The 144,179-nt window shown below is 33.4% G+C and overlaps 1 protein-coding gene and 1 long non-coding RNA gene across 2 annotated transcripts; one reads left to right on the forward strand and one right to left on the reverse strand.

Moving 5' to 3' along the window:
• Positions 1-5,936: 5,936 nt before the first annotated feature.
• LOC124369757 (fatty acid synthase-like) lies at positions 5,937-119,135 on the forward strand. The gene is made up of 36 exons (XM_046827838.1): positions 5,937-6,061; positions 10,964-11,107; positions 18,345-18,485; positions 19,442-19,615; positions 20,747-20,947; positions 33,840-34,075; positions 35,012-35,239; positions 36,305-36,511; positions 38,324-38,452; positions 38,792-39,022; positions 43,679-43,868; positions 44,468-44,697; positions 45,440-45,744; positions 48,115-48,265; positions 48,794-48,907; positions 53,276-53,384; positions 61,275-61,547; positions 61,773-61,937; positions 62,685-62,851; positions 64,385-64,555; positions 65,646-65,885; positions 67,708-67,886; positions 71,024-71,206; positions 73,426-73,507; positions 79,736-79,912; positions 92,408-92,587; positions 93,557-93,743; positions 94,801-94,981; positions 102,721-102,848; positions 104,726-104,973; positions 107,458-107,731; positions 111,672-111,958; positions 112,479-112,712; positions 115,762-116,025; positions 118,628-118,765; positions 118,800-119,135. The coding sequence occupies exons 2-35, from the start codon at positions 10,972-10,974 to the stop codon at positions 118,748-118,750; spliced, it is 6,525 nt and encodes a 2,174-aa protein (XP_046683794.1). The 5' UTR covers positions 5,937-6,061; positions 10,964-10,971; the 3' UTR covers positions 118,751-118,765; positions 118,800-119,135.
• Positions 23,213-29,214, reverse strand: LOC124369758. Its single transcript, XR_006923079.1, has 2 exons — positions 29,125-29,214; positions 23,213-23,282 (listed from the first exon to the last, which is right to left on the reverse strand). It is a non-coding gene; the product is annotated as an uncharacterized LOC124369758 (long non-coding RNA).
• Positions 119,136-144,179: the final 25,044 nt, after the last annotated feature.

The following is a 144,179-nucleotide window of genomic DNA, read 5'->3' on the forward strand; positions in this document are numbered from 1 at the left end:
TAGCAGACATACGGTACATCAAAAGACAAGCTTGAATTTTTTGTGGAAAGAAACGAGTCCATCTGCATGCTGTAGGGAGTTGATAATACAGTTACTGTTGCTCCCTCACTTCCCACGCTATGAGCGAAAGGGACAGGGAGTAATAGCAATGCATAATCTCATTCAAAGGCTGATACTGAGTAGTTCAGCTCGATAAAAACATAGTTCTAATAGCTTACGTTTTTACGCTAATTGTGAATTGTTGACTTGTGCAGATAGTAGGTTTAAGTAATGGTAGTAGTACATTGCTATTGTAATCAACCTATTTTAAATTCTTTTATTTCTTAAAAGTTATTACATTTCTCTAGTTATTACTGTTACGTTTTCGGTATTGTTTGTATCTCAATTGGACATGCGCGCTGTTCCTATCTAAGAGATATAGAAATAAATTAGGTGTTTACCAAAGCTTTTCTCTACTTAACCTACTTAGAAGATTTATGAATTACTAACACTGTTGTTCCCTTGACAACGAATTTCCTATATATATCGAAAGGTCGTAATAATTCGCTTACATAGATTTTATAACATTTTTATCAACTTTTCGTCGAAAATTTTAGGTACATAAATATAGTAAGGACGTAGCGTGTTATTGTAAATTAATATTTAATTCAAAGTTCGTTTGTTCAAACTATTACTGCAGCGCGGGTAATATAAATATTATTTAATTTCATAGGAATATATAGTTTTATGTGTGTATATGAATAAGATCTTGTATTTATGTTCAAATAAAATGCACGGTGCACGGTTGATCTGATCTGTGATAAAGGAATTTCTGTGTGAGTTCGTGTGTGTTTTGTTTTTGTTTATAATGTATGGACTCTCTCTCTCTCTCTCTCTCTCTCTCTCTCTCTCTTCTCTCTCTCTCTCTCTCTCTCTTTCGCTATCGCCAGGTCTACCTTTCAAATATTAGATTTGAGTTATCTCATATTTTTCTGTAACAAAAGTTGTAACTTGTAATTACTGTAGCGAATAAAAAGATTCATACCTTAATTCAGATGAAATTACTAAGGACTGTAAATTTGTAGTTCAAAATTCTGATCACAGAACATATTTTACTCGACATGGAAAACTTAAACAGAATGAGTAAAAGTATGCTTTGTATTAAGATATACAATTGTATTGTAAATAATCGCAATGACCTTGAACCCTCTGCATCACAAGGCACTATTTTAGGAACTCCTTAGATTTGCCAAGCTATGTAGTTATGGAAGATAAGCTATGCCTAGGCATGGAGACTAAATAATGTGATGTTAAATGTTCGACAGCTAAATTGTCAACGTTTAATAAATAAGATAGAACAGTATATGTTAGTAAGAGATTTGATGTTATTTGTGTGTCAGAGCACTGCCTTGTTGCTGATGTGAGGACCTTTATGTTTCCAAGAATTTTATAGTCGCTAATATTAAGCGTAGAACTAATATAAGAAATGGGGGTCATATTGGCATATATATTGTTTTAAAGCCCTATTATGATTTTAACCAGTACCATGTGTACCACTAGGCCGAGGAACACAAGAAGGGCCACACGAGGTGTTACATATGCATATGGAATTAAAATACCATTGTCTATCACGCGGCGATAGACTGGTTCATCCACTCATTAAGTTTCCATTCAATTCTTTATTCCGGTATTATGAAAAGATGTCTTTCCGTATAAATGACAATAATCTTAAAAATCTAATGGTCGCAAAATATTCGATGAATTCGAGTATCATTGTCTACCGTTTGGCGATAAATTCATATCGAGCTCTGACCACTCTCGTCATTTCATATCATAATGTGGTTTCGGTATATTTAACAAGAATTATTTAACAGTGAAAACTCAAATGTCTTGTTGCTAAAGTGTAAGATCGCTCAACTGGAAATGTGGATTCGACCCTACTGAGTACAAGCATATTCACCCTCAAATCAATTTTTGTAATTTATTTGAGATTCAATCCACAAATCCAAGATCGAAAGGCGTCTTTCTATATAAAAGAAAAATTCGTTAAAAGCGAACTGTTGCGACCTTGCCGAGGCATTCAAGAAGACAGCATCGCTCTGGATAGTATGGTGGTTGAAAAGTGTTGGATATTATTGTTTGTACATTATTTGCGGCGTGTGTCTAAACTCATAAATAAAAAACAGCTAAATTTAAATGTCATTCCCTTTGTTATAGCTCTACTGGTTTTTTTGTGGTTAACTTTCAAACTTAGGTATCTATACTTTTGGATCATAGAGAAGTTCTTCAAATTCATTAAAACACGTAATTCATTGCCAAGAGTAATATGGTTGTATGTTAGGTTTGTGATGGATCATCCATCCAATCAAAAGTTTAAAACAGAATTTGTTAGTTCTATACACCAAATTAAATCAGTTTTTAAGTTATAACGATGTAAGGGATAGATAATAAAATACAAAATAGTCATATATACAGGGTGGCTCATATGTCAGTTGTCACTTGCAATTTTTTTAGACGATGTTTTGACTAGCGCAATGCAGCCTGTTGTGAACTTGACTACAGTTGTTAACCCGGCAGCAGTTACGCTAAGTTACTTTACAATAGCGGTTTGAGGTTATATTGTTGTATGTTATTTAGTCAACGATGAATAAGAAGTTAAGTACAGAACAGCGTGTATTTGTGTTAAAATCATGGTGAAAATATGATCGTAATTACATTGATGTGTGTTATTCGTTTATGGAACGTTTTCCAAACGATAGACCTCCATCTCGACAAGGCATTCGGAAATTAAATGCAAGCAGTGGAGGAGCTTTCTCATTCAGTGTCTCTAACTACAGAAGAGAATCTTAATGTTGTTGCGCAATGTTTTGTAAAATCGCCTACTAAATCTTTAAGGAAAGCGTCCAAGGACTATGGATTACCAAGAACAAGTCTACAAAGGATGCAGAAAACTTTAAAATTGAAAGCATATAGGCCTACTTTACATCAAGGCCTAAATGAAGATGATCCCGACAGGCGTTTGGAATTCAGCGAATGGTACACAATCTGAACTGAAGCTGATCCAATGTTTCCAAAATGCATTCTTTGGAGCGATAAAGCGACTTTTAAAGTGAATGGCAGAGTGAATCGACATAACTCTGTTTATTGAGATTCTACTAATCCACATGTGGTGATGGAGACAGAACTGAACGCTCCTGGCGTGAGTGTATGGGTAGGGATATTCAGCGGTGGGCTAATCGGGCCGTATTTTTTAATGGGACTGTCAATGCTGAAAATTACCGAGAAATGCTTTATGAAGTGCTTATTGAACTAGAAAACAATCCACTATCTGAAAATGCCCAGCCGGTTAAGGAAAGGTTGATATGGCAACAAGATGGCGCTCCCCCTCATTATGGAGTTATTGTGAGAGACTTTCTCAATGAAAACTTCAATGAATGGATTGGCAGACGGGGCACTATTGAATGGCCCCAGATATTACGCCCATGGATTTTTCAGCCTGGGGTATTCTCAAAAATGAGGTTTATTCCGTCAAGATTCGTGACGTTGATCATTTGAAGGAACGTATAGAATCAGAATATGAAAACCTACAGTCCCTGAACATTTACGAACGGATTTGTAATTCAGTGTTAAAAAGATGCAATGTTTGTATAGAACAACGTGGAAGCCACTTTGAGCACCTATTGTAGGTTAGATACTCTTTAAAATAATAATTAAAAATAAATAATAATAATTACATTAATAATACTGTACTTTGTACAATAATACAGTATTTGTACTTTTCCGGTAACTTTGTATTTTCATTTCTGACAATTGACTTATGGGCTACCCTGTGTGTGTGTGTATATATATATATATATATATATATATATATATATATATATATATATATATATATATATATATATATATATATATATATATATATATACACAAAACCCTATTACTCCCATCAGTACGTTTTCGCAAACAAACTCCTAAGGAAGTTTATGCACTAACATTTGTTTACAGATGAGTTATGTTTCTGATTTATCAAAAGTATCAAAAGTTGTTCCTAATTTCAAGAAAGGAGATAAGAATTACCACAGAACTTTCGCCCAGTTTCAATAGTATATATTTTTCTAAAATATTTGAGTCAATAATATAGAATCACCTAAATGTGTATTTTGAAGGAAATAAAATAATTTAAGTTTCTCAATTTGACTTCAGAAAAGGTATACAAACACTAACGGCAGTTCGCCAGATTGTTGTCAAAGAATTGGAGGCCTTCGAAAATAAGGAGAATATTATGCTAACTTTGTACGATTTAAATCAAGACCTATGATTGTATTAAATGTGATGCCTTATTTTGTAAATCCATCCCTATGGGTAGAGTTCCATTATGATGACAGGGACTATCCATTGAAACTTTTGAAAACTTATCTTAATAATCGGTACCAGTTTGTTGCTGTTAAAGGTAAACATTCTTAGGTTTGGTCCGTTTCTACAGGCATGTTGTAAGGATCAATTCTGGACCCATTTCCGATCCTCTAATAGCCTAAACCTTTAAATTTCCATCTTATAACAGATTCTAAAAGCTTTCATGATTGAAAAGCTTCCAGCTTATTGGAGTTCCGGTATCCTAGAATATCTTGATCTCTGACAATAGATCCTTCCTCCTCTACTCTGTTAGTAAACCAACTGGTCATTAATTCCACCACTCTTTTTGTATATTCTGATAGTTCTTCTTGGACTGAAATGTAGCCTTTTCATAGAAGTCCTTTCGTTATATAAGTTACCACAATAAAAACTCCATTGAAACATGGCATCAACAGAAGACTACACTTATTTCTGTTGTATATTAAATCAAAGTTCTTTAACATTAAATGTGTTTTCTTGTGCCTTCCAAAATTGTCATGATATTATTTAAGGTACATAAGTGATGGAACGGACTTGGACACATCCACACATGAGGACATGCTCTCATTGTTCAGGAATGTACAGAGTATAATACTGAGTAATCAGTTCTTGTATGACAATACCTTCAATCATACTTGGCGTATGGACTATAAAATTAATACATAATACAACACATTCGTAATTAATAATACTTATTAATATAAAAATACTATAATTATTTTCCTGACCATTTAACGAGGAAAAAAACGACAGAAAGTTTAAAGCCAAACCATTAATAACATTTCGCCGTTTAACTGTTGAAATGTTATTCAATAGTTAAATTAATTGTTTTGTTAATTTCTATAGTTGTGGAACATTGTATTTAATAGTTAAAACTCATAGATTTTAATTCTGTGATTGTTTGATGACGTTACCCAATTTACAATTTCTTAATAAAACCAAGAAAACTTCAAAAGAAATATTGTAGAAACTATGCAACATATTTTTTTAACTTAATGGAATAACATATGAATAAGTTTTGAAAGATGGCTGTATACCTTTCATTGATTGGTTCAGAGTTAAGATTACAATTAATAATATATCTCTTACAATAATTTATACTTCAAAGTAAAAATACATAATTTTCTTTACTTAAATGTTTACTACAGCAATATTTTTCTCTTATGTTTGAAGGAAAAGGAAAACAAAGGTTACAGACCCATTGCTCCAGTGATCCCTATGAATGCAATTCAGTAAATTAAAAGTGAAAGTGAGTCAGTCCATTAAAGCACCCAAAGGTAACATATATTTTTATCTTATACATGATATATATACACACACATTCTTTTAAAAAGGCATAAGATATTCCAAGGAGTGTTTTGTTAAAGCCAGAATATTTAATCAAAAATACACATGCTATCATTATATCAAACCACGAAGATCTGCCTTTATTTTTGCAAGGAAATGTTCGAAACTGCAATGTGATCTCCATCCACGTCAATCAAGTAATTAATTCACATTGTTCCGATGCTCCTGTTTAATATTCATCAACACTGAATAGTTTACCTAGTCTGCCTCACGTACGGTTCAGTCTTTGGGCTTGGTTATTGCAGTGAAGTGTTAATTCTTAGTAGTGGCTTCTTCTGCAAATCCTGTAAACGCTATACAAACCATTTTCCAAGTCTCATACCTGGACTTTGATTTAAAGGTAAGTATTTAAAATTATCATGCACTCCTTACTTAATGACAACTAAGAAATTTCACGTTATAAAAAATTTCGCAAACACAAACACATTAGATAGCAGTATTCTCAGCACACATTTGATGTATTACAAGGAATAGCTGAGGTGGGGCGTACTGAGTTCCGTTGTTTTTAAAAGCTTGTACATTTGAATGAGAATTCATTTGTGTATTCTAACTATTAAAGATTTATTGTCTCTAAAAAGGATCATTAAATAATAGCCCGGTGCCAAGAGAAACTAAAAGACTAGAGTTTAACATGGGTTTCGGACCATATTAACAATGCTGACCTCACTTACTACCCTATCCACCATTTTAGACGTTCTCTACTCTATATATTTAACCGCCAAGTGGCACGCGGACTGTACATGATGGCAAGATGGCAAGATGGCTAGACCGTTGTAAAATTTTAATACATAAAACTACTTCGCCTAAGGATAGGTGGATTACAACACTAATCTAAAGATTTCAGCCAATATTTTGCTAACGAAGTAATAAAGGAGTGGTGGTACATGGATGTTGTAAACAAATTAAAAATGTTAAACACGACGTTTGTTGAATCAGCATATGTTTCCATCTTCAGTTAGAGCATTCTGAACTGAAGCAGGAATAACCACTATTTAAAGCAAAAAAAATCCTTACTACTGAAGGTATTGAAATGAAGCCGGGCAATAGAAAAGTTGTCTATTAAGCTAGATAGAGGAAAAGAGTATATATTGATTCTTGAAAAGCCGGGTTTCAATTTTAGAGAAAATTGACCACAATTTTAACCATCTAACAAATTTTAAACAAACGTATGGTAAGAACTTGATTTGGATGATAATACTTTGTTAGTGTTTTAAACGTTATGCTATGATACCATGCACAAAATGCCAAAAATTAACAACTGAAAGTGACTTAAATTTGTTACTAAATGTCAGTAAATCATATAGGTACATGCAATATTGTACGTATTCAAGAATTAAAAAATGCGGACAATTTATCATATACTTTGTATATTATGCTGAGACAGATGACCTAATTTTAATTATGAATTACATTTATTCAATTACTTATTAAACTAAAATTAAATCCCTAATTTTCAGGTCAAAAGTATTTTGAAATTTATTCACTGTTTGGAATGGAAATAATGATAGTGTGTTAGGTTGGAAAAATAGCGACTCGCATATTTGAAATAAGCCGGAAGACTTACATTAAAGGGTTAGTGATTAGTCTCGCACATCAAACAAAAGTGACAAAAATAGCTAACTACGACATTGGGAATTGAAACTAGAGGTGATAAATAGGAACTTCTCCGGTTAACGCTGACTTTAAAATGAAATATATTATACCACTATATTATGTAACTGTGTTAGATGATCTGTGTCTTCTTAAGGGGAGTTGAACGTCAAAATTAAAAAAAAAAAATTATTAAAAAAAATATATTTTTTAAATATTTGGTTATTTCTGAACAATTTACAGCAGACCCCAAAAAAATAGTCTTTCCACTTAGCTTCTATGATTTTTCAAAGATAAGATTGCTTAACAAATTTTGTGTATTTCACGAGCTGCCTTCGTGCCTTTCATATAGTAATGTTTTAGTTGGCTGCAAAAGCTTGTTCAATGTATGTGAAAATTTATGTTGTTTTATTCCTCATCAAATCAACCCATATAATAAACTGATACAAAAATTAGAATGCGTTGGGCATGTGGAAAAATGTATGGGCTCTAGGCTGAGAAAGCTAAAACAGCAACTTGGTAGTACCCCACTTGAAGATGGAAATCCATTGAAAGGACCAGGTCGATTGACAGATAAAGTCATTGATGAACTGCAGGCCTTTTATGGCAAAAGTATTAGAGACAACTGCAATGACTTGACAGCAATGCTTTATGGACAACATACTTTCATAGGTTGTCGACTGCTGAGAAACCGTTACATCAACTTTGACCTCCACCACCCAACACCTGGTGTAATTACAGGACAGCACAGCAAGACAAAAAAGAAAATACCTACAGTCATAAACATTCCCTCCCAGAAGCTCTATTGACAGCTATAAAACCAAGATATAGGGATTTGTCAAAACTAGACCTTATAAAAAAAGTGCCTCCATGGCCAAACACAGAACGTTTAACAATGTTGTGTGGAACCGAATTCCAAAAAATGTGTTCGTAGGAAGAGAGACTCTTGATCTAGGTGTCCATGATGCTGTACTAACTTTTAAAGAGGGAAACATAGGAAGAATAAAGGTTTTAAAAGAGCTAGGAGTAAAGGACTGCGGCAGATACACCATAAGCGCTTTGAAAAATCTTGATGAAATCAGGATGAGGAAGGCAGATGTGAAAGCAGAATCAATGACTAAGGAGGCAAGAATTAAGAAAAGAAGACGACTATTAGGGGAAGAAGAGGAAATGGGTGACAGCTACTGCCCTGGAGGCTTTTAAAGGTGACATAATACTAAATATAAGTTGATTTTTTTGTTTTTTCGTCATTTCTGAAAAATGTGGTTTTTTAATGTATATGTACCTTTTTCTCAGAAACCATAAATGCTACACAACTGAAATTTTTGCTGCGTATAAAATAGTCTCATAGAAGTATATACCTCTAGTTTTATCTAATTTCATTCATAAATAGTTATTTAAACAAATATTTTATCTGTAAATAAAAAAATAAAAAGTTCAAAAAAATAAAAAAATTTTTTCTTTGGTTGTACTAATTATTTTACAAAGTTTTTAGAGCTATGTGTACAGTACATCATCCTACACCTTGTGAAAAAATTTCAACCTCCCACCTGCTATGAGTTCTGAGAAAAAGGTACATAAAGTTACCTTATTTTAACATGCGGTCTTATGGACCGTTCAACTCCCCTTAACTCACAAAGAATTTAAACGAGAATTGAAGTTCTTATAACATGGGGTTACTTAACTCCAGGGAGTTTAAGAGAATACCAATGTTTTTACACATTTCTTGTAAAGTAAAGTAAAGAATGTCTTATTTTACCAGGCGAAGTTAGGGCTAAGAAGCCCTCTCTAACTCTTAACCTGGGGACCAACGGCAGGTGACTTCTGAACCACCAGCAATGGCCGGGCAGGCGGGCCGCTTGCAAGGACAGGATCGCTCAGCGGTCACCTATCCAAGCAGCGGCCACGCTCGACGTTGCTTGATCTGGTTATCTTGCGATAACCGCCGTACCCGCTACACTACGCCATTGGCAACTTACTTAACTCCAGGGAGTTTAAGAGAATACCAATGTTTTTACACATTTCTTGTCTTTACCACCGAATGAAAATTAAATTAACTGAAACTACCCATCACAACCGTAGCATCTAAATTAGACTCAACTTTTTCTGGTTGGAAATTACAACGATTGTCCTCACAAATATTACGAAATAAGAACTCCAACGTTAAGGAATATCAGGAATTCGTTACAATAATGAATTTACTAAATATAATGCAATTCGTGTTCAAAAGCAATGTAAGATGTCCACATTCAGCTAATGATAGTTCTGTCTTATAGAGCTTTCTCCAAGTGATTTTGTGGGTCTGTTGATAACTGAGGATTAAACTATTCATTGTGCGGAACAGTTTAATAAATCCGAAATATCAATAAATTAAAAATATATTAAAGACATAAAAACAACATTATTACATTCATATATTAAAATGTTTGAAAAGTAAATATAATATATTTTCGGTATAAGATTTGTTCTTCGGATTTTTAAAAACAGGTAATTCAAGATATTAGTAATAAGGCGCTTTGTGACTACAGTTTATCATTAAGCCCTTAATTATTTCATTTATAGATAAATCCTATTTCATTAAAATTAGTAAGATCAAAGACGGCCCTCTTATGAGGACTCGCTCTCTTTCCGAAATGATTAAAAATACAATAACAATGAATCTGAGTTCAAATAATGAGATCAAATACTTAAACAAACCAACAAATTTAGCAATCAAGAATAGTGAAATACATGGAATTCAGAAAATACAGACAAAAGCCCTATAGTTTAGATACACAAACATAAAACCACTCTAAATTCATATCTTGGTTTGTAGATGTTTGTGGTTATGCTTAAAATAATCATGATTAATTAACGCTTTCAATACAAAATTGTAATTTCACAATAATTTGTAAGCAATTAATGTTTAAAAATTACAAAATACATATTTATCAGTTTCAAAGTGAATCCGAAACCGGTTGTGAAATCAATAATTAAATTGAAAATGTAATTTGGATGTTACATTTCCCTAACATGCCACAACCGGAAAACATAAGCTTAACAAATAGGTAAAAAAAATACCAAAACTTTGGAGCTTTATTTGATGGCTTTGAATAACAACTGAAAACGCATATCTACTGATATTGTGTACATTTCATTAAAGTTACGAAGGATTCATTGTCTTGAGAACTCTAAAAAAAACTTATAATTTAATTTTTGTTTTATATCCCATTCTACAAACCGGGCCAAACTTTAAATATTTATTTTAAGAGTATTTGAAGAGTTTTTGATAATATGTTAGTCCTGAAACCTTTGCAATTAATATAGCTACAATTGCAAAGTCATTTATCCTTCACATCATTTTGGTACTAGAGGTTAATATCAAAATGTTATCAGATCCACCCAAAAGGAAAACTATGCACAATAGCTTAAAACAATAATGATTATGTCTCTTAAAACTATGTGTATGAAATAAGTGTTGCGTTAGTAACTTAAAGTTCAATTAATCAACAAAACTCAAGTATTTATTGAATTCATATCTCATCTAGAAACATTTTCTAGAATTGATATTTTTATATAAGGTTTGTAAAGTATAGAACTCATCAAACTACGTTTGAAAACAACAGTTACGGGTTTAAATACATGGTCACTTATTAAGTTATTGTGGTTTTAGTTGCAGATATGAGCAGATTAGAAAATAGCGTCGTCATTGCTGGCATCGGTGGGAAGTTCCCTGAGTCAGACAATGTGCTTCAACTTCAAGAAAAACTTTTCGCAAAAGAAGACTTTATCACCAATAACCTCAGATGGACACCGGGTAAGTTGACTCAATTACACACAACACAAACTCACCCTGGCATGTAAAGTGTCATTGCTATATCAATTTATATTTGTAAAGGGTTTCATGTAACTATTACCATTGTTGGTATGTAATAAACCGTTGACGACAAAAAAGAAAAACATTAATGACGTGCGCTTGGCAGGCAAGCAGTTTTGGTGTTGGCATGATATTACAGTTACTTCAACAGTGAAGATAATCCAGGAACCAGGCAATACGGTATCGCGGTCCTTGTTCTTTAAAATTTTATTCTGCCTACTCACTAGGTTAATAATGAGCGTATCAAAGTATTTCTCAGTTCATGTATAAAACCATTTTAAGTATTTGAAAAATGCGTTACAGTAAGCAAAATGTATAAGCAATGTTAAAACTCAATCATGAACAGTCATGAAAACTGTCATAAAACAATTACAAAGTAACTTATAAGTAACTCCGCATACGACAAAATATTTAGCCACTTGATAATTTTTAACTAATATACTTGAGAAAACGAGTTTTCACTGTTTTATTGAATTTGTATTTGGAAATATTGCTATTTATACAAAAAATAAATACAGTTGTCTCAGTTTTTATCACAGTTGAAGAAGCATTGTTCAAAAATGTGTATTTGTTATGTATATAACTATTGGTCTTCACTGTACTTATATCTTATGTTACTATGACGGTTTTAAAGATAAGTTTCTTCTCCTGAAATATAAGCTTTCCGTTTTGAAACATCTGGAATTTGAGGTTAGTGGAATTTTAAGTGAAGAGTAAGGTTATAATAAAGTAATATTATATATATATATATATATATATATATATATATATATATATATATATATTAATGTATTAATGTAATGAAAATAACTAAAACCCTTTAAAGGGTTTTAGTTATTTTCATTACATTAATATAAATAGATAACCCTATAAGTGGAGTTAATAACATAAACAAATATATATATATATATATATATATATATATATATATATATATATATATAAATATATTCACATACACAATTTGATATTTGTGATGTTTTGGTAAATAACCACGTACGCATAGAGAGACAAAAATGACACAGATTGAAACATTTTCGAGACATTGTTATATAGTATTTTATTTGATTGTTTAGACCCAAGAAAAATAATTCCCTAAACATATCGACAGTTGTTTAACATTATATAATTATTCACCCATGACTGTTACGACATCATGTAATAAACATGTCTAATCCAATATAATATTCGGTTTTCAAAACAGTCGACTTTATTAATGATTTTGTTTTTTCCGCGTATGTATTGAATTAAATTGTGGGTTTCACCCCATAAAATTCAGATGATGTACTTTAATTTATTTAGTTGAAAAATTAGTGATTGTAATAAGCGATTTGAAAAGTTTTATTGAAGAAATTATTATTATTAAGAAATTTAATTTGTTATTTCTTAAACTATAATGAATTTCTTTAATAAATTTATAATTCAACAAAACGTTTGTAACTTTAATCCGAAATATAATGTAATGTAAGAATATAATGTAAGAATTCCCAAGTTTCGTTTAAATACTCAAGATCTTGTCACATATTTAATTAATTTCCGTTCATAATTTCAGAAAAAATAATGTAATATTTTAAACTCAATATCTATGTAACTGAAAATGACAGACAGTGAGTTTTTATCTAAGTAAATATGAAAAATTTCGTCAGTAAAATTACGAATTTTAAAACAGTGTAATAATATTATGTAATATTTTAGGATTATATTTTGAATTTTCATTGAGTATATTCTTAAACAAATTTGTATGTTTCTTATAAATTAAACTTCAATTACAACAAAGTCCATATCATGTAAAAAATAATTCCTCTTTTCTTCAAACTTATAGCGATTAAATAAAAAAATTAAAGTAAATCAATTAATTGTTATAAAATACACTCGATACGTGTAGCTATTTTAATTAAAATGGATTGCATATAAATACGGAAAATAATAAAACAAATAATAAAGATTAACAGCGCATGGTTTCTGGATTTGGTTTTAGTTATAATGTGTAAATTTTGTTGGGGTGAAATAAATAATAAAAATATAATGTTTAGTTACGGTTACATTAGTGACTAAAAGCCTTGCATGGAGTTCAAATACCAACTCATCTAACGTCCAATTCACATAGGCGCATTGTTCTACCACTGCGCAATTTAATAAATAGTGAACATTCCTATTCATCACTATGTATGGCAATTGTTAATAACTAACATTCATCTTTATGCACCGAATTGTTGAAATTTTATTTTCTGAAAACATACACTGCATTTTATAAGAAATAATTTAATTTTTATTTTGAGCGTAGATTTAGTCATACAGTACGAACATAAAATAGAGATTAGTAAAACAATTGTTAATTGCCATACCATAATAACTTATGGTTGATTATTTTAAATTACAAATAGAGTGGCTTGTCGGTTATGGAAAATCTATTGTTTTAACTTCCATTTATTTCTATACACATTGCAATTTAGTAACACTATTTGTCCCAGATTGTTAGTTTTCACATAGGTGTAACCACTTGCCTATTTCGTAGGCCAAGTTAAAATATTTCTGATGAATTCCTACTTAGACTAACCTTTAATCTACACCCAATTTTGTTTATAGTTTCTTATATAAATAGTTTATGAAAAATAAAATAAACATTTATCTAATATTATTTTTTAACATAAATTCATATTTTTTGAATTAGATTTCTAAGAACGAATGCCTAATCTAGTAAAGTAGTTGTTCTCACATTTTTCAATACAGTGACACAATGTTCAAACGTTTTGGTTAAAAACGTAGATACGTTTATTTATCATATGATTTTTATCATATGTCTTTCCCTATATTAACATCTCTTTTAACCCCTCTGTATAAAAATTTAAAGTCCCCACTTTAGCCAACAGGAGTAGTTATTTTTGTTGTAAAATGATGAGGGAAAACAGTGTAATTCAGTACATAAACATATGTATAGTAAGATCCAAAGTGACTATGAGATCTGGAATAATTGCTTTAAATTACAAAGGAGGATGCGATATCTGCCAATAAATATGTTTGGTTTCTAAACCATCATTTTGTTTAAATCGTTCTTATCCATTGTCCTGTTGAGATCAGGAGAGTTCAGTATACTAGAGCTTTCTTCGTGGCAGCTGATCAGTACCTTGTAGCAACTGGAATTATTTCCTCTCTCATCCTCCAATGACTTCCACAGTCTACTCTTGACGTCCCGCACACGTTATCTGCACTAACGCCTAACAAACGTCATTGCCGGTGGCTACAAAGAACAAATTTCAGGTACTATCGAATTGAAATAAATTACAACCTGCTTCCATATCGACTTTAAAAATGTAACACTAATAGAAAACCGAGCATAAACTCCAAGAAACCACATACATTTCTAACTTTCGTCCCTCACTTTAAATATATTAGTATCAGAGGTGACAGCCCCAACGGCTTGTGCATTCCCGGCGCACGTCTGCTTGATGTTATGAGCCAGGATCAAACATCACCGGAGCCCGACCCCTGCTGCGAGGGACTGATCGTCGGCACCAAAACCTGGCAGTCGATGAGCAGCGGTACATCTGCCGCCATCTAGAGGCATACATCACTGCGTGTCAGGCCAAATCGGGGAACACCAAGCTCGTCCTCGCCACTCTGCCGCACCGTCACTACCTTGTACATTGACAACCCCATTCATGATCAGACCGTGCTCGTGAATGCCTTTATTGAAGCACTTCCGGATGATGATCTTTGATGGAATCGGCCAGTGGTTTTACACGAGACACGGTCATCACTTTTCTATGTGAAGCAAGTGACTACTGGCGGTGGTGATTAAGGAAAGCCTTGCAGCCCTGAGTCCCTCCCCTCCTGTGACCGCGAGACCCACGCCCACGCCGCTGCCGCTACCTGTGAGAGTCCCCTCACCCACTACACTACCTGCAGTGCCTGCTGCTGCTCTGGAGTCGGCTGCCACACAGCAGCATATTATCATATATGCGGAGGCCGTCAGTGGATCGCCAGTCCCAACTAATGTACATTTATCTTCATATTTAGGAATCCTGCCCGCAATCGACGGAGGAAATTGACGGTTGGTCCAAAGCTACGACTGCTTCATCAAAATAATCAATCGGTCACCAACAAAACGGATGAAATCCAACTGATGTGTGAGGATCAAGAAACAGATATACTTGTTGTGACCGAAAACAGTTTTAACAACGAAAACCTTCACCTTTTTCAAGGTGATATTCAAAATGGCAAATATGCCAACGTTTTTTTAGACACCGCTGCAAAGGAGGAGGCGTAGCCATATTTTTCAAAAATCAATTTTTATTTTTCACATTTTTAATTCACCAATTAATTCCAACAATTAATTGGTACATTTCTGCATAATGTAAATCTACAGTGCATTAATGTACTACATTACTTAAGTTCATTACCTTACTGTACTGTATTGGTACCTGAAACCAATAATATAATATGTTCATCTCAATCTAGGTTCTATCATAACTTCTCTACAATTTTCGCCGTTTCTTAATTTATTCGAAAAGTAGTGACTACTATTGAGTGAAATGAGCACGATTTTACTCTCTTTGCCGATTTAATTAAGGCTTTTGAGGTTGTAGCCCAGGGTGGCTTTAAGGTTGAATATTTTAATCTAGACTGAGATATATTATTTGAAAATTAGTTTTATTTAGAATGTTTTTAAATTTTTTGTTCCACGTGGATTTCTTTGTCGTCTGGGTACTCGGACCGCGAGAGTTTCAGAGAATATTTTCCGACACATAGCATCTTATCACTCCCCTCTTTATTATTTTTTATTTGCTTTAAATTTAATTTAGAATAGCAACAATTTGTTTAAACTTCCAGTACATACCTCCAGCAGTATGAACTAAAATTAGTTAAAGATATAGAAATTGAAGTAATCGTACATATTTATAAAAATTTAATTCTTTACTTTGGTCATATTTAACTCCTCAAAACTAGGACGTTATTTGGTCGGAAAGGCATTTTACTGTTTGCATGAAGTTCTGGGGTTTATTTTCATATGACATTTACTTTATAATAATAATTTTATATTATTATTTATGTATTTATATTTATATGTGTATATCATATCACTTAAAAATACGAACTTGAAGTCAGATATTATTTCAATGACCACGATATTTCTTTATTGTTTTTATAAACATTAGATGAAAATATGTTATAAAATAATAAATGGGTTATTCTATAACTTACATATAACAGAAATTCACCTCCAAAGGGTTAAAAGTTAATAATTTTATTTTTTTATAAATTTTGTACTTTTTTAATACTACCACTATCGGTAATCATTAATAACACAAGTCACTAATACACAACTAGTGCCAACAACGACAGCGATGAGAACTATGGCAAGACTATCACAAATGATCTGTTTAAATAGGTGACCGGTAGGTAATCATTACTCGTTCTCTCTTGTCCGAAGCGCTGAAGGTGGGAAGCGACAGTGTCTATATTATTTGAAGGGTCGCAGACGGACTCATCATTCCGAAACATTAAAAGGCATGAGTCTTATGTCAGCTGTTAGTTCAAATATCAAAACAAACAAATTAAAACTGAACTATGATACATTGTTCGACTATGAGTAGGCCTTATACTCGTACTTTCAGTTTAACGCAAGTTAAAATATAGTTTGAATATTTGTATCAATGGGGGGGGGGGTGTACAACTCCCAAAACTCCTGTACACCTATGACTGTGATGCCATCAAGTGAGAACACCACCATAACACACTTTTTTTTGCATTAATCATGAAAAATGTATATGAGCTAGGCCTTTTTATTTAGAGATTTGTATTCACGCACATGAGTACGTATCTGTCCTTAAATATATTCAGGCGATAGGAATATCAGCTTTATCAAAGTCGCTATATCACCACTTTAGTGTATTACAACTTTTAACTAACCATATTACAAATAAATAATATAATGCCTTTCTAACACTTAGTAGTAACGTTAACGCTTCTGGTGGCCACTACGCCTAACGATGTAGGTTCCTAACGACCAGTTAGCAAATATGACATAAAACTGTTAGTACAACAATATCACTTTTTGAGACCAGTTAATCACTACAGTAGCAAAATGCATTGACATCCATAATTATTAGTAATCGAGTGTGTTTGTCATATGTGTTGTGCTACTTTCTGAAAATACTTTGACAACCTAAATAAGGACACTCGATATTTCATCAGTAAACCCTTGCTGTTTATGCAGTTCATTATGAATTGCAAGTATTGGGGGGTTTTTATAGTATACTTTCAAATGTGTCATCGTTTACATAGCACGCGATATATTTGTAGTTGCCATTTTCATTTTACTGTAATGTCCCCTGTACCCTGTTATTCTACTAGTAAAGGTATAAAATACCTTGCATTTGCTGGCTACACCATATCGAAATATCTTAATTTACAACACTTATTGAGTTAACAGGTTAGGTTGACAATCGATATGAAGTAAATGTACAAACAAAATAAATAATAAATATTATTGTTATTTTTTGTTTTTGTATGGTAATGTCCAAACTATTTCACAGCGGCGTAACGAGGACTTGGTTTTTGGGGGGAGGGATTGAATGTGGTTGAAGAGCACAACACAACGGGGGTATGGAATAAACCTGAATAAACCTAAATTTAAATCAATTAGATAGGTATAATTTAAAGTAAACCATTTCACTGCTGTGTTGCAAACAAGTTTGAGTGATTTTATGCGTATATTTCTATTAATGTTTAGGGCTTTGTATTCTCTTCATCCCCCTCTTACTTAAACCAGTGCATCTCAACCCTTAGTATTAAAAAATAAAGGAACGTTAAATAGAAACCATACATTTATTTAAATTTGCAGCGGTTTGTAAGCAGGACATGAAACTTTCTGCTGAACATCGTGTAAATTTACATTATAGTATCAAAGACAAAATCATAACAGTGACAATACGATTATCATTCAAATTTCATATTATAAAACAACAATATAATATAATAATTGCATTAAGATAATGATAGTCAGAAAAATGCCAACCAAGAGTCTGAGTCTTGAATGTTCAACCCAGTGAGCGTGTACTCAAACATAAACAAACACAGTAATGCATTATACAGGTAGTACGGGTATTATATTAATATTTAACCGAATATCTGTGATACAGGATTATATTTAAAATTAATCTTACTACTTTTGCAGATACGGTTGGTGTTGGTAAAATACATGACATCGATACTTTTGACACATCTCCATTCAAAATGCACAGCAAGCTGGTGCGAGCTACAGATCCCACCACGACTCAGACACTGGAACGTGCTTTCGAAGCAATAATTGATGCAGGTACGTACAATAAATGTTTCATGTTTCATTGTTTCGTCCCGTTTCTTAAACTATTTCTAGTAAAATTAAACATATATTTTTATTATTAATATTGGTAAAAGGTTAAGTAATATATTTTACGGTGTAAAACTAACAATATATTTTTGTATTGTAGATTTGGTGGTAATGTATGCAATTGCTTCCAAATCAGGTATAACGAATGCACTGAAATCTTTTTCAATCTTAGTATTGTGTGCACTACCCGTCCTTGGCACGGAAGAGTCCGCACTATATTTTAATACATTTTGTGTGACATAACAAAGTTTGATCAAAACGTACGATTTGTTTTTACTATAGTAGACATTTGCCAAAACATACAATGCATAATTTAACACACGATATATTAATTTAATATTTAATAAATATAAAGTGTTAAACATCTTTCCTAATTCGTTAATGAGATAAATCTCGTAGAAACGTACAGGATCAATGACATGTAGCGATCATAACAATGTAGACGTGCTGTGATACATAGATCGTATAAGCTGTCGTCAGATATTAATATCACGTGCTTAATATTCTACATACGTTCTGTATACTTTGCATGTTGTAATTTTATTACTTATTAAACTTTTTAACAGATCTATTTTGAAAAAAACTATATCAGAACTGTTCTGGTTCCGTCGAAAAGGATTAAGTTGCAGAGCCGTGATAGATTATAAAGCTCGGAATGGTGGTTAGTTTTACTACCCAAATATTATGAAATTGGAACATACGAAACCAGTGTATCATGTTTGTAATATCTGCGTGGCTTGCTTACTTTGAAACCTACATTCTAGCACGAAATCAGTATGCAATGATAGAATGGGATGTAAATCTTCTTAATAACAGAACGTAAAGCTCCTACACAATTAATAATATAAAATATTCTATTAAGAAAATATCTAAAACTAAACCCAGCTGTAATTTGACTGTAGGAATGAACCCTTTTGCAATGAGTGGCCGCAACATCGCTGTCATATCTGCGTCGATGGTGTCCGACTCCGAGAACACACGAGCTGGCACATCCTACGAAGCTTCTGGCTTCACAATTATGGGACACAACCGTTCAATGGTCTCCAATCGTATATCATACACATTTAACTTCACAGGTATTCGACAACACTTTGAAAAATCCTATGATCATGTAACTGGTTTGCTAAAAGATCTGTAATACCATTAGAACATGCTTAAAATAAACTCTTGGTGACATTGTTAATCTTGAGCGGGTATTGTTCATGTGAAAATTAATACGATGATGTATGATTTAAAAAAAATTATCATTAATTATTTAATTTATCTTTAATTATAGGTTTTGTTGGTATATATATGTTTTAGATATATTGAAGATTTTATATTACTTGCTCATTTATGTAGCGAACATTTTGAAACTCTACACAATTAATAAATTAGGTTTAAAAAATATTATGTGAAAATTAAAGCTCCCTAACAATTGTAGAAACAAATTAGTGACATTTCTTGAGTTACCTGATTTCATTACCGCATTGCAGTTTTAAAGAAGAACAGCTGTTTAGTAACGCTCATTGTTGAAAACAGCTGTTTGTGGGAATAATATTGCTTGTGCTATAAAAACATAACATAACCTCCTCCATTAGAGGAACCTAGAGGATCAAATGAGGAAACAGAAGTACTAGTACGCATCAGTGCTCCCCTCTCCAGGTAAACCGAAATCACTAAGGAAGGTTGAACTTGGATTGACTAATATATATAATTAAACTAGAAAATTATATGTACAAGCCTGACTTTATTGACCCCCATTTTATAGGAACTTTTAACGTCAACTCAAATTAGCTCAAAACCAAGTCATTTCATAAAGTTAAAAAAATCAAGAAATTCATTGTTACTGGGAGTCTAAACTGGAAAGGAATTATCTAATGCGATAATAAACCTTTACTGTATATACTAGCATTACAAGTGTAGATATCAGCAGTATTGTTTCTTGAGTTAAACATTATTAGACATGGAACAAATTATAAGTTTAGCCCCTATGGAATTTTAAGGCCTAAATATTTTACAACTTTACTGTTATGTTTATTTTAAATTTGTTTTTCTGTAGCTCTAAGAAACGTATTATTATTGTTTTAAGTAGCCTAAGAATGTTATTCTTAAAATACATTCTATCAATTGAGCAAGAAAAACATTCAAAAAGATGAATATTCAACAAGGGTTAATAAACTAAACCTTTTTTAGTTTTATAACCTAATTTTTCTTGTGCTTTATAGGACCCAGTTATAGTGTGCACACTTCCTGGGCGGGCGGAGCACGTGCACTGGAGCTGGGAGCAGAGTTGATCGCGCGTGGCTTCGTCGAGGCTGCTGTCGTGTCCACAGCAAGTTTAATATTTTTCAAGGCAACAGGACTGGAATATGAATACATGAACATGTCAACTCCAGGTGGACGTTGTCGTTCTTTCGATGCTGATGGTGAGTCTTTCTGTGGACGTGACTAAATGACTATAGATGACATAAAACAGTTTATTTACTGTGTTGCGTGTTGGCCAATGTGAGAGTTTGCACTGCTATTCTACCACTACTCTGAGATATTGGGGTTGAACAGATTGTATAGTATGTTATACTCCTCTGACTTCATTTCCTTTTAAAGGCTCTTAGCCGTAGGTCATAAAACGCGGCTTACTTTCGGTGACGTATTCTCCAAATATTTGTTCTATCTACTTTAATAAAGCAAGACGTAGTCACTCAGTGTCGGGTGCTTTGAGAAGTGTTACAAACTTAAACTTTTGTACACCGATACATATTGGAGTGCACGTGGTAGGAAAACTCTGATATTCTCAACTTTTTCTTTTGAAGTAATTTGAGGAAACTAAACAAATACACAAGGAGTTCATGTAAACAACAATATGCACGCTTAGTGTGCAAACGCATATTGAATACGCTAGGATTAAAGTTCGAATGTCTGGTAGCAACGGTTTGCCACAGAAAAGGATGAATCAGCGAGCTATGTATATGTTTGGACCCAAAAGCGCGAAAAGCGTTATATAAATAAAAAGTGTGTCTTGTAGAAATGTATCCATTTACTGTCGGTTCAGTAGTTTTAATCCAGACTAGACTATTGTTAATTTTAAAAACCCTCGAAAAATAGTTAAGGTCCACAAAGTACACATTATCACATCAATTAAAAAAAAAATGTTTTGAGGGTAAACTCTAATAGTAATAACTGTATACATATTCTGTATCTTCCAGCCCAAATTTATTGTTAGTTATTTGTTTAAAGTGCATTATGACATGGGTGATTTGAAAAGATAACAAGATTTCACATTTGCTAACATATGACGATGGCGAATGTCCTAGATTCTGTTGTCCTTAGTGCTCAGTGCATTTCCGTCATTGGCTAGATTCCTCTATCAATCATGGCAACTGTCGACCTTATTTTTAATCCAAATAATATGATTTAAAAAGACATCTACTTCACAAAAAAACTAAACATAAGTAATTTGGTTTCATATGACACCCTGTCACGCCAACCTATTAGTGTATTGTATTAAAATTAATAGAACAATTAAATATTAAGTAAATGTTGTTCTAAGCTATAATATAAAATTCAATGTGAACTCTCCTTATGCAAATACTTTTTAAGGCGTGCGTTGTTTTGATAGTAACATAAATTGGTAACAGTAGTATGTTATGGACTGAAGAGGTTTTTCGTATGAAAGCTGTTGTGAACATTTTATATTTATTAAAAATTGTAGTGAGTTATACCTGAATACTTGTATATTGGATCTTTGACCAAACAGTTGATAGTGATGTATTGCGTCATTTAATATACATAAACCAAGTTATATTTACCATCAGTGCGCCACGAGACGGTTCACAGTATCAGATGCCTATATGTACAAGATATTTTAAAACTGTCTGAAGGTGATCACTTTAAAAAAGCATTATTAAATCACAATACAGTGTCTTGCCATTTTCATTTCATAAACGTCTTGTAAAGAGTTTATTGTCAATATATATTTGTTTATATATACTATATTGCACGTTCTTATAAACGAAGGTAAAGTATACATAATTTAATTATTAATCTTAGAAGTAACTTCTTTATTACTATATTTGGTCTTCAAACTGTTTGGAAACCTTCGAAATCTTTCATAGGTTGAAGGTTTTCTTTAGCATACAAAACAAAATATAGAGGCAATATAGCACTATTAACATATAATATTTATGTAACTATTTTTCCGCATCGTAATTATAGTATGTAATATTTATACAAAATACTAATTATACACTGAGTGTTTTATTATAAGATGTTTACAATGTTTACTATTTACAAAACTAATAGTAATAAAATACTAAGTATTTTATTCTAAGAGTGTGCTTAAGTTTTATTTATAACCAGTACTGACGTTAAATAGAAAACATTACAATATCTGAAAACAATTTAAACACAAGACATGTTATGAAATGAATCTCAAACTTTCTGTCATACATAATTAACGTATAATATTAAATGAAGAAGAAGCCCTACGAAAGACAAAGAAGTAAAAGGAAACTAAATCTGGACCTGAACTATTGCTGGTACACCTTGCAAGGTACTTTTTAAAATAATCTAATTTTTAAGGTGTCATCAATATTGCCAAATAAGCTGAATCAGACCGTTTAAATATTGATGATTTCTCTGCAATATATCCAAAGAGTGTATACACACGCAAATAAGTTTTTTTTTTCTTTTTCTCTCTCTTCGGCTTTGGACTGACCATGAAGCCACGAAGTACACTGACTATGTTAATATTAACAGTCTTTTCTAAAACAATGAATTACTTATAATCACAATATTGTGGTTGCCGATCTTATTTGTTTATAATTATTTGATTATTGTGTTAGTGGGTTAACATTTATGTCTACAAGTGTTATGGTTAGTTTCAAAGAAGGATTTGGGAAAATTCTAAGATGGATTTTATTATAGGATAATTTTTGCATAGGTGTTTTGGGTGTCTTCTCGCCTGGGACCTGTCAGGCATTTCTAAACCGAAAGGTAGGCCACGGTTATAAGAACCCTGGGTGATGCAACAATTATGTCTGAGGTGTATATGTTTTTGTGTTGCTAACTTATATTTTTAATTTGAGTAGATTAATGAATTTAATAATTTCGCTGTAAATATCTAGATCGTTTGTACGTAGTACATCAATTAAATTATATGGGCGATTACTGAATTGTTTCTTAATATTGATGAACGTTTGATCTCTAGCATAACTGTACATTGGGCATCCTAGAATTAAGTGATCTAATGTCTCTTCTACTCCTAATGTACATTTAAGACACAAGGGAATGAAATATAATTTCATCCAGTGTAGTCGGCTATTGTTTCTGGCATGACCAAATCTCAGTCTGCATATATTAATTATGTCGTGTCTCTTAATCCTAACATTTCTGAACCATGATTGTTTCGGAGGAATTTGTTCTATGGACTTATACCATATACCTGATGTACTTGCGTTAAAAAGTTCTTTGAATTGGTCTAATACTACATTGCAAGTTATTTTCTTATGGTCTGTTGATGGAATATTAATGTTATCTAAGTTATCTCCATCCAATATAGCCTCCTTTGCTAATTTGTCTGCGTATTCATTCTGTGAAATACCACAGTGTCCTGGAACCCAGTGGATCACAAAATGTTTGCCTTTAGCTAATATTTCATATAAAAGGCTGAGGATTATGTTATCTGTATCCGGAAAACCTTGATTTGCTTTTTTAATTGCCCTGATCGCTGATTGAGAATCTGTATAAATATCTATACTATTATATGCAGTATTGTTTATATACTCTATTGACTTTATAATTGCGATTAGTTCAGCCGTATAATTCGATACATATTTATTTAACTTAAACTTTACACTGGTATTCAAATCGGGTATGTAGAAGGCAGCGCCTACGCCTTCTTTGGTCTTTGACCCATCAGTGAATATTTTAATACTTTCCTTGTTAGTCTCAAGATGTTGTTTACTTGCATAAGTTGCATAGGTTAACTTATAATTTTTTAGAAAGTGTTGTTTTAATACTGTCATATTATTTCCCTTTTTACTTATACTATTATTATAATCTACTGAATCAATACACGTGAGGTTTATATGGGTCATAACTAAAGGTTTTTCAAAGTCATTTTGGGTTTTATATTCCAAATTGGTATCAAAATTTGGATTGTATTTACTTATTCTATCTACCGATTTTATAATTTGTGGAAGCTTTTTATTCCTCCAGTATGTAAAGTTGGAAGTTAACAACTTCAAGTACATTATTTTATAGAAGGTAGGATGATTTTTTTCTGTACAAATCTTGTATATCAATCTATCTGTTAGCATATTTCTTCTCATTTCCAGTGGGGCTATTTTACATTCTGCTTGTAAGGCAATAATTGGCGTGCTTTTCATAGCTCCTATTGCGGTTCTTAAAGCTAGATTCTGAATTAAATCTAATTTACGAAGGTCTTTTTTGGGAGCATTACTATATACAAAACAACAATAATCTAATCTGGACCTTATAAGGCCTTTGTATATCTGTAGGGCCAAATCAGGGTGAATTCCTTTTGTACCACAGGCCATAAATTTAATTATATCAATATCTTTCAAACATAACTTACTAACATTTTCAATATGCGGTCTTAGCGTGAGTTTGTTGTCTATTGTGACTCCCAGAATTTTTAAATTATCCACTACAGGAATAACACATCCTTCCACTAACAGATTTAGATTGCTTACATTTTTCTTTCTCGTGAAAATAATTACTTTACTTTTATTACCATTGAAATGTAGGTGCAATTGGCCAAAATATTTCTCAAGTGAATCAATTGTTCTTTGTACATTAGTTTGCGTTTGCTCGAATCCATTACCAGACGAATATATTAAAACGTCATCAGCGTATTGTAAAGATCTGGTGGGTTGTTGTATAAAATTATTAACCTCAGCAATATAGATGGAGAACAATATAGGACTCAAAACACTGCCTTGAGGGAGGCCCTTATAATTGCGTCTTGGTATTACTGAACTAGAATGACTCATGATTATTTCCCTATCAGATAGCCATTGATGACAGTATTTAACAATTTTATTAGGAATACCAAGTTCTAACATCTTACTACACAAAACTGGGATTGAGACATTATCGTACGCACTCGTAATATCCAATGATGTGGCAATAAGTGTCTCATTGAAAGACAATGCTGTGTGAATATCGGTTAATAATGTTACAATATAATCATTACAACCCCTTTTCCTTCGAAAACCATATTGAGTGTCTGGTATTATGTTTGACCTGTCGATGTACCATTCAAGCCTATTCTTAATCATAGTGTTGAAAACTTTAACCATACACGGAATAAGTGATATAGGCCTGTATGATGCTTCATCATTTTTGTCTTTTGAGGGCTTCAATATACCTATCACTCTGAATTGTTTCCATATTTGTGGTATATCCGATTTATTATTCCATATATTATTAAAAACATTTAAGAGATATTGTAGTGCATTAGATGGTAAGTATTTTATCATTTTATATGTGATGCCATCCAAACCTGGTGAGGTATCTTTCTTTTTAGACAAAATCGCTAACTCTAATTCCTTGAATGTAAAATCATCTTCTAGGAAAGGGTAAGTACTGTTATTAGAGTCACATAGGCCTATATGAAACAAATCTTCTCTATTAGGAACATAATCTGGTGTGATTTGTTTCATAAAATTCTCACAAAGCTGTTCATTATCATTAAGTAGGCTACCATTTTTACAGTTAGATTGATTACACTTTAATTTTTTGATCATTCTCCAAGCGAGTGGAGAAGATTTGTGTTTGCTTATCTCATTACATATTTTAACCCAGCCTAGCCGTTTTGCATTTTGTATTGTTTCTCTAGCTGCTACCTGAGCTAGTTGAAATTTGTGATAGTTGAGTGCGGACATATTATTTTTAAAATTACTGAAAGCCAGTCTTCTGCGAGCTACGGCATGGGAACATTCATCTGTCCACCATGCATTAGGCCTAAAGTTGGAGTTTATATTATTACACACTTTGTATCTAGGTATAGATTTATCTGCAGCTTCTAGAATGATATTATACAACACTTTAATATTACAATTTTGCATTAGTATGCTATTAATCTTATTTTCTATTAAATTATTGTATTTACTCCAATCCGCCTTCTTAAAATTGAATTTTTTACTTTCACCTACATTGTTGTTTAATATTCTATTAGGCCTATTACAAATACTAGTTATGTCAAATTTGATTGAAATTGGGAAATGATTGCTACCTAGTGCATCTTTATTTATTTCCCAAGATGTTAATAGTGAATATAGGTTAGGCGTCACAAAAGTCAGATCAATAGCGGTTGGTTGATGACAAAATGTTGGTATGGTTGTAGTCCTACCATCATTTATACATATGAATGATGAATTACTGTATTCTTCAAAAATAGTATTGCCTCTCGAATTAGCCTTTAATGGACCCCAAATCGGATGATGTCCATTCATGTCACCACAAATAATTGTATATCCATTATCCTTGTTAAAAAGTTTGTCTTTCCAAAAGGAACGAGGTATATATTTATTAGTACAATAAATATTGTATATATTAATAGGTACTTTAAAATTTCTAATTTCAATAGCTAATAATTGTACTACATTGTCATTGAATTCATATATGGTTTTATATTTAATAGATTTATGAATAATGACAGCTATACCTCCATAGCTGTCATCTCTGTTTACTTTTAATAATGTATAATTATCATCGGTTAAAGATTCATTTTCATCTAACCATGATTCCTGAATTAAACCTATATGTATTTTTTCGGTCTTAAATAATTGTATGGTCTCTGGCCATTTAGGCTTTAGAGACCTAGCATTCCATTGTATCAGATTGAGGTCATTTGACATGTCCTGGTGTATTATCTCTTAATGTTTGTGTTACTACCTCTAACAGTAACTACTTTATTCAGTTTATCTGGGGGCTTAGCAGTTTTTCCCTTGGGTGGACTCTCATTGGAGAGGAAGGAAGAAAAAATCTCTTCCATTTGTTTTTTTGCACTATTTACATTTGACAAATTGACTTTAAGACATTTGCTTCTTATTTCACTAATTTTACTGTGCAGGAGATCTTTCAATTGGTCCCTACTTACACTACTAGGGTTATGTCCAGGTACTGATTTACCTAGGCTAAGTATATCTGATGACTCTGTGGTTCTTTTAGTGGAATTGTCATATCTGGTTGGATGCTTTTGATTGTATTGCTTATTACTATTGTAGCTTATTGTACTTTCCCTAGATATAGGTTTTTTATACTTGAACATATTTGAACTAGCTCTGTCATCCTGCTCCATTACATCGCTCAAAGGTGAGAACCTGTTATATGTATTGATATTTGTTGATATATTATGTGTTAATTCAGGTAACTCTGGATATTCGGAGTCAAAATTTGTTTTGATTTTGTCAGCGTATGATTGTCTTTTGAATTGTGTGCTTTTTGTTGCTTTGTATGATATTGGGTAATGTAGGCTAGCCTTAAAATAATCCTCTTTATGGTAACTCATTCTATTTTTAATCAATTTTTGTCTCTTAAATTCTGGACATAATTTTGAAGAACTACTGTGTGGGCCATAACAGTGTATGCACCTTCGAGGTTGTGTGCACTCATCAGAGTGATATTTATCCCCACAGTCCTTACAGAGTCTGTCATTTTTGCAAGGAGAATTGGCTACATGTCCGTATGAAAAACATCTAAAACATTGTTTAACCTGGATGACAAATGTTTCTACCTTCATTCGAACATAGTTAAGTTTAATGTATTCAGGTAAACAATCTGAATCAAAGGTAATTTTAACAAAGTGAGTATCTATAAGAGAGTTGTTAACTCTCCTTTTAATCCTTTGTACTTGTACCAATGGATATTCGCTAACAGTTTCATTGAGTATTTCATTTTCGCTTATGTCTGGTTCAATGAAAACGACTCCAACAGAATAAATTTTTATGGTTGGTACAAATACATTATAATTTGTTAAGAATTGTGAATCGATTAGATTATTTGCCGCAGTGTAATTTTTACATGTGACAGGCAGGTTGTTGCCTGCACGTACTATGAAATCTATGTCATTGTGGTGTTGTTTTATTATTTTACCAATCTGAAATGGATTTAATTTTTGTTTACTTTTATGTTGAACTATGATTTCGTATGGCCCTTTGTTACTTTCTTTGTAATATCTTTTAATAAAACTTTTTAATCTCAGTTGTCTGTTCATTTTTTGAGTTAGTGTTCTCTACATTTTCCCATTTTCGTTTTAACTCATTTGTATTTGTGTCATTATCAGTGTTAATAGTACTATAAGTATGATCTGACGTATCCATGTTAGATTTTAATAACGAATCTACCGCTATTTCTAGTTCAGAGGGGTTCATGTCCTTCTGAATCGGGGTGGCTAGACCTGCATCCATCGTGTCAGGTCCAGCCAAGTCTTGAAATTATTACACTACTCTGTGTGTGTGTGATGTAATTTATAGAAAAATGACAAATAAAACTATTTAACTTTATGATAAAATAATATTATTAAAACAAAAGAAAACTCCAATTAAGGTTAAGGTTACATTTTATTAAACTAAAATACCAGTTAAAAAAGCTCGAGAAGAAGAATCAGTAAGAATAGAACACAGGAAATCGGCAACCACACGTCCTAATCACTCGAAGTTCCGTAACTCGGTGAACACGCAAATAAGTTAAAGTAAGCATTGAACTTGAGAAGAATTATAAGTCGCGCAGTGCCATTTGAGGTTATTGGGATATCATGGACTACCCGTATCTCCAAATTCAACACTATGCAACTATCGAACGGTCAAAACGTACTTTTTCCAACAGCGAGTAATATATGTCATTATTATAACAGATGAGATTTGAGAAGTAAGATAACTCAACTATATTTTTCTAAAGTAAGTAGTAAAGGTTAGTAGTAATTATACTGTAAAACAGTATCTTAATTCAACTAAAATTGTTAAACACAATTAATTACAGGGTTTGGTTCTCGGGAATAAGACTTAAAACGAGAACAGATTATTACTATATAGTTAGTCGACCAATACGTTTACCATACATTATTAGAGAGGTACATTTGATTGAGTTTTATAGTCTTAAACAGGGATGGTTGACTTTTTTAAATATTTAGTTTCACTCGGCCCGTATATTTTTACAGAAAGTGTGCTTGGATGAAGAAAGATGACGTCATAAGAACTTACTTTTATAATAAGTTAAAAACCAGTTAACTTAGTTAACTGGTTAGTAACTGGTAACTGGTAAATTAACTTAGTTAGTTAATAAGTTAGTTTTATAACTTATTAATGTTTAAGTTATAAATGTGTTAGTTATTCTCTATGAAATTACAAAAGTATTGTTAACATTAAAATTAATTACATTTTGTCACTCGTAATGAAAGTAAGCCATTTAGAATGGTTTTAGTACTTTAAACTAGTTGTCTTGGAAATGGATAAATATTTACACGAGTTTCTAAAATAGGTTATTCTATAAATATAAAGTATCAAGTATTTTTTGTTGTACCTTAAGTATCTATTAGTGTCATATAAGTAAATCTTAGTAAAAACCAATGTATTGTACAGTATCATGGTTATGTAGTAATGTTTGCCTAAACATTAAGGAGAAAACCTTTTTTTCTATTTCACACTACTTGTCGTCTGTTAGTGTTACTCATTTTGTAGCTGTCAGTCTATGGAATGTCAAACAAGATTGAAAAATAACAGTTCGTGATCAGACCACTTGTAGGCAATAAATCAAGTGCTGGAGTGTTAGATAAACATAATTTTCAAACAAAAGTACGTTAATATAATAATTTAAGATTTTCTTCAAAACACAGCTGCTTTTATATACACATGAAGCTTGCATTAAACTAATTTGTATAGGCTATGCCAACAGATCTTAAGGTTAGGGAAAACACCCGATTCATATATTAATTTGAAAAACTATTTTAGTTTTCTGGAAAATGTAAGTAGTACTATTTTAAGAAGAGATTATCTTTTTAATTTACGAATTTCTAAAAATGAACAAAGTTGGGTGAAGTTAAATATGTTCCATTAAGTGACCAGTATAAGTTAGCCAAATTAGTTATTCATGTAACTATAAATGCTATAAAATTCGGTGTATTTTGATCGAATTTAATGGTAATGGCTTAACTTAACAGTAGTAGGCTAATTGCAACATTTTAAATACTCCAAATCTGGAAACAAATTACAGGCCTAGCATTCCATCTCTAGAGTTTTTTTTTGCTGTTTAGGTGGAGGGATGGACTCAAATCTCATGTGGTACTGCCGTCTTGCCTAAAGTTTTATTTTAAATAGTATTTATTAGTTTTAAGTCCAATGACGCAATCTATCCAGCTAGTCTGGTCAAAGATGCAGTATTCAAGTACTTTCTCTCCAACTGTTGTAACACATTTGAAATTAGCCTCTTATGAGCTTTAAAACCTGTAAAGTTGCCAATGGATAAAACTAATTGGTCACATGTTATGTCCAAAGAACGTATTGCTATCACAGATAAGCTGTATACATAACGATTTAGCACAGCTGCTAGTGATGAAACTGGTGACCATATATTCATCTTAATTATTTGTTTTCCCAATTATGTTATTTTATTCATTGGGCTGTTTACTGTGGAGTTTTGAGTTATTGAACTTGTACAATATGGCTTGGAGATAAAGTTCAAGTTGTTTCTTAAACTATTCTATTCTATTTTACTGTCACAATTCATGGACCATGCTAGTTTTTAAAGTTGAGTTTTTTTGTAATTAATTCTATCCATTCAAGGTTACGATGGCAAGCTAGCAAATGGCATAATACTTAGCCTAGTTGCTGAATGTTTAGAAATCAGTACTGTATTTATTTGAAATTGAATTAATGTACATATTTTTAGTGAAATTAAAGTAAAAAATACAGAGTAATCTGTAAACCCATTCAAATGTTTTGCACAGTAATGTCTTATGTTACATCTAAGCCTAAATGTAAGGGTATCGAGAATATATTATAAGCACTTATAGGTTACAATAACTTATATTCTTTTATATGTTAGCTGTATATAGATTACTCATATTTCACCTGTGATGCTAATTAAATATGTAAGCACACTTTAGACTGCAGGTTAAATTTAATGTTATAAAAGCAATAGTATCAAGTATGCACCTGATGGTACAAAGAGCACCCTATCATTTAGTTCTACACTACATGGCTGCTGAGTATCAACTAGATACCAGGAGAGCTCTATTGTAAGGTAGGCGTCTCTGATGTTGAAATGCGGGTGTACTTTGAGCATTGAGCGCCGACTGACTTATTTTTAATATTTTGGAACCATATTCTTTCATTCAATAAGTCACTGACTCTGCTCGGAATGGAAAAACTGTGTATAGAGACAACTGCTCTATCACTAGTACTCCGTGTTTTAAACTTAATGGATCTTTTCAGGTAGGTGTCGATCACAGATTTCAGTGATCTATCCTACGACAAAGCTTTCGGATTGAAGAAGGCTTGGGGTTGGCGTGAAGACACAAGAAATTGCTATCTCGATGACTTAGTTATTGTACATACCTATAGGCCAACCATACCAGAATGACATACAATTTAGTATTAAAAATAGTACTGTGATATATAATATGAACACAAAAAATAACATGTTTCTTGTATTATTAGCATATAATATAGGCCTCATGTTTTGCACTTTTTTGGTATGTTAATTTGTTTGTTTTTTAAATGTATCCTGTTGTTGAATTTGGTATGTTAAATTATACATCATGTCATGTCTTAATTATATGTATCAGCTTTGTTAGACACGATTTATACAATAATTATAATTTATAGATATTAGAAACCATAATAAATTCTATGGTTTATGAGTGTATGTAAGCAGTCTTAAGCTTGTATCATCGTATCCATTTGAAACTTAGATGGGTTCCTGGCAATTAGGGAATCTTAAGAAATGCGATGTCAGCCAAAGAAACAATCAGCCAAATAAAATATTGCAAACTATGAAAGCATATAATTTTGGACATCTACAATTGTTATGTATTACATATTTTCTTCAGTTGTCAAATCCAAGAACATAATGTTAAAGCATGCAAGAGAGTAAACTATTAAAATAATATGGTAATGAACACCCCAAAATAAAAGTTAGAAAAAACTTGAACCATATGTCATAAACACACTTTAAAATCATATTCAGATGTCAGGTTTACTCAGGTATAATCAGGTGTTTATAAGCTCTTTATTTGCCAAATTTTATTCTGAAATATAAAAAAGAGGTTAGATACCAGCCCTCAAAACATTCTATGCTTTTGTAACGCTCAATGAGGGCAAATGTCCATAGTCCTATTATTTTTTCAAATCATCCATCGTCAACAATTAGCTTTAAACAAAGAATTACAAATTATGGCAATTTTACTTCAGCTAGTGTCTTGAAATACGCTTGTTAAAAACCTCAATACTATTAAGTACTTAGATACTAGAAGTAGGTAGTAACTAATGTGGGCAGTGCGATTAGTTACCACTGAAAAATTCTGAAAACATTTGTATGGTATGAACCTTTTAATGCCGGTCCTGTGTATTGTGTAGGCCTATGCAGAAAAAAAACTGAGCATATTGTATCAGACTGCGAGGCACTAGAAGTAAGCAGGGTAAAACTCTTTGGTGCCCCTAGGTCTCATTGTGTTTAAAATGAAGTTAACATTGGGGAAATGTTTTAGTATCATAATAAGGGTACAGAGATTGGCCCTCTTTCTTAATTCCCTAAATATTCAGGCTCTCTTTAAAGGCCTAAAGCTGACTTGTAAAAGGGCAACTATAGACAACATTCTGACAATTCTAATGTTTGAAATAACATACAAATTTAACTATTTGCTTTGATGTACTCGTAAACAAAAACAATTACTTTTACTAATATAAATAAAATTCTTATATTTCTGAACATTTTTCAGCTATCAAAGTGCATAAAAAGTGTCTGAAAATAATTAAACACACTTTTATCATATGATATGTCAGGCTTATCTAAATTTGGTTTTCAACAAACTTAAGGTCTAAAGCAGATGGTGTGGTGTCTCATATGGCACTATTGAAATTTTGGGTCATGGGAAAATGGTGACTTTACAACGAATATCAATTTGGGAACGTACAATTTAATGCATTCATTTCAAAAGAAATTAAATGTCGAGTAATATAGATAATAACTTTTTACTGATTAAATGTAATTTTTTTATGTAAAATTTACTACTAAATACCAAAGTGGAAAGTTCTTTTGGATTGAAATTATTTATACCTTATGTTTTATTTCTTTCAGCAAATGGAACATGCAGAAGTGAAGGTGTTGTTTCCTTCTTCCTTCAGCGTGCTAGTGAAGCCAAACGCAACTATGCAACAGTCGTATGTGCAAGAGCTGATTGTCTTGGCCCACGGGCTTGTAGCCTTATCCATTTTGACAGTTTGCTTGCAGAGTCTCTACAAGACTTCTACAAGACAAACAATATTGACCCCGAAGACATCGCTTACTTGGAAGCGGATGGGTCTGGGATAAAAGTAAGCTTATTTTTTAGTCCATTCTTTCTGGTAAATGTTCAGATTTCCAACCTTTTTCAGTAGTGCACTTACATTTGGTACACATTCACGATGTGGAAAATCAATTTGATTTGACAAGCATTGTTGTTGTGTAATACAATATTGCAGTTACTATATTAGCACCTAGCCGAGTACGTATATTTTTATTTAGAATGTTTATGTTTATATTTCCTGTTTAGATAGAGCAGTGTAGGATAGATAGATGGAGTAACCTAGTATGTCTCCAACATAACTATAAGGTATACAGATTTCTAGCAGCTTCTAAATGTGTTTTATTTTGTTTCTTTTTTATATCTTCTGAGTCTTATTTTACTACTAAAACAATAAATGAAGGCTATTCTTTGGTTTAGTTCTAGCTAATGAACCGATTTAAGAGAAAATGTCTATCCTCTTACTAAGTCATCTCTCTTGGTATACTTTTGTGTAAGTCACTAACATTTGAACATTTAGTCACTTTATTTAGCGTAGTTCATATTTGAATTATTTTGTCTTAAACCTGTTTCTAGCCTTGTATTTATTAGAATAACAAAAATGTTAGAAACATTAACTCTTACAAAAATAACTGAAATTCAATGTTCAGGTAAAGAAATAAAGAGGCATAGTGCTGAAAATATACTAAAATAACAGAGAAGTTTGATGTCAAATTTGGTAATGGATGTTGGTTCTTTGTTATGTTGCTTGGATCTAGAATGTTCGGCACAACGTTTCTTGATTTATGAAACTTTTCAACTGTCTAACCTTATGTCTTAGGGTTTGTTATCTGAAAGAAAAAAAAACAGTTATATTAGATATACTTATCAACTGTATGTAACACTCTTGTTTATCTCCCAAACCAACAATAATAATCTTTAAACTAATGCTTTTTGCATATTTTGGTAACAATATTCTATTTTGCAGTACTTTGACCAACTGGAATTGAATTCTCTTGCAACAGTTTTTGGAAAGAGAAAGAAGCCTTTGCCAATCGGCTCAGTGAAGAGTAATGTTGGTAACACTGAAGCCTCTTCTTCCTTCATCGGAATAACCAAGTCCATCATAGCCATGGAAACTGGGCTCATCCCTCCCAATATACACTACACCAGGCCCAATCCAGACATCCAGTCTCTCGTCAATGGTCAATTTCAGGTACAGATTGACAATAATCAACTACACAAAAGTGTATGAAACAGAGAGCTTGTTTATTGTTGTGATATAGTGTTTGGTTACTCAATATAAACTGTACAAATATTGCTGCAGTGGTTAATGCAGTTATCTCATTATTATAACTGTAAAATATGAAGTTGAGATGAATTATGGTTCTAGTTGAGTGATATAAACCTCTACTGAATGTGTTATTGTGCACATTGCATTATCTGTAACTGCACTATATATGAGATGTTCGAAAGTTATCTGCATTAAAACATTAATAAATATGTTAAAGAACTTCGCAAAGTTCTATGTTAGTATTTTCTGACAACTATAGTTTAATGCAATCAAATCACTGTATTTATTGAACAGCTGTTGGTAGTCAGTGTGCTAAATGAAATCCTATGTGTGTATAAAATACTATGTAACAAATTGTCTGCTCAGTACAGCTTCATCCCAGAATTTGAATGTACAATTGACACCACAGGTTAAAAAATGGTTCTTATACTCTAGATTACAAATGAAAACTCTGAATGAACTCTTTAGTATAAATGTGTCCTTTCTACCAAGATGAAAACTGCCATAAAATAAGTGGATCTCTACAGATTCTAGAACAGCATTAACATTTTGATTTTATTCAACTGTTTATTTTTGAAAACCATTCAAATAAGACCCTCTTGTCATTAAATGTATGAATAGGTAAAAATCACATGATTTAAATTATGTTCTAAGGTTGTAAATGCATCATATTTTAGCCACGTAATTTTGTTGAGTTTATTAAAAATTAACTCAAAATAGTAATGTTAATGAGATGTAAAATTCATAAAATACAACAAAAATGTTAATACAACATAGTATGGTTAGATTATCATTCAGCATTTAAAAATTGCTATTTTATTAAAACAGCTAAACCTTTGTTCGTTTAATCATATGCAAAGTATTTTGCCATTTCCATGCTTTGTTGAACCATCTAATTGTTTAGTTTGTGAGCTTTTCCATTTATGAGGAACTAAAAATTTGTTGCTATAGAACTAAAATGCAAATAGCAAGTGTACTTTGCTCTAGCCAGTGACGGAGGCCCGAGAGCTGGATGGAGACTTGGTGTCCATCAACACTTTATCACTGGGAGGAACATCAGGACATGTTGTAATCAAGAGGAACAGCAAGGAGAAGCAAGTTTTGGCCAAGGGTCAGCTGCCACCTGATGGAATCCACAGATTGATCATGGTATCTGCCAGGCATGAGGAAGGGGCTAAAATAAATTCGGAGAAGGTTCGTAAGCCGTAATAAAAGTTTAAAAATCTATCACTTTGATGAAAATAATTGTTGAATGTATGTTGAACTTGTAAACAACTATAAGAGTAGAATAAAAATGGTGATTTTATTTAAAAAATACAATTATTACAAACAAGCTAATGCCAATTACATTTTATTTGTTACTTTTCCATATTTTTTCTCACTTATCTTACAGAGAAGAAAGGTAGCTTTATCACAGCATCACAGGTTACATAAGTAGGAAATTGTGCACCAATTCCTCCACGACCTCAACATCTTCAAATCATTAGCCTCCTAGCGTGTTTTTAAGCAGTCCAAACAAATTGAAATCGCAGGTTGATAGTTGTTCTAAGCACTGAGAAGGATGATCAAGTTAAGTCCAGTGAATTTTTGTAGTTTAGGACTGTTAGAGCATCATTATGGGACTTAACTGGCATACGCTTTCAGGATATGTATGTTGTTTGTGATGATCGTTTGATAGCTCCTGTAACTTGTTATTACCTGTTGCGCAATTTCTAATACTTTAGCTAGTCAATCGGCTATAAGACTGTTTTGAATTGCATGAACGTTTTCATCTGTAATGTTTTCAACACAGGATGGCTTATCGTCCTTACTTGAATTCTAGGTAAACATACCAATAGTGATTTTTTGAATTTAATAATAATTGAATCCATAACAGTATGAGAGAGAAGAATTTGCATAATTGGCTGCACTTACTTGTTGCAACAATGCCTGGCTAGCTATTATCGATTTTTTTTATAATCAACATCTGATAGCCAGCTGCCTGGCGTGTTGGTTTGGGTGTTTTTACAGTGAATGACCATCATTTAAAATGAAAAAATGTCAGCTTGAGAACGAGGAAAGTGCAGTTAGCAATGCTTATTTGTCGTGACTGATACTTAGCAACACTTGCTAGTTGTCGCAACTTGACTTGGAGTACTCAATAACCAGCTAACTGATGTACCTGAGTTAGTTTACGTTTTTGTTTAGTTTGATTACAGTGAATTGCTTTCTTTTGAAATGATTAAAAGAATTTGAACAAGAACAATGGAGATAATGTCTACAATGAAATTTTCCTTATTAAGTCCATTCATAATTTTTGGCATAATTATTACTTCGATTTATATTCTAGTCAATTTAGGACTATAACATTTTAAAATAACTTTCCAGTTTCGTTTAATTCAATTAATATTTTTAATATTTGGTGATGTCTTTACTAGAAAAAGTAAAATTTACATTGATTCATTATTCTACAAATTATATAAAGAAACATATAAAAACCCATTTGAATATCATTAGTTTGAAAGATAACTTTCCTATACAACAATATTATAATTTCATTTGAAATCTAAAAGTATTTTAGCACGAAAAATCTTACTGCCCACAGTTTTAAAAGGGTTTATTAGCAAACACAAGATCTTATATACTTCATTACTTGGCTTATTGTATTGTTAATAGTCAATTTGTAGCATTGATCATTTACAAGTCTCTCTTTTGTGCAATAGTTACATCTTTTACTGTCATTTCTAGTTCATGTGAAAAATACAGTGCAATATAATAGCATTGACTGCTGTTCAACATAGTAACTATAACAATCTAATTATTGGTTTTTCTCAGTGACTTGTGTCCTATTTATTTAGTCAATTCTCTATGTCATTACAAGTAAATTAATAATCCTAGGAAACCAAAAGTTGATTTCATTGCAAAATTTAAGTTTGTTTCATGCCTAATTTAAAATGTTTATACTGTAGAATGGGTAAAACTGCTTTTACGTTATGATGATAATATAAGAATTTATTTAATTTTCAGTTGCAAAACATGCCAGTAGATGTGGAGTATGCTTCCCTTGTCAATGATGTATTTAAGACCAATATTCCTGGGTACTTATGGAAGTCGTTTGTTGTCGTGCCTTCTAATGAAGTCAAATACAACATTAAGGTTAGTACACCAAACATTTGTCATGCAACTTGTTTAGTAATTCTGATTTAGAGGTCTTAAATTGTTCAGTTTAAAAAATAATTTTATAAATTTATATTTTTATTGTAACTGCACCCATGTGTTCATTATTTTAGATGGGCTCAATAAAATATAAAACAAGAGGTCTGATAAGTAATCAGTTTGATTTAGTGTCTTTCGTACTTGTCAAATTTACTCACATAGTTATGTCAATGTTAGTTATGTATATGTCAATGTTATAAAAGTAGAATTTATATGTAGTCAGATTAACGTTACATACTTATATTGTGATAAAAATAATTGTTTCCTTCTATTTTACAGAAATATGACAACGTGAAGCAACCCCTCTGGTATGTGTTCTCAGGGATGGGATCTCAATGGCCGGGGATGGGAAGAGATCTACTGAATATTCCTGTGTTTGCTGCAGCTGTGAATAAATGTGATAAAGTACTGCGTCCTCGTGGTATTGACATCTACCACATCCTCACCACAGAAGATGCCTCTGTCTTTGAAAACATCCTCAACTGTTTCGTTGGCATAGCTGCCATCCAGGTTAATATTTTGATATTAGAATGGCCCCCTTTTCATTTATAGTTTCATATATTATTAGCTGATAGTGACTGTGGCTGGATGCAGGTAGTCTCACACCCCCACACACACTAGTGTAGGCTATCAGGACTGGCCATATTTCCGCTCTGTTAGTCCCTTAGTGCACTTCCACAATCAAACCCTGAATTTTGTTATTTTTAATGTTATCGTAAAATATTAATATATATAGGTATTAAACATCAAAAAGAGAAAAATTATACCAAACAACGTATAATACACTGAAATTATTACAGAGTATTGCCTACTCATGAGTCTAAGTTGTTACTGAATAACCTGGGATGGAAATCAGCGGTTGTTAGGCTGGCTCCAACCATCTGCACTTGTAAGTGTGGGGCTGTATGTGTGTGAGGCGAACACCTGGGCCTTGAGCCACAATCTCTATTTGCTAATACTATAGTAGTAACTAACATACTATTTTAAATTAAGATTGTTTTAAGGTAATGCAATCGATTTTTGGTTTGGAAAATATTTGTGTGTGTTAAATTCCTGGCTCTTAAAGGTAACTTCCCTTAATAAAGAAAAAGTAAGAACTTTTTTTTATCATTGTACGTGAAACTACAGCCATTTAAAGTAGACAACTTAGGCCACTTTGTAATCATGGCTGGATTTAGGATCTATTGACCCCATAGTATCTAGCTTCCATTTCGGACTCGGATGTCCGTTTAAAGTTGAATTTGCGATGTTGTATTCTAGTAATAAAGACCTTTACTTTGATGTGCATATCAACCTATGCTTCTATTTAAGATTTTCTTCTGACTCCTTGTAGGCTGTCCCCCTGAAGTGGTAGCGGCTTATTGAAATTGTAGTAAATATTGTTTTATGGCCAATAACAGTGTACCAACTTGTATAGCTCCATCTGTAACGGTTAAAATAAATATTAAGCCGTCTCTGGACTTTTCACCAACCCTGTATATATACAGAGTGTTCAGAAAAGGATGATATCACAAACTTCTGTGGGTGATTGTATTTATCATTTCAAACAAAAAATGTCATATAAACATAGGTCAAGAAATGTCTTGTTTAGCTGCTAGCCAAAATATTGTATTCAAAACAACTATTATCTCTAAAACTAGTTAAGATAAAGAAACCCAATTTGGCACTTAGGTTTGAATAAATAAGGTGAAAGTTTAAAAAAATATTTGTGTTACTTTCTTTTATATAAAAAAAATGGTATCTGTTGAAAATTTTAAAAGTAAAATAAAACCAACTGAGTATAGTTGTAAAAGATTTACCAAATAACAACTATTTTAACATTTTTATTACAATTCCAACGGTATAGTACGTGCGCTGAAGGTTCGGCCCTGTCGTTGCCCTACTAACCAAATAAAAACATTGACTCTCCAATGATCCGTCACGAACGGCAATGTTTAATTCTTGCTGGACAATCAACTTATGGTTAGACCAACTTCCTGTTTATGCCAATGCTAATGAATGTATTAAGTTTCAATGTATTATTACTTTTCTTCAATAAAATATATTTTAAAATTAACTGTGCCAAAATTGTGACACAAAAAAGTTTGTATTTGAAGATTTTTTTATTATTTGGTCAGGAAACTCGCCAGCGGGAAAGTTTTTCTGAATGAACTGAAGTTAATTTTAGATTTAACTTTTTTCAGATACATAGTTTAGGTTAGCTGTAACTTAGTCTGAAGTGGAATGTATCACCGACACCGCTGCCCTACAGTTTATGGCCCATTCACGTAAATGCAACACGGCAATACCATTTGAAAGTTTAACATTGAATCACTTTGTAATAGTTTATTTCTGAAAAAAAAAAAAACACTAGGCCATAGTGGTGATCTGTGATAAACTAAAAGTTTTAAACTTTAATGAAATTATGTTGAATTTCATTGTATTGTATTCAAATAGAAAGTGTTTTGGAGTGTATTGTTTATAAACTAATTTTATAACAGATGAATGAATACGAAACACTGTTGTATGAAGAATCCTGTTTATGAAAAACTTAATTATGAATTATTTGGCATGACAATAAATTATTTTTTTAGCAATTCTACGAATACACTATACATAGAGGCATTGGTTATATGGATTAAACCGTATTACATTGGTAGCATTCAATTCAAAATTCGAATACTACCTTAGCAATACATTGTACATTAATTGACTTTCTGACAGATAAGAAATAAAATGTCATAAATCTATTAGTGATTAAAAATCGTAAAATTACTAAACGTCTAACAATAAAAATTAAGAATTTAAATTCTCAATGCATAAATGTAGAATCCGTTATTTTAAAATTGGCGTGGTGAACAGTATTTTCCCTAGATTTTACTTTGTTTACAAAGCTGTTCTTACCTATAATAGAGTTGCCAATGGCGAGTTATTTCCATCCTCACCACCCGTTGGCCGTTTCCGATTCTTCGCTGGCATCCTGTTCACTGTTGCTGCCGTCAGATGAGTCATTCAAACTAATAATAAATCTCTCTGTTGTGTCATCAATTAAATGTTCCTTTTCATAATATTCATCTTCAAATTTTACAACTTTCTTACACACCTTCCCCCAATCTTCTTTTTTTATTGAGTCTATCTTCTCTTTGCATAACGCTATGGTATTTTAAATGTTATTTACAACATTTTTTTACCTACATAATTTTTTATTATTCCCCAAATATTCTCAATCGGATTTAGATCTGGATGGTACGGAAGAAGGCGAAGAACGCTGTGTCCGTGGTTTTCTAACAAATCGCCTAATGCAAATCTTTTAAATACATCCTTATGTTGTTTTACTAAACTGTACAATTCGGGCTTAAGTGACATTGTATCAAACTGCAGTCCATGATCTTGTAGCCACTTGATCATTTCTGCTTTTTTGGAACCAGAATTAGGTGCTTTATTAACTTGGACGTTATGATACGCGGCATTATCAATAATTATTAGAGAGTTAACTGGTAAGTTTGGAATGAGCTGAGTTCTTGTCTATGTCATGAAGTTCGCATGGTTCATCTGATCATGATAATCTCCTTCGCTCGTTCCTGCTTTCCAGATTAAGCAAGCTCCAGGAATAAACCCCATTTCACCCCCTGCGTGCAGTATTATGGCCCTCTCGCCTTTACTTATTTTCTTTTTAAAACCTTGAAGACTGGCGTCACTCCATCCCTATTCAGTCACATGAGATGATAATATATACGAATCATCAATGTAAACAATAGGAGAGTTCTCTGCTTGCGCTTGTTTTATACTTCGTAAATAGTTTATACATTTCATTCTTATGTCACTAGCTTCAATCAAAATTTGCCTATTTTTTTCCACTGAAATCCTAATGATGCTAATATTTTTCTGAGGCTAGTTAAACCCCCTTGATAGTTAATTTTTTCATTCAGCTTGTTTTTTAACAATTGAAGAGTTGGCAGGCAACTATCAGTTTTATAAAATTCATGGACGGTTCTTCAAACAACACATTTATCAAAGTCGTCTAGTTCTACTATTTTCTTTTGTATTTTTTAGGGGTAGTGAACGAACACTCCCCTTCAGTGGAAGAATCCATAATTTTTTTTCACGGCGAATCTCCTTAATCAGTGTCTTTGAAACACCACAAGCCGCGGCAGTTCTTTCTAAACATTTATTTATAGGGATTCGTTCATCATTAGATAGTTTCAACTCATTTGCCATGAACTCACTAACCCTCCATATAATTTCTCGAGCCTGGCTTCTCGTAGTTTTTCCTCGAGCCACTTTGGAAACGTATCGGGCCATTATACCGACTGAGATGATGAATCAAAACAAAACTACTAAAACTTGTAATATAACCTTAATAGCAATGATAATATTAAATAATTTGTAACGCCCTACAACTACCAAAATTTACTAACCTCACTACTAACTATATCAGTTGTTTGTTGCTCCTGGCTGTTGGCAGGAAACAACAACATATGAAAATATGTATTGGAAAGTCTTTTTGTTTGTTTTTTGTTCTCTTTGGACAAGAAGCTAAGAAATTGCACATAGTCCTAAAAGGACCTTTGCACTGCTCCCGGAATGAAATGAAACATGTTTTTATCTTCTTGTCTTTGTATATGTCTTTTTGTTCTTTGTCTTTGTATTTCTTTCTTATGTCTTTGTCTTTGGGAATGACAAGATATTCTGGATGGGCAAGGTGTAGGGGTGGGGTCTGCCGCATTTTGAGATCCATGAGGAAGGATTTTGGACATTAATTTCAGTTATGTCTTTTTGGGAGAAGAGGAAGCCTCTCCAGTCAAAGCAGGCAGGGGTGGCATACCCTTATATCTAGGCTAGTAACTAACTGCCTTTATTACTAGGGAGCTCCGCTTACTCCAACAGTTATCTCCCTCAGTAGACTAGATCTATCGATCTACCCTTGCACGTCAATATCTTGTCATTTGCAGTTAGTGATTTTCCAATCCCGCACATACATAAGATTGTCCAGATTTAAGTAAAAATTGGTTTTTGCTGTACCCAATGTAGGTTCAACTGGAAGGTGTGAACCAGCCAGAAGTGAACCCTCCTGGGGATTGAAAAGCCTTAGTGATAAGTAAATATCTGTGTTTATTGTGACTTATTAAGTATAACTTTATCAGTGTTGTTTAGTGCCATCATATTCTACAGCAATGTATTGTACAGATAGGATTGGTGGATATACTGAGGACTGTAGGACTCGAACCAGACGGCATGGTAGGTCACAGTGTGGGGGAACTGGGCTGTGCATATGCAGATGGCTGCTTCACAGCTGAGGAGATGGTATTGGCTGCTTACGCTCGAGGCAGGGCCAGTCTTGAAGGTGATGTCATCCATGGAATGATGGCCGCAGTAGGTGGGTAACTGAGGTGGTTGTACAAATAATGTTTTTCAATTTGTTGATACATTTTCAATAATCTGGTATAAGGTTTGCTTCTAAAAGGTGCACTTAACATATGTATCTAAATAAAAGCTATGATGCTAGTTGAAATAAGTCAGTATATTGCAACAACCTTGAAACCAAATATGGAACACTTTCACATAACCATACTTTATTTGAAATACAAAAATCTAATTTTTTGGTAAGTTTGTTTTTTCCTGGATCACTGATCTATTAAGAATTACTCCTTTTAAAGAACACCTTTTGACCTTCAATGTAGCATAGGGATAAGGCAAGGTCGGTCATGGATTCAATTCCCTGGGAGTTCAATACAAATTTGCAATTGAGTTTGGACCATTTTTCCATAAAAACATGTAGTGTGATCATTATAAATGCCAATGGCATAAAAAGAATTCCCTAATAACACTGGTACAAGACTACAAAGAACTTAGCACTCACTATACCTTCTTGATTTATTCCTAAGTTTCAAAAAACCTATACCTCACAAAAAGAAATAAATAATTTTTGTAGATTTTAAAACAGATTGTTTTATTGTGGGAACCATTGTGTTGTAGGCCTGGGCTACAAGGAGATGCAAGAACGTGTGCCACCCACTATAGATATTGCGTGCCACAATGCCCACGACAGCTGCACTCTCTCTGGCCCTACTGATGATGTTCTCAGCTACGTCAAGGAACTCAAGGAACAGAATATCTTTGCCAAGGCTGTCAGTGCAGGGAACATAGCGTACCACTCAAGGTACATCAAGCCTGTTGCTCCCAAGCTACTTGAATATCTGTCAGAGGTATGGTCATGGGGTTGAAAGTTATGATTTAGAAGTAGATTAGTTAATTATGTAAGAAAGAGAATCTCAGATTCTCATGTTCCAAATTCTCAATTACATTACTGCATTATCAAATTCCCTTTATAATATTATTGTATTTAGTTGTAAATTGAAATACAATGAAATGTTCAAAAAAATACTAATTTTAAAAGTAAAATTATTTTAGGACAACTTTGCTTGTTTTGGTTCAAGTTTTCTAAATGCAATTCAGTATTTTAAAAGGATTTGGAAATCTAAATGTTTATGTATCGTATATCTTGTTTCCAAAACAACTTGCTTCGCTGGAAAGTAGAAAGCTGTTAACTGAAAGACAAATTTTCTGTAGTAAGTGAATATGTAGTAGTGTTTAGAGCACATAGTATCAGGTTAAATAAGGTGTCAAATATATTGCAATATTTAAAACATATACAGATACAGGCAAAGACAGATAGCGACAGATTTTACAAATGAAAATACGTAAAGAAACACATGAAAATTCAGTCTGTGTCAGAAGATTAAAATTTCAAAATTGAAGTATAAAATTGAATGTGCTAAAATAAAATCAATATAGTCTTGCTTATTTGTTGGTGGCCATGGATACCAAGAGAATAAACCACACTTTTGAGGCTGTTATGTGATATTTCATAAGATTTTTGTTACACTTACTGTTGTACAGGTGTTTGGATAGTTATAAGATAACGTTAACTAGAAATGTTCTGCACAGCTGATCACAGAGCCAAAACCACGATCGAAGAAGTGGGTGAGCAGCTCGGTTCCACAGAGCAAATGGTCATCTGAGGCTGCTCAACTGTCATCTGCTGAGTACCACACCAACAACCTGCTGAGTCCTGTGCTCTTTGAGGAGGCCTGCACCCACCTGCCGCAGAATGCTGTTGTGGTGGAGATCGCCCCTCACGGCTTGCTGCAGGCTATACTGCGCAGGTCACTTAACGCTGGGTGTGTCAATGTGTCTCTCACGAACAGATCTGCTAGTAACAGTGTCCGACAATTGTTGGAAGCACTGGGAACGTAAGTACTAACTATGTTTTGTTCACTAGGAATATGGTTTAGTAGATAAAGTTGAATATGTTGGATTAAAAATGTTAGAAATACTATTTGTTTTATATGTTTTAGTTTGGGAATATGAAAATATTCCAAAATTTTAATATTTTTCATGTGGTAACAGTAGTTGAAACTTGAGTCAAGTATCATCAAGATTTTTAAAAATTAAGATTTAGCCAGTTAATGATGCCATCTGCTTTGTTGAGGTTGTGTTGGTAGTTTAATGTTCAGCTCAGAGGATAAAATGATGAATGAGGCAGAATTCTTAATCACTTAAAGTCAAACTCAACTTGTAGAAGAATTCGTCTAATATTATTTGGTTTGATTTTGAATAATTCTAAAATGAATTATGATATTAATTTAACAGTCGAGATTTATTCTGGAGAAAATAAAAATAGTCATTCTTTCAAGTCGAAATGTATTCAGTCTTGTTTAAAAAGTTCAAAAGAACATCTCTTGATATTTAAAATTAGAAAAAGAAAATCTCCTGTTAAAAAAAATTTAAAATCATTAATAAAGTTCATATTTAAATACTATGAACTTAAATACAGTCTGTTGACTCATGACTGACGACATCCTGGATCCATCACATCACCATGCAGTAACCAAGCTGGCTGCGACCAGCCGTTGTTCCTCTTCAACTGTGTGCTGCGTACTGACTATTTTCGGCCTCGCTTGCATCATATTTCACCCCATTCCCCCTCTCTTTCATACAATTCCGCCAACCAATCAGAAACCAGCTTCACCTTATATGGCGATCCCCCTTCTACGTTTCAACGGCTCCTTCGAAACTCTCTGCTCTTACGTCTCAAAATATAGAGCACTCAGCTCCCTCCAATATAAATTCTGATTGTTATCCCGATTTATTGAAATGAAACCAAAATTAATTTATGATCTGTTACAGTAATATCAATAATTTTCCATCTTGAATGGATACATAATTGAGAATCCATCCAAAGTTGATAATTGTGGACAAATCCGTTCTTCTAATAATACAAGTCTGAGGAACAACAAAAAATGCATTTTAACTAAATGTGATGTACAGGATATCAACTGAAGACTCAAAGGCTGACTTGACTAAATTGTTAATGAGATAACTAAAAACACAATGTTGTTATTTTCTATTTAAAGTTCAAGTTATTAATTTACCGCAATTGTATCAAACTAATGTAAATTTACTGTATACGGTATAAGGTTGAGTGGTAGAGAGGTCTTGATAGCCCTAACTCCGCCTATTTAATAAAGGCATTTTTCATTTATTTGCATTTTACATGAGCTCACGTGTGAATGATAAGTAGCAGGATGATATAATTCTAATTAAAAGCAATGGCTGACTTAACACTCGATTTCATTAATTTATTTATGAAGAATATTTATTACTAAATTAAATGTGATCATTGGAAATTATTCCTGCAAAGTTTTAAAGTCTTTTAAAGATGGAAACTGATTTTAAAAGTCAGTCCAATACTTTACTATTCACGTAGGAGAAGCAATGTTATTTAAAATACAAAATTATATAAGTTCAGAGCTTTAGTATAAGAATATTAATAACAAATGGATAAGGTTTACATTAAAATGGTTGTAAATTATAGTGCTATTAGAATTTTGTACAGAAGTATTACAGGTTACAAGAGTTTTCTGAAGAAAAATAAGACACATAATATTTAATATTCTTAAGGTATAATAGAATATGTTCCCTCTAGCTTAAAACTCTTGTAAATGCAGATGATTTAAATACACTGTAAAACATTTAAATACAGATTTTACCATCGGTTGTTAATGTCTCCATTTTATTCAGTTGAGGAATTTCTCATTAAAGTTATGTTTATAATTTGTTGTAGTTTTTGTGTATGTAATTGTATTTGTCTAGTTTTATATATTCATTGTTAAATGTTATACTTATTTTTAAATTTTATATTTGTTGTAACATTTTTATTTTAGAATTTTATATCTATTGTTAATTTTTATAATTATTGGGGACTTTTGTAAATTTTTTTACATTTTGTTACAATCTTGTTGCTCTTAATTATTAATGCCTTGTTCTGAATAGTTTAAATGCAGCCTTTTTTAAATCAGCAATATAAACTCTCTCAAACCACTAAGCTGCTATAATGTTGCTGTAAATGGTACTGTTGGGCCTCTGTATGATTTTTATTTTATTTTAGAATAGTTCATTGTTTTATGTACTTTTGACTTGGCCATCTGGCGGCAAATATACATTGTGAATACTTGTAGAAATCTTACAGCAATAAACAAGATTTGATTTGATTTGACCAAATGATGACCATGAGTTTTGATGAAGTTGTAAGGATATATACATGGTTTGATTGTTTACAGTCTTTATCTAAACAACGTAAGTCTGGAAGTGAATGCTCTGTACCCGCCAGTGGAGTATCCTGTGTCTCGAGGGACTCCCTATATCGCTCCTCTTGTCACCTGGGACCATCATGAGACTTGGTTCCATGAGTTTGAGAACATCCTTGAATTGGTTAGTGCAATGCTATATGCAGTACTTTTGTTTGAGAGCAAACAATTCCCATTTGTGATTCTGTTCTCGAATGCAGTGCTATGAGTCATGTTCATAATCCATTTAGTCACATACAAATTTAGAAACTCTATATTGTTGTTTTAGTGATTGCGATCCATTAAGAGGCTTCGGTAGTGCTATATACAGTATAGGGTTGTGTCACGTTTGTCATATATTTTCAGAACTAGTTTAGGAATTCCATTAGCATGAAATGTGTCCAGTTCGGAGCCAACTGATGCAGAATTTTTAAGTCCTCCAAAAAGATCCAAATAATTTAGAGCAATCATTTATTTGCACAAATTTGTATATTTTTCAAATGACTCATGAAAAAGCTAATTTTTCACTACTTCTCGTGCTACACAAAATTTGAGATTACTTTTCAAACATGTATTATTTCTAAAAATGGTTTTACAATTTTAACAGTATAAAAAATTTGTTACAGTATATGAAATTTATTCTGTTCTATATATTCTTAGTGTTTATTTTTAGATGTCGCACTCTAATGAGGTAGAAGTAGATTTGGATGTATCTTTTGAAGACTACCCTCTTTGGACCAACCATTGTATTGATGACCAAATAGTTCTTTCTCCTTCACAAATTTTGGTAAGTTACATATATTTGTAGAAGTCTTATGTAAAAAATGTATAAATAACATTTCATGTAGTCTTGTGTAACATTTATCTCAAACTTCACAGTAATTTTGTAAACAGTATGTAAGGTGTGTGTATACAGGGTGTTCAGTAAAAGTATTCCAATACTTTAAGATTTTGTTCTACACATAAAAATGAGCAAAAAAATCCATATGAATGTACGTACTTTGGAATAAAATCCCAAAGTATTGGAACACTCTTGCTGAAAACCCTGTCAATAAATTTTCTAAACTCAAAAAATAACAAAACACCTAATCAACAGAATTTGGAAATGTCAGATTTGAAATAGTACACAGAAGACAAGAACTATACACAGAACACGGGAAGGAAATAAATATCAAATATTTGAATGATTTTAAGTCGTTACAGCAATAAAAGGTGATGAAGTTTTACACTAGGCTTTAGTCATTTGATAGTGTCTGTTTTTAATAAAAACCTCCTTTTCATAATAGTCATTTCGAACAGTTAAGTTTATTTAAGTTAATTTGGAAAGTATATGTCAATTAAATACGATTATACCTAGAGTGCTATAGCAAAATAAATATTTATTTCTTAACCCAATTTATTGTTTTTAACAGAAGTGTTTTTACTGTGAGCTATGCAACAAAGCAGAGAAATTATACATGTTTCTGGTTAATTCACACAGTTGTTTATTACCTTTAAATATAAATTTGTAGTTTATATTAAATGTAATTCATAGCATAACATTTAAATAACAAAATATTTACATTATAAAAACTTAGTTCAGTTTGAGGGGCCGCACACTTTTTTTGTTATCAACAATTTTTAAAATGTGAAACTCATGATGTAAGATTGTAGTTGTCTTGATAGACATGGGTTTAGTATACTCAGTTCACGAAATAAATCATAAAATGAAATCAGGTGGCATACTTTCTTGAAACAGAATCTAACTTTTGTCCAAATGCTTCCAATTTGGTTGTTTGTTTGAATTTATCCGAGATAATTGGCTTAAGCATCATACATATTTGACTTAAAGAGATCTAAATAGCTATTTTACACAGTAACTGTAGAAAGAATTCTCTGCATATCCTTAAGGCTTTGTAAGTTACTCCCTTGTTCAAAAGCAAAGTTTTCCTTGGTGTACTTTAACTTTCAGGATTAAAGGAAATTTTGTGTAGAGGAAATAGTGTTATCATTCAGCTGCATCATTTGTATAGAATATGCTGTTAAGCGTTCTGAGCCATCATGTTCTTGAACACCTTACTGGTTTTGTTTGAGGTTTTATTATATTTAATTTTTTAATAAAAAAGTTGAACCTGATACTTGGAGTAAACATTATTTTAACGGTTTTGGGAATTTTAATTACTGTAAATAAATTGTTCAAGAATATGTAGAGATTTAAAATTTTTTTTGGAGAGGAATTTCTACCTTTAATTGTGACATAATTCTAACCCTCCAAGTGCTGGTTATATTTTTCTCAGTGCCAAGCCATTTTTACTATATTGTGCTTACTACTCAATTTATTTATTTAGTGTTCACCTTTTATCATAAAACTGGGACTTATATACATAATTTTGTTTAGGAAAATATTAAACATTATAAAAATATATTCAAACACCTCTTTTATATGTATTTGTGCATTGGTCAACATCTGTAAAATTGCAAATAGCATTTAAAAAATGTTTCATTTAGCGCTTATTTATTAGCAGAACCCAAATTATAACCATATTGAATTTAAATATTCTTTATTTATTTTGTGTAATACTACATCAAATACAGGGTGGTGCAGAGGAAACGCATGTTTTTCAACATTGAATTACTGGGACACAATGGGTTGAAAATAATAAAAACAAGTATTAAATGATAGGTTTTTTAATGCAGTTTTTGAAATTACATACCATATTTAGGTTCGGAAAATAATGTCTTTGAGATGACGTCCTTCTTGCTGGATACAAATATTGATCCTCTTCTGAAAATTACGGACGGCTCTCTCCAACATTTCATTCGGCACGGCTTCAATTTCCTGACGAATGGAATTCTTAAGGTCATCGAGTGTGTGAGGCTTGTTCATGTACACTTTTGATTTCAAATATCCTCACAAAAAGAATTCACATATTGACAGGTCGGGTGAGCGAGGGGGCCAGTGAACATCACCAAATCTCGAAATCACATGTCCTGGGAACATTTGTCGAACCACTTCCATGGATGCTCTCGCCGTGTGAGCTGTGGCACCATCCTGCTGAAACCAAATGTCTCTCATGTTCACTTGACGCCTTTCAAGTTCTGGATGAAGGAAGTTTTTTAACATTTCAACGTAGCGAGCTGATGTCACAGTAACTGCAATTCCTTCCTATTCAAAAAAAATAGGGTCCAACAAGACCCAACTTTGAAATGCAGCACCACACTGTTACCTTTAAACTGTGCAGAGGTCTTTGGTGTAATTATTGTGGGTTCTCCGATGCCCAATTCCGACAGTTTTGAACATTGACGTAACCGTCAAGATGAAAATGTGCTTCATCACTCATGAAGACTGTAGCATCGGGATCTTCCGTAAACATTTCATCCATTATGCGACAAAACTCTCTGCGCTGTAAAAAATCCCCTTCATTAAGCTGCTGGACGATCATTAATTTGTACGGATGGAACTTGAGGTCATCATGTAAGATGCGGAGAAGCGAACGACGTGACATACCCAGCGCTACAGCATGTAGTCTAGTCGATCGTCTAGGACTAGTAACAACTGCCGTTCTGACTCGATCAACATTTTCCGGAGTACGAACTGAACGGGGAAGACCAGGTGGTTTCTTTTTCATCACAGAACCAGTACTTCTAAACGCTGCAACCCATCGGAGTACGGTATTTCGATCAGGCACTGCACCTCGACGTCCAACTCTAAAATATTGACGGAAAAGACGTTGCACTGTGACTACAGAATCATTGTTTCTAAAAAACTGCTCGACAACGAACACACGATGTTGCACGCTCCAATGCTCCATAGTGACTGAAACGGCATTGTATGGGCCGTCTGCCAACATTCGTTCAAGGTCAATACCCACTCCCGTCGCCGCGTACTAGCGGTTCGAAAAACATGCGTTTCCTCTGCACCACCCTGTATATTTGGATACAACAAAAATGAGCAAAGATACAATAGTTTTAGTAAACTAATGTTTATTTCAGCCTGATCAGAACTTTAGCACTGTGAACGCATGTTATTTTGGTCTGATCTGGTCTTTGAGCACTTGGAGGGTTAAAATTGGTACTGTCCAGATAAAAATTGGTATGTGTGGTCATCAAAGTATAGAGCAGGTGACCTAGTATCGGTAGCACTAAGGGTAATAAGGAAGTGTTGTTGGAAGTGTAGTTGTAAGTGCTGGTCGCTATAACCATGATGTTAAACAATTCTATTTTGTCGTATAAAATTTATAAATAATAATGTGCACATATTAAGCAGGTGTCAGTGTAGCTGCTGCTTGTCTAATAACGTGGCTTAGCAGGATAACTTATGGAAACAAATTGGTTTGATTTACCTCGCCACTTACCTAGCGGCTTTGCTTTCTGCTTCAGCTGTAAGAGTATTCTCTGTGATTCCATTTTGACTTTCAGGTGACTCTTTCTTAATTCTCCCTGCTTCTCTGAGAGATGGGTTCAAGGTCACACAATCCCTCCCCACCATGTCATCACCTATGTCTACTTTAAACGCTCTGTATGATGTAAATTACAGAACTAAAGGTGTATTCTTCAGTTCACGTGTATAATTATTTGCACCGTAAATGGTTGTTGATAATAGAATAATTTTACTATAAAACTTTATATAGAGGAACCTGATTTTCAAATTTTATCCCTCAAAACATAAAACATAACTGATAACAAAAAGTTTAGAATTTGTTAAAATTGACTATGTACTTTCAAATTTATGTCAATATTATGATTTGTAACTAAACTGACACTATTTAATGTATAATTGCGCGTGAGATAAATAAAGATGCTTTGACTTTCATTTATTAAACTTTGTTTAGTACAGCACTTATTACGTTTAGTTAAAGAATTATATTTATTTTATCTTTATAATAAATTTGTTTAAAAATAATATACATTATACTATTCAGATTTTTTTGGTGATTGCCTGGCTTACCCTCATTTAACCTAGATGGTGTACTACTATTCCTAAAATTGCTTTGTTAAAACAGTCTTTGTAAAACTTGTTGGAAAGTAAAACAAAATTGTATTGCATATTAAAAAAAATATGTTCTGACCTAGCCATGACATTGGTCCAGTTAGTCTGGCTGTTGAATTATTTAAGCTAAAACACAGTATTTTGGGTTTGGTTTAAGCATTTGTATTGAATCATAGTTTTTTTTAGGTTTACATTTGGAAATTGCAACTGACATCAAATGGACTCGACTTTGAGAAAGATGCAATTCTTATTGAGGATATGGTAATGAGTAGGCAAGTTGCTCTCAAACCCTTCTGTAAGTTTGATTCATCATTTTAGTGATTATACATGTACAAGTAAAACTTTTAAGTGTAATAAAATAAATTAGACTTAGTTACTTGACTCTGTTTCTTGTAGTCTGCATCAGACTAAGAGACCAGCAGCCTGAAAATATGTAACCAAATTTTGGGCTGGTTATGTTTCAGTTTAATTAAAAATGTATTATTTAATATATATTTTAATAGGCTAGACCTGTGTTTGAATAATCATAAAAGTAACTAATTACTATTATTATTAAATGTGTTAGTAAAAATATGGTGTAATCTATTTTAGCCTTACTGTAGTATAGTAATGCTGAACCAGAGATTCTCCAAAGTCAAACATATCACGGACCCCCACCTAAAAACTTAGTCTTCGAGGACCCCCAACTTAAATAAAACCCCATTATGCGAATTATTTTTAGTTTTGCCCATACAATTATACATAAATATATTGGTAGTTATATTTTTAATTTAGTGTTTATTTTGATTAAGTACCGGGTATTTTCGGAAATATACTAAATATGCCTATCACGAGAATATATCAAAGTAAATAATTTATCAATTTCACGTTTGCATACCCTCACATTCACAAAAAAATAGTACCAATTTTCATCGCAGTAATAGTAATTTTGAATTAATTTTCATCTGTTGTTGTATTAGGATTTTAAATAAATAAGATTGTTACAATTACAATACATCTGTAATTATTTTCAACAATGTTTAGTATTAAGTATAGGTTTTTCCTCTATATCTCTTGATGAACATACAACATTTTAACTCATTACTGTCAATGGGAGGATTGCATTTGTTTCTTCTATTTTGTAATGTCTTCTATTTTATAGAGTTTTGGGAAGAATTGTCGAAATTTTTAATCTCAAGGCTGGTTCAACGTTCTTCAGTCTATTTCTCTTGACACTTTTTATGTTACAAAGCGTAGGAAATGTTTGTTCACACAAATAAATAGTACAAAAAGAGACAAGATGTTTGAAGGCTATGTTTGCTAAGTCTGTGAATTCCGACTGGGCAAGAAACCAAAAATGGCACAAATCAGTTTCTTCTTTGAAGATTATTTTCCAAGTCTTACTGCAAGACAAATCTACTAGTTGATCTTGTTCATTTTCAGAAAGGTCAGTAATGCTGACAATATCTTGTTGTTTGAAAGAGTGTCTTATCCAATCATTGTTTGCATCTGGTGCAGGAAAGTACTTGCTAAGTTGGTCCTATTTTCGACAATAATGTCTTGAACCTCAGCAGGTAGACTTTCTTCAAATTGGGTTAAAAACTGTAACAAAGGCAATGATATGTAAGGATTTCTTTCAATTCGGTTTGCCCACAGCTTTAGTTTTTCAATCATTGCTTCGATTTTGTCTTCTACCATGAATATGTAATATCAGGTTCTTGCAGCTTCAAGTTTAAAACATTCAAATGTGTAAATAAATCAGCCAAGTATGCAATTTTGTAGAGCCATGACAAGCTATGAACTTTTTCTCTTAAAACTAACATTTCGTGTTTTTGAACAAAAAGAAATATTTTTACATCAGTAGCTAGTTAAAAAGATGTGTGTGAACCTTTCCTTGGGATAGCCAGTGAACCTCTGTGTGTAGAAACAGGTGTTTATACCCACTTCCTATTTCCCTGACATGTAGTTGGGAAAAATGTAAGAGTTCAAGGACTGTGACTTAGTGTATTTGACAATTTTTAAGAGTTCTTAAAATACAGTTTTAAGCTCAGTTGACATTTTCTTCACTGCCAGCACTTCCCTATGTATTCAACATTGTGTCCACTTGATGTTTGACACTACTTGCATCACCCAAGACATTAATCAAGAATCAAGAAAGTCTTTAAAAAACCACACAAATTTCAACTGTATTACAGGAACTCTGAACTGTTATCACTGTTACGCACTTAGTCAGGTTCTCCTGCCAGTTGAATCCCCTGAATCCAGTTGACCCGCCATTGCTCCAACTCCATCAGTAGCTAATCTTACGCATTTATTCCGATATAGTTCATGTTTTAAAATACAACCATTGAGAGCTTCAAAGACATCATTTGCATTGTTATATATTACCTCTTCAAAAAATAACAAATCTTCAATGATATACTTTTTGTGTTTGTAATGGACAAAAGCTAGCAAGTGAGATTTATCAGTTAAGTCTGTACTCTCGTCTATTTGTAATGCAAACATTTCTGTAGATTTTAATTGTAAAACTATTTGCAAGTGCACATTCTCAGACATATCATCAACCCTTCTCTTCACTGATATTGAAATCAAACTTATTTCTTTGACCTCAGCCTCACCTAACATCTTGCTGCACATACTTTTTGCAGCAGGCATGATCAGCTAATCTCCTACATTATAACGCTTTCCTGACTTGGCAATCAACAGAGAGACAGCATATGATGCCATTGTTATCTTTTTATTTGTAGTGCCTGTTGCAATTTTGTCAATTTTATTTTTATACTTTTTTATTTAAAAAAATTCTAATGACTTACCCGAAAACTCGGAGTGTTTTATTTCTAAATGTCTTTGCAACGTAGTAGATTTCATTGCTTCATTAGAAAAGTAGTTTGTAACACAAAAAATTTTGGTTTTTGTTCAATGTCTGTACCCCTTTGCACAAAACCCAGATTTAAATAATCGTCACAATACTTGTGTTTTTGGCTTTATTGGCACTGGCACTACTTTTAGAACAAGAAGCTTATCAAGGTTATTTGGGGCAGGGGTCTGTCTTCCATCTCCATTAGTGTCAATCGGCACTTCACTTGTACGTACAATACCTGTCTTTAATCCACGATCCATAATGCACTTTGCTGATTACTAAGTACCTACACTCAATTTCATATTTTAAACATAATAATTATTTTGTATATAAGAAGCAAACAAAGACTGCACTGTAAGCACCTGACATGGTGTTAATACCGACTAGTCACTACTAGTGAAGTGGGTGTTTACTTTTGGTCACACCCTACGTGACTCTTTCTCCCTCCTCTTCCTCCTCTCAGTCTGTTCCAGTAGACGAGCTATGATGCAACCTCAAGGACACTGCTGCAGGCTACTCCTGCCAACCTGCTAGTGCTACATTGTGATTGACCAATACAGTTATGGGTTTCTAGCGTTTAGTGTAATTATCTAATTGCCAATTCATAATTGGTTTGGTGAAATGTTATTCTTCTGAATAGAAAGTGCTTTTCATTTAAAACTGCAATTCAATTACATACGGAAAAAGGCTACCGTCGCCCCTATTTGTCCGGTGCCCCTGGGCGGCCACCCAACCCTAACGCCGCTCCTGTTTAAAACATTTTGTAGGCTAGCTCCGCGGACCCCCTGGCATGGGCTCGTGGTCTCCTGGGGGTTTGCGGACCACACTTTGAGAAACTCTGGGCTGAACTACTATAGTACCTAGTATACTACTTTACTAATATAGCAAGTAGTGGATTTTAATTTACTATAGTATAGTTTTCCCTCATAGATTGTTGTAAGAGAAAGGCGTTCTTTTAGTTGACTTCAGGCCTAGAACAATGATAACAAATCTGGAGGAAAGCATTATATAAGTCAGATATTCGTTCAAAACTGCCAGCACATATTTGCTTTGCGTAGACAAGCAATATTATTATGGTTAATGACAATACCAAGGAAGACACTGCAAGAGCCGTAAGATGTATTTGGACAGATTTGGTTAGGATTTATTGGATCACCATCCTATCAGTGATCAATACCTCAGACTTGCTTTGTTTCCAGAATGGAATGTGTGTCTTTGTTGACAGAGAGATTGAGAGTGATAAAGTATTCAACAAAATATTGGGCAGGTAACAGAGTTCTTTATTGAAGCTTTTTTAAACCTGGAGCCACAACCGAACAGGTCTTTAGATGGTGTTATTAACTATGTTTAGAAGTCAAAGATAAATTTAAAAAATCATCTCTATTAGCTTATCATTGCTCTATTGTCACATGGTTTCTACTTACAAAGTCACCCTAATAGCTCCAAAATCCCATCTTTAACATGCCACTGAGTTGATATAGTAGTAACTATAGTGTAAGCATATTTTGAAACTTGCTCATATAGGACTTGAATCTGTATGTATAATCTTCTGGGTGACTATTCTGATCATGATCTTGATACAATGTGTTTGTAGTGGAGATCAAAGAGTCCCAATTTTTTGGTTAAAAGATTACAATCTTCTCCTGTTTGGCCCTACTGTAGTTTACTTTTCCCTTTCTGGTCAGTCTGATTGTATAACATTGCCAACAGTGTTAACAGACACACAGGTGAATAAGGCTATAAATATGAAAGGAAAGATATAATAAGATGGGCACTGACTACTGTTTATCCCTATGAGGTTGGCAATTAATTATAGTTTGTTCACTGTGTTATCCACGAACATGTAACTGTCGAAAACAGGTTAATAAGACATTACCACTAATTTGGGGTCTGCAGATTTCTTAAAGTCGACAGCAGTATTTTTGAGAATCTATAGTGACAATGGCAATTTACTGACTTAAACGATTTATTTTTCAACTCTCACAGATGGTATAGGTTGACAGAGTAAGACTCCACAAAGCCTGTGCAACTCTGGCAGTAATTTATTCCACATACTGAAGTTAATATTGCGCTTTTGGAAAATCCTAATTATACAGCAAAAATTTAATTTTCCATAATGAGAAGTTGGTGTTATTTATTTGAACATTATATTTCTTTGATAGGTTGTTACAGTGAGTATTTGTTGGACTATGAAATCTTAGATTATTGTTGTATCAAGCCCCACGTGGTTGGATGACAATTTGTATGGGATCGAAGTTGAATTGCCCCACGTTGTTATATGCTAATATGTAAGGGTGTCAGAAAAATGTTTTGTTGGTTTAGTGGGAGTCGTCAATATGTAACGGTGTGGATTGTGTTGAATATACTTTTTTGTAGATGTGTCCTACTTTGGAGTCGTCAAAATATAGAGGTTCAAATTATTTTCTGCCCTGATATTATCAATACAATGAATTCAAGTTGCTCAGATCAATTTCGTTAAATTAAAAGTTTCAAATAATATTGGATAACATGTCCCTATGTCATTGAACACTGATGTTAATGTTTTTCACTATTATATAACTTAATTTATGTCCCACTTTGATATTAGTAAAGGTCCAGTTGAATTGTTAATAAACTTATTCAGCTCAAAATTGGTGTGTAAAATTTGTATATTAAATTAGTTAATTTTCAAAACACATAATTCACTGTATTATTTATGAGTCACTAGGTCTTTTCTTATAGCTCCAAAACATATCTTGCATCTGTTTCAATCAAATTTTAGTCAGTTATATTTATATACTCATCTCAACAATATTGCAGCTTATTTAGATATTCGATTCTCTGTCGGAATTTGTTCTCTTTATTAAATAATTGTTTAATTCTTCTTTGAATGAATTTTCCAGTGCACTAAAAATCTCATTAAATTTGACAGAAAAAACACTTTTCTTTATACTTAATTCATTACTTCATGATTAGCTATTACATATCTATCCAATAACTTACGTCTCAGCTTACTTAAAATGGGTCAGCACATGGTTGCTCAATTTTCACGAATATTACAATAGTCCACATTTTAAATATTACTCTTTCAAAGTTAATTTACATCTTATATAACGTTTGATAAAATGTACACACTTTTGGTTCTTCCCTTAAAAAGAACTAATAAATGTTATAACATAGTAATGATTTTCATGTGTTTCCATTACTACGTGTTAACCGTTGAGATGTTAATCAAGAAAGGAGAAAGATGTAAGTCGAGAGAGGGGAACAGGTAAAAAGGTTCCTTCCACTTTTAATCTCTGACCTACACTAATATGTTCAAAATTCAATATATCTGTTTATACTGGTTATAAAATATAAATTTCTTTTGTTGTTGTTATAATTTATTGAATTTATTTCAATATAAAATTGTTTTATCTTTTCCCTATAACATTTATTTAACACTTACCTGTAATGAATTTCACCGGTAGTGACGAGGCTATGTTACGCAACTTAAGTGATCTGTATCCTCCCACCAATTTACCGTGAACATCCACTCATTTCAAATTTGTTTTGCTTGTTCTGTCACAAACCAATTATCCTTAACAGCTGGTTATAGTTTAACATATGAACCTCACTACCCGTGTATCGTTTACATGGGTTGTTGCTCTTTTTACAAAATATATCAGGGTTATGGTGTCTTACTTTAGTGTTGAACAATTGCTCCAGTGTCATAGTGCAGTTAGCATCAGGAAAATTCACAGTCACTGTTTCACTCACAGCATCATAAGATTTAATGTGTTCTTCACAAGATTGATGGTAATTCTGTATGATTTGAGTGGAAGTCTGACACGTGACAAATGTTTTTGTACTGGAAATCCAAATTTTTGTAACCCTTCCTGTTGTTTTGTGTATTTTTGTTGGGAGAGAGTGAAAAAACTGAAAATAATGCAGACCTGGATTCTAAGAGAAGGAGATTTCACTCCTGTAGTTGAACCAGTGATATATGTAGATACTCTCTCCAAGTTCACTTCGGTCGCTTAGCTCACCAATTCTCCTGTATGTAATTTTTAAATAGCTATTATCTACTATAAAGTCAAAGTCAAAGTCAAAGTCAAAAGTTTCTTTATTCATATACATCAAGTACAGAGATAGTGTCAAAAAGTAAGTTATTACATTTATGTGATAATAATAATCGATAGGATATAACATATATATAATATAACAAACTAGGATGTTCTCAGTCAAAGCAATTTGTTTCTTCACCCACTCGGAATAGGACAATGATGACCTACTCAAGCTTTTTGTAACCTGCTAAACATTAATTTAGTGATGACAAAAGCCTGAGAGGAAATGCCTAATCCACGGTATTGCATGGTAATGTGGAAAAAGCTAATAGGCTCATCCTGTCTTGGGCAGCCACACCTTTCACCAAAATGAAGCATGTACAGAGCAACCAAGCAATCCTGATGTTTCTAACATTATGAAGGATATAACTCTATCCAAGGTTTTCAAAGGAGTCTTTTTTATCTTATACAAATCAAAATACAAACAAATTTACCTCCACCCATCTTCCATTAACCATTCCCAGAAACATAAATCTGGACAGTAAATGCACCTTTTCCTAAGTTGAATGTGGGGGCTGTAATTATTTTGAAATTCTCAACAAGACATAAAACACTGTATTTGACCATATGGAAGGTAATCCCCTGTGCTGATGCCACTTGTTCAACCCAAAACGTAGTTTTCTGATGATCCAGTTTGAGTTAGATAAGAAGAGATTTGTCAGCAGAAGCCAAAGAATCAACCTGATGGCTCTAAATCTCAAAGCCCACATCTTGAGGCACAAGAAATACTCGATTTACTTTATACAGGGTGTTTTTGTCACCGATATTCATCAGGAGGAGAATTCCTCCACTGATTCAGTGTCACTGTTCCACTTCTTGATTCTCTCCTTGTGGTAATTGTGAGTATGTTTCGTGATATTTGGGTATAAATGACAAACTGTTATTGTAGCTGTTTGTTGCTTCATCTAAATAGGTCTCTATCATGGTACTAACCAGGACACTTGTCTGCATGATAGTATAGGTAGAGCAAATTGTATATTTGTTCTTTGATCTCAATTTTCTATGATAAACAATAACTGCAGAGATGAATTTATACTCTAATCAGTAGGGTTGAAATATTAACTTTACATTGATCATGATTAAGAAAAGTTATTACATTTTTGATGAATAGGAAATTGTTTAAATACTATATTAGGGATCCTTTGCTTTCATAATTATTCTGTCGATTTTTATTTTATTTTATAACAACACGATAAAGTTTAAAAAATGTATTTAATGTTTTGTCTCATGCTTATCATATAAATAATTTATAAATTTTCAGCTCAGAATCTTGTCATGACAATAAGAAATGGCACCAATGATTTTGGTGTTTTATTAAAAGAAAAGGATATCTATGGTGAAACCTTTTTGACTGGAAGAGTAAAACAAATCCAACAGCCAACCCTGGATCTTCCAACAGACAAAGAAGAAGAAGAAGAAGATAGAGATGATATGGATATATCGGGAGCTGAAGTCATAAGTGTGTTATCACACTTTGGTTACCAGCTAGGTCCGAAGTTCCAAGCCATCAAACACATTTGCATTAAAAACAAAGGTTAGTTATTGATAATTAACACTATAAAACTCCTTTTATGTATACAAATTTTGGGGTGATGGTAAGTGGTTGTAGGTGTACCACTTTGACTCACGTCTACAAATTTGTACATATAACTTTTTCCACAATTGTACAAATCACATACATGTACAAATTTGTTAGCTATGCAATACTAATAAATATATGGTAAGGTGAGGTAGTTCTAATAATCAATTAAAATTTCAGGTTTTACAGCCAAAGTGGAATGGACTGGAGACATGGTCACTTTCACTGATGCCCTCTTTAAGCTGATTCTTTTCTTGGAAATGGACTCTGAACAGCGATTCCTGTATCCAAGCTCTTTCCGCAAACTTATTGTCGATTCAGCAATGTTTTTTCAACTCAAAAAAGGTGTGTACAATGTGGTGTTTTCAAGCCTAGTTTTGTTTGTTGCCAGTAGTCGCATTGCCTGGCACTCTTAAGATAATATGATGTGTAATATAAGGACCAATTGCATCTTGATTTTTTTTAAATATGTAGGCAGCAACATACCATATCCAAATTTTAAATTCTCTATGCATTCCAGTATAAATATACTATCATCAGAGAATAAGATCATGGTACATACATTTGGTATCATAAAGTTCTCTTTGCATGAATGAAAGTAGCTGAAGCAAGTGCATGACAGATAAGAAATAGGAAGTACTCTTTGTGCACCAAATTAAATTCACCAATGTTCTGTAAAAGTTGGATAAAATCTATTAAAATGTGGCTCTTGGCCAAGCATTTTAGTCTAGCAGTATGGCAGGTTAGGGGCATTGCTAAATCAAGCACATTCCTGCTTCATTCATACCTTTATCATGGAACCAAGCTTACTTCTGATTTATCCACCCTGGATGCAAACCTCCCTCTTTTCTTTCAGTTCATGGTACCATGTAACTTGGTTGGGTTTTCATTTAATGCAACAATTTATCAGAGAGTCTCAAACAACATTCCTATTGAAAAACTTATTTTGTGTTAAAAAATATTCTGATTTTAAAATGTTTTATTTTTATTATTTGTGTATTTTTCAATGAAGGATATTGACCTGTTTTATATTTAGAAGAATAAAAAATATTTTGTCACTTAGGAATTCAATGCCTATTAATACTGTTGCAGGAACAATTGTAGACTTACATTATGACTCCAGGAGCAACGTTCTCAGCTGTCAGGGTTTGATGTTGGTAGGGCTGAAAATGTCACCTGACCCTACATTCAACTCAACTATCATTCCACTCCAGTGGAAGAAGACGACCTTTGTTCCTTTCAATAGTGATAAACTGAAGGTAATGCTGTAGATTTTGATTTGATATGGTAATTTGTATTGAGAGGATTAAAAAAAATGAAAAACACAGTTAATTTAAACAATTTAGAGCTAATAAACTAGTTTTTCAAGTTGTTGAGAATCTATAAAAAATTACTTATCAGAAACAATTCTTAGAGGCAAATATTTTTCACTGCTGCGATCTGTTCAGTTGACCCGGTTAGTACAGAGTTACTGAGCATTCCCGCTAGAGCGTGTTATGCCGGTCATTGTGTTGACCGAACAAAATTAACGAATGACCGACTGATTGGTAAACGAAAGGATCCGCTTGCAAAAAAGTTAATGAATATAGGAAGAAACATCATATCGTACAGTGAATGTAAAAATATATAACAATACATTTATTGTTTCAGGAATCTAGTAAATGTAAATATATCTATTAAAATTAATTAAAAATTAAATTGTAAGTTATCAGATACATTAGTAAATGTTTTAAATGTTAATACTTATGAACAATGGACTTGGTTGATTAATATGCCTTTGATTTATCATAAGTGAGGTTATTCCATTACAAATATTTTAAATAACTTACTAAAAATCAAACAGAAACGTTGCTTGTTTCAAGAAAAGTAAAAAAAGAATTTATTTTTATAAATAACTACATATTTTAGTCATCTAATTGATTAAGTTCCCACCACTTTTCATAATGCCCAGGCTTCCTACTCCCTCCGTCAAGTTATACGATTACGGTTTTCTTCTTAAGCAGTTAGCAGTGAACGTAAGGAACGACTGAACGATTTTGTGGGCCTAGTGTAACCTAATTTGTTTTCGACTTCTACCTTGGTCAAAATCCTATTACCTCAGATTAGCTCTTGAGACTTCTACAATGTAAAATAACTTAAGCTTTGACATGAATACATTTCTTGATGTCATTGGATTTGTAATAAATAAATAAATAAATGAACAAAAGTACTCACTTCATTGTGACTTGAAATTAGATCTTTCACTTGCCAGGCGACCATGCTTCCATTACTGCTCACACAATTAAATTCTTGAAATAATCTGGCCTCACTGTGAAAAGGCATCTTCAGTCAACAGATGTTGAAATGAAACTGTTAAGCCAATTTTAAGTTTCAGTTTAACATCTGTTGACTGAAAATGGCTCTTGAAATTTTCAAGAATTAAAATGTGTTAGCAATGTTTTGATGTCTTGAACTGGAAAACTCAGTTGTTAGTTGTGACACTGGCCACCTAAGTCTAAGAGCTAAGATTACAAAACATTTGGTGATGTGTCATAGAAAGAAAGGAGTCAAATATATAATAATATAAAGACGAAAGTAAGGGCTCTGTGTTATAATAATAGTGTCAGGTAGTATACTTGTCTGACAACTGAGAGATACATGATTAAGTCCCTGTAGAATGTGAAATTTTTCTTAATAAATCTTAAAAAAAATTATTTTAACTGTAATTGGAAGTATAATAAGTTCTAGTTTATTTTCCATAAAGGCAAATTGTAATCACTTTTTGATGATTTTGAAATAATTATTGGTTTTAGATGGAAGAATTCTTATCCGTGAGTCTCCAACTGGTGGCAGAGGAGAGACTGAGCAGTTGGATGTCTAAACCACCCCAGATCTTAATCCTTCAGATCAGAGACAATAATGAAACCAGGTCTCTTCTTAGAAGAGCCCTAAAAAATACAGTGAAAAATCTACCTCACATTTTGGTGAGTATGTTTAAATGTTTTATTTGTATTCAATTTTTATTCACAGTGAGACTTAAATAAAAATGTTTTTAAGTTGAAAGTTATTTATAAGTTTTAACATATACAAGGTATGTTAAAAAAAAAGTAACAGATGTCATTTATTGAAAAAAAAAATTCATTTGATTACATCAATGTTATCTTCTTAAAAAAAATTGTTCTCATTAGTTATTATTGTGCTTCTTCCAATCCTTGAAACACTTCTCAAACTCAATCTTTGGGGTAGTCTTTAGCTCTTTCAGTGAAACACTTTTAATGTCATCATTGGTGTTAGCCCTCCCCCCTCCTTAAGGGCCTGAAGGCCTTTTAAGGTCCACTTCATTACTGGAAATAAAAAATCACATGGAGCCATTTCTGGAGAATATGGAAGCTTGAGCATTGTTACAGTACTGTTTTGGTGAAAAATTCATGAACAAGCAATGAAGTTTGAGCAGGAACATTGTCATGATGCAGCCATGATTCGTTTTGCCACAAATCCAGCGATGTTGTTCAGATTGCTTCACGCAAAGCCATTTTTAATATTTCCTACACTTTATTTAATTTTTCATACAAGATTTGATACAAATTCTTTTATTAATTTTTTTTAACAAACAAAAATCACTCAGTTCACTGAAAAAGTAAAAAATATACAGATGAAAATTGTATTATATTTCATGAGCATGAGTACCAACATAACAAAATAAAAATCGTGACACTCGGTCTCTGCAAACTCGTGAAACTTAAAAATTCCTGTTACTTTTTGAACACACCTCATAAATACCATTATTTGTTGAGCAGTATTACATTATCTAACCACTGAATCAAATGCAATGAATTGAGGTTAATTTGTCTTACACATTACTGTGGACTATTTCATTTTTTGTGTGCACTAGATAGAGAGATATATTTATACAGACTCAGTCTATGGAAATGAATAGAAAAAAATATAGACATTTAATAATTTTCATGAAAGTTGATTATGAATTTGAAATGTGTTTGAAATACAATAATTAATGATTTAGTTTGACTATTTTTCTTTGTTTTAATGGTATTCAGAGAAATATTTGTTTTGCAGATAAAAGTTCAATATATAGAGCTGAGTCATTTAATGAACCAGTTCAAGTTCAAGTCAGGAGAGAGCTACTTGGTGGTTGGAAACCTTCAATGTGTGCAGCAGCTGGTGGGCTCTGTGCAGAGTTCTGTGTTCCTACTGGCCCATAATCACAGATATGAAGATCTCACCGGTTTCAATACACTGAGACCCGTACTGATCCATCACCTCAAAGGAGGTGATCAATTAACACTGTTGAAAAAGGTCTGTTTAGAAACATTATTATCAAGCACTAATTATTCTTTGAAAAAGCCGAATTATGTTAGTAAGGCAAATTAAAGTAGACTGAGATTGTTAAAAAGTAAGAGTAAATAAACAATTAGTTGTACAGATTCTCAATCCATTACAAGAACTTTACGTTAGTAGTTTTTCTGATTGGACAGCAATATCACAATGAAGATGGTGTTAGGTATTTCCCCACGTACCAATGGAAGAGACACAAATCTGATCAGGAGAATATTTGCATCAGTGGTATCATTTTGTATCTTTTGTTTGAATGACGCCTGTTGCGATCCGTGACAATCCCACTTACATCTAATGTATTACATTCTCATGGACCCAAATGATCAATAAAGTCTTTCTAGTGTTAGTAATCTAGTAACAGTATAATTTAGTAAGTCTTGTTGATTAACTTCAGCACATGTTTCCTGTATTAGTGTTTAGGCGAATAGCACTTAATTATAAATGTTCTTGTATTTTTTGGAGCAAGCTATAACAGATATATATATATATATATATATATATATATATATATATATATACTTTTTAATTTATACTCCTAATTATCTCATCAAGTCTTGGTTTAATATCATAGCTCACTTCAGGAACTAACCATTTGCCTCAATATGTTTGAAGCAGTTTTTGTACAGTAATTTGTAATTTTGTGCAAAATCAATCAACATGTCGTCTGTCATGTTGTAAAGCTCTTCTGATCTACTTTTTTTACCACTATGCTCAATTCTGTGAATAATTTAGTCGGTTGATCCGATATTCGATGCTGCATGCACAATATTTCAAATAATTTTTGTAGTCACTCATTATTTTTAAGGATTATTTTCTAATTATCAGGTTTTTTCCATGACTGTTTCAATTCATATGATATATAAGAAGACTAATGCTTCAAATCTGATCATCAGAATAAGTAGGTTAAAAGATAAGTTTCCAAATAGGCTAATTCAGTTTTTCTCCAAAATTACAAAAACTTTGTTGCTGCATTTTATCATATAGTAGTTTAAGGTTTACTAATATCACATCTAACCCATTGGATGGCTCTAAAAAAATTACTATTAATACAAACTAAAATATTAATATCGATTTAGTACTTTATTTTATTAGCATGTTTAACGACCCACAAGTGCAGCTCATTTATTAGTTTGTTATTGTTCTGTGCAGACTTTTGTGAAACTTACTCATGAATATACAATAATTACCAGGACACACCCTGAAGTACAAAGAAAATATTTCATTACATAAAAATTAAAAAAAAATTGTAAAAATGCTTGAGCCTTTTTCAAAATACATACATACACACACACACACACACACACACACACACACACACACACATATATATATTTATACATTCACAAATAAAAAAAATAACTACCTAATAAGAAAGTAATCTTATCTGCGGTTTCTAAACCTAAATATATAACTAGATTTATGAACAAAAATAGTGAATATAAAGAAATCTGCTTCAACTTAAGAGGTTACTCATGAACAGCCAGAAAAGGCATCGGCATGTTAGTTCTGAATAAAGCTATGACCAGTCAAGTGCCTGTAAGAGGCCAGAAAATGTTGCCTATTGTTCTCTGCTTATTTAACATCATAAATAACCGGATTTTCCTAACTAATTTGAGTTCTTTAAAATTTACTTTTGACACCTAGATTGGCAAAATACGCCCATGTGCAACAGATTAACATTATATATAGTTGTTTTGGACAATATATTAAACATCTTTACCTGTGTACCTGTATATTTTGAAGTGAAACTTGTTATTGTAATCACAAAATCTGGATTTTACAGAGAACAAATGTGGAACAATTGAGAATCTTAGAGCTGGATAATAAACACTGGCTCAGTGAGTTGTCTCATCTGTCTAATGGGAGTGACAATGAACAACCTGTTGTTGTTGTTAGTCGTAAATGGGAACCAAAGGAAATACTTCCAATCCTTGCTAACCAAAATTACTCCCACAGGGTCAGGTATGTTTTGACGTTTAGTCAGTTTATATTTGTTAACAAGTGTTTCAATTAGCACAAGCTTGAAAAAATGTTTTAATATTTGAGGTTATTACAAAAATGTTTCAGTAGGGCATTATACATTTATTTGTTTACAATTTGCCATGAAAAATTGAACTTCCTTCCACTAATCCAATGTACATTCGATTTATGACCTACCAGCGTAGGTATGGTCACACTCAAAAATTCAGATGAGTTGACACAAACGTCAGGTGGATAAATTTGGAGTAAAATTTGTTTTTCACCTCTGAAATATATTTTTATCGTCAAGTAGTAATATTGTAATTACTGTACCCATAGTACATCAATGTAAATCTCATTTGTTTCTACAACCACTAAAATATACAGATACAATAAAATCTCATTTATTGAACCTGAACTGACGATCGGGATATGAAAAATGTGAATATTTCTAATAGTAGAAACTTTTACTAAAATCTTAGTAAAAACATTGTGGTTTTATTACAGAAAACTTAAAACTTATTTGTAGCCTACAACTCCGTATGAGAGTGTTTATTTATAAATACTATACTATATAACTTTTAAAAGTTATTTAAAAGTCACAGACCGCTTTATTTTACGTGCTATTTTGTTCTTAGGCTGGCTAAATTTAAAAAAGTATAGAAGAATAAAAAATCTGCTACAAAACTTAAAAATAAGGCGCTTTCAAATAATATTAAACTTATCTCATTGTATGGTGCAAACAAGGGAACACACAAGGCCAGATGAGGCAGAGTGTATGTCTTGTAATATTGTGTGATACAAATGACTCAACTGAATGACTACTAATGTAGTAACTGAAACATTATAGGAATGGTAGGTTAAAAATGATGACCAACTTAGTATCTTTATATTTAAAAAATGTTAAAGTTCAAAAACATGCGGTTTTTACTTAAAATCTCATGAAAATAAAGAAATTTTCTACCCCAATTATTCTTATCTTAAAACTCTCATATGTCATGAACTATTAGAGCTTTTTCAATGAAATTTAGTGTACAAGAAGCTTAGTTAAAGGCTGGATTCCACACGGAATGTTGACATCAAAAATCTATAGAAGTGGAGAAAAGTTTATGATAAAGTGAAGAAGATTATGATATATGAATTCACATTGTGATGTTACAAGAAATTAAGAATGTGTTTATTGTAAATTTTAATAATCATTATAATTGATTAAATTCATGTTGTTTTCTTGAATACTTTCTAGAAACTTTAGAATGTATTCTTTATCAATTGAAAAATCTTTGTCTTCCATAATAATCTTTAAAATCGTAAACATATTATCCTAAGTATTTATGAAATAAAATGAAATCATTTCTATGTATCCCAGTTATAGAAATATAAACACAAACATTTGTGCTGAAAAATGTATTTCTTGGTTGCTTCAGTTCTGTAATTTCTCTTTGTATTTATTAAAAATAAAATTCTCTGTATAAATGAATGAATAAGCCCTTAGCATTAACTGTTATAAATCTTCAGAAAGCGGAACAGTTATTGATAAAAGATATCTAGTTTGTAATTGCAATTTAATCTTGTATGAAAGACCTAAACCTAACAAAAATAAACTTACACATCTGAAAAATATACTAAGAAAATTGCAATATGGAGACAATGAACAAACAAAATTAGATTGAAAAATAACAATTTTGAACTTTTTTGACTTTTGAAGATATTGAAAAAATTAATACATCACTAAAAGAATATATATTCAATTTGTTGGTGTAAACAGGCATATTTATTATGAGAAGATAATATCTTTTATTTTTTATTATTTGGATATTAAATATGAGGTAGGTGCAAAAAGTAAGTTCCGTTTGGGAATACAATTAAAGTGTGTTCAGATACAGAAACATTATTTATTTCACAAAATTCTACAACTCTTTAACTACTTTTCCAAGTACCCGCTGAAATTTGGCAGGCATTTGTCATAGCGTGGCACAAGTTTTTGTATACCTGCTTCATAGAAGTTTGCCGCCTGTGTCTTCAACCAGTTGGAAACATTTTCTGTCAGCTACACACTACAGACAAAACTGGACAGAGTGACAAGTGTTTATTGGTTTTACAATAAGAATACTATTTTTTTGACACTGGAAAAAAATGTATATGTTTGATTTTTCCAAACATTTTTTAAGTTGCTAATTTGTAATGTATTTACAATCCCAAATGTCAGTGGAAATCCATATTTACAATATATAGCATTAAATTAGTGTTGTTCAATTTTTTAGCCTTTTTTTTACTGTTCCTAGAGAAACAATATTTTTCACTACAACGTATGATATAGTACATCCTTCAGTCTTCCCATTTTTGTTGTGTCAGAAACGTTATTCATATTCTAAGGTTAGGAACAATTACTAGGAAATCATAAAGAGAGTGTTTAGTTGATCAATGCAGTTTTATTTGTACTTTAAAGGTTAAAACATTGCTTCTAACTTTGTGAATAAGAATTTGTCGTACTATGATTGAAACATATTGTGAGTTGTTAGGTTTTATTGTACTGTTTCATTCAGGCGTAATAAATCTAATTATTACATGTTACCAGGGTAATACAAATTTTTAGAATTCTCTATTTCTAGTTTTATTTTTATAAAAATAAAAATGTATAAAAAACATAAAATTTAATAAAACTCATTCATACTGTATATTTTTTTGAAAGTAAATAACAATGATATATTTTGGAATTTTTTAAATGAGATTGATACTAATTCTGTAGATATAATCATCTGATCCTGTAGTTACTTTCTTAGTTACTGATCAAGTGCATCTCTTTTAGAATAATATTTCATCAATTCGATCCCACTTGGCTGCTTTGTCTCAGTCTGGCATTTATAATTTGTGAAATCCTGGAGACTGTTCCTTCTATGAGTTCTACCATAGCCTAACAATACTGAGACCTTCTGCGTGTGAGATCTTATGTTTGTAAATTCATTTCTTGAAGTTTCATGTATCACTCTGTCTTGTTTAGTAGGGAGAGGCATGACAAATGTGAAGAAGATATTTAAGTTTAATGCATAGCAAAATGGTGGCAAAGTTTTCTTTTTTGTATTTGGCTGATTCATTGCAACTGATCCAGGGTTAAGATTCATAATGTACTTGTTATCTCTCAGGTGTGTTTTCCTGGACAAATCTGCCCCCCAGTTTTCTCCCAACTGTCCATTGTACCATGACCAGCTGAGTGTGGGCCTATCTGTGTGTAAACTGTACCGGGGAGCTTGGGGCACAGACTGTACATTCACCTTGGACCTGGACCCGGCTCAGCAGCCCGAGCACATGCAAGGTGTCATCACCAGGTAAGAGAACATTGGCTGATTTATTTTCTTTGCAAATCCTCTATATATGTCAGTTGAAATCATACATAAAACATTTCACATTCTGTTATTATATAATAACTAGGTACTCGGTTCAGCAAATTTTAACTGAAGGCTTCAGAACAAAATGGTTTTTTGCCAAACATTGACTTTGCGTTGCAACTGAAAATCAAAATGAATATCAAATTGAAGCATGACAATGCACCTGAGTTTACAGCCATGTCTGTTAACCATTTTGTGATGGCATGGTGTCACTGCCTCATGCCCTTACTCATCTGACCTATCTTGGGTCATTTTCTTCTTATTTTCACATAGAACAGGATTATGAAAGGACTTAGATTTGACAACATTGATTACGTAAAAGAAAGGTAGTTTCTGAGGACTATTACTAAAGATAAATATAAACAAATTCTTCAAACATTGTAATCACCAGTTATACAAATATAACAAGTAAAGGAGTAGATTTTGAAGAATAATAGGTTGTTTTGTAAAGAAATAAAATATATAGTTTTTTTGTTTCTTTGGAGTGCCTCCTCATACTGAATAACTTGTATTATTTAGAACCCATATACTGATTTGAAAATACAGTTAAACTCCTCATACCTGATCCTGATGAGATTGTCAAAAAATTGTGGTTGAAACGGCAAAACATTGGATAGTACAAGAAGCAACAAAAACCCTTTTTCAAGCAAAAAGTCTATGTATTTAACAAAACACCCTCATATAGTCATGTAACAGTGTATACAATATTAGTGAAATAACGTTTAGATACAAATTTAAGTATAAACATATTGTATACAGTAACTTATTAACCAAAGTCCGAGAAGTACAGACATGTTTAAGGTATCACCTGATATTGGAAACAAGTAGAAGGTCAGACTTTAGGTGGTTATCCTGATGAATTGGTAATGCCAAGGTGAGATAGGAAGGGTTCTACTATATTTTATTTCTCTTCTTTAACATCAGTAATTAAATTCAATTTCCTTATCTCATGTGCCCCAGGAAGAAAGAGTGTGTAACAGCAAGGTTCAGACTGTTAGTTTGTCACATGGTATTTTCTTGTAATGTACCTTTAAGTTGAACAAGTTTAACTACACTAATTACTATCTATTATTTCCCTTTTTAAAAAGGTGTAATTGGAAACAACTTAAATTAACAGAAAATTACTAGTGTCCAGTGCATACTTACAAATCTTTCCAAAACCAGTTCACTAATAGATAATATTAAATTATAAGAAAGCTGCCATCATATGTTGTTTTGTTGTCACCAATAAAATCTATATTGTTGAAGTGTTTATTTTCTAAAATCAAGCATTTATAAGACGAATTTGGTATTAAAACAACTCCTTTGTATTAGACACTCGCTTGGGGACCATCCACAAATTATGACATCTAACAATATGGAGAGTGAGATCTTGATAAAAAATTCACAGCAAAATTATATGAAATAAAATTGTTATTTGTTTAATAAAAAATTAAATAATGATTAAATTTTAAATTTAAACTCATTTTACCAGTTGTAATAGAAACATACACATAATAAAGTAAATGAAAATCAAAATTCCTTATATTTAAAATACATTAAAAGAACATTTAATATTTAATATTGGAGATAAATGTGAAAAGAAATTAACTGCCTAATATCAAAACCGTGCTTTATTTTGTTCTGGAACTTAATCATTTCCTGAAGAGCTAAACAAACAGTGGCTGTTTTCCCAGTGAACATAAGTCCTTGACCCAAACCTGAACTGAACTAACAAGATAGAAGTACAAATCTCCTGTGTAAGTGGGTGAGTGTGTGTTCATGTAATGGAATATATGATATTGAATTCTGGGAAATTCGTGGCACAGAAACATATATCACACTCAAGTTTTGGTGTTACATTTTTTGGATGCATCGTTTACTTTGATTTTACTTTGTTGTGAACATTTTAAATAGAAATTCCGTCAAAACAATTTTCAGAAAATCCATCCAATTCTGTGTTTCAGCTAACATAAAACAATAGATCAATTAAAAAATATGTTACATTGTGTACAAAAGATTTCATAATTTGTTTAATGGTGACAATTGGGGATATGAATTATGAGAATAGGATAGTTTTAGGAAGGGCTGGTGTAATTATCAGCAGAAACTGATAGTTTTTTATGGCCTTGTATGTTAGTTAAAACAAAAGTAATCATTACTAACACTTTTTGTTGTAGCTCAGACACGAAATTGGACGTGAATGTGCTTGCTCTTAACACCACAACTGTGACCTTCCAGCCTGACAACCCTCCTGATCAGGTAAAGCAAGGAACTATTCGTAAAATTAACTATATTTTGTTTTTTAACAAGGTAAAAATGTATTGCCTATTTGGTAAAAATATATGCTTTTCATTCTCTTTGATTGCTTATCACACATAAAAATGAACAGAATGAAAGTGTACACTTTTAATATACAAAAAAACCTATATTATTTGCTTTAATTAATAGATAAAGTGATGAAATGGAAGTAACTTCAGCCTAGTTTAATTATTCTGAGGAAAAATAGTTATATTAGCATAGATTTGACTTCTTATAAAACTGTAGTTTTGTCACAAAATTTTAAGTCTTTGATTTATTTTAGAGCTAAGCTTAAATCAAATCAAATCAAATCAAAGCATTTATTGTCAGGATACAAAGAATGTATATAACAACGTCAATAATGATACATTAAACTAGCTTGTGAGATTTTGCACTACAAGAAAAAACTCATCGACACTGTAAATAGCAGATTTTAACAATCAACATTTTATGGTATTTTTGAAATTAGTCCTGCTCATGATCTTTACTTGCATAGGTAGAGCATTGAAAAGCTTGATACCCTGGTATTGAAAGCTGCATTGAGTACTAGTATAGTTACATCTAGGAGTTATTAAGTTATTTCTATTGCGTGTAAAATGATTATGTACATCTCTTTGGTTGCTAAGTCTAAATAAATTATCTTTAACATACAACAATACATTTAAAACATAGATGGACGGCAGGGTCAAAATATTAAAATTTACAAAAAGTGGTTTACAATGTTCTCTACTATGTACATTGCCAATTATCCTAATTGCCTTCTTCTGAAGTACAAACAGCTTCTTTGCTAAATGAGAATGGCCCCACAAAGCAACTCCATAGGTCAAAAAACTATTTATATAAGCATAATATACACACAGCATGTGATCAATAGAAATTACTCCATTTAGAGCCCTAATCAAAAAGATGCCCCTTGCAGTCTGAGCAGCCACATAATCAATGTGAGTTTGCCACTTTAGGTTTGACTGCAAATAGACACCTAAAAATTTAAGACTCAAGTCATCATTATCACTTGACCTACAAGACAAGGTGAGTTGTAAATCCTGGATTTTATTTTCATTTAGACACAATTTGTTGGCTGCACACCAGTCGTTTACAATTGAAGTTTTAATACTAAGCATCTCCCTACAATCATCAACTGATTCTGTACAGAATTTGAGGCCCAGGTCATCAGCAAACATGTAGGTGCTTACACGGTTGTCATTAAGATTAGAGGGCAGGTCATTTACATAAATAATAAATAAAGTAGGCCCCAAAATTGAACCTTGGGGAACACCTAACTGAACAAGACGTGTATCAGACAAAGAGCCATTGAAATAAACATATTGGAACCTATTTGTAAGGTAAGAAACAAAGAAATTTACAACAGTATTACTAAAACCATAAAACTTAAGCTTATTTACTAAAATGGCATGATTTACTGTGTCAAAGGCCTTAGAAAGGTCATAAGACCTAAAATTTACTAAATTTTTCGATTCCAGGCCCTCATAACAATCATTAATAAGAGATTGGACTGCACCAACAGTGCTGCGCTTGGCCCGAAAACCAAACTGACAGCTGCTAAGCAAATTATAGGTTTCAAGATAATGAACTAACTGCCCATGAACTAGCCGTTCCAAGACCTTTGACACAATTGAAACAATCGATATAGGCCTATAATTACACACTTGATCCTTGGGACCCTTCTTATGCACAGGAATTACTTTGTTGGTCTTTAAAAAATCAGGGAAAATACCTAACATTATACATTCATTAAACAAAAAAGTTAAAACCTCACAAACAAAACTAGCAGCTAATTTTAAAATAGGGGCATTAACACCAAAACAGTCAAGACAAGAACTATTACTTAAACTAATGATAGCAGCATAGACTTCTTCCACTTTAAAAACTTTAAAACTAAAATTGTCAGCTGGGAGCCATGAAACAGAGTAGTTATTTAAATAGAAGGAGTAGTCATTATTGCTAGGTGGTATCCCGTCACAAGTCTCGGAAACTGAGTTTACAAAAAATTCATTAAAACTATTTGGATTTATTTTGATAGATGAATCTATAGGCCTAGATTGGCTATTTAATCTAGCTGATTGGTTTATTATCTTCCAAGCAGCCTTGCTTTTATTTTTTACTTTGTCAATTAGGCCATTATTAAAATTAAGTTTAGCCTTCTTTATCTCATTCCTATAGACTATTTTTAGTTTTTTGTAATTACTTCTTATTTCTAAGTTTAGCTCAGATCTTGTGTTCTTTATTATGAAATAAAGTCTGTCTAACTCTAACTTGATTTGAGTTAGGCCATCATGGTACCAGGAAACATCTTTACGCCTAGTTTTAATTGGTTTTCTTTTAAGAGGCATAGAACTATTTAGAGCCCACAGAAAATTATCTAAAAATAACTTAAACTTACAATTTACATCTGAATCCATACTGTAAATTTCATTCCAATTAACCAGAGCAAGATAAGATAGAAACTGTGATGTACCACGATCAGACATAGGCCTAGAGATGGATATCTTAGTGACAGCCTCTGATGTTTCATGTTCCAATTTAGCCTCAAAAAAGAGAGCACAATGATCTGAGACAGCAGTATGAATAACAGAGGATTGTCCCCTATCTTGATGCACAGTTGTAAGCAGATTGTCGATGCAGCTACCCGTGTTATCATTTATGCCAGGTCTTGTTACCTCATAAACAGTAGTGTTAAGTCCAAAACTATCAAACAAGTTTAGCAGCTCTTTGGTATCACCACTTTGCTTGAGAAAGTCCACATTGAAGTCACCAACAATAATTAGATTAAATTTATTGCCACACAAGATAGAAAACATTTCACTCAATTTCTCATGGAATAGATTTAAATTTCTGGCTGGAGACCTGTAGAAAGCTACCACTATAGTCTTCCAGGCAGGCAGCAAAATCGCCGCTAACTCAAAAGTAATCTCTTCTGAGAGACAAGCAATTTTATCTAGAAGAACAAATTCAGATCCCTCCTTGACGCAAATTAGTACACCCCCATGGGAATGTTTTTCTCTGGCAAAACAATCCACCATAACATATCCTGGCACTCCTAAGTTCTTAATATCGGATTTGGACAACCAATGTTCAGCAATACACAATACATCACAATTGTATTGGCAATTTAGTAATTCAATGTTTAAAAGTTTATTAGTTATGCTTTGCACGTTCCAAAACAGCAACTTAAAGTTAGGCCTAAGATCGGACGACCCAGATTTATCAGAATGCCACTTGATGGGATTGGGCGAACTAGGCCCAGCCTCACTACACTGAGACACATTTGTATTAAGACCCAAGTTTAGCTCCTTGGATCTGTTTGATCGCCTTGTTCCAAAAAAGAATGCGAGAAGTCACTTCCATAAGAAAAGTTTTTACGGTTGTATCGAAATCGATTCACAAAGGCTCCCGAAGGCCAGAAGTCAGGAGAGAAGATCTTCTCCCACAGAGATATAGGCACACCTACCTTATAAGAGCTGTAGCCAGGCCGCTTACTTCTCAACTTTGTTATTTCGAAATTACCCTCCACTTGCTTGTTAATATATTGTTTCAATGATTCACAGTGTTGTTAATTTACATTGCACATTAGTATTTCTATAAACATGTAGTAATAATACTAGCATACTGTTAATTTAAACGTTAAAATCAATTGTTTTGTTAGTTTTGTGTACTAAAGTATATGTTAAACTTTAAATTCAAATACGTTGAAGTTGTAAGGTAGATAATGTAAATCTAAGCAGAGACATGTGATGTTAAGGGGATAAAACCACCATGGTTTATTATGTAGGAACAAGGCCATTGGACTGGTAACTGTTAGTGTAGTTATAGATAAAGGTACAGGGCCTGAGTAAAAGAGTGATAAATGCATGACAGAATGATTTATTTTGATTATATTGGAGCTTGGAAATTTTATTACAAGAAATGAGTAGTGTATGAAGACCTGTAAAGTCTGAAGGAGTTTTAATATACCATAATTATGAAAATTAATATAATGCAACATTATTGCTGAGTGTATCATAGTTAAGAATAGTGTGATTGTCCGTCAGTATAAGAAATAATTCATTGGTGTATGCTCCTTTGGGATTAAATTGCCAATTAATTAGATATCCTCTGTAAAATCAGAAAACAACCAATGAGGTATTTTCACTAGTTACATGTTTTAGAGATAACACTCCATTATAAAATTACAGCATAAAATTGAGCCACAGAATAACTTCATGTTTGTAGCTGAAACTGCACTTTATAACACATAAAATATAACAAACAACCATTAATCCAGTTCACACAGATGCATTAAAATTTTGTAGACCTACACATTACAACAGAAAACTGCAGCATAAACAGTTTTGAATTAACTGAGTCGTTTACTTATTTGCTACCCAGAAATTTTCTCAACTGAGTCATCCATATTGCCTATGAAAAACTCAATAGAATTTATAAGCTCCTGTAATTGTCTCAGACCTTTTAGCAAATACTGAAAATTAATCTTTTATTGTTTGCTCCATTTTATTAAGAACATCTTCATGCAGTCTACTGACATCATTAGTAACTGACTTACAGCTACACACCTTGCACTTCCTTGTGTCTCTTCTAGGTTGGTCCATAGTAACCCAAGCGTTTTGGATATTTCCAACACATTCAAAATGCATTTAGCAATTGTTAATTAAACTGACAGCTTACTCGCCCTCAGCAGGAAGAAGGTCAGAACAAACAATAAAACACTCACTCATTTTGAGGTTTGGTTCCTCAGACAACAAGTAGGTCCATTCACTTCAACAACCAGTAGGCAGTACAGGAGTTGTAAAAGTTATGAAGCTACCAGTATATATTGTTTTAACCACAATCACAACTGCCATAATTTCTATTATTTCCCATCTGGTATTGTAATGGCCAGCTGGCTAGCTGATGAAATTTGTTCAAAACTTCATCATAGTCTTGATAATTCCAATTTGATGGTAATTAAAATAAGCAGTTATTTTTAAACCAAGTAAGAATGTGGTAAAACTAATGTCTACTAATACGAGTACTAATAAGAGAAATATCACAGTTAGAAATATCACTTGAAAGAAACAAAGGTAAGTGACAGTAAACTGTACAGATGTGCAGAATGAATGTCTGCCCAGGAAAAAAGGCATTTATCACAATAACACTATAACAATTATCTTTTTAATTTTTCATAGATGAAGAAAATTAACAGAGAGGAAGTAAACTCTCCAATGTTTCCACAAAACACATTGGGACATTGTTCAAAAAAGTTATTGTAAACTTACAATATAAACATAAGTCATACAAGCATTAGTATGTTAACAAGTTATAAAGTTGGAAGGAGTACTACTAGACATATTGTTAAACCCATTGCGGATCGTTTTGTTTTGGCGCTTGGGCACCAGCGGGCATGAATTAATTTACGGTCAGCAGCCGCACGAACAGCAATGGTGCGCCACATCATATCACTCACTATTGTATACTAGAAAATTCAGCTGTGAAGGTATTCGTTCAGATGGAACATGCGCCTCCTGGGGTATCCTAGATGTAAGAACGATAACACGCCAGCAAGATTCCGGGGTGGCAGGGATGATGTCTGAATCATAGTCTAAATAAAGCGGCTCGGACGAAGCGATTACAACATCCGGACCATTGTCTAGACTAAACCCGCCAACATGTACGTCTGCGTTGTTTAGTTGTGTCACTAACCTCAAAAGTATTATAATAACAACTGAGGAAAACACCCAATCAGAAGCGCTAAAAAGCAGAGAGTAAACTCATATGAATGATTTTTTAACTTCGACATACAACTGCGATCTGTAGGATATTTATAAAAATTTTGAAAACTCTAAACATAGACCGTTGTTAAACACTCTTAGTTGACAAGTGAGACGATCGCCCGATCGACATTAATAGAACTATTTGGAGGGAAACTTAAAAGCAGACCGCTTTTGCGACCTGAGCTCGTCACCGTGCTCGTTAGGCCCGGCCGCTGCGTGACGAGCCCAGCTCGTCAGTGATCCGCAATGGGTTAAATAGATTAATTTACACTTTCTTAAGTTAATTTTTGTAACACTTGCCTGGATTAATTCTATATCTATTCTACGGAATCTGTTTTATTAACACTCACTGTTTAGTTATCAAATGACTATTATTTTATCCCATACTAGCTTACAATAAATCGTTTTGTTCTGACTTCAGATAACAATAGAGTTTGTGGATTACTGTGGTACACGGGACAGCGGAGAACGAGTGATGGGGCTTGCTCACTTTAACCCACTCACTAACTCACTTACTCCAGACCGGTCTCTCATTTGGCCTGTCCCTCAAGCATGGTCCATGGAGGAGGCTGCTACTGTTGCTTCCTCTTTCTCTTTGGTAAATCCCAACTTTAATTTGTTAATACATATTTAAGTTGTTATGGTCATGTTAATAGATCACATTTTCAATGTCACAAGTATGGTGCCCTTTTATTTAATTGGCTTGGGTAAAATGTACTTGTTTTTAATTTGATTCCATTTAGAAAACAAACTTAGTCAACTAAACAGACTTATTCAACTTCATCTAAATCTGTGAGAAAAAACTCTGTAAATAAGCCAACCTTTAGGATTTCAAAATTGCCCTCATAATCATAGGTATACTTTTGGCTTATTATGGATATTTTTCAGTTGTTGTTGAGAGTACACATTTTATTCAAACAAATTCAATTTTGTAAGCAAGATCAAAACATCAGAAAAAAGTAAAAATCAGTTTCTGACTTGTATGTGTCTAAAATTAAAACATGTTCTTCAGAATGATGTGCATAGTATTTAGATTATTATAATATATTTGATTATTTATATACTGCACATGAAAATATAATTATATTATTAAAAATTAGTATTTAGGCCTGAATGTCCAAAATAGGGCATTAAAAATGTCGTAGTTTTACGTGTTTTATGGTTAACCCTCGAAAATAACCCTATTCATCTGTAGTGTTACATATTTATTAGGAATTTTGCTAGCATATGTTGAAATGTGCATATATAAATAACCAGTATCTCAAAGTAAAGTGTAAAATATTGTCCTTTTATATTTTCAGCAAAAGCTACAAAATAATAATTATAATAATTACTATAAAAAAGGTTTGGGTTTGGTTGGTTTGGTTTGGTGAAAATATGAAAACTGTTTTTAGAGATAAAATTTGTGTTGTTTTTCACATTTGCACACTGCAAAATTCACCCAAATAAGAATATCAAATATGGTACAAAGTAAAAGCAAATTTATTAAAAATATTATATATATATTTAATAATATATTAAATATACGAGGGGGTACTAAAAAGTAACCGGAATTGTATTGCTGGCAGCCGGCAGCGTGTAGTACACATTCCTGCCGCTAGGCGTGTGTCGCGCAATCCATTGCGAGCTCAGTGACCCCAGTTCCGTTGTCCTAGTGCATTCTGTTCGTTCGTAGTGACTGTTTTCGCTAACCCTGTTTTGTTCTTGTTTCGTTTTTTGTCATGGCAAGTTTAAGTGAACAACGTGCAGCTGTGAAATTTTGTTTTTTACTTAGTAAAAATGCTGCAGAAACTATTTTAATGTTGAATACAGCTTACAAAGATGATGCTATGCGGAAAACTCAGGTCTACGAGTGGTTCGCTCGATTTAAAAATGGCGACATGTCGATTGAAGACAAACCTCGTTCTGGACGTCCATCAACCTCTCAAACGGAAGAAAATGTTGAGAAAATTCGTGAACTTGTGCTCACCGACCGTCGACAGACAATTGAGGAACTATCAGAGAGTAGTGGGTTAACTTGGAGCTCGGTTCAGCGAATTTTAACAGGAGATTTAGGACTGAAAAGGGTTGCTGCCAAATTTGTTCCTCGACTTCTGACTGACCAACAAAAGGCACATCGAGTTGAAACTTGCCGCCTTCTGAAAGAACATCTCGAAAATGATCCCGATTTTCTGGAAAAGGTAATTACTGGTGATGAGTCATGGTGCTATGGTTATGACCCAGAAACGAAGCAACAGTCAAGCCAATGGAAGTCGCCATCTTCACCTCGTCCAAAAAAATGTCGGCAAGTCAAATCAAACATCAAAACCATGTTGATTTGCTTTTTTGGTGCTAAAGGCATTGTTCATTCTGAGTTTGTTCCTCCAGGTCAGACTGTCAACCAAACATTTTATTTGGAGATTTTAAGAAGATTGCGCAACAGTGTTCGCCAGAAAAGACCCGATTTGTGGCAGACTGGAGACTGGTTCTTCCACCACGACAACGCACCGGCACACACAGCCATCTCAGTTAGGCAGTTTTTAGCCAAACACGGCATGGTTCCGCTGCCCCACGCACCTTACTCGCCTGACCTCGCTCCATGCGACTTTTTTTTATTTCCACACATGAAAAGAGGCTTGAAAGGTCAACGATTTGACAGCGTTGAAGAGGTTAAGAAAAAAACTAAGCTCCAGCTTGCAGCCATTTCTAAAGATGACTACAAAAAATGTTTTGATCAATGGAAATACCGTTGGGACAAGTGTATTAGTTGTAATGGAGATTATTTTGAAGGAGATAAGGTCGTATTGTACAAAATTTGATAATATATAATTTTTATAAAATAATTCCGGTTTTTTTTTGGGTACCCCCTCGTATATATATATATATATATATATATATATATATATATATATATATACGAGGGCCATCCGGAAAGTAGTACCCGTTTCCGCCGCGTGAGGCGCTGACGACGCGAGTAGCCGCCGGTCAAGGTCAGATCGCTTCAGTGGCTTGTCTGCCTTCTCTGTTACAAGTTCCGTGACGCTAGCATTGCCTGTGTTGTTTCTGTGGCAGTTCATAATGTTTAAAAAAATTGAAAACGCCGCCAGTTGTGAAGTGAGGGCTGTAATAAAATTTCTCAACGCAAGAAACGTTCGACCTTGTGATATTCATCGCCAATTAAAGGAAGTGTATGGAGACAATGTGATGGAAGAGTCGTCTGTTCGGCGCTGGTGTTGGAATTTCAACTTGGGGAGGGGGAACACACACGACGATGAGCGTTCAGGGAGACCATCTGTCATTATAGATCAACTGCTGAGGTCAGTAGACGAATTCGTGAGGAACGATCGGCGCGTCACAATTGATGACATCTGTGAACATTTCCCTAATGTTTCTCGAACAATTGTTCATGAAATTGTCAAAGACCATCTGCATTGTTCAAAAATTTGTGCAAGGTGGGTCCCTCGCATGCTTACAGATGAGCACAAAACCAAGCGTATGGCTGCTGCATTCACATTTTTGGAACGTTATTCTGATGAAGCAGACACGTTCTTGAATCGCATAGTTACTGGTGATGAAACGTGGGTTTGTTATGCTTCACCTGAGAGTAAACGACAGTCAATGGAGTGGCATCATACTCATTCACCAAAGAAACAAAAAAAATTCAAGACTGTTCTGTCCACCAGGAAACTTATGGCAACCATTTTCTGGGATCGACGTGGTGTACTGCTTATTGATTTTATGGCCCGTGGAGACACTATTAACGCTAATGCGTATTGTGAAACATTAAAGAAATTACGGCGGGCAATACAAAATTGACGGAGAGGTCTATTGTCTGATGGCGTCATTCTCCTCCATGACAATGCCAGGCCTCATGCAGCGGGGATAACACAACAACTTCTGGAGCAATTCAATTGGGAACTTTTCGACCATCCACCGTATAGCCTGGACTTGGCCCCTTCAGATTTTCATCTCTTTAGAAAACTTAAAGAGTTTTTGGCGGGAAAAAGATTTGACAGCGATGAAGAACTTAAAGAAGGCGTGACTACGTATTTCAATCGGCTGGCGGCGGAGGAATATGACGCTGGAATACAAAAACTCGTCACACGTTATGACAAATGCTTAAATTTGCTTGGAGATTATGTGGAGAAGTAGTTTAAGGTATGCTCTTTTCAATAAAAATGTTTATATTTGTTAATATTTACTTCTGTGTCTCTATTTCACAAACGGGTACTACTTTCCGGATGGCCCTCGTATATATATATATATATATATATATATATATAAAACAGCACAGGAGCAAAAAATACATTGTTTATGCCCATTACAACCCCATAAAAATCAGGCAAAGTCAAACAATTACTTTAACAGGTGAGTTTTATAGTAGTGAAAAAGAGTCAAATTTGGCATTTTACTTTTTTTTTTCTTTTTTTTTTTTTCCTTCTGAGGGAAGAGGACACTTTGTCCCCGCACTTAGTCCTAAAAGGACCTTTGCGCCTCCCTTACTTTAATTTGTGCCCTCAAAAACCGAGGCTTTTGCAAAAACCAATCAGATTTAAGGGCTCCTGTTCTCTGATGTCCTTGGGGCTGAGGAGATATGCTCCCAAGTATCTTTTCCTAGTCTCTACGATGGCAGGACAATCCAACCAAATGTGCTCTGCTGACTCCTCCTCTTCTCCACAGAGTCTACATTCGCTGCTCCGACTAAGGCCTACCTTCAAAAGGTGCTTCCTCAGAGGGCCATGTCCTGTCAACATTCCTAATATCAGTCTTATATCCTCCTTATTCTGGTCTAGGAGAGCTAACCACCCTTTTGCATAAGGAGAGATAAACATTTTGGATATTCTTAAACCCGAGGCCCTGCTCCAATTCTTGTATCTTGTCCTCTTTTCCCAATCTTTAACCAGAGCTTTAATGTTGGAGAAGGATATCCCACAACCTGGCTCAGGCCCCACCAATGTGGATTCTGCTCCCTTTTTGGCGAGGATGTCCGCTTTTTCATTCCCATGAATTCCTTCATGACCCGGCACCCAACCGAGTGTTACTCTGTTATTTGTTGCTAGCTCTGCTAGAGCATTCCTGCATTCCCAGACCGCTTTCGAATCAATCGAACAGGTATCCAGTGCCTTCAGTGCAGCCTGACTATCAGAGAGTATTAGGTATGATAATCCTTTTGTCCCCAACTGTGTGAATCTTCTAGAACATGAATCTATTGCCATGACCTCCGCCTGAAAAACTGAGGCATGTCTTCCTAGGGGCACAGCCATGTCAACTCCAGGTCCATGTATTCCATATCCTGCCCTAGAGTCTAGGAGTGAACCATCGGTGTAAAACTTCAGGACTCCTTTTTTAGGGTAGGCCTCCCTTTTAATCCATTCCTCCCTACTTCCGATAGAGACCGTATATGGTTTTTCAAAGGAGTATTTCTTAACCATAGTATCAGATACTTTGGTTAGCATTTCAGCCTCAGGAAAATTTTCCAATATCTTCATGTGGCCTTCTAGGGAGGTAGCATTTATTACCTTTGTTCCTAGTAGCTTCATTGCGCTCATCGCAGCTGTTCTCATCACTTCCTGGCCAAGAGGAGTATAACCCAGAACCGCTTCCATTGCTTGTGTTGGGCAGGAGCTCATTGCTCCCGTGATGCTTAAGCAAGCTAACCTCTGAAGACTCTGTAGCCTTCTTGCAGCTGTTGTTTGTTCGACCTTCGGCCACCACACTAGAGCAGCATATGTGACCATTGGTTTTACTATGGTTTCGTAAATCCAATATATCATTTTGGGTTTAAGTCCCCATTTAAATCCAAAGAGTCTCTTACAGGCCCCAAGGGCCATTATTGCTTTGGATGTCTTGTTTCTAATATGGGAGTTCCAAGTGAGCTTCTCATCCAGGATTAAACCCAGATACTTCACTTCTTTTGTTTGGTTAATGCTGATTCCCTCCAGGACCGGTTTTGCTAGCTGGAATTTCCTTTTCCTGGTAAAGGTAATCATATTAGTTTTTGATGGGTTGATCCGCAGACCTTCCCCATGACACCAGTTGCTTATGAAGTTCAGTTCTGTTTGTATTAGGCGTTCCAGCCTGCCTATGTTTTTCCCTTTAATCATAAGCACTAGGTCGTCCGCATAACATAGTAGCCTTATTCCCCTCTTCTCTGCTTTTCTTAGGAAATCATCCACTACCATCGCCCACAGGAGAGGAGATAAGACTCCCCCCTGGGGGCAGCCTCTTTGGGCCGTGATCGCAGCCGATTCGTCCCCGTACTTGGCTTTCACCTGTCTGCTTTTTAGGAGGGCTACTATCCATTTGACTACGTCTGGGGAAACTCCAAAACGTTCCATCGCAGTCTTAATGGATTGATATGCTACTCGGTCGAAAGCTCCTTCAATGTCCATAAAGACGCTGACTAGGGCTTCCTTTTTTCCGAAGGTATTCTCCACCTCTCTCACTAAACTGTGGAGAGCAGTGGTGGTTGATTTTCCTTCTATGTATGCGTGTTGTGTGGAATTAAGTGGGTGGTCCAGTAATATTACGTCCCTTATGTATCTATTTATTATTTTTTCCATAGTTTTCACCATGAAGGAGGTTAGGCTTATGGGTCTGTACGAACTGGGTTTTGTTGGATCCCTGTCATTTTTTCGCAAGAACACCACTAGTGCTATCCTCCAGTTCTTTGGTATATATCCTAAGGCGAAACTGCTTCTAAATAGAATGCTAAGGGTATTTAATAGAATATCCAGCCCCTCTTGAAGAAGGGCTGGAAAAACTCCATCCGCCCCAGGAGATTTAAATGGCTTGAACGATCATATCGCCCATTTAATTCTTTCGTGTGTGAATAGTCTGTTAGACAACTGTCTGGCTTTTGCCACCTCCCGACTGGATCCCCCCCCATATAGAGAATAAGTATCCTCATTACGAGTTAGCTGACCCCCCGGGAAGTGTGTCTCCAGAAGTAGTTCTAAGGTCTCCTTCCTGTTCATTGTTAGGTCTCCATTGTCCTTTACTAGAGTCCCCATAGGATTTGTATGCTCCGTTTGGAGAGTTTTTTGAAGCCTGGATGCCTCGGGAAGACTGTTAATATTTTTACAGAAATTCCTCCAGGTTCTTCTTTTATTCGTTCTAAGTTCTTTTTTATATTCATTTTGGGCCTGTAGATAAGGGAGCCAATCGTCTGTCCTTTTTGCCCATTTTAATAATTTCCTCGTTTTGTTTCTTAATGTTTCCAACCTCCCAGTCCACCACGGCACATCCCTCTTCAACCGGTTTTACCTGGGAGGACAGTTTTTCTCGTAGACCTTTATTATAGCTTGCTCTACTATTTGTGCAGACCTTTCTAATTCAAATTCATTTTTCTGAAAGGGTCCTATTTCTTCCAACTCTTCTGCCAGGGACTCTCTGTAACCTCTCCAATTGGTCGATTTAGGAACCCTGTGGGTCACGTATATTTCCCCTATCTCCTCTTTGTCGAACCTAATTGGACAGTGGTCCGATAGTGAGGCCTCCTTGGAGACGTGCCACCTTACAATATTTATGTTCTTGAGTCCTGTAGATAGGGTTATGTCTAGGACTTCTTTCCTATTTCTAGTTATAAAGGTTGGGCTTGACCCTCTATTCTCTAACACTAGATCATTGCTGAACATAAACTGTAGAAGTTCCTCACCTCTCTTGTTTATGTTTGTGCTTCCCCAATACGTATGGTGAGCATTGCAGTCGCAGCTGAGAATGAGGGCCGAGCCTCTGTCTCTGCAGTTCTGCAATAGTCTTTCTATTTCTTTCGGTGGGCAGCTTGTTGACGGGTTGGGGAAGTAGGCTGAGGCTATAGTAACCTCTCTGTCCCCTTGCAGTGAAGCCATCTTCACTGTAGCCGCCACCAGATCTCTTGTTATTAGATCTGTAATCGGAAAGGCTGTTATAGTTTTGAAGTTAGAATACAAGTTCTTGGGTTTTCAATTGTTCGATCATAAATGAGATTACCTACCTGAGTTGTCAGTCCTCTGATGCAACCTCTATTGATCCAAGACTCCTGGATTAGGGCGATATCCAGGCCTGTTGAGATAAACCTTCTTCCCAAGATGTCAGTTGCGCCCTTTGCATGGCGTAGGTTTATCTGTATTAGGCGCATACTTACGCCTTTTTCCCACCTCCCCCAGGTGGTCCATCCCCGTCTCTTCTTTTGGATTGCTTGGAGACTTTGTCCCCTTTTCTTCCTCGAGCCGAGACGGATGGTCCTTTGAGAGAAGGTCCCCTCTTCAAGAAGAGAGAACAGGTTGGTCTTTCATCTTCGACCACTGCACTGGCTTGTGGAGTAGACCTTTCAGGTAAGTTATGTACAGATTGCTCTGACACCTTTGTGGCCTCCTCCACTTCCATCTCTTCAGCGGTGCTTTTTTCTGTGGTGACCGTCTCAGATTTCTCTGAAGTCCCCTCTTCCCTTGTGGGTTGTTCTGTGTTTCCTTGGTGTTTCTTTTTCAGTCTAAGCTGAACTTTTTCAAACTTGTAGCCGATCCATGGACCTTCCTTCTCAAGTTTGTTCGCTGTAGCGCAGTCGACTGCCAGGGTGAGTAGGACAGACTTCCCCTCGTCGCTTCTCCGCAGAACGTTCCATTCTCCGACAGATAGCTCTTTGTTTTGTCCTTTTAGGAGCTTCATTATCTTGTCGGTAGTATCGAGTATACTATCAGGAAGATAGACAGTCGCAATACTCGCACGAGGGATTTCTTCCTCTGGTACTATCCTTAGACTGGCCTCTTCCCAAGGCTTGAGGGAGTCTTGCTTTCCTTTAAGCCATTCTGCTGTTTCAGTGTTTTCGCAGGTGAAGATTAGAACCCCTTGTCTCCTGTTGATACCGTAGAATCTTGGAGAGTAGGGAACCCTCCTGTTCTTCCACGATAGCTTCCAGGATGAAGCTCTGGATCTTCTCCATCTGTTCGGTTGTGAGTAGGGTCTCGGGAAAATTGGAGTGCAAAACCCCCACCCTTATACCAGCTACCGCTTGTTTGTAGGAAGGTTTCTGGGGTTGTCCAGATTGCTCCTTGTGTTCCCCTTGATTTCCTTCGTTCTTTTGGCATTTTACTTACTTTTGATCTGTATGATTAAAAAAAGAGTTAAAAATCAAAAATAAAACACTCAAGGAAAGTCAAAACTACATTATAAACAACAACGTAGTTAACAACAGCATTTAGGGAAAATAGAGACAGTGTGATAATAAATTAATGGTACCATTTTTCTAGTTCATTACATTATAAAATACATTGCGAAATATCATCATTTAGGGGAGCTACACCATAAACGTAAACCTTACCTCACATAATGGGTGAAGTGAATAAAGCTGAGCAAATGCTCTTTCCTCCAAAAAATGAGTACGTACTCCAGTTTCATGTGAATAAAAAGAACTTGCTCAGTGGAGGCTCGGAGCACTTTCTCATGTTGACGACTAGACAATTGACTTGGAGTATCTACTCACCTTTTTAGGTGAATAAAACTAGGCAGTTGCTCCAAAATGTGAGCAGGTACTCCAGAAATTACCGATCTACTCATTAGTAGATACAACTTGCTCAAGTAAAGACGTTCAATCTTGTGATGGCAGAGTTTTTACCTTTTCGTGCTGTAAAACTTTACAGAGTGCGTCGGGAATCTCGAGAGTAAGACTACCGAGCTCTTTATCGTTTTAATAAAATGAATGTTGAGTGGGTTAGTGATCATTTTCTTGGGGAAAACTTTGAAAGGCGTGGTGGTGCGTTGCCCAATTTGGACAGAATGCGTACTTTTCTTCGATATGTTGATGATCCTGGGTTTCAGAGTGGTGTTGCCGAAGATGTTGGTATCGACAGAACTACAGTCACAAAAACCATTTCAGATGTAATGGCAGCTATATTACTGAAGAAAAACGTATGGATAAAATTTCCTTCTACAAGAGAAGAAATGGAACAACAAAAAGTCAATTGGCAAGAAAAATACAGATTTCCTTCAGCCATTGGAGCTGTTGACTGCATTCAAATACCTATACACAAGCCTTCTGACCATGGCGATGAATATATAAATAGAAAGAGGTTTCCAAGTATAAATGTGCAGGCAACTTATAATTTTGCTGAAGAGTTCACAAGCGTAGATGCTTCTTGGCCAGGTTGAGTGCATGATGCACAAATTTGGAGAAATTCAGATATTTACAAAATTATGGAATTTAATCAAGCTAATGCACTTCTAATTGGAGATTCAGGTTACGGGATAGCTCCCTGGCTTATGACGCCCTATGAAAACCCAATAACTGCTAGAGAAAGGGCATACAATCCGTGTTTGGCCCAAGAAAGAGTAATAATTGAACGTTGTTTTGGTCAGTTGAAACAACGTTTCCCAATTATGCAAAACAAAATTAGGATTAAAACTGAAAATGTTCCGTCGATGGTTGTTTGTTGCTTTATTCTTCATAATGTAGCAAAAAGACTAAGTGATGAAGACTTTGACTTTAACATTGAGGAAAGGCAAAACAATGAAGTTGGCAATGTAGAGAATCGTTACGAAAGAGACATCCGCAATAGAGGACAACAGAGAAGAACCGAAATTGCTCGGCTGATACATGGAGCTTAGCAGCTTAAAAAGAATGTACTGTGTAAATAAATGTTCTGGTAAAAGAATAAAAAAACTTACCTACTTACCTACCTAAAAAAACAAAAACAATACCAAAAATATCTAAACTCTGGGGTCGTAATGACCGTATTTACGTGCGTAAGACTTTCAATAGAGCCAGTCTTACAGCCGTAAAGGTAGTGTCTGGGACAGTCGCTCAAGGGTCGTATGTAGGCAGTGTACGTATACAACACAGCCACAAGCTTTGTTGTAACACAGTAGGACCTAACCTTTGCTTGTGGCTGTGTTGTATACGCGGTTGTACGCACTGCCTACATAAGACCCTTGAGCGACTGTCCCAGACACTGGCTTTACGGCTGTAAGATTGGCTCTATTGAAAGTCGTACGCACGTAGACACGGTCATTACGACCCCAGAGTTTAAATATTTTTGGTATTGTTTTTGTTTTTGTGTGTTTTTTTAGGATTTGGAAGTAGATAGGTATTTTTATCCTAGGATAAGGATGAGAATTTATTTTACATTATTATACATTTATTACAGAGTAGTGAACTCCAATCCATCACAGTAAGTTGTTGAATAAGAAGTTCCAATCATAGTTTGTAGTTCCTCTGTTGAAATTCCGTTTTGCTCAGATGGTACTGTTGATTGTGGCTGATCGATTTCCTTAGATTCTTCTCGTTTCAATTGTATATCAACCAATTTTTCAGCTTTTTTGAAGTACTCAAGCTGCGTAAGCAACACCAAATGTTGTAGCTCAGGCAAGGTCAAATCTTTAGTTTCCTCAGTTTCAATTAATTTAAGTTTTTTTCTTTGCTTGTTTAACGTTTGGTCCTGTTACTTTACGTTGTTCGGCAGTTGAATCTTGCGTTTTTCCTTGTCGATTCTCAGTTGTTTTGTCCGAGCTAGTTTCAAAGTTGGTGGAATCCACCGAAGAGTCAAAAGAAACACTGTTTTTCATTCTAAGTCTCTTCAGTCCCCGCAGTAACAGCACCTGAAAACGTAAAGTTCTTTATTACAAGCGTAGTTCTGAAAAAAATTAACACAAAGTATACCAGTACAATATGAAGAAAAAATGAGAGTTTATTTATCATGCCCACAAGATCAAATAACTGTTATAAAAGGCAAAATTATTTTTTTTAGCAGTTTTAACTGAACTTACCTTTTAAACGCACAATAGCCGGGTTGTCGGTGTCACCTTCAATAAAATTAAGTAACTCCTCTTCCCATGGTTTCAAGATAACCTTCTTGTTGCCAGTCTTGTTAGTATCTGCCTTTGACTTCACTCTACTTTTCATATTATTGAATTTTTTCAAAATTTGTCTTGAGTCGAGATGCAATCCCAATTCATTATCGATTCGATTTTGAATCTCTTCAATGGCTCTGTTTCTTTTGTTTTTGATACTTGGTATATTAATCTTTTCCAAAATAACTGGATATTCCTTTATAATCAAAATAAAAGAAGCCTTTTTTTCAAGTTGTGGGTTATTCCCTTTATCACAAGCCATCACTTATTTTGTTGTAACTCGTGAGACAACTAAAACAACAATGCGAATGTTGACGCTGAATATTAGTGTTAACTGCTCGATATCTGGACAAGTTGCAACACATCTGTCTAGCACAAGATAGGGAAAGGGAACTGTGAGCACTTGCTCCATTTGCCTGAGCAAGTCCTCTGGCCCAATATTGACTTTTTATTCACATCGAATCAGAGCACTTACTCATGTTAGAAGGAGTTACTCCTCATTACCTGAGCATCTGCTACGGAGCATGTACTCCAACTTTATTCACTTCACCAAATGCAATGCAGCACTTTAAGGATTAAATGCAATACTTTGTTTAAAGTTCATCATTGACAAGGGATAATTTTAAATTATAACAGGATTACATATAATTGCCATTGTATATGTTACAACACAGGTTTTCTGTTGTTTTAATGCAGAACGATAGTAAGCGTCTATAATCCTGTTATCCTTTTAATGCTATATATGTTTTTTCTTCCTTTTATTTCTGCCATAACTGTATTCATACCTTACTGTATAAGAATCATAACTTTATTTGTAGCCATAGTTATTGTAAAATTATAGATTGAGATCTAAATAAATTATGGAATTGAATCTAGTTTTAAATAGTTAATATGAGTATAATATAATCTATAATGAATTGATACATATGTTAAATGTTTAATACTCTATACAAGTACAAAATGTTCAAACTCTTTGTGTGATCTTTAGAAAAACTTTCTAATATGAAAAATATGTTTTTATTTAATCACTCCAAGTTTTACAACTTTACTTATTTTTTTATACATTTTGTGTGTTGTACATAATTGGATACAGTATTTTTTACTCATTCATAGTATATTTCAACAAATAAAATGATATTTCTTAGTGGTTTATTAATGAAACATCTTAATATTTGATATGAACTTCTCGTTGATTTATGCTTTAGACATCTTGAACTGAATGTTATAGGATAATCACTAGATACAAACATATCTATGAATTTTCTCTTACCCTATGTAATATGTGTTTCAGGCATACTATTCGCTTCTCATAAAAGCCAAACTTCTTCCAGGAGAACGTGTATTAATTCACCTTGGATCCTGTCCTGTCAGTCAGGCGTGTATTGCTGTTGCTCTTCTGATAGGGGCTCATGTGTTTATTACCATACAAAATAAAGATGAACTCCCATCTTTGTTGAGAACATTTCCCCAGGTATATACGGATAATTTGGCTCAAAGTGTTAGATATAGTCTTTGTTCTCTTTATTGTCACCAAAAGATATAGTCTTGATACTCTTTATTGTCACAAAAGAGGTGAGAAAGTTTCTTATTGCCCACCTATTCAACTTATATCAGCTCTTGTTTTAAATTCAAACTTTAGATCCTTTTAAGGTAAATTTGACTTATTTATTTTAGAAAGTTAATGGTACGCTATTAACCCTTTAAGGAGTATGGACGTCATATGACGTCTTCTTTTGATAGGCTAAAATGAGTAATTGGATGAAATCCAAAAAATTACCAAAAGGAGCAAAAAATTAAAATCTTTAAAGTCTCTTAAAAAATGTTTATTTACATTTGAAAGCTTAATAAAAAAGGACTATGTGTTCTAAAGTCAATATTTCAGTACTTTTTCAAATCAAATGTCTTATTTCCTCACTACGACAGACTCAATCAATATTGTCTGCCATTTGGACTACAGTAACAAGCTAGATGGTTAATCAACAAATATAAGTCACTCTCACATGATAAATATGTCCACAGTATGCAGTATACAAGGAATGGCTAGTATAATGTTGCGGCATATTCTGACAGTATAGCGATGCGCGCGCACACGACCTTGTGTCAGTGGCTTCTACCAGGTGGCTACTGCGATCTGGTGGTAAAATCAGATTACATGTGAATGCGAGCACAAACATGGAAGTTAAGTATGTTGCCGATAGATGGAACCACTTTACAGACAAAAATATTTAAAGGCAAATCAGTAATAACAATGCATTTACGATGATACGAAAATACAGAGGCTAAACGTCATATGACGTCCGTACTCCTTTGGGCCACTATAAGAATATACATCATATGATGTCCTTACTGATTATGTAGAGTTTACACGCACTCCTTAAAGGGTTAATTACAGGAAAAAACCTGAACAGATTGAATAATCATGTAACATTTATGACATTAGCTGAATGCGGACCACATCGTGCCTCTGGAAAACTTTCACACTATGGTGAGACTCAAGTCTGGAGGGGATGGGGTGGAAGTGGTGGTCAACTGTGTGCAGAACACCGAAAAGTCTATCGGCTGTCTGTCCTACGACTCCAGGTTCATCCAGCTCTGCAACATTGACTTTCGGCACAGGGAGACAATTGGTGAGACTCGACACGCTTTTAGCAACAGTTGCCATCTAAACAGGTTTCCTTCTGTTACTGATATCTCAACCATTCCACAGTGTTTCTTTTCTAGACATATCGCAGATGAGAACAGTTTGACAAGATAGCAAATTTATAGTTTGGCTAATAGCTGATCTGTAGTAATACATTTGTTTTGTTCCAAAAGAGTTGATCTAGGTCATATTATATGTTTCTTTAGAAAAACCAGTGCAATATTATTGAAACATAGAACAGACTGAAAAAATAACACAGAGTTAAACACTAAATGTAAAGTTTCATTGCTGAGTATCATTTATGTTTATCTGCTGCAATTACGAACTCTGGTTACAATTACTTAACACTCCAAAACTAATGCCCTCAGCTTTGTTGATACTAGGCCTTTAAGTCTTTCACACTGACTAGAGCAAGCTTCATTCAATTGTTCAGTTACAGTTGAAGCAGTGTTGTCAAGTTGTTGATATGATAAACCTGCTGATCTCACTTTAATTGTTTTATGCAACATTTAATTGATAATTGAATTGATTAAGCTGGTTTTATACTGTTAGAAATGGTTTACTGCAGTTGTAAAGCCTATCAGATGGAAGGGTGAAGTAAAGAAGAAGAGAAAGAGAGTCCAACTGACCAAATATCATCAAATGGTTTTCTTGCTGTAAGCTTTGCTGATTGTACAGTTGGCCTCAATGTGACATTTTCAGTAGCAAAACTAAGCCTTCTGTACAGTCTATGTTTTAGTTTTACACATAAGCCTATCTCCTATTTAGCCTAATTATTTAGTATCCAAAGAGTATTGAAAACATGTGTGGTGATAGTTTGGGAAATAGAATCAAGGAGTGAATACATTACGTTGGAATTTCACTGATAAATAATGGACAAACCGATGCAAGAATCAAACTGCAACTCAGGTTGTGCCATCAAATCAAACTAGAAAATAAAAAAAATAGGCATAAAATAAATTTTCATGTAAGATCTTAATTATATTTGATTTTTATTTTATTAGTTATTGAGGTTTGTAACTTGTATTTTCAATTTGTTTCAGGCATGAGCACATTTATTAAAAACTCAAATTTCTTCGGAGTATCTTTGACAAACATTTTAAATGCCGACTCGGATATCAAAAATAAGCTGCACATCTTTTTGAAAGATGGAATCAAGAAAGGAATTGTAAAGCCTCTGAGGAAACAGTCGTTTAATCTTCAAAACTTTTCTCAAGCAATGGAGTAAGTTCCAGTTTTCATTATTTTCAGTTCAAAGACTTTCATATTATGAAGTTTGTACCTAGATTTTTGTGATGGGCATCATATGTTTTGGCTGCATATATATCTTTATGGCAATCAGCAAAAGTCTATGGGTTCCTCAGTACCAAAATAGGGGTGTATTGATGTCTACTGGGATCCAAGTTTTACTAATCTATAATTGATTAAAACTATCCAAAGTTCAAAATTTATGTTGTATAGAAATACGATGAGTTAAAACAGATTTGTCCACAATAATGGTCAAACAATTATAACTAAAACACTCTAGGTTATAAATATAGCTTTTAAAGCTAAAATTTGAATTTAACAATTGAGCCAGGAGCTTGAGACTATTTTACCTATATATTAAGTTATCATAACTGTGGTGTACATATCTGAATCTAATATAAATAGTCAGCTATCTAAAATATAATTTGTCAAGATAGGAATGTTGATTATCGATCTGGCCGTTGGCGGTTATATGTATGTGACGTAATATGAGACCATACTGTTTAAATAAATCCTATTGGCTACTGAGGTCACGCCACTTCTCCCCCGCCAACGTTCCTTACCATCCCAGCAGCGAGTGTTCTGCCCAGTCCAGTTTTACCCACGGTCCATGAAACCCGCGTCCTCCCGACCAAGATGTAGTACAATAGTTTTCCTGAAATTGGTGTAATTTTATTACCCAGTTTTATCACCACCGGCCACGAACATCACAAATGGCGACGAGGATTTGTGGAAATTAGTGCGAAATTCCGAGTGTACATCGCCGCTGGACATCAACAGTGAACACCACGTGCGCGAACAACACGAGGACAGTTTTGATCGAGTGAACATCACAAAATGGCGAGTGAACATCACGGAGATTAACAGTACGAATTTTCTTTAGTTTCTAACCAATTAGTGTGGGAGGAAGTGTAGTGTGCAACCAAATTATTTTAGCTACTAGTTGATGTGGCAAGTACAATTAGACGAATTACCGTTTCCTGTAACTAATATAATGGCGCAAATAGGCGTTATCGGGGAATATGAACGGGTCAGTTGAAACCTGGGCGTCATACATCGAAAGTTTTTGAGCTGTATGTGGACTGTAATAGCATTGACGCGGGTAAAAAGGTCAGTACGCTTTTAACTGTGATAGGAGTAAAAACGATATAGTTTGTTGAGAGACCTGTGCACTCCTAATTAAACCGTCGGAAAAGACATTTAATGAAACTGGGTGCAACTTGTGCAAAAACATTTATTCCCGACACCTAGCTTCATCGCGGAGCGATATCGTTTTAGTAAGCGAGTACAGTTGGAAGGCGAGTCGGTTGCCGAGTATATTGCAAATTTGAAAAAAATGACAACCTATTGTGACTTTGGCGCGTCGCTAAATGATTTACTTGAGAGACAGACTGGTGAGTGGCATCAGAAGTGAAAGTGCCAAACAAAAACTTTTATCGGAAGCCTCGTTAACGTTCGAGCAAGCGACCAAAATAGTGCTTTCAATGGAGCAAGCAGAAAAATCGGCGGCAGCTCTATCAGTCGGAAGACCCGAGCGGATCCATCAGTTGAGCAGCGTGGTGGCCAGGAGGGGGAAGATTCGGAAATGGCGCACCGCATTCCCAGACGCATTCCCAGACAGCACGGAGCGACAACGCTGGAGCGGCCTGGAAGGGAGCAGGGGGAACAGCCAAGGTCAGCGGCGGCACGTCACCAGGGCCTTCTGGATGGCAGCGGCGATCTCCGCCAGGTGGCAGTGGCAGTGCGCAATGTTTATGTTGTGGCCTCACAGGGCATTTTCCGTTCACAGTGCAGGTTATTAGGTGTGAAGTGTCATTTCTGTGGTAAACAAAACCACATAGCAAAAGTGTGTCGTTCTAAGTTAGCTGGTCGGCAAGGTACAAATGTAAATAGAGATAAGACTAATTTTAGAGATAGTAAAAGCACTGGGAATTTCAAAAATTATCGCAAACATAACTACCTAGAAGGTGTTGATGACAGTAATCAGGTGTCAGGGGACACTGAGCAATTTGTGGAGGATGTAGCCAATTTATTTAGAATGAATGAAAAATGTGACTGACAGGGTCAAGGTAGACCCAATTCAGCTTGATTTAATTGTTTAATGGTAAAAGCTTAACGTTTGAGGTTGATACAGGGGCTTCTGTGAGTGTTTGCAGTGAGGAATATTACAATTCTCATTTCCAGATGTGTAAATTAGAGCCTAGTGAGTTGACACTCAGCTCTTATACCGATCAAAACCTATCACACCTGTAGGCAAGATCAAAGTTGAAGTTAATTATAACAAAGTAAAACAAAGTAATGGACTTGTATGTCATCAAGTCTGGTGCTCATCCACTTATAGGTAGGGAATGTTAAGTGCTTTAGGGGTTGAAATTTCGTTTAAAAATAATGACAGGGTTATTTGAGATAAGCAAAACCGATACCGATAGTTGTCTTGAACTTAAGAACAAGTTGTTCAAAGAATTTCCTAAGGTATTCAGTGACGAGATAGGTTGTTTTAAAGGCGAGCCTGTAAAGTTAACAGTAAAAGAAAAACACGGTTCCTAAATATTTCAAACCTAGGCCAATACCTTTTTCCCTGAAAGCCCAAGGTTGAAAACGAACTAGCTAGGTTAGTAGATGAGAAAGTGTTAATACCTGTAAGTAGCTCAGATTGGGGTACGCCCATAGTTTCCTGTATTAAAGAAATGTGGTCCAGTCAGGATTTTGCGGTGATTTTAAAGTAACCTTGAACCCTTGTTTAGAAGTAGAAAAAATTTCCGTTACCAAGAATAGATGAGTTGTTTTACAAACCTGCAAAAGGGCGAGAAGTTTAGTAAGATCGATTTGTGTCAAGCATATACACAATTAGAGTTAGATCCAGAGTCTCAGAAACTGTGTACCATAAGTACACACAAAGGTTTATTTTGTTATTCCCGTGTCCCTTTTGGCATAACGTCAGCAAGTGCTATTTTTCAAAAGAAAATAGAGCAGACTCTCCAGGGTATAGATCAAATCGCAGTATTTTTAGATGATATTTTAATAACCGCTGAAAATGATAAGGCTCATTATGAGAAGTTAAGAGAAGTGTGTAAGAGGTTAAATGAGAAAGGCTTAACTGTCGAAAAGAGTAAATGTACTTTCTTTGCTAATCAAGTAGAGTATTTGGGGTTTGTCATTGACAAACACGGTTTGCACACCGATCCCAAGAAAGTAGAAAGCAATCAAGAACGCACCTATCCCAAAGAATGTCACAGAAATTAAATCGCTAATTGGGCTAAATTAACTATTATTCTAAATTTCTTCCAAATTTTGTCAAGCATTTTAAGCCCATTGTACAATTTATTGAAGAAAGACGTTCCATTTGATTTCAACAGGCAATGTGTTCAGGCATTTGATAGAGTAAAAGAACTGCTAAGTAGTGAGACTATCTTAGCGCACTATGACGGCAAACTTCCGTTGAAGCTGGCGGTAGACGCGAGTTCTTTTTGGACTAGGTGCGGTCCTGAGTGTTTGTCACACCAGAAGGTATTGAAAAACCACTAGCATACCAGTCTAGAACCGCTAACTAATGCTGAAAAGAACTACTCCCAGATCGATCGAGAGGCTCTAGCAATTGTCTGGGGCGTGAAGAAATTTAACCAATATCTGTATGGTAGGGGAATTTACTTTATGTACGGACCACAAACCGCTTCTATCAATATTTGGTCCTCATAAGGGTTTGTCAGTGTTTAGCGCCAGCAGATTGCAGCGCTATAGTTTATTTTTGTCAGGGTACAAGTTTAATATAGAAATATATAAAAATCAGCTGATCACGGTAATGCCGACGCGTTCAGCAGGCTACCACTGACAATGAAAAGAGCCGGAAGTGAGCGACGATGACCACTGGAAGGGCAGTTATTTGCATTGTCTTTTGGAAAGCTCTGTGCCCTTAACTTTTGAAAATGTACAAGCAGAAACGCTAAAAGATCCAATTTTATGTAAAGTTATTGGTTATGTTAAGGCACGGGTGGCCCAATAGCATCCCTGGGGATGACAAGGAGTTTGTTGCCATATTTTGCAAGGAGGGAAGAGTTGTCTATAGTAAGTAATATATTGGTTTTTGGGGTTACAAAGTAGTAGTGCCAAGCAAAAATGAGAAAATATGTGCTGGACCGAGCTTCACTCATCCCCACATGGGTATAGTCAAAATGAAATCGATAGCTCGTAGTTTATGTTTGGTGGCCTAATATTGATGATCAAATTGTGTCCTTTGGCAAATAATTGTTTTTCCTGTTTAATGGAGAGAAATAACCCTAGCAAGTGTCAGCTGCATACGTGGCACTATCCCTCAAGTCCATGGCAAAGGCTTCACATGGATTATTTAGGTCCCGATTAATGGAAAAATGTATCTACTAATTGTTGATGCGCACAGCAAGTGGCTGGAAGTGTTTCCTGTAGCTTCCACTTCAGCCAATGTGTAGCCATAAATCATTTAAGAGATTTGTTCAGTAGGTTTGGTCTGCCAGAGACTGTCCACAGTGACAATGGTCCCACCATTTTCCTCATTCGAATTTCACAATTTTATGTCAAACAATGGTATCAGACATACTTTGAGTCCTCCATACCATCCCATGAGTAACGGTTTTTGGCAGAGAACTCTGTCAAATATGCTAAGAATAAGATCAAATGTGCTTTACGTGATAAGAAAGATGTAAATATAGCTTTAAGTAGAATATTGTTTTAATTATCGAAATGCTGTTCATGCTACCACCAATGAGACCCCAGCAAAGTTGATGTTTAATAGGCAATTAAGGACTAGGTTAGATTTATTAAGGCCTAACCTGTCAATGACAGTTAGTAAAAGACAAGACAAGCAAAAGGAGTATTTCTCTGGAACTAAAGTTAGACTACTTTATCCTGGTCAAAATGTAATTGTTAGGGACTATCGCACCCGCGACAAATGGATTAGTGGCTACGGTAATTAAGCAGATCAGCAATGTTATATACGAAGTTGAATTGACGTCTGGCATTGTGTTCAGACGGCATATTGATCAGATTGTAGCCGTGCAGGGAGAGCCAGCTGATGTAAACAAACAGGTAGAATCAGCTGACGCTTTCGATGACAGTTCCTCTTTCCCCCCGGTCATGACGCCGGTGGGGCGAGAGCCAATAGCAGTGAGTCCCCACTCTCCGCCGAGCGGCCGTGTGGCTCGCTTCCCCTCCCCTCTCAATGTCGTGCCGTTCTAACGGTAAACAAACAGCTGATCGTGGCAACACGTCACCGGCTGCGACGGCAGCTGTCATGCCGCGCCAAGCTGTTCCCCAAACAACAACAATGATAGACGCTATCCTGTGCGGATTAGAAATCCCGTTGGATAGGCTGAACTTGTAAATTATATTGTTTTGTTCTATTTTAGTTTGTTTCATTATATTGTTTTATTTGTCTTAGTTGTGATAACCAAAGCGTTCATATACCATTTGCTTTATTGTAGTTTAAGGAAAATTTATTGATGTTACTGTATTAATGTGTTAATTGAATTTCAACAATGTTTTTTTTTGTTAAACTATGTAGTATGTTATTTTTGCAGTGTTTTTCAACTTTGGAAGGGAGGAAATGTGGTGTACATATCTGAATCTAATATAAATAGTCAGCTATCTAAAATATATTTGTCAAGATAGGAATGTTGATTATCGATCTGGCCGTTGGCGGTTATATGTATGTGACGTAATAATGAGACCATACTGTTTAAATAAATCCTATTGGCTACTGAGGTCACGCCACTTCTCCCCGCCAACGGTTCCTTACCATCCCAGCAGCGAGTGTTCTGCCCAGTCCAGTTTTACCCACGGTCCATGAAACCCGCGTCCTCCCGACCAAGATGTAGTACAATAGTTTTTCCTGAATTGGTGTAATTTTATTACCCAGTTTTATCACCCACCGGCCACGAACATCACAATAACATGTTTTGAATAGATTATTTTATTTCCAATTTGGCTGGATTCTTCATCCAAAATTAGTCTTTACTGTTATCATTTTATTTGCTAATACTGTTCAAAGTTGTAGGTTAATGTTTTAAATTTAAAGAACACCATTAAAGTATTAAAACTATGGCCTGTAGATAGAGAAACTTAAGTTCATGTAGGTAAATTTTCTTTTTAGTTTACTGTTAGAATTCTACTCATAGACAAATCGTTCATATTGTGTACCCTGTGAACTGGCATGTTGATTTTAGAACTATGTATGGGGTGTACAGTGTGTTTGTAATTTTATCATCTACCTAAAAACCTAATATCATAATTGATTTAGAATGTCTTCATTTTATAATAATGGTTGCTCATATAAATAATTTGAAGTCCATACTATAGTTGTACCATCACTGTATATTGATTTCATTAAGTCTAAATTAAACAAACTGTGGTCCCCTATTTTCCCATAAATAGTTTTCTTGTTAACTTCACGTTCTACAGAGTAAGAATCTTTAAACCTCTGAGTATTTAAAAATAAAAAGGTCTTTTACACTGCTTCCAAGATGAGAGGGCATCCAATATGGGCGGGAGAGACTAGAGTCACCTCCTGAGATCTTATGGAACAGAATCCCAGGTGGGGGAATCTCTATAGAGAATTGTGGTGTAATCTTGACATCGGCATTGTTACCTTAGAAGGGAAAGATAGCACTGCTCAACCAGTCCTTCCTCATTAGTTAAAACATATGAAGTCTCTCTCAAATTTATCCGTGAGTAATATGATCCTTAGAATTGAGGGAGCCCAACCACTCCAACTTTTTCAGTGACCTAAACTTATCGATCTAGTCAATCCCTTGACCTATAATCCTGACATCTGCACTTAGTTACATCCATCAGGTTGTTCAGATTAATATCTTGTTATCCTGTAGCTAGGCCTAGCAGCACAATGACGAGCTCACGTTGCAAAAGCAACCGGATTTTAATTTGACTTCCTACTAGTTCTAATAATGTCTTATAGACTGTGTGAATGTCATTACTAGTATACTGAATGTTTTTAACAGCAGCCTTTCTCTAAGTTTTTGAAACAAGTTTGCAAATAATATTCTATAGGTTGCAGTTGTATGTAAAAGTTGAAGATTCAGCTAAATTTACTCTTCATTATGTAGCGCTACTAATCTATTTCCTCAGCTGTTTTTAAAACAGCAACTAGTTTCGCATTTTACAGTATCGGTTGCATTTATTGGTATATGCTGTTAAAAATGGAAAGTTTAGGATCTTACCAATAGTGTCGATATTTATTAGAGAGTGCTAGTTGAGCGTAATGTAAAATACAAAATAGTTAATGAACTAATATATTATATGTTCTTTTAAGTATTTAGATTAAAATATGTCTAGGTGGTTTGATTTGATGTGGCCGATGCAGAATTTAAATCCAGCTTGCTGAGAAATACGTGGCTAAACAAATCTATGGCAATGATTTAAGTTATAATGTCAGTTTTTTACTCATATAGTAAAAGCCATACTGGAAAACTTGAAGTAGGAATGACCCCTTCTTAGAGACTTTTTAAACTTCCTTCTGCCTCTAATTCGTTTCATACAAATACTTTTCTGATTACTCGACAATTAAACTGGTGAAGCAATGTAAACACTGGTAAGCTTTGTGTTAAAAAGATTTAATACTTCTGTACACTATTTATTGTACAGTAAATTTGTTCTTAACCGATAGTCCAACATAGCTTATAATTGTTAGAAGTATTTTTATTAGCATAACATCTCTCTGTGTTTTACAGCCATGTCAAGAATTACAGTTGTAGAGAGAAGACATTGATAGTGATAAAGGCAGAAGGCCGAAGTGAACTACCTTTGACTTCATTATTAGGCTTTCACTGTGAACCTGACAAGACACACATTATTGTCGGTAAGTGTATAGTTATAATTTACCTACTATAATTAATTCTCCAATACCCAGTTAGTTATTGAAAACATAGGTTAAATCTGTTAAAATAAAACTACAAGGAGCATTCCTAAAGTAAGGGCCATCATGTTATATTTAAATATAAGAGGGTTTCAACAATTTCACACGTTACTCCATTCATTGACTATTAACAAATCACTTTTTTGTTTTGATTCAGTAAATTCATAGATTCACTATATATATAGTTAAACATATTGCATTGTGCTATAAAATGTAACAGGATCAGATACAATTTCGTGAATAAATATAGGATTGTTTCTAGAACTAAACTATTACATTTTTAAGATATCATTACAATTAAAAATTATTCTTTGAATATTAATATCATAATGTGAGACAATAGTTTAACAGATAGATTTTAAAATAATTAAACAACAAAAAATTTTATAAAAGTTTAACAGATATTGTATTAAAAAATATTTTAACTGATCACACTTAAATTACTACAATACTAGCATCTCAAATTGAAATTGTAAGATAACAGGTTACGATATAAGATTCTTTAAATGAAATTTACGATATTGAATAAAAATAAGACAGTTTCTAGATTAAGATTGAACAATTTACTGAAATCTTCTTGTTCTTTACAAATATAAATTTTAAATTGTAGTATAACAGATTTAGTGAGCTGTATAATGGACTCTGTTGTCATTGTTAGAATTATGTATGATCAGATGACAGCATTTTTGAATAGAGAATCAGTGTTAAGGCTGTACCAATCAAGTATAGAATATGTTATCGGATTTGGTCCTTAGACCACGGACATGCTAGTTCAGAATAGTGAAAGGAATTTTAACTGTAGGAATTTATTCAGTATCCTTAGTGTCGTGATGAGGGCTGGGAATATTCCCAGCAGGAGGAAATTGATGTAATGGTAATATTGTCAGGAATATTTCTTTGGCCCAGGAAGATTCTCAATTTAGTTAAAGAACATTAAATTGACGACAGATGTAGCCATAAGAATATGGGGGGCACCAGTAACTTCGGCTGCCACAAAGCGTATATTTACGAATCCCAAGAAAAGAAACCATTTTTCATCTGAGTGAGCAGTGAAACTGATATTTATTTCTTACAACTGGAAGCTCATGAATGCTGCACCTCCAAAAAAGGAGAAGAAAGAGAAGAAAGAAAGAAAGAAGCAAGCAAGTAGAAGGCAAACCAGAGGAAACAGGAGGACAGGAAGAAGACGAAGAAATCCTTGAGATTGAAGAAGATGATGTGATCGAGTCAAGTAATGACGATGATTTTTTTCAATTTGGAAATGTAAAAGAAGAAGAAAAGGATCAAGAATATGTAATGGACGTTGAGTAACAGTGACTAGAGGTCTTAAAACAGATTGAATATGGAAATAAATATACTGTAGCCATTAATCCTTTCGCCTGTTAGTAGTTTTAGTATTTGATTTTGATAACATTTTACATTTGTTATTTTTATGATGTTTTTATTCAATCAATAATATTTTTTACACATATAGGAGTGTTTGTGTTTTATTTCATCGCACAATTACCACATTAATCTATTAATTTGAGTGATTTTGCTTTTACAATTATAAATTTCTAGAAATTTACTTAATTAATATGTTATTTCAAAAAATATCTAAGTTTTTGAGTTTGATTTATCCATACTGCTTTTACCCATTAATTACAGTTTTTGAGCTATATTGGAAATTAATTATAAATTACTGGGAATTTATGAATCTTGGGAATATTGCTGGTAATACTCCCTAGGAATATTTTCTTGATTTTAAACTCCCGGGAATTTTACATCACTACCTAATCTTGTCTCAAAATAATATTTATTCATAACAATTTGTCCCTCAGGGACTGGAGGCCTGTGGCTGGAGTTGGCAGAATGGCTTGTGAAGCGAGGCGCTCGCAGGTTGTTTGTGGCCCCTGTCACCGAACTGTCACCTACCTTCTCTCGCAGATTCCACCGGCTGACGTCCCTCTGCTATGTCAGGGTCATGGTGACATCGGCTACACGTCTCGTCTCACACAGTGGAGCAGTGGACTTTCTACGCAGTGCTGAGGCATTAGGCCCTATTTCCACCATATTTTGTGTTGCTATGGTATACAAATGTGTTACATTTTCAAATTAAATAAGTATTTATATATTATTTTAATAAATTACTTGTTACGTAAAAGTTAAAGGTTATAAAGCTTTAACATTTTGTCATTTCACTATTTTAGGGTAAGCTAGGTAAAATATTGTTATGTTTATATAGATGTAATTGCAACTACTTCTTTTTTCAGCTTCAAATTGAGCTGTTTAAGTATTAATAATTCTTCTCCTAGTCTTCAATTTGCCATCAGTAGTCAATCCTAATAACTGTCACGTTATTAGCAGTTAATTATAGGCATTAAAATGCTAACTAGGAATAGTCATTTAATTAATACAATAAACACAACATAGTATCAAAGGACCAAACAAAACATAACGGAAATTGCACCTGATGAGTCAATGAGAATGCCAATTCACCTGGATTACACTATTTTTTACATTTTGTAATCTACGTGTCTCTGATGTCGAAAAATGTAAATTGTTCATTTTTAGGTTCTTGTTGTCAACTTTATTTCAATCTAATCAGACGAACATGGCTCCAGATATCAGGAGTCGAAGTCTGTAACAGCATCAGATTCCAGACACTGCATTAAGAGGAAAGTGGACTGGAGTTAAAATCAACATTCATGTTAAAATAACCCTTCCCACCATGGCTATGTTGTGTGTATAATGAAAGTTATCGTACATACAGACAGATAGTCGAGGAGGCCCTTTGACTTTTGATCCCAAAATAGTAGTTCTTCCTTGGTCCAAGAGAAATGTATGCAGCAATGTTCAATTCAAGAGTTACCACAAAGACAGATAGATAGGCCAAAAATTTGCCAATTACCTTTTGACACAAATATCAGCATGGTTATTCCTTGGACCAAGAGATACATATGTACCAGATTTCAAGTTTTCAGGATCTCTCTATCAAAAGCTATTGCATGGAAGAGCAGATGTACAAACAGACAAACAGGACAGACGGACAGCCCTTTAAACTTTTGTCCACAAAATCAGTAGCATTCTTCCTTAGACCAAGAGGAACCTATGTACCATGTTTGAAGTCTCTACAACCTATGTATCAAATGTTATTGTACATTCAGATAGATTGACTGACCTGACATACTGACTGTCCTGTGACCTTGTGATCCTAAATTAAGAGGAACCTATTTGCCAAGTTTCAAGTTTGTAGGAGCTTTCTATCAAGAGTTATTATTACATAGGTGGTCAATTAGATGAACAATAACACGATTTAGAAAAAAACTCTGTCAGGTACTTAATATTAAATCGTAGCAATCAGATTGCTATCAGTATACAAATCAAATTGCTGACTAGTTGTAAGTATAAATTTACCTTGAAAGAAAACTAACCATGGTTTTAGAAAGCATTAGCTCTGGGCTTATAGGTCTTGACTACAATTAAGATACAATTTTAAAACAAGGTCTTGAAGATATTTGTATCAAACCAGAAATATATACTGATCTTTTGTAAGAGATTTGCTTAGAGCCAATTGCCTCCTTAAAATTCAGGGATCTTGGAAGTTTCACAACTTTCACAGAGGTCAGAGAGTTGAAAGAGGATAAGGGACTTTTGTGTGCTTGAGAAGGCTAGATAGAGCATATCAATGTGGTAATGTTTACATAACTGAAACAAGATTTATTTGTAAAGTTACATCTAAAATAAAGCTATATAGATAAAAGTATTATTTAGCAGGAATTTAATTGTAAACCTTGGGGAGGGTAGTCTGTAGACTGTATTGTTTTCAGTTCAAACAAAAAAGATCAGATTTTAACTGTCGTGTCTTTATGAAAGTGAGAATATTTAAAACTCAACGGATTAGATTGTATGGTTAAACTGCAGATCCACTGGAGATTTGAGGTACTAATTGTTTCACACTTGTTTACCTCAAAGTGGAATATTGAGGTCCATACCACAGGGCAATAGGTCTTTCCCTCCAGAGTGGTAAACCTGGTTCACTAGAAAGTTTTTAGTGCTGTTTGTGTGCTGGTGGTCTTAAGTATAATGTTTAAACCTTCACAGTGCTTCAGCTTCTCTGCATATAGCTTTATTTCAGATGTGACTTTACAAATAAATCTTGTTTCAGTTATGTAAACATTATCACATTGATATGCTTTGAGGCAGTGTGTTGTGTTTTGAGAAAATGAATTTTAATTTACTAGCAGCAATTCGTAATTGTTAATGACAAGTTACGTAGATGAGGTGGGAAACTCTAGCCTCAGTCATATATATAGATCAGTTACTTCTTCCTTATAAGCATCCCTTCATTAGTTTCTTCAGTTAACTCATGGCCTGTGGAATCATGATTTGTATGAACAATGAAACATCTTTTATGTTTTTCACTATATATTTTTCACGTACATTGCAAAAATTCTGCATTGTAATAAGTGTTGTATTTTTTTAAGTTATAATTTTGTGTTAGATTATTAACATTTATTATTAGAATTACTATAATAATACAGAAGTACTATAATCAAGGTATTTTTTATAGGATGAAAACTGTCCAAAAATCGCTTACTTGGATTCTGCTACGAGAGAGTTGGTTCCACACCTTAAACACTTTGTTTGCCTATTGGGTGGCTGTACAAATGTGTGCAAGCTCCGTGCACAGAGCAATCTCTCTGTGTGTCTCATACGACCCCAGTCTGAGCTCCAAAAGCCCCACTCTGTTTTGCCTTACCTGTCCTATGTACTCTGTGATAGCAACTCAGCCGGTCATTTGTTCACAGTCAGTGACCAAGAAATGGGAACAACAACTCAAGATGGTAAGCTCACATCCTAGACATAGACGTAATTATTTATTTTTTGTTTACAGTTCCTCATCCATCAAAGTTTTGGTAACATTGCATTTTAAACATAATATAGAGCAATGGTGGGAAGGGTTGATTCAATACGAATGTTCAGTTCAACTCCATTTTACTTTCCACTTACTGGAGTGTCTGAAGTCTAATGCTGTGACAGACTTGACTCCTGGAATCTGCAATCAACATCAGTCTGAAAAGATCCAAACTAGTCAGCGACGAAGAAGCTCAAAGCAAACTCTTTATGTTGTTTTGACACCAGAGACGCCTATACTACAAACAAATGTAATCTGTAACATGTTGTAGTGAAATGAGCTGAACTTAACGTTCTTATTGCATTTTATAGTTATATCCCTTAAAATTATGAACTATGTGTTATGTTTCTCTTATTTGTAATTCATCTTATTCCAGTAAATACCTAAAACGTCACATTATTTAAACCTCCTACTCACATTTATTGAATTCTGTAATGATTCAAGGTCATGGAGGGTACAGATAAATCTAAATTCACGATTAGGTAATAACACAAGTACATTAATTACTACCATAATCTCTTTTCCTTATGTAATATAAAAGTTAACAATATAAATTAAAATTTTGTTTTGTCAACAAAAGCTGAAAGTATTTTTAATATACTTATACTTGGATAGGGATTGACATAGAAAAGAGTTGAGATATTTTAAAAGTGGAAGGCTATTCTCGTATCACGGAAAATAGAAAAGAATATTTTGGAAGGAATGTATTTAGGTACAAAAAACAAACCACACTAAGAACACCACAACATACGTGTGGTCATGAACGTGACCTTCCTTTGCTATTGTTCTGAAACTTCTAAAATGGTGAATTAGTGTTTGTCTTTTGCCGGATCACATTTATCAGATACTAGATGATAAAAAGTAATGTGTAATTTGTTGCTTAACACTGTTGTTGTTAAACACTGAACAATTTAGCGTTTAAATGTTGATATGAGTCTCTATAACATGTTATTGGTCACAAACGTGTGTGAAACGTGATTCGTTGCACTCAGTCATTTTAACAAAAGTTTAATAGTTGAATCCAAGTTCTGCTAATACTACATAGAAAAAAAAAATTCACTATCACATTTACCATTTAAGGATATTAACATTAAATTATTAACTATTGGACGAAAAATTAATAATGTGTAACTCTAAGTTTGTTAGTTCCAAAGCAATAAAATAACTGTTAGTTTCATTCGCTCAAACCGGCTGATGCTGAGTTAATTCACTCCCATAGTCCCTCCAACTTAAGCTGGTGCACAAAATTTTACACCCTTGCATACTGTACCTTTACAACAATAAAGTCATGACTTGAGAAGCTGGTCCGTCTTCATCACATTGTATAATAAACGAAAATACTGTGTATCGATTGAAAAGACAGAGACATATGACTTACGATAGTGATTGTTTCGTAGATACACAATTCTAAAAAATAATAATGTTAATAAAAACGTATTCAGACAAATTCATAAAATTCATATTCAGCAAAACTTGCCTGAGTGAATCAGTTAAATACTACTAAACACATAAACTTGCTTTTATTTTATTTACCACATATTTGACCAGAAAGTTGCCAGATGCCATGTATTTAAATTTGATATTGAAAGGATTGTAGGATAAAGTCTTTCACTGTGGCTGAATCCAGTGGAGTACAAGTAACCAGGCCATTTTAGAGACATGCTATTCTGTGCTCAAGTACAGGGCGGCAAGATTTGGGAGCATTAGAATCTTAAATTTTATTTTTCATATTCATGATACAATTTTTATATAGAACTAGAAAAAATTATAATATGTTATGTTTATTCTTGAGTCATAGAGAGAATCCGCCACCTACCACTCTACTACTGTTGGATCAAAAAGTATAGATACCCAAGTTTGAACTTACTACGAGTTTGAACCACGAACTAATCAGTAAAGCTACAATAATGGGATTTATATTAAAATTTGGCTTGTTTATTTCTGCATTTAGACATATAAAGCAAATCATGTATAAAAAAAACTTCTGCTTATTATTTCAATAACAACAAAAAAGGTAATGGTTTTTGGCAGTTTTAAACAAAACTTAAACTTTGAAAATTTATATCTTGGAAACTTGTGATCTGATTCAGACCAAATTGATATAAAAGATAAAAAATCGATTGAACAATTGGTTGATTGTTGTTGTTGTCAAGTGTAATGTTTTTGAATTTTTGAACCATGCGAATAAAAGATGTTATTATATTACCATCTTAACTTTTATTCTTGATTGGGTGGTTCAAAGAATTTAAATATTGTAGCTCTAAGCAATAATTGATACAACACGTTTTATATAGTTTATCATCATTAAAATTGGACTATAGAACTAAATAATAAATACAATAATGAAACATTCGCTTGAATGTAGCAACAGTGGTATGACCACCACCTTTGACTCCGGTGAAACAGATGATGTTTTCACAAAAATATGTGTTTTATTAAATCTGTTTTGTTCTTAAATTATTTATATGTTATTAAATCTGACTTAATATTATGATTAAGTCATTATGCATATTGCACTGTATGACATCAGTAAATATGGTTGCTGTGTGCCAGGACCAGAACCATGGCATTGCTGGCTGAAGTCACAGCATAGCTTTCCACTATCTCTGTGGACAGGCTCCTCTGAACGAGTACAATCTCTTGTATTCAGAGCAACCTGTTGTAATCATGTATTCACATTCAATGTTATCTTCACCTCTTCTTTTTTCCGCTGGCCTGTAGCGTTCTCTGGTTATTAAACCAAAACCTCAGATCATGCCTCATACTATTAGAGCTCTGAGTTGCTGTAAGTAGGAGTGAGGTGATAAGTCTCTTAAGGCAAGTCTCTCTTAATCTTGGAAATTAGAGAAAGAAAGATCTTCTGATATTCAGCCCCCATATTCACTGCCCTCTCAAATACCTTGAAGAAGGCCTAATAGATGCCAGTCTGATTTAAATCAGAATCTAAGATCTGGTCCATAGAGGTTCCAAAACCATTCCAGTGAGTGGGAAAGCTCAGATACTATATTTGACCACCTTTCAAACATCTTATTGTTTTGGTATATATTGTTTTTCAACTGTGAATGAAGTAGAATCAGTCTTTCCTACAGAAAAAATCAAGAAACAAGAAAATTGGGTGTTACAAAAGTCAACTGTGTGTGTATATATATATATATATATATATATATATATATATATATATATATATATATATATATGAATGTTAGAGTAGAGGGGACTACAAACAGTTGGAAACACATCAGCCCGCTGGCATTACCTCATAATTTTATATAACTTATTCCAGGTTTTCCTAACTTTGTTTATAAATCAGGCAATGAACTTAGGTAAATCCACTTACGTATCCTTTTACTGCAGTGCCTATCAGTGGAGATAACCAGTTGAATTTTTACTTTTCTCCCATAAATATTATAGGACAGATGATAAAACCATAAAATTTGGATTTTCAATGGAAATACCCGCATTCGTTTGAAGATCTCCCAAATCAGAATATTGATTTATCATAAATGTCTTTATATAAAAGCATTAGCTGTAACTAAATAAACTGAGATTTTAACAAAATCTATTTTTTTGAGTAAAGTTAATAAATATCATCATCTTTTTATAATTCTAATTTATTACAATTGTTTCTCAAAAGTCATGTTTGAGTTAAAAATAGAAAATCAGTCAACACAACATAAAAGACATACAAATTTCTTGATTTTTACCCTATTTACCTGCATAACAAAGACTTTATATAATTTTTTTTGTCAATGTATTTCACAACAAATAATAATTTATTGCCTAATATTTTTTTAACAAGTGGAGATTAATCCTTAATTTCCATTTATTCATGTGAATACTGAGATGTTTCATAAATAATTATTTCTCAGATGATGACTTGGTGGAACAAGACCCACACAGTCTCTTGCCATCTTCACTGGAGGACTTGTTGTTACTGGCAGATGACGTTGGGCCACAGTTGTCATTGCGTGAGGTGGTGACACGTAGTCCATGCCATGAGAGTGTTAAACATAACCTGTTACCTGTATTCCTGCTACCGGGCATACATGCAGCTTACATAAAGCCTCTCATACGCCACATGATACACCCTGCATACTGCGTCAGCTGGCCAGAGACCAGCCAGTCTGTGGAGAGCGTAGCCGGTGCTTTACTGAAGGTCAGTTTGGTTTAGATTTACTCAGTTCAGTGGTGTTTGGTATTAATATTTTCATGATAGTGTTAATAGATGTCTACCACCAAGCTTCTAAAGCCTTGTCCACATTTACACACATGTGTATAGTAATGCGACAATCCATAGTGTAATAGCAAGGAGATTTATTTTACTATTCAATAAACCTATATTTTTAATAGCATATAAACAAAATACTGAAAGTTTGAGAATTCCTGCTGCACATGTTAATACGTAACTATCTTTACGTGTGTCACAGAGTGTTAATTACATACTGTTTCATACACTAAATCTTCCAATATACCCACTGTCTTATATTCCAAAATTATGTAAGTGTGGTTGACTTAAAAAGTATAGTCTTACCTTTGTGGCTCAGAACCCTTCTCAAACCTGTTGTATTTCAACTTATGAGATGGACAAACTCTTTTATAAAAATAATATTTATATTTTCAGCCTTGCAACAGCAACACCATGAAATTTTGTTATTTGTGATGACTGATCATTATAGGAGGTCATGCAAGTACAAAAGGAGGGCCCATACAACCTGGTGGGAGACTCATGGAGTGGGGCAGTGGCGATCCAGTTGGCAGCACTGCTAGAGGGACGTGGACATCGGGTTGAATTGTTTTTGGTGAATGCTGGTCTTCTCACCATACAAAACTGTGCTAGGGCTCTCAGCTGTAACTTTAATGATTCCCTGGACTTAGCTCTTCTCACAAGTTTACTTAGATTGGATACTCAGGTTAGTCTTAATCTCATGTAAAGTGTGTATATTATAAACTCAAAGTTCTATGAGAAACGTAATCCATCACTATCAGTTATCATTTTTACACATTGAACCCTAAGCCTATAACATCGAATTTACTCAGTATACTGGCCGTTTTTTGTGATTACAAATCTTTTTTTAATTATGAAGACATTGGTTTAACCTAACATTTTATATATCAAATTAAAGAGGAGAACACGCAGTTTTATAAAATGTGCCTTTTTATGATAAAATAATTATTTGAACAAAATTATAAAGTAAAAAAATTATGGAAAAAAATAAAATTTGAAAAATTGTAACTTTGTATAAACGTTTTATTTTTCGACCACCTAATGTTGTATAAAGGTATTTTCAACCAGCTAATGTTCTATAAATGTGTTTTTGATATAAAATTAACATAAAAGAAAGAAAGTATTCGTGTTAGTACTATTGGAAGCCTATCATAATCATAATCAGCATCATTCACGTCTTGATCATTAGGCATAACCCCAAAATCTGGATCAGGATCATTGTCGTTGAGAAACTCACTCTGCGATCCAGAATCATAAATTTGACCCAAGATTCTTTCAAACTGAATTGCTGAATTGCAAATGATCTTTTATTTTCATTAAAAATACGATCATCTTCCTCCAAATCATGCTCAGAATCTGACATCATATCACGTATCATGCGCACCGTTATTTTGTCTGAATGATTACTCATTTTACACAATGATCAAGAAAAATAAAACTTGTATCACTAAGAAACCAATCAAAATAAACTAAACCAACATTTATCACTGTATCCAGTAACAATGGAACTTTGTTTATAAATAACAATGCTTGCATCACTGCATCGTCAGTTGGTTACGTAACTATGCAGTAGTGCAATAGTTGAAAATACTATTTTTACAGCTGTAAAATTGTTACTTGTCATAAAAAGATGTATAAATATAAACAATATAACATAGGAAATAGTCTGAAACAACTAAACCCGATTTTTTACCGAAAACCTAAACGTATTGAATTAAGTACCGGAGCCCGAGTATAGGTCGAGCTCCGTATACAATGGCATGTGTGCTAGCCCGACCTATACTCGGGCTCCGTATTCAATGTGTTAAAACAAGTTCCTCTACTCTCTAATTTTAGACCAACTTCTGTGTGGGCTAAACGGTTGTATGCATTTTTCTTATTCAAGAGCTTGCCATCTTATCTCTCCACAATCAGCTAGTTCCCAACAACTTCTGAGGGGTGTCCAAAGTTTCATGAGACTCATGATTAACGATAACATCAACTACAGAACTGACACACAAAGCCACTAAGTATACTTTGTCCTGATCACGGGAAGGAGTGGCTGGTATTCCAGAGACCAATATTCATGAGGATACAGGATTTTTGACACTTACCACAGTTATGTATAAAACCTAAAACACACCATTTTAAGAACTGGTATCTATACGAGTACGAAAAATCAGATTTTAAAATTATGCATACCTTAAAAAATGAGCAAAAAGTAGTAATGACCATATCAATATCGTAATCGACAACATGTTTATTCTGCTCCACTCCTGAGACACTGCTATGCTATACAACATAGTTATAGTAATAGTAGTTCTAGTTTCATGAACTCTAACATTATTAAAAAGATTTGCAACATCAAAGCTAACTAGTCCATAGGTTTCAGACAGTTTCAAAGTTGTTGACTTTCCGACAAAGTCCTTAGAGTATTGAACCAACAAATTTGTTTTGCCTACAAATGGTATTAGGATGTCCAATAGGACTTTAAATTTTTTCTCCCACAGCTGATTGTAGAAACTATCTTTCTTTTCTTTTCCTTTTTTTAAGGAGAGGACAGTCCCCTTTAAAGCCTTATGCCCGTCCTCACGGGCTACTTGCCTGTTTGAGAATTTTACAAACAGAGTAATGGGGTTTATACAGTACAAGGTTTCTGGTACTGTTAAAAAGTGCTACGGTATCATAGACAGGTTATGAACCCACTAAAGTTGTTGACTGCTTGGCCATCAGCTCTCCCCTAATTATCGGCCAAAGAGGGGGTTTATGAATTTTTTAGAGACCAAATGTGTCATGTGAGTTTGAAATAATGAACAGTTAATTACTTAAATTCATCTAAAATATGTTCTTTTGGTTTTTAAAGAGTTTTTATTAATTTGTTCTCTAAGATCCTTTTTAACATAGTATATTTACAAATATTCATAATTTCTCAGATTTTATCTTTATAGCCTAGTTTTTTTATGTATAGTTACATTTTAATTCAAAACAGTTAAGATCCATACAAATGCATTCCCAGCCTTAAAAGTGCACGTATATGTCTAAAAGTGTTTTTGATTTGTTAATGTAAATAATTTCTAACAACACATCGTTTCAATAAAACATTTTTTTACAGTTTTAAAAACTATTAAATTGTAAATAATAACTGTACACTTTTTTGAAGATTTTTTAAACTTAGCTAATGTAAGTAAAGCCATTTGGAATGGTTAGTACTGCAAATAAATGTATCAGTTCTTCAAAAAAGTTATAAAATCCCAAAAAATCTTGTTTAAGGTGAATTACAATTTCTTACAATAGCCATATAGTTGTTATCAAACCATTATTTACATACTATTGCAAGTTAGTGACTTTATTGTTATAAACTTATGCTATTTGATGTATTTTTGAAATAAATAAATATAATTTCAGGCAGAAGATTGTATTTTGTATTGCAGAAAATATGAATATACTACCACCAGTAGTTTTATTTTTATATTAGGTATTTATTTATTGAAATGTTCGTCATTCAATGGACTAACAATCACAAAAATAAATACCGAATATTAGTAATATTAAAGAGTGATCAGTTATATTTCAAATACATTGTATAGCATTACTAGTAGCCTATATACCAAGCCCACATCTTAGTGACTTCAAAATGTAACATCATAATAGCTTTGTGACTACCATTAGTATTTTTGTGTAATCATATTTATTGTACTTGTGTAATGTAGTCTATTGCAAGAACAACAACTATTATGGTCTCATCTGTATTCTAGTTGGTAAAGAGTACGGTGGAATCCAGTTCATGGGAAGAACTACTACATCAAGCTCTACAAATGGTACAGCCTAGATTACAACAATTAGACCCCACACAGGAAGTTCACTCTATTCAGCAGAGAATAGGAAAGGCCTTAAAAGCCATTAGAAGCCACATAAAGATCTTGCTGTCCTACAAGCCACTAGAAAATCTCCTCAAGGGCAATGTTCATTTGATTAGACCAAAGGGAGCTTCTGACATAGATTTTTGTGGTATTCTGCAAGTAAGTAGCACTATCAGGATATGATGTAGACTCTAATAAAAATACCCCTGGTACTTTAATTATAGTTATGGAACAAATCTGGTCAGATTTAATTTTAGCCAAAACAACTTACAGATTTAAAAAATGATTTGGCCTTAGTATGAATTGTCAGTTCAGTAAAACAATACTGTATAACAAATTTGTTGGAAGAGTTTAAAAACATATATGTATTCTTTTTATTTACTAATACTGTAATGGATTTACCAATTTTGGTTTAAAAATATTTATTGTGTTTACAGCATATTATACGTAGTTTATTTTATTTTTGAGAAAAGCAACAATTTGTATGAAAACTACCACATAGCACCAATCATTATCTTATAATAATAACTTTTGTAATTGGTATATACCATTTTAGGAATCTGTTCAAAAAAAAGTTCAAAAAGAGAATTTGTGTGCTTATTCCATTTTAAATTTTCATCAACAGTTAATATGAAAATGTTAATGGACCCATGAGTTGGATTCATAATGGTGTCATATGGAATCATAAACTGTTATTTATATCTCGAAGAACGATTTTTATTAAGTTGCTATTTACTATTTAAGATTTTCTAGCATTGACTTTATCGAAGTTTGCAATAAAATGCTGAATATTAAAATTAACTTGTAAATTTCCAGTGGTTTTTGTAATCTGATGCATTATTGGATTATAATTTACTGATACTTCCAGTGTTGTTAATGTAAATTAAGAACAGTAAAGACTCCACAACACAGTCCTAAGGCATGCTAAAATTTAATATCTGCTCATTTAGATGTCACTTTACTTTGATGATCTTTATACTCACAAATTATATCTAACTATCTAACTATTTAGGTAAGATATCTTTAATAAATCAAGAATTTTATTTCTTATTGCATAACTATTTCTTTTAAAAATTGTGAGTATAATCATCTTCTATTATTTCATTTAGTTAGCTGGTTATTACTAATATACAAGACTTATTCCTGTGGATGTATACAAGATTCTTTATTTATCTTTAGTCTTTGTTATATTTATTTACATTGCGTCATATCTTACAAATGAGAAAGAAGAGACATTTTGTCTTCAACTCATTATTGTTAATAAAAACACAAAAAGTAAAATAAATAATGAAACTTAACAGCAATGCACAGTATTTAATATACTTTAGCTGGTAAAATTAATTAATCCTTTAAGAGATGGGTTTACATAGGTGCTATCAACTGGTTCTGCCGGGTTTATTTGCTACATACAGAGCTAGTCCACAGTCTACATACATTTATCTTGTTTCTCGTCAACCATGATTAACTTCAGCAACATCTTCATTTACCAAACAGCATCTCCTGTTTCATCACGTCAGATCGTGGTTAATAAATTGAGTCCACATCCCGATCACATCATTCTCAGAAAAGTTACACACTGCTGAATGTCTAACTCACAAGAACGTGTCTGGACAAATCTGAAATTCATGAAAATCTCTATCATTATTACAAATAATTCCTGCCATACCAACTAAACTACAATAAAAATATAAAATAAGAAAAATTATAGTAGCAACTTCAAAAATTCTGTTGAAAAAGTAGATGTTCTGTTTCTAATGTCCACATAAAACTTCACTATGTACTTTCTTGATAGTTCCTTAGTTGACTGTCAGAGTGTAGTAGCAATTAAACAGCACTACTGTGGATTTGTAGTAGTTCAAATAAACACTACTAGAGGCCAATCTGTATTATCTTACAGCTGCCAGGCCTCATGTAGTGGAATAGCTGTTTGGCACTTGACAGGCTTGGCGGTTCAATACAAAGTGGGATTGCTCGTGTGTGGGCATGGCAGTTAAGGGGTTAAAAACTATGTGGTTTATGTTTAACCCAGTGGTAATAGAATTTTTAAATTTAACAAGACTGTGACCACATCGGGTAGTTAGTTAAACGATTTAGTTTCCATATTTAAATGACTTCTAAAATTTACCATATCCAATCTAATTATAAAATTTATTTGTACATTCCTGTAGTGATATTGTTGAATTATTGTTGTGGGATGTGACTGTCTCAAAGATCACCGAGTTCTTAGTAAGATCTCAGATTTTTAGGGAAGTAATGATTATGGTTTTCCTAAATAACTGTATGAACTTTTTTAAATGGAAAATGGTGACCACCAGAGCTGCAGAGGATATACAAGGCCAAGTAGCAGGCCATCTACACTATCTGTGGGAGTAGTGTGAATGAAAAAATATTATTGTTATGAGTACCAGCACACTTTCAACTTTTTTTCTATTACGTATTTATATTCTTTTCCATGCCGTTTCCATTTAACTTTCTGGCAATTTTTTAAATAAAACATTTTGAATTTTCCACACTCTGTTTAAGGAAAATGTCTTAATGTACTGAAAATCAGTATTAGTATATACAGGGTTTAAAAAAGTAAATCTGCAGTGAGTAATTTATGGTGAAATTGGAATTGAAACTTAGTGCATTACTAGTTATAAAGAGAATTCAGATAGAATAACAATACGTCGCGCAGCTTCAATGAAGTGGCTTTTGAAGCGTATTGTACTATTATAATGTGTTTAAAATTTATATCAAAGACTTTTGTGTTTTTTTGCAGTATTGTCAGCAGAGACCTATAATTTATGTTATGGAAGAAGAGGAAAATCATGATCAAATGATCAAAAGCTTAAACTGTGCAACACTCATCAATAAGAATCTCTTATACTCATGGGACCTGTGATCAGCTGTCTTCCATATGGAAATTCCTGAATGATGTCAATTCCATTAACATTCCTTCAAGTGGAGGAGATAAGTTATTCTTCCATAAATGATACAAGGAAATTCAAGTTACCTACGTTGAAATTAAATTTTCTAACAGAAATAACTTATGTTAAACTTTTCAAGTGAACAAAAACATGTTTTCAAGTCCTTAGTGATTTGTTCTTGATTGATCATAATTCCAGATTCTCACATCTTAATGCTTATTTTATCAATTGGGCTAAGCATTTAATGATCAATGTGAAATGATTAATATATAATGAACGTCACATCAGATGTAACCTACTAAGTTGTTCTACCCCAAGCTGGTTAATATGTGTTGCAAATAAAATTTGTGTGAATTACAATCACTTTTATTTAAAAACCCCTTTTTTTCTTTCAATTAGAACTTATTATAATACGACTTTGGAACATGGATAAAAAGTGTTTTTAAATTTTGTAGAGAATGTAATTTTGCTGTAGTTGGCAATACTTTAGCAGAGCTTTTAAGGTGTTAGTAGTTAAAAGCAAGAAAAATTGCATTTTTCAAAGTCCTGCTTTTTTGGTATTTTGTTAATTTTTTACTTGTACAATAATATAATGTATTTGAACAAATGTGACACACTCCAAGGACATATCCTAGAGATTTAAATAATACTACTTGTTCTATACAAATTTTCTCAAAATTCATTGCTTCAGAGGATCCTCCAAACGTTTGTCTAGTAAGTCATTTATTAAAGTAGCAGATGCGTGGTACGTGGTACTCTGACACTGTGTAGCGTTAAAATTTTTATTAGTGTAAAATTCATGTTTAGCAATAAAACACACCAGTAATTTTTGTAGGGGAAATCCTTTTTCTATAAACAGTACATTTCTTTCAAAGTAACCATGTAATACAATATGTATATTTTGTCCCTATCCTCTGTATTACACTGCTGGAAAATTTTAGTAATGGAAGAGTTTATATTTTTATTAGAGAAGTACTTGAAAAATATAAATATAAACTCAACAACTGGCAGAACACCAACAACAAATGTTTTGAACAAGACCTTTTCGAAATAAATTTAGTTATTCTTATTGTTTGGAAAGAATATGTTTAATAGTCATATATATATATATATATATATATATATATATATATATATATATATATATATATATATATATATATATATATATATATATATATATATGACTTTAATAGTCAAAAAGATATCATCAATATATTTGTGTAAACCACACCAATTGTGGAAATCAATGTAAGAAAAAATGAAATAAAGACTTTGTGAAAAAAGTGAAATCTCATTTGACATGGCAGTGTAAATCTTGAACTCATTTAGTGTGTTATCTTCCAACTTTATCATCAAGCTGAGTATTTTAGTTTTAAACCTTTATATTAGTATAAATGTCTTTATTGTCTTTCTGACTACAATATTATTACCTGATTTATCTTGTGTTTGTATTCTGGTGCCATGTACTAAATTTATTACGTAACGCTGTTTGGTGATTTTCACTGGAAAGTGGAAAACTCACATACAAGTCTTTGGTTATTTTCGTTTTACTAAACACTTTGGATACAACAGATTTGATTGATATCTTTATTATTTCAAAACAACATGAAATACTCAAGCCAGTAATACAGATCTAAATTTGTTTATGTAAGTGTTTTGTAAAGATTTTTAATTTATGTTTTTGGTTGTTATTGTGTTGTACAGGATGGCCATTCGAACGGGAAAACCGGGAATAAGCCGGGATTTTAGTGAACCAGAGAAAAACGGGATTAAGCCGGGAATTCCTCTGTAAAATAGGGAAAATCACAAAAATAACTTTTTCCTCTACTGTACCGTTATTATAGTACATATATTATATTACTTTGGAGCTAATACTTTATAAATCAAAACAACTTTTCGGAAATACTTGATTTATTCCGAATTAAAGTTCACCCAAATATTTAACAAAGTTTACAAACTTTAGATTTGATTTTCTTCAAAAACTTCTCACAATCGGTCAAATCTAATTAAGAGTCTGATCAAAATAAAAATGAAACTAAAAATATATACTTCTCCAAAATGGTTTAAATTAACAAAATAAACTAAAAAAGTCTTACTACTTTGAAGACTATGGAGGCAGATAGGAAACTAATACGCACTAAAGAAAATTAATAACTTGATTTAAATTACACCCGATAAAAAGAATTACTCTATATCCCAAACTAGAGGATTAGAGGAAGAACTACTGCTTCTCAACTGGACGTCTGCACCCTGTCGTCGACACTCCAACACTGCCCCCTCTCTCTCAAACCAACCGGATCGGGAACGTATCACCGTAGACATCTCGATCAGCTGTTTTACTTGTCTCGAACCAACAAACAATGTCCACGCACCGCCTCTAGTTAACAAAAGAGCCTACTTCCTACCGCGATTCAGCAAAAATAATTACAACTACGGTACATATTTTCCCTACCCCGAAGCTGAAATCACGGTAGGAACCTAAACCGTTAAAACACTCATCCTGGACTAAGTACAATAATTTCCCTCCACATTCACACTTTTAAATAACAATCTTTTGTACTTATCACTACGTGGAGGCCGTGGTTTGTAGTCCGAGGGATGATGTGGTAGGGTTGCCCGATGTCCAGTATGGGTCCAGATGTAGCCATCGCGGAGGGATGTGATAGGCGAGGAGTCGAGGCGCAGCTTCCCCAATGACCAGGCGGCCGGTGTAGTGCGGCGGCCTCGTTGATCTTGTGGTTGGCTGGCTCTGATTCACTAATAGAACTGCTACCTGCTCCTCCCATCTAATAACAATTTCAGCCCGCAAGGCATTTAGCTCTTGGAGTACATTCTTTTTTACAAAATATTTCCTCCGTATTATTGTATGGCTGTCAGTCTTTCACGGTGTTCTTAATTGTACGCCTGCGCCAGTGTCATGAATGTAAACCATTACCAAATGTTGTTAATTACAATACAATCAATTTACAGGGATTACAATGGCACAATAATTAATTATTTACACACAATAAACCTCTTATAGTGATTAAAATCAATATTACCCTGTCCTTCGACATTTGAAGGAACTGGGAAGAAATATCACTATCAATACCTCTCATCTTATACCAAAATATTACCCTGTCCTTCTCTATTTGAAGGAACAGGGAAAAACAATCTCATAATATATCACAATATTACCAAAATTACAATGTCCTTCGACATTTGAAGGAACAGGGAAAAATATCATAATACATCAGTGTATTATGTTCATACACTATTTATGCCATTCATTGTCCCTGAAAATTACATGGTTTACTACAACACTCCTATCACACACTTACACTGGCATTTTATTTCATGACTTCTCATCTTAGCCATACAATTTGCTGAAATAAAAACGTCGTCACATCACCCTTTTATATTCCATTATTTATTTTTACTATTATTATAAAATATTTGACACTCATACTTAACTTGTTTTATGTTTTGGGCCAAATTAATACACAAATATATAATCAATTCTCTTGAGGTTAATTTAGAAATGAATTATATTGCCAATTTTATTGTTTTAGACCCATCTTCTATTCCTTTTCGACAATATAATTTTCCTGAAAATAAAACATACTGACCTATGCGGCGGGCTAATGTTTATAGAGTTCTCAAATTTCACATTTCGTATTTAAATTTTAATTTGGAAATATGCACCTTCTAAGAAAAACCCAGCTATTTTTATTCTTAAAAACACATTTAACCAGGATCAATATTTCATTATTATCTCCGATAAGCATTTAACATCAGTATGTTCAATCATACTGGCCAGTCCTTTCTTTACTATCGAGTCATAAATACTTTCACTTATTGGGCTCACTTCACTTTCACTTATCAGGTTCACTTGTAATCATACTTTATGATATGTACTCTTACAAACAAACACTTTTACAAGGGGCAGGGTTATTGTGGCTTGGGCACATCCGGACCTTTTTACATTTAAACAGGATGCTCTCACAATATTCCTATCTCCTGCCCTCATTGTTCTTGCCCTTTTCTATAACCATAATTATTTTATACCCCCTTTCGAATTACTAGCATTGTCCCTAATATTTAATTTCAAAGTGGACCTCCACATTTTTCTAAGATTCTGATGGTGTCGTTTTCAAAAGCATTTCCGCCCCTAAAAATTTATTTCATATATTAATTCTTTTTTGAGCAACAGATCCCCATGCACTAGCTCCATTTTATTTTTTAATATAATTTACTTAAAAATAAATCAAATATTCTAAAATCACAATACTGTTCTAAGTCCTAAGTCTTACACACTACACAAGATTATGCAGGTTTATACACAATTTTCAAGTTTATACAAGCCTTACACAAGTCTTATACAAGTTATACACACTTGCAGGAATCCGACAAGTTTATGCAAGTTCACAAGTTCTTTCCTGTAAGTAACCTGTCGTACAAGTTTAATGCTCAAAAAGAAATAGCAGATTGGCGCAAATTATGTACTGTTATTATAGTACATATATTATATTACTTTGGAGCTAATACTTTATAAATCAAAACAACTTTTCGGAAATACTTGATTTATTCCGAATTAAAGTTCACCCAAATATTTAACAAAGTTTACAAACTTTAGATTTGATTTTCTTCAAAAACTTCTCACAATCGGTCAAATCTAATTAAGAGTCTGATCAAAATAAAAATGAAACTAAAAATGTATACTTCTCCAAAATGGTTTAAATTAACAAAATAAACTAAAAAGTTCTCTTCTCAAAATATTCAAAATCAAAATGACACAAAACTTGAAATTAACTTTACGATCAAAATCTAATTGACAATACTTCAGAAATTGAATTAATTCACAGACCCTGTAATATGGGAAACTTTAGAAATGTAATCACAACAGTATAAAAATAAAAGATATTAACTAAACGCTGGTACGGGACTTACTACTTTGAAGACTATGGAGGCAGATAGGAAACTAATACGCACTAAAGAAAATTAATAACTTGATTTAAATTACACCCGATAAAAAGAATTACTCTATATCCCAAACTAGAGGATTAGAGGAAGAACTACTGCTTCTCAACTGGACGTCTGCACCCTGTCGTCGACACTCCAACACTGCCCCCTCTCTCTCAAACCAACCGGATCGGGAACGTATCACCGTAGACATCTCGATCAGCTGGTTTTCTTGTCTCGAACCAACAAACAATGTCCACGCACCGCGTCTAGTTAACAAAAGAGCCTACTTCCTACCGCGATTCAGCAAAAATAATTACAACTACGGTACACTACAAAACTTTTTAAAGAAAAAAAAGTTTGAATAACTTTTTGGCTTGGGAACTATTTTATTACTTGTATTTTTATTTGGTGTGATTGGTTTTTGTTTTGTATTCTTAGGATAAGAAGCTTAGGAAATTGCACCTAGTCCTGTAAGGACCTTTTTACTGCTTCTGAAGTGACAGAATATTCTGGATGGGTAAGGTTGGGGTAGGGGCTGTCTTGAGGGAGAATTTAGGGCACTAATCTCAAGTCATGTCCCCTTGGAAGAAAAAGGGGAAGCCAGCTCTGAACCAGCCTCTCCAGTCAAAGCAGGCAGAGGGTGGCACACCTCTTTGTCCAGTCTAGGCTAGCAAGAACTTTTGACTCTTAGGGAACGAATCTCACCAACTCCAACAGTCATCTCCCGTAGTAGATGAGACCTATTGAATTACTCTTGCACCCCAGAATCTCGGCATTTGCGTTGATGTACCGCTCCTGGACATCCATGAGGTTGCCCAGATTTAAGTGATTCTTTACAGTACAATGAGGTGTACAATAGCCAAAATTGCTACTCTAAGTGGATATAAAGATAGTTGAAAGAATTGATAAGAACTTGGGATTAGGAAATCTCTGTACAAGTTTAAATATGGTCATTATATTCATTTGAGTTATTTTGTGTACACCAAGATATCACGTTTTGCACTATTTTTTCCAACAAGTATATCTTGAAATAGGTTTCATTAAATGTTAAAATAGAGAGTGATTAATATCATGTCTACATACGTATTAGTTGGCTTGTTTATTTATTTTAGTTTCAATGATACAATTTTCTAAATATCTGGTCGTAAGTTTTAGGGTTGATTACGTTTTATGGTTTCTGTGTTTTTTTTTCAAACGCTTTCATATCTTGGGTTTAGAGTATGTCAGAGAATCTTTCTTCTCCAACAGTCACCTATAATTGTAATATTTTTTGTTTCATAACATGTAGCTAAAAACATCTTTTTGAGATTTCATAGTCAGAGAAAGTTGTTAGTAAGAAACAGAATGCAGTTTTGCAGCATGTGAGATTTAATTTTTAATTTTAAGTAGTGGAAAAACAATGGAAATTGTATTGCCGTTAATTTTTTCTCAGGGAATTGTCAGAAAACTGAATAAGAGGCTGTATTTCACAAATTTCTGCTATATGACTATATAGCAGATAGCTATATAGTGAAATACCAACTGGTCTATGTATGGTTATCTAAGCGGATTAAACATCATATACACCTAATTACGTATCTAACACTTGGTGTAAGTGAATCAAACTAGGAAAAATGTGATATGAGAAAAAGTTTGATATTTTAACCCTTACGACAAAATCTCATTTCAACCTCTACCAAATCTTACTAGCTAACAATTGGATTTTTTCTGAGGGGAAGGAAAATTCTTATATAGGTTTTAAGGAAACTCAGGTTGTGTGCTTATATAATGAAAATTGGCTCTTGGTACCTGGACTATTGCATTGCAATTTACCTTCATTAAACTTAAGTTACTTCTTAAACCAGTATAAATGAAAAAAATTTATTTTTAATTAGTACAATGACGAGTGCTATTATTCTGGTTAAAATAATTAAATAGACACAGGGTGAACTAAATCACCTGAGCCACTGGCTGTAGCAGTATAACAAGTGTAGATACAAACTCCATTTCAACTGTACCCCCTCCCTTCTCCCCCTACTTCATGGCCAAAGAATTTTATAAAATTATTTTGAACCCACCAAAAAATTTGTAAAGGTATTTTTGGAAGATGGGGCTGTTATTGGGAAATTTTTAAACGTAAAGGTGGGATGTGTGGTACCTCATTTTAAAGATCTCTAGACACAGATCATTAAACAAAAATGTTTTAAATTTATCTTGCTGTAAATGTACAGAGTGTTAACAAATATAAAACAACAGCTTTAGCAGGTTTTTTATTGGTACTTTACTTTAGTGAAAAAATTATGAAAGTTTAAATGTTACCCAAAATTAGTTGAGAACCTACCCTTCCAAAAAATAAGAAACTTAAGTACACAACAAATTTTGACATTTAAAAATTACTTACATTTTGAAAATTTCAAAATATTTATACCTAAAATATATTAAATACAACCGTATGGTTTGAATTATACCAAATTAAAGGTATTAAAAAAACAAAATGTTTTGTATTTAAACTTTGGCTTTATCTCAAGGGATTTCGGTTCTGTTGGCAAAAATAAAATTTTCAAACTATGTCAATTATTTTATTTATGTAATAAATTGTAATATTACAGTTGAATACTAATAATAATTTGAAAAGTACTTCATTAAGCCACCAACATCTTACAGATGCTCAAATTGTTTTCCATCGTTGTCAATGCAAAGCTCCACCCGCCCACTGAAGCTGTCTACCGAAAGCTGGATTTCTTCTGGAGAAAAGGAAGCTACTGTATTTCTTATTATTAATTACACCATATCCTCTCTATTAGTTGATCTTGTAGCATAAACAATACACCTCAACCTTCCCCAAAGGTAGTAATTCAAACCTTAGGCGTATATAGGATGACATAATGGGGGTTACCACTACAAATTACTGTACCTACCAGTCAAGCTGGGGTGCAGCAGTACTCCTCTTCCTCTGAGTCGTATTAAATGCTGATAATATTAAAACTTGTAAGGTTAACAGCTGTTTGACTGAGAGCCTTATTATTATTATTATTTTATGTTGTACAAAAACGGCTATAACATAAGTGAAAATTTAACATTTTGGAGACCACCCACACAGAAGAATTTAAAATAAAGCGACGCTGTATTAAAGAAAGTAACTGAGGCTTGGGAAATGGCCTGTATCTTAAGAACTAATACACATCCTCCACTTTTTGACTAGAATTTATACATTGTAAAATGGGCTTCCAGGATATCTTTTACTTGAAAATATGGGTGTGTATTACTTAAATAATACGCACTTTTAATTTCAAACCATGATATAAATCAACATGTATTTTTCTAGAGGATATATTTACTGTCTACTACACACATTTTGAGACATGAAATTAGTAATTGTGTGTTTTTTACCACCGCTGAGTGGTTGACGTCCACTGCGTATATTGCGCATAGATGTGGCAGACGCTCGGAGATGAACAAAAATATACACTTATAAAGTTAAATATTATTTATGAAACTCAATACTTCATTACTTTGGTTGTCTAATTTTTGATTTTTATACACAAAGTGTGACAGAAATTGTAGAGATCGGTAAATAACTATCGTAATAATTAATGAACTTACACAAATATAAATCGACAAAACATAAATATGTTTTATTTTTTGGCGATTTTATGTCATCCTACTAGTCATAACAAAGACTAATGCCATAACAGATTTTCTTTTTGGTTTCAGTTTTAGACTAACATCCTGAGATTGATGTAGACAACATTTTTGGTAATTTTTCACATAACAAATTAGCCTTTTATTTAGCAGTTTCTTTAAAGCAATACGCTGAAACTGAAAAACTAAAACTGAAAAACTAAAACTGATAATTTTTAATAAGAAAACTATCCAGAAAAATTGAAACACGATATTGGAATAGAGTGTTTAATGAAAGAAATATTGAAAAACTAATCATGAATTTTTATAAATATTAAAACTATTCAAACAAAGCATTCTCTTCAATTCACTAACCAACATCAGTTTATAAGAAACCAAAGTGGTTTAATTAAAAAATTAGAAGTTATCAGACAAAAACTTCAAGATGCTTGTATTTTACAGATCAATGGTCAACCAGAATTAATAGTTATTATAAATTAAAGAAGTTTCAACATAAAACTTATTGTTAGAGTGAAATGCGACAGTGCCAGGAGCTTGAATGTTGCTGTTGGAAGCCCTTTGAGGACAACCTGCAAAATTATCAGCACTTCTAAATTTATAATCTTTATCGTCTAAACGTGAAATGGATGAATTGAAACTCAAGGGGATTATTACACATGTCCTTTAATATTTTTAAATACTAACTTTATCGCCAACTCTGTTACATTAAAATCTAAATCCTTTTATTCCAGTAAACAGGCCAGTCTTGAAGTTCAATCTAACAATCTTTAAACTTTCCCATTATTAATATATATAATTCAATTTTACTGCTACAAAATCCATTTATTCACTGCGTGCAATCAGCGTTCTTAAAAAGAGTATTACAAGAGTATTTTTTACTTTCTCACTAATAATGTTCCTTACTTAACACATATTTATATCAAGTAATATTGATATTTGGTTCAAATCCTCAAACACTAAGAGTGTTTTACCAATTGATTTAAAGATTAGTAAAGCTATCCTAATCCTGAAATATTGTAATTTTAACCTCAATAGCTTAGGCCAATATCAAATATTCATATTTTTTTTAATATTTGAGAAAATGGTACATTCCTGAAAAATGTAAAATCCACTGTGCATTACTTAAGGTAATTTCTGTACTGTACTACTTTCTTGAAACCATATATATACAGAATCGAGCTATTTGAATCTTTGGATGAATTCAGAACTTTTATAAAGAGTATTACAACTGACTTTTTTCTTCCTCACTAGTCAAACAGTATTTACTAGTTTGAGCTAATAACAGTAACTACGTACCTTCACCAAACAGTTCAAACTGTAGTCATTATTCAGGCATGCTGAGAATATTTCATATCAAACTACTGTAACGCCTCCCTCCGGCCATTAGTACGGGCTGTGGCAGCGGCTTCTTCGACGACTGAAAAACTCCCTCGAGTTACCCACCAAAATCTTAGTGTCAAATCACGTATACTTAGTAAACTTACCTAACCATAACTATCTAGAAAAGTTTAAGCTTTGGAGTTATATAATAGAATCTAACTGCCTTTTGAATCCTGAATTTTATTGAGAGCTCACACCATACCTCTCAAACTATATATAAGTTTGCTAGCGTATTTGTATTTGAAAACCGCCTTACTGTTCTTATGTATAAAGAATTTTTAGAGAATCAACTGTCAGCTCTACTTTAAGGTGTACCACTTGAAAGAAGACATAAAATGATATTACAACATGATGGCACACCGGCACATTATTTACAAAATGTTAGAGAGCACTTGTAGATAAGTTTTCCAGGCAGATGGATTGGTTGAGGTGGACCAATTAATTGGCCTCCTAGGTCTCCTGATTTAAATCGCTTGGATTACTACCTTTGGAGTCATTTTAAGTAACTTGAATATGCATAACCAGTTAATTACAAAGAAGAATTATTGAATCGAATTTTAAACGCTTGTGAACTACTTAAGAACAACCGAGATGCTAACAGCAAAGTTACATGTTGTTTCGTTAAATGCACTGGATTGTGCATAAATGATTAATGAAATCATTTTAAACACCATTTATAACATATGGAAATTGGAATGAAAGATTAGTAAAGATCAGTAATTAAAATGTCTTGTTTTTACGAAGAAGGTTCATTTAATAAACAGATATTGCTTATTCTTTCTTATTTTTTGTATGTGTTTATTTAATTAAGTATTAATTTATTAAACTTTGTGTTAATTTATTATTAGCCTATTATACACTATTCTCTTCAGAATTAAATTCTCTAAAAGTTTTGGTCAACAGGTATGCGTTAACCCATTTAATGTAGTTAATGTACTTCAAATCTAAACAAAGCATGTTTTTCGAGACCGAATTTTGCATATTTTGTCTGATATCTCAGAAATGAGTGGTCATACAGGTCTGGAACATATGTTATTCAATTGTTCAGTTCATTTTACATAAAATGCAATAAATGTAAAAACTATCTTTACGCTATAAAAACATTAGTTTCACTTTATTTCCGTCCTTTCCCAGAAAATTTGGCGAAATCTTTTGCTAGCTGTATCTTGCTAAAAAAACTTTCTGGACATATGTTTATTTGAACATTTTTTATTATTTTGATGAGAGGAAACCACCTGAGAAGTTAGTCGAGTTACTCGTGGGCGCCCTATAATCCTCAACTGCTCAGTATAGGCAGCTACGGACTATATAAAATATATTGTGCTTTTAAAAGAGGGTTGCAAGTATCAGGGTGGGACAGTAAGTACTAGTTTTGTTACTGTGAAGGAACTGCTCAACTATACGCTCTTTGCCAGCTAAATTAACATTTTTTTATCAATGTGTAACTTTTTTCAGCCCTTTTTAATAGTTTCAAAATGACGCACCAATAGCCCCTTTTATACACATGCGTTACATTCTCTGATCATCAAACTAATGGAAAAAGTCATAAAAAAAGAACTCTTAGAGAGTGTTAAAAACATTCTTGGTAAAGTCTATTTTGCAAATGCTGAACATTTCATCCATGTAAAACATTGACGTAAGGATTTCTATCAAATATGCATTACAAACTTGCCAAGCCACAACTGATTTGTCAAAGATAAAACTAAAGAAGGCAGCAAAACGTGGAATAAATGGTTATTAGAAAACTGATGAGAAACCATCCTTGAAATATACGTTTTCATGTGTTATCTCGTGTTTGGACCCTAATGTCGTCAGAAGCGACTTGAAAGCCCAAGAAAGGCTTACGAAATATTTAGACTAGTTAGTAGGAAAGCGGTGATTATCAGGTACCAATGCAGATAATATTAAGAGTTAGTACGAGTATTATAATTATTTTCTATTCCTCATATCAAAGAAATGTGTAAACATTGCATAAGGACCTAAACTCTGCTGGATAAATGGTTGAACTAAACTGCTGGGCATTGTTGAAGGTGAACAATTTAGAGAGTTGAACAACTTTATGATCCTTATATGGATATAAGGGTCCACAGAGATATGGACCATGCCACACGGAAATGTCTGTGTGGAGCGTGGATTTTCTGTCAATAAAGAATGATTAATAGAAAATCTACATGAAGAAAGCTTAGTTGGTCCACAGACTGAAGATATTTCCTTAGAAATGCCTAAAGAAATATCTTTAGACTGTGGTTGGTCTAAGGTAAATTTATGATTTCATAAATTCAGCTGGGGGCGTGAATAATTTTATATAGTTACAAAAGAGCTTATTCACTCAGTAAGACATGCCCACGCTGTCTACAATGAAGATCTTTCTAAAATGAAAATGAAATAAAAGGAAGGAGTTAGGAAGAAAAATAAAGCAAGCTTGCTGTGCAAAAATACAATTAGAAGCTGAGAAAACTAAAATTTGAGCTGAGGCCCTCATAAAAATGGGTGAATTTGGAAGAGAATGTTTATGTATTAAGTAAGACACGGACGTCATAAAAGAAACTGCAGTGTCGGTTTTAACTGTGAATAGATTTTTTATTCAAACAGTTATAAAGTTTCTTGAGGACAAGATTATTGATTTGTTTTGTGAGAAATAAAGAGATAAAATGTAAATGTAGAGTGTATGAAATACGCTCAGAACTATTCTAAAGTTTTATGTTTTTCATTGTTTATCAATGTGAGATGGCTTGATGAACAAATCAAGTAAATATGCAGCTATTTGTAAGAATGTTCAACTGTGTATAAGTACCCCATTCATACATTTTATTACTTAAATAAACTAGTTTATATTTTTTGGAGCATTTAGTAATAAATTACAAGTATGTTTTGTGTGAATATCTAATTAGAAATTTAAGTCTTTGAATTTTACCATTAGACCAGCAGCAATTAGGATCATGACATTATCAGGGTAGAATAAACATGACACGTCATTTATTTTTACGTTGTAGGTGACTAAATATGGCCTTGCAGGAGGGGGCATGCTGAGATATCTTCTTGTCACTCACTGATGACTCACTTGTGTTGAGTCAGTTTTCATTGTCACCCTGACATCATGGATGCACCTATAGTTTATCTCTTCCCCCTCTTCTTGCTCTGATTGATTGGTATAAACATCTATCTCGTATTTTGCAGTTATGTTTTAAAAATCTAAATAAATGTAAATCACAAACGTGAGTACTTTACAAAGCTATTCACATTTCGATACCTTTACCAAAACCGTGGTCTTGATTCTCAGCTCTGAATTCAATACCAATTTCTGTGTGTGCTCGTAATTGTAACTAAGAATTAAGGCCGTATCTAAAAAAGTCTATAATCATATTAAATGTGAACTCCTAACAATAGCTAACTAGAAACTATGCACTTTATAACGTGTACCATGGACCATAAAATTAAATGGTAGATACAATAATAGACCACTTAAGTGTAACAATATGTAGTATGATCCACTATCTTTTACTATGATTAAAGAGGTGATGTTTTTATAATTAATTATTGCACGCATAGTGACTGTAATTTTTGGTCATTAATAATGGTCAGATCCATAATTTAGAATCTCAAATTCAATTTCAAAATCTAACAATTGATTCCGGATCCTCGAATTTTGAACCCTAATAACTTTTGTTAGTCTAAGTTTGATTTAAATAAATTTATCAACCAATAATATTAATAATGATTGAACTGAGGGGATTCCTATAGATTTAATACTAATATTGTTATGAAATAGAATTATAAGACCTGCAGCTCACTCTTCTTTTCTTAAAAAGTCCTATACTGTTTTAAAATTCAAAATATTTAGGATGGCTATTTATTCATTAGACATTTTATGCTCTGTTAACACCAAAATTTCTGGTTTCAAGTAATACAAAAAATTCAAAATTGTATATACGGGATAAGAAATGATGAAAATTAAGGTGAAAAAGTGAACATTTATTTTTAGAGTTATTTTTCATGGTGATATGCATTATAAACTTGTTTTGGGACATAGCAATGGTTTGTTTCTTTTTAAGTTTGAATATGTTTAAAAAATTGTTGTTCTCCAGAAAAAAAAATCCAACTTTTGCTTTGTACATAAATTAATTTCATCGGTTAGTTTTTCAGTCTTAATCAATAATGGAGTACTTATTACTTAAACTGTTTTCGTAAGTTAAATTAAAACCTATCAATTCAAAATCTGCTTCACTACAACTCGTTGTATTACAGTTATCTTTTGAAGTTTAATTAGAGCTGCAATCCGGTTAAAGCATCATTATTATCATCACATTGCACTGTCCACTCAACATCTCGTTGACACTACAGTTGGTCACCACATATTTTAGTTGTTCCCCGTAGGCCTGTGAAGACTTATTTTACTTCTTGTATCGGGTTCCATATATATATATATCTCCCAGCATTATGAGCTTGGAGATTGATCCACATGCGTTAAGCCTAGAAATGTCCTCGAGCATATTGATGTACTGGCCCATAGCACAATAAAGAATGCCAGGCTGTAGTTAAGTAATTGGTTGGGATCCCAACCACTGCTCAATTCATTGGCTCACATTGTAAACCTTGATTTATATTGCAACCAAAACATTGCCATGGATCAGATGAGGCTAAACTAAAATACAAACTCCTTAAAAAGTCAAATAAACGTTACGGCACTCCAAATTAAATAGTAATTATAAGTTTAGTTAATAATATACAATGAAACCAATTTGTAAAACTAATTGTACATTCATTAATATTTACAGCTACAATATTAAAAAAAAAAAAGTTGAATTCATTTACAAAGTATTATTAATAAATATTAGTGACCTAGGAAATAAGCCTACATGGGTAGAAAGCCTGTGCATAGGCTCGAGTTGCTTCCATAAAATGTGGGCAGATTGTATTTACACCGTCAGATTAGACCTCCTGATATCAAGTACACAAGTTTAAACTTTTAAACATCTTTTAGAAACTTCTGATAAATGAAAGGTACAATAGAAAATCTAATTATATTAGTAGCCAATTCGATTATGAAAATCAATTAATATTTGAGAAAGTAATGGTAACAGTAATACAGGAATTGCTTCTTATTAATTTTTACAGAAATGTATGCAAAACATTTTTTCAAGTGTTCTTGTTTCCGGTTAAGTCATGATTAATAAGACGTTTCGAACCCAAATTTTAATATTTTTGTTATGAAAATGGTAACTAGCAGGATATCTTAAATTAATAATTATTAATTAATACATGCAGTTAATTTAATAATGCCTGAAATTGAAACACGGAATCATTTTAATAATATCCTAATAGAATAAAAATGCTCATCAAGTACGAATTGGTCCTAAATAACTTTACCAAAGAAAATGAATAAAAATAATTTTACATATCTAATCAGGCTGTATAATTAAATAACAAAATATCCCTAATATCTGAATATTCAATTTGCTATTTTGTGAAATTGTTTTGAATGCATTTCAATAGAAACCTAAAACTTGGTTGATTCGTAGTCATCAGTTGAAAAGTTAAGTAAAAAACGCTTAATACAGATCTAGCAGTAGTTGTGTATTATATTTAATTTAAGAGACGATAATATAGTTAATTAGTATTAATTGAATGATTGGATTTATCATTGCTTAGCCACCAAATATATTTAATGTACTTCATTTTTTAGCAAGAAATTAATAACAACTACCATTATCTTCATAACTGTCATTATTAGAGTTCAAAATTTTAATGTTCTTGAAATATTTAAAATATATTTTTGTACTTAGTTTGAAGTAAAAGAGAACCAGCTCACCAACCGTGGGTCCAAGAGTTACATTGTTTGGTGACTAATATGTGGAAATTGCTGCAAATAAACTATCTGATACGGAAATTAAGGATGGCCGCACACAGGTGGAACGTTTTGGTTCCAAATATAATGTTCCGATAATCAATTTCAGTTGCATAGTGGTCACCTGACTGAAAAGCGTGATTGTGTATGAGTGTAGACGTTGACGTTCTGTTTTGGGAGATCATGCAATAATTATTAATACTACAATTGGAAATAAAATATAGGGTTCATCCCATGAACCAGAGGAGAAATATTTTTGGGTTTATCGCGGAATTTAGTAATGATTGAATGAAGTTTTATATTTACAGCAGAATGAGCACAACTAAATTTTATCACTCATTAAAACTAATAAGCGAATAAAGGAGAAAAGGGAGTATAAACTACAGAAGGGCCACCACACCAAAACTCGGCACATGATAAACTACCAATAACAGTTCGGCTCGTCGCCACACAAGCGTGTCTATTTCGAGGCATTTTGTCTCGAAGCGTAATTCAACCGGTTAACGCCTCTTGTCGTAAACATTGCTTGAAAAGTTGCGAAACGACTCAAATCATGTGTTGACCAGTGTGCGGCACTCCGCGTCTTCGTGGTTCACGCGTCGACTGCGGCTCGGTGAGACGTTGCGATGCGCTACACCTCGATAAATACATAAACCAATCAATGTGTATATTGTAAAGACATGATTCACATGTATAGCAAACTACGATTTTAAGAGTTCAGAACTTACATTTTGTACATTCTCCCCACATCAGGATCACACTCAAAAATACAATTCAACATTCATGCATCTTGCATCTTTTGCCAATTTTCAACCTATAGCGCCAAAGTCAATCTCCTGATTGGGCGATCTTCGAGTCAAATACCAATGCTCTGGGTAACATTATAAACCGGGGGAGCAAACCGGGCGTGGAGCAGGCGATGTGATGGGTCGAGTTGAGGCGAGTACAGGCGATGTGATGGGTCCATCGCCGAGGCGAGTACCGGCGATGAGGTCGGTCTAGCGCTGAGGCGAGTTCAGGCGATGTGGTGGGTCCAGCGTTGAGGCGAGTACAGGCGATGTGATGGTTCTAGCGATGAGGCGGGTCCAGGCGTTGAGGCGGGTGCAGGTGATGAGGGTGATTGCATAGTCTCAGCACAAGACTGGGTGAGGGCATGGTGACCGGGTGCTCGCTACTGTGCTTTAGGTTACATACTGTCACCGCGGCACATTTGCATCAGTTTTGATGGATGCACCACAGATTTCCCAGACATAATATTTCCCCAGGCTTTAGTAGTCTCTGTTGTCTGTGTTTAACATTATTAAAGTAACACATGTTTTCTCAGTTTTTGTTTTTTCAATTGTGAACATTTTTTGTCAATAAATAAATACTAATAAATAAATGAATTTATAAATTAAAACGGCAACAACAATAAGAATTAAACATCAAATAACAGAAGATAAAATATAGGAATAAAGTTGTTAACAATTTCTCTACAAAAATATTTACAAAGTAGCAAAAAGTGATTTTTCTCAAGTGATATTGAACGTGGTATCTGACATTTGTCAAGCTATTACTTAACCGTGTCAGCTACGGAAGTTTATCGGTGCGCTGAGCATTGGTGTCTGAGGTGCGTCACTCCGTAGTTACGTCAAAGGGTTGTGTGTACCAGTCTAACCTTGTTTGTTTAGTGGTTAGCTTTGGTCAATTACAGAACATTGCTTATAGAATGTAAATATTGTTCAGTTCAATTGAAATAGTATGTGCGGTAGTGACATCGGTTTCTTCCGGTAAATACATGGCAATCAACTTTTTTTAACTATTAAAAATGTCCATTAAACTAAGGAGCGACATTTTTGCAAGATAGATCCAGGCTTACATCCAGTGATAAATGGTTAACATGGGGCTGTCACGTCGATAAAGCGTGTTTAAAACTAGCCTCAGACATTTTTGTTTTGAGAAAATTTTCCAGATATTTCCCAATATTATGGAATCGTAATAATTTCAGTATCATATAGTTTTTACTGCATTTTCCACATATTAGTCACCAAACAATGTAACTCTTGGACCCTCGGTTGATGAGTTGTTCTCTTTTATTTCAAACTAAGTAAAAAAAATACATTAAAAATATTTCAAGAACATTAAAATTTCGGTCTCTTGTACTGACATTAGATATGAAGATAATGGTAGTTGTTATGCATTTCTTGCTATAAATGACGTAAATTAAATACATTATGAGGTGAAGCAATGATAAATCCACATCTCGCCTATGGCGTTATTTTGTGGAATGGATGTGTAAACACACACTGTTCCAGAATGTTTCAAGAATCTTTTCAGGACAAAGTGCGATCACATAAGACATACAGACTTACACTCGTAAGAAGCTGCAGGCAGGGAAGACTGTCGGTCTAAGAGACATAGAACGGTAGTATATGAACGTTTGCCTGCTCAAGCAGAAGTTCAGTTTGTCAAAAGTTTACCAGAATCGATCAAAAGTCTAACAAAGCCGAAGACGTTTAAAGTTTTTTTTAAAGCCGTTTTAGAGACATTTTATAGTACAAATGAGTTTAAGGCACACAAATGGGAGACCACAATTTAGCTAACTGGCCCCTAAGCTAGAGGTGAGAAATTAAGGAATGACAACCGGCAGAATGAAATATTTTAGTAGGTATACATGAGGTACTGAGAAGAATAAATGACACAATTTTAGTGGTATTTAAGGAAATCGACGATTGAGATACAATGAGGACAATGTAGTTTTTGCAATAAAGAGATTTATTATTATTATTATTATTCTTACTAGTCAAAATACTTCCGTTTGTGTGCGGCAGGTCTCCGAAGTATACCAGTAGTTTCTGTGTAAAAGTTCCGATGGCCGAGTGATCTAAGACGTTAGACTTTAAGTATATAGTTGCACTTTTTAACAGTGCCATCGACCTTGTACTGAATTGACTCACCGCCTTATTCTGTCTGATGAGGTCCTTGCATTGGCCAATGACCCATGAGGACGGGCAGAATGAGGCTTAAAAGAGGATCGGCCTCTCCCTTAATTAAAAAAAAGAAAGTTATAATCATTCTAAACTGTGCACTTTGACATACCAGTTTATCTGACTCCTTGCTCATCCACACTATCCATAACTTCTCCATAAACTGACTCTTGTTTCTTTGATCTATATTTGTAGTTCGTCATAAACAGACTATCCCGTCAATCATTACTTATTTGATCTGTCACGCTTGAAGCCTAACTCTATAAACCATGTAAGTAAGTTTTAAAATTGGCCTTGATGCGAATGGAATTATTTTAATATAACTAAAAATGTTATGCTATGTTTTATTAATGTTTATAACCTTATATTATACAAAATCTAATTTTTTAAATTTTCTGTTTCGGATGCGGGAACATCCATACTATTGACATAAAAATCCATTACCATTTTCATGTATTAGAAGTATTTCTAATTCAAATATTGCATTGTTTCCGATGATTACGTACTATGAAAATTGTGAAACTAGATTCTAAATATAAATAGGGGCTCATGTTCGTTTTTAAGCCCAAAATGTCTAAGGGGCAGAACAGCTGTGCCAAAACCATTTTCTATACAACATTTATAAATTTCTTATGTTCCTTTTGTATTTTTACCATTATTGGCATGCACATTTTCTAGGATAATTACATTTTAATGTGAGATAGCTACTGATCATCATTTAGCTACTTTCAGGGCCACAAACAATTTTCATTCAACTAAGTTAAATGCCTGAACAACCGCAATTCTCTCTTATATACGCATTAATTTTTTAAAAGTCAAGAATAACAATTTGAAGTTTTTTTATAGAATTAATGTTATTCAGGAATAATTTCAAGGTGCTTTGTGAGCCAAAGCTTGGAGGTTGAAGGATAAGAGAAATTTGGTATAGAACTACTATGGACAAAAGTAGATGAAAGAACTACTAATATCAAATTTTTAAGGTAACATAATATATTTTATTATTTACAAGTTTTAGACAAAGGTGAACTGCAAACTTGTTGACTCATAGGCCTACAAGTTACACAATGAATTAATTGCACTCAGTGTGGCGTGAATGGCTTATTGAATAATTGGTAACCGAAAAACAATCCGGTCAAGAATAAACGTTAAAATGGTAATTTAATAACAACTTTTTCGTATTATTATACAATTGTTTACTAAAAATAGTATACTTGTAACAGCAATCTTGTATATTGATATGGTTTTAAAGGTTTCCGAATCATGAATTTTCAGTTTCACTTTGGTTAGAAAGCATCAGAACTGATACCTGTTTTCGTTGGTATCGACATAAAATAGAAGTTATTGTATGTAAATTATTTGCTTTATATGTATAAACACAAAACTAAACAATATAATTCCCATTACTGTAGGTTTAATGGTTTGTTTGCGGTTAACATTAAGACTCAGGAACTTTTTGATCTGAGAATAATAACTTGGCCCGCCGCCTGGGCGAGCCCGATCTTTGTAAACCCCATTCATGTCTTGCAGTTGACTGAAGTCATGCCTGCGCACACTCACCACGGACAAGGACTTGACTGAAAAGGAAAGTATGCTGGTAACATTCAAAATGTCAAAATCTGCCAAGAAAATGCCATGAACTAATTTAATCTTTAAAGTAAGTTTAATAAGACTGTGCTTTAAACTAATCGTATAACATTGGCGAGGAAGTTGTGTGCGTGAATGGTAGATAAGTGGACAATATGTGGATAAACAAAACACAATCTTCAGTAATAATATGTTGTTCATATTGAGATAACGATAGTCAGTGATATCAATAGTTATTATTTTCTAAGGCTGATACTTATTCCCCTTATTTGTAAAGATAGTCTTATGTTTGTTGCGCATGTTTCAAAATCAAACTGATTAGGTCTCGAACGTATCAGGCAAGTGATTGTTTTCTGAGGATGTCAGTATTTTGAAACAGAAAAGTTGAAGCCCGTTCATTATTATTATTTTCACTGAAACCGACATACACAATATTACTTATAGAATTCTGCGTATTTAATTAGTAGGAATTTTAGCCAAACCTACGTAGCATTATCGGCTGATTACAACGAGGCATGTGGATTGATGCTGTTTTTTTTGGATTTTATTTGTGTATTATAAAACGCATAAAAATATAAATATTATTACAGTTAATCCAATCCTAAAATTAAAGTCCTAGATTTGTATCTGAATGTAGACATTTGTACGTCATATCATGCACGATTTCAATGTAATTTTCCACTTAGACTACAATGCGTTGCCTACTGACACGATACGAGTATTATTTTGAAATATTCCTATACATTTATTAATAACTGAACATTGGTTCAATAGTCGAATATTAGTGTTATGATAGTGATAAGATAACATTATTAATTTAAATGTATGATGATAATAATGAAATATAATGGTATAGAAACAGTTTTACTACTACATAAAAATAATATCACTTAAGGTCTTTGTAGTATACGATGTGAGTCTTATTCACTCGTGGCGGGAACTAAACCGGAATTGAACGTACTTGTACTTCCGTTTCAGTTCCACTTCCGGGATCTCGGAGTGCCGTGATATACGAAAGTGTTCATGGGGATCCTCCTATCACACTTATTATACCTCGGTACTACGAGTGTCATATTATGGCTATCCCTCGTGCAAACATGCGAATATGTTATGTACGTGTGTATGCATTAGTAACTGAGTATGTCAAAACATTGAAAGTTCACAGAATAACGTACATTATTTGTGTAACAAGTGCAATAATAATCGTATGTCATAAAAGCCGTTAATTGAGATACAAAACAAAGATAAAAATATAAGCTCAAACCTACAACCAAGTATATTTGCTTATGTAGGCAATAATTTTGCAGGAATGATAGTCTATTTATAAGTCATGAAATAAACTATTCTTATGGAAATTTTATTTTTTATTTTTAGTTCTGACAACTTAACCTATGAACAACAAGATGACAGCATTTTACACCATAAGCTCATCGTTCCAAAAGTCTGAGTGTTCTTTTTAAGATTGTAATGTTATTGATATATTGCTGTATGAAATACTAACAAATAAAATTAAAGTGTAATAATAAAAAATAATTAAATAATAAAAAACAAGGACAATAACATGCCAGCACTTTACACAATAAGTTCATTGTTCCAAAAGTCTGAGTGTTCCTTTACGTTTGCTTGTACAACTATGTTATGGTACATAATGTGGGGGTCGTCAACCCCCTATACCATAACCACATATTGGCTAGAGCTAAAATAATAATGCATTGTTTTAAATGTGATTATTTTTATTTGTTACATTTTCTTTCTGATTACTTTTATGTTTGTAGCCATACCCAAAGTTACAATACAATATGTAGGTTCCACTATAACTTCAAATTTTAACCATCATTTCATAATAGTTCAAAAACGTTGGGCTTATTTAATCCGTTTCGTCACTTTATGTTCGTTTAATGAGTTTTACATTTAAATTTATGTATTTAAATTTTTACTACATTTCCCCACTTTAATCTTCTGAAGTAATGGTTCTAAACTATTTCAAATATATGTCGTTAAGGTTAGTTCACTGCAATTTGTTTAGCACGTTTTGCTTTTTTAACATAATTCATTTAAAATTGAGTAATACTGTTAATGGCTCAACTTTCACAGTTAAAATCAAACCTACATTTCTGATTTTGTACTATATAAAATTGATATTTAAGATTCTCATGTTATTGAAATATTGCTGTATGAAATACTAACAAATAAAATTTAAGTATAATAATAAAAGAATGATTAAATAATAAAACAATAAAAAATACAAGATAGTAAAATAATAAAAAATAAAAATAATTACGACACTGACATCGCATTGTATCACTGATAGTACGCGGGAACATGGGTAAACAGTGGTTTTATTCCACACCTACATGAAGTTAGAATTAACAGTCAGATTATCCCAATTTTGCAGTTTTAAAATATATAACTGTTAAGTTATAATCTAAATTTCCGTGGAATTAATTATCTAAAAGAAGAAATTAACTATTTAGTTGAAATTCAATTTGAAGTGGAAGTTTGAAGTGAAACACTATGTTTTATAGTTTTTATAATTTATATAAAATTCATATTACAAATGTGTTACAAAATAATTGAATAAGTAATCTTCATTGGCCCCTGTAAGATTGTGCTGGTAGTATGACGTGAGATATGAAGGAACTAGATGTGAAGAGTGCGTGGCACTCTGTAGAAATCACCCAGAACATATATCTCCATATCCTCAGGCCGCACAATGAAAGGTCTTGGAGCTGAAAACATTAAATACATACCGTTAGCTGTCTCCTTGGAATAATAATTTTTTTATGTTCTTTAAACGGGCTTTGGTACAACAACTAAGAAAACCTTCTTAATAAGCCATAAGAATTGTTGAGTCTGTGTTCGTATAACATTGTTTGTATAGAAAAAGTAACAGATTTTTAAATGGATTGAATATTTTTCGGTTTCTCTTAAAATCTTTTCTGTTTATTTATTTCAGAACATTAGACGCAGGACAATCAAGGAACTAAATAAAACAGCTTTTTTCAACCCTTTTGTAAAAACAAAAATTATGTAAAAACAAAAGACCACCTTTCGGTTTATAGTACTAAATTTGAATATTAATATGCATAACATATTTTGGCATTCACAATTTCGGAACGTCAATCAAATAAACAAATTTACTTAAAATCTCCAATAGACACTTAAAACATTTTCCGTAACATTATTTAACTAACGTATAATAATTGTGAATAAAATCCACCAAAAGAAGGAATGAAGTCTTTTAGAAGAATAAACATTAGTTATTCAATCGATTATTTCAAATTATTTCTAGTTCGACTTTGAGGACCATATTTTAGACCTAAAATCATATGTAGCATTAACTATAATTGAGCAAATAATATAAATGTAAATAATAATTCTTTTGTTATATGTTTGGAGAATGGAAACGTTTATCAGGCACACAGGCCCGGATGCTTGGGCCCCTGTGCAGTTAAGAAGTCAGGGCCCCTAGATTCAAGCAAGTAACCCATGTGCCTTGACAATTCACTTCCCTTCAGTACAAAAAAACCAAATATACATATTGGCTATATGTTAACATTGCAAGCAATGTTTTAAACTCAAACTTACTAAACTGTTACCTAACTTACTTTGTTTTTATTTAACTGATTTACTTTCCTCTATGATAAATATGCCAAAGCCATGATTTTTAATTTTGTGTATATATATATATATATATATATATATATATATATATATACATATAAAAGAATATATATATACACACACACACACACATATATATATATATATATATATATATATATATAAATATACATTTACAGAAACAGGTTATTCTCTTCTAACAAATATACCGTGGTATATAATATAAACCATTTATAATATAATAAACCACGGTATATTCGTTAGAAGAGAATAACCTGTTTCTGTAAATATATACATATATATATATATATATATATATATATATATATATATATATATATATAATTACGCTGTTTAAGTTCATAATTTATTGCCTGTGTATATGTAGTGATGACAGTAATGATACATAAAAAACGTAAATGTATCAATTATACAAAATAATAATATACAAAGCGTTGACTTCATTAGTTAAAAATACATCCAAAAATATTCCTGTCTGTAATTCCCATTGCTTCGACGTAAGAAAATTAATCTGTGAATTTGTATTAAATAATATTTTAAATAATGTACTGAACACTTTTCAGAATTCGTTACTATAGACCTAAACTTATGAAAAACATAGATAAGATTGTTTTTTAAAGATAGCCTTTCTGATATAGTTAATTTATTCCTAAATGTAAAAAGACAATCGATAGAGCTAATTTGGTATTGGAGATTTTACCCAAAATTTGAGCTCGGCGAGCTGCGAGGTTCTGCATTCGCCGGCGATGCCAGAAGTAGAGACATATGTAGGTCAAAATTAGGAAACAGCAAACTCCTTCCAGTATCAAATACATCCTGTTCCAAGCTGCAACAATAAAAAACTCATTACTTGAAGCAGAAGCAGCCATATAAAGTTTACCTAATCAGGTTAAAACAAACCTCATTCTAAAATTCATAATAAATAATATAATCACTTTTTGAGGATGAACAAACATACGAGTACATATGTACATAACACTTATTCACAATAGAGCAAAATATTCTTCTTGTGATAAACATTACTGCCCATGCTTCAAAATGTCAATCACTGCTTTACTCAAAACTAACACATAGACTAAAGTTATGTAGAGGAAGATACACTTACGTAGCTGAAAAACTACATATAACAGCGCACTACAAACCCATAGAACTAAAGTTTACGTAGGACTAGAATATTTTCATTTTGCTAACATCGCAGTCTACGGAACAACAACATACTATTTAATACCAGTGCTTTGTGTTGAAAACTATTGTAAGTTTCTAAGTAATCATAGCTTATAAGTACTTAATGCTTTTCAAAAAATAATGCCAGGGAGCGTCAGTGTATACTCTATCATTTTCTTCAGCAAGTAAAAATTCGTTATTAGTAATGGTTCAGGGGAACTTGATCGAATTAAGTTTACTGTGTTTTACAAC

The sequence above is a fragment of the Homalodisca vitripennis genome, chromosome X (assembly GCF_021130785.1).
Source record: "Homalodisca vitripennis isolate AUS2020 chromosome X, UT_GWSS_2.1, whole genome shotgun sequence".
NCBI lineage: Eukaryota > Metazoa > Arthropoda > Insecta > Hemiptera > Cicadellidae > Homalodisca > Homalodisca vitripennis.

Excerpts from the sequence above, each read along its gene's own strand:
- LOC124369757 (XM_046827838.1), top strand. The coding sequence starts at position 10,972 with ATGAGCAGATTAGAAAATAGCGTCGTCATTGCTGGCATCGGTGGGAAG. Across the intron at positions 44,698-45,439 it reads TACTTGAATATCTGTCAGAG|CTGATCACAGAGCCAAAACC; the intron begins GTATGGTCATGG and ends TGTTCTGCACAG. Across the intron at positions 53,385-61,274 it reads AGTTGCTCTCAAACCCTTCT|CTCAGAATCTTGTCATGACA; the intron begins GTAAGTTTGATT and ends ATAAATTTTCAG.